Source organism: Chiloscyllium punctatum, unplaced genomic scaffold (genome assembly GCF_047496795.1).
Source record: "Chiloscyllium punctatum isolate Juve2018m unplaced genomic scaffold, sChiPun1.3 scaffold_307, whole genome shotgun sequence".
Classification (NCBI taxonomy): Eukaryota; Metazoa; Chordata; class Chondrichthyes; order Orectolobiformes; family Hemiscylliidae; genus Chiloscyllium; species Chiloscyllium punctatum.
The window spans coordinates 46527-190705 of record NW_027310041.1 but is presented as its reverse complement, the minus strand read 5'-3'; the positions used below and the strand labels follow the sequence as shown (position 1 = coordinate 190705).

The 144179-nt window shown below is 42.8% G+C and overlaps 1 long non-coding RNA gene and 2 pseudogenes across 9 annotated transcripts; 1 reads left to right on the top strand and 2 right to left on the bottom strand.

Moving 5' to 3' along the window:
* Positions 1–63936: 63936 nt before the first annotated feature.
* Positions 63937–64115, top strand: LOC140472387 (U2 spliceosomal RNA; annotated as a pseudogene).
* Positions 64116–72257: 8142 nt separating this feature from the next.
* Positions 72258–129456, bottom strand: LOC140472383 (uncharacterized). Of its 9 annotated transcripts, none has more exons than XR_011957595.1 (10): positions 129393–129456; positions 128647–128754; positions 125824–125906; positions 123633–123734; positions 122595–122681; positions 118757–118861; positions 113703–113856; positions 101317–101423; positions 80214–80283; positions 72258–78010 (listed from the first exon to the last, which is right to left on the bottom strand). It is a non-coding gene; the product is annotated as an uncharacterized lncRNA (long non-coding RNA). The 9 variants fall into 9 exon arrangements; XR_011957594.1 differs by lacking the exon at positions 123633–123734 and adding an exon at positions 110912–110981; XR_011957601.1 differs by lacking the exon at positions 123633–123734 and adding an exon at positions 78283–78343.
* An 8631-nt stretch (positions 129457–138087) lies between these two features.
* LOC140472382 (cyclic AMP-responsive element-binding protein 1 pseudogene) lies at positions 138088–141591 on the bottom strand (annotated as a pseudogene).
* Positions 141592–144179: the final 2588 nt, after the last annotated feature.

Genomic DNA, 144179 nt, shown 5'->3' with positions numbered 1-144179 from the left:
GATGCCATCTATCAACCCCTCAGAAAACGAACAGGAAATAACATCACCACAAACCCCAGGAACCCAATCGAGGACAAAAATATAAATAGAAAGCAGGAGACAACAGCTTCGCTTCACTTGGAGGTCGCCACTGATGATGATGTTACCTAGCCAAGTAAAGAAACGTCTGGATATCAAAGCTACAGCTCAGCGAGCAAAACAACACCCTACATTTTAAATCATTTTTCATGTTTATGTTGCATGAATCTGCGGTTATTGATCCACAGTTTAGTTTCACTCCCTATTGGTAACATGCTGATTTCTCCAGTTGTTCATAGTTCAATGTGATGCATCCAGTGTGTGCATAACGAGAGGGAGCTTGCTTCCCACATCTTGTGTTTATCTGTGCCTTATGATCAGCATTCATCAATGGCGAGAGCAAGAGGCGAGGGCGAGACCAATGTGTAAGTCTCTCCGTGCCCATGCACGGCACCCACAGCGGCAATTCTCCACTGTGCATTTACAGCCAGTTCTCAATGCCCCTACACCCACGCCCTGCCCCTTTTGAAGTATCTCCATTATTTTGTGTTGTCTCGCTGTGGTCTTCTCACCAGGATGAATTACTTCGACTCAACCTCCTCCAGATTTCATCTGACAAAACATTCATTAAACATGCACTTCGCAGCTCTCGGTATTTGATTTTCCTGGATGTCTTTCATACAAAAAAACGTTCACAGCAACTTGACATGAAAAATACAATCACGCTCTTTTTCATTATCCCAATGCAACCTAGATTTCAATGCAGTTTAGTCAACAGGCTCAAACTATGCTTTGAGATTTTGTAATAGCATTGATACATATAAACTGACCATTGGAGTCCCGATTTCAATTCAACAGCTGTGGTTTTTGGAGAACAGTCAATGACAGCGGGATTTGAACCCACGAGTGCAGAGCACAATGGACGAGCAGTCCATTGCCTTAACCTCGCGGTCATCTCGTCACTGACACTAGGTTGCTGATGAACTTATGAATAATTGAATTGCGTAAATTATGCAGAGCAGCAGATATTTCTCCCTGGTGTTGGTGAAATGATAAATAACACAGTACAGTTCCAAGACTATGGTCTGATCTCTGGGTTTTGAGGCAAGTGCACTCCCATTGTCACACTCTGCACACAGTGATCTGAACAAAAATGAGGAAATGAATATGTAACAAGGTCTGTTGAATTCTGTGAAGATATGAAGTCAACGGAATGAAGAACCCGAGACAGCAGGAGGTTTTCTTTCAATAAAGCGTTGGATAGAGCTCTTAAGGATAGTGGAATCAAGGGTTATGGGACTAAGGCAGGAACAGGATACAGATTGAGGATGTTCAGCCATGATCATAATGAATGGTGGTGCTGGCTCGAATGGCAGAATGGCCTACTCCTGCACCTGCTGTGTATTGTCTATTAAATTGCCTGAGAGGAATTGTTTTCCAGACTGGAGGAGAGTGCATAGTGCTCAATGTCATTATTCGGAACACCTAACTTCCACCCAGATGTTTTTGACACGCACTTTTGTACAGAACAGACAATTTCAAAATCCAAAATAAGGCTAAACTGACAATTGAACTCAACAATGCAAAAACCTTGAGCTGTATCATTTTCCTGGGCCGTGCGACACCAAGTCACTGTATGATCACAGCAACACAGTGAGCAAGTGTCAGAAGGAAAATGAGTGCAGTGCCAGAGCGCATGCTGGGAGCAGCAGGTGACACACGGGGAAGTGCATTTCCCACAACAGGAACACTTCCCAAACAGCGGAATGCGGTGGAAGAATTCGGGGGTTACACTTTGGAATTTGATGCCAGAGACACAATGGAGATCTGTCATTGAGTCTGTTAAGATGAGGATTTTAAAATTTCTACAGATGCAAAACAAAATAAAAAGCTCATGGTTTATTGAAGGCAAAATATGAAATTGTACATTTCATCAATCTACCCATCTTTACAATGAGTACCTCACCACTTTCCTCACGCGGGGACAGAACCACTGGTGAAGATGATCATATAATCCCCGTTACTAGCCACAGAATCAGAGAAAGTCAGATTCCCAAACGTTAAAGTAAAACCAGGAATGTGGAGGTAAGCATTAATGTGTTGCTCCTGTGCTGAAGGTGACCAGTGCACGGTATCTCTGTTCCAGTATAGTTGGCTGTGCTGTGCCGAAGTTTTAAGTTTGAGTCTCACATGGAGCAGCTTCAATTTGTCGTCGTGTTGAGGGATACAGACAGAAGGTGATATTGAGCAAAGCCAAGTTTATGGGAAAATACCCGTGTTTGTGGCTTGAGAAACGACATTTTCTGGATAATGACTACTTGATCTACAAACATACTGCAAGTATCTAAACTTGAAGAAACGTAGGTGGAGAAAGAGCCAAAGGTGATTTTTCAGCAGATGGATAACGTTTCCCATGTGCACTGCTTTAAATTCTGGGAAAATAGATGTTGAACTGGTTTCATGTTATAGAGTTTGTTGCAAACTCACATAGGTTATTGCAATAATAAAAAAAAAGAAATCACATAGGACCGTTTGAATATTGTATCGAACTGAATTTTGGTCTGAGCATACTTTATCTTAAGTGGCGTGCTGCAGAGAAGTACAGAGGGTTAATAATACAAAAGGACAGAGTCTTCTTGGCGGATTTCTTGGGTGGAGTTAAGAATGTACGAAATATACATAACATCATGTGAATGTGATCAAATCTTTAAAGTAGGTGTTGCCTCTCCAAGTGACGATTCAATTCCTACTCATTAGGATATAACTTCCGTCTGCAGTTATTTTAGGACATGAGCTCCATTTACAGAGATTCATCTTGAATAATACGCCAAAGCTTACCAATCCATGAACTTGTTATACTCAGTCTTATTCAGTTGTACGTGTTCATCAAATGTCTTTGTATCTGAAGTCAACAAATTCGAAATTGTTACGCAACCAAACTGACTTTCACTCAATGGTAAATTCTCTCCTTGTACGTTTGTTCGTGTATCTTTTAAAACACTCTGAAGTCAGCTTCTACGTTTTATTTCTGTAAAGCCGTTCACGATTGAAATAACTCTATTGAGTGGAAGAAACTCTCATCCAAACTTTTCTTAATCATTCACTAATGGTTTTGAAGCTCTGATGAAAGTTCTTGATTCACTCGAAAGAGGGACTTTCCCCAATTTACTCATTCAAACCTCGCGTTATCTGAAAATCTCATTTGTTTTAATCAAATTTGCGTGTTTTTGCTCCAGCATTTCCGAATCTCGTGAATAAACTCCTTCATTCTTTCTATCATCCCGATGAAACCGGTTGTATCTTTTCTGATAATTTTATGTCTCAGTAAACAACGTCACTTGGCTTTCTAATATCTTGCTATCTAGGAAACAGCGTCTGGATCCAAGCAAAATCCAAGGAAATGACGTCGTCCTTGGAAGGAATACCTTGTCCTTGATTTATTCCGAGTCGGAACTGTCTCAGAATGAACCAGAAAACATGAAATTCCCGTCACATTCACACGCACATTTCGTCTTGACGCATAATTTCTTCAGGCAGTTTCTCTCTCACGTGAAGAAGTATATATGGAGAGAGAAGTGAAGGTGATGTTTTAGCTCGATGGTCTTTCTCATATCGCTGAACCTGAACTGGGTAAAATTCCCGGAAATGCAGTTTTGTTCGTTTCATTTTATTAATTTTGCTGCAACTTCACTCTGTTCATTCCAATGATCGGAAGTGAATTGGATTTATGTGATTGGAACGTTAAATGTTGCATTCAATTTTGCTCCGAATTTATTTCAGCTTAAAGAAAATACTCATGAGAAAAACAGAAGGTTGAACTACAAAACAAGATGGCAGTTTTGATGCTCAGTTACTTTGGCAGATTTCAGTGCATATCAAATGAATCCAACATCATGGCGATCGTCCTCCCATCTTTAAGGCATGGGATTAAAGCAGGAAATCGATCTCTAAGAGACGGGTCACTTCCTATTCATTATGGAATAGCTTTCCTTGACAATATACCAAATCTGCTCAGTTCCATTTATAATGCTTCATGTGGAATATTAATAGAAATCTTTCAAAACTCTGAGGTTTTTTGGTGAATCTTACTTAGCAGCATTCGTTTCCGATATTTCTTTGCATCTGAAGTCGTCCAAATTAGACATTGTTTCCTCGCACCTTCTACCCCCTACACCCTCCTTTACACTTTTACCTGGCCACAGGCTGTCTCTCTCCTGGTGAAACTCACTGCTTCTGTGTCTCTAAATGTGCCTTTCCAAATATTTTGGAAACGGATTGTCTGAGTGACAGAAATTCTGCTCCCATCATTTATTTGTCCTACATCGATGGTTTTGAAATCTTGACTTGCAGAAATTTATGAACTTGAAAGAGTGAATTTACCACCTATTTACTCTCTCCAAACCTCAAATACTCTGGAAAACTTCCATTCGGTTTTCCTTGCTTTAGTTTCAAATTTTCCAAAACACAAATAAATAAAACTCCATCCCCACTAAACGCCATCAGCATCGTCTCTAATGTCTTAGCGGCCCAGTAAACGCTGGCAGTGTTCTCTCTGATAGAATCACAGATTCCCTCCAATGCAGAAAGTACAATTAAGCCAATCGAGTCTGTAGGGGCACTCTGAACAGCATCTCAACCAGACCTAGCTCTCGTCTCTATCCCCGCAGGTTTCTGGCTTGTGATTTCAAATAAACCTGCTGGAATAAAATCTGACATCGTGTGACTGCTGACCTTATCACTGCGTTAACCATGGCTACATAACTTAACTTACTGAATTCACTCCATGTACACATCAGCGCAGTTTAACATGGCCAATCCACCTAACCTACAGACTTAACAGCAGTGAGAACCACTGAGCAAACGTACCATCTCATTGAACACTATCTGTATCATGTGTAATGGCTTTACACACTGGTAACTCCGCCCAGTGAAAGCAAGCTGCGCCCACCAACCCGAATTCAATGCATCCAAACGCGGTTCTACGCTGTATAACCTCAGTAGTTCTGCTGGAAATGTTTCTGCACTCAGATCTGAATGGGTTTACTCTGTTTTCTTCCTCAGAATCCTGCTTTATTTAAACACATCAGTCAGGAACAACTCTATATAATGGTTTTCATTGCAACACAAACACAATGTGCAGTTGGCTGAAGTTACGTGTTTGCACTTTCACTGACACTCTCTCTCCCCAGGAGCTGCAGTCCTTCCCCAGCTGATTCAGACAGCACTGTCCTTCCTGTGACATGTCCCATCGAGAATGGAAGGCCAAGCATTAATAACCTTCATTGGTGAACAGAGCGACAGGTTTCAAACCTTTACGATGCCCCCAGCGGAGAATTGAGCACAATGACAGGCGGGGACACTAACGACGATACTGTGGAGGACAACAACATCGAAGGAGACCCTTCAGCCTGTTATGGCCACACTTGTCCAACACAACTGCTTAACGACCTTAATCAAGTTTTTCATGATTTAGCACATAGTCTTATATGTTTTACCATCACAAATTCACATCTCTTTTTTTTCAGGTTAGAAGGATTTCCGCCTCTCTGACCCTTTCCGCAAATCTATTCAAACTTTTCTGCCTTTTCCCGAAATCTCTTGGCCCCAGTGTTCGATCCCTCCATCAATAAGAAACGCTTCTTTCAGTCTATCCTATCCATATCCCTCATTATTTTGTACATCTCAGTCATGTCTTCTCCAATCTCCTCTGCTCGGCGACAAACAACCCCAGTTTGTCCAATCTCTCCTCACAACTGAAACTCTTCAGCCCAGACAATATCCCAGTAAATCACTCCTGCATTATTCCCAGTGTGATCACATCCATGCTCTTCTGTGAGTTGCAGGACTGCACACAGTAAGCAAGCTGGAACCGAATGAACATTTTTTTAACGATTCTGTTACAGTATGAGAGCGTCGCTGGCTCGGCAGTATTTATTACTTTCCCTAATTGCACAGCGGGTAGTTGAGATTCAACCATATTGTAGTAAGTCTGGAGTCACATGGAGGCCCGAACAGGTAAGAATGGCTGTTTCATTCCTTAAATGACGTCAGACGGTTTTGTTTTTTTCAACAGTTGGCTATAGATTTACAGGAGTTATTAGATTCGTGTTTCCAGATATTTACTGAATCCAAATTCTACCACCTAGCATGGTCAGAGTCAAACCCGAGTCCGTGGTGTCTGAATAAACAGTACAGTGGCCAGTGGTAATAGCGCTCGGCCATTGTCGAAAAGCAGTGAAACTGATCTTATCCAGTGAAGTCGCTTTTCCCCAATACTGTCCTGTGCCATTTTCCTGAGCTTGACCGCACCCCGAACACACCCCACCCCACCCCACAATAATATCTGGTCCATATCAGTAAAAGCTGCTACATGAGTATTGATCTCACAACAGTGGTAACCAAATGGATTAAATGGTCTGTAGGTCCCGGTGGTGGGTTGTGGCACGTTCACCCAGCAACAGTGACTGCAGCCACACAGACTGATCAGTATCAACGTGAGAGTCAGTGTTAGAATCTGCAGTGCCTTAATGAAATAGGAAATGACTCCACAAACACATGATGAAAGAGCAGCGCTCCGAAAACTAGTGCTTCAATTAAACCTGTAAGATCTTAACCTGGTATTGGGTGATTTTTAACTTTGTACTCCATAGTCCAACACTGGCATCCCTAAATTAATGAAATGAGGGTTTGGGATAGAAAGTTTGGTTCGTGATCGTAGGAGGGAAGAAACCTCTGAGAACGGGTGGATTTGAATTCAGATGCACAGAAATGTGAGCGAGCAGAACTTGAAGGAAAACAGTCATCACTTTGGAGAGAACTACCATGTTAAAGTAACTGATTCCTTTGTGTTTCACAAAAGACTGGAACAAATAGAGCAATTTCTGCTGTGACTCGGATTCGAACTCAGGTTGCTGCTGCCACAACGCAGAATACTAACCACTATACGATCATTGCACCCCACAGATGAGCACGCAACGTAGTAGTAATAAGTACAGTAGCATAGGAAATGTTAGGCAGAGCACCAAATGCACAATATCAATGCTTAGCGAACAGTGGCAGATATGCGGGAACTCAGAATGAGCTGACCGTTTAACTTCAGTGCCCCAAGTGGCTGTGGTGATTCCATCATTAATATGCTGAAGGCTGAGATAAATTGATTTCTCTAAAACATCAAAGACTCCGGAGACAGTGTAGCTTTTGTTGGAATGTATGCTGCAATAGCAATGCAGTTTAACATCGGCTCTTTCACCAGCTTCCCACAGAAGTCAGTAACCACTGCTGCCACAGAGTCCCAATTCCCAGCCCTAGAATAAGAGGAGCTGAGTGGCGCAGTCACGAAGATCCAATTTGAAATCGGGATGGGAATGAGGTCGCATAGATACTCAATGGCTCAAGTAACACAACCGGTGAATGCATGGCATTTCTATGACGGTTGAGAGGCGCAAGCAATTCAGAGGTTGGGAGTGCTCCTGGTCAAAGGCGGGGCAGAAGGCAAAATTTGTTTCCTTTTATAATAACATAGCAATCGACAGTGCATCTTGCTGAGATAACTGAGTGCCACAACTGGAGCGAGGGCGGCTGGTTTGAAGTTTGATTTTACTTCACTTTCACCCACTTCCCTGGAATAAATTGCTTTCACCATTTTTTATTTCCAATTGTTTGATATCTTCCTGCAGTCTGCGACTTTCTTCCTCATGGTTAATTGCATGATTAACTGTTGCATGATCTGCACACTGCTAAATAACGGCCAGTACAAGTAAATATGAATCATTGATCTATATGAGAAAACAGTGGAACTCACTGCAGGCATGCTGCGTAGGTTTGCAGGCGACATCAGTATTGTCGACAATGAGGAAGATTATCTAAGATTCAAAAGGATCTTCATCCAATGAGTCGTTGGACTGAAAAAAAATGTGACATGGAGTTCAATCTGGATAAGTGGAAGGTATTCCATTTTGGTACAGCAAAAAGAGTAGGGCTTTACGTCGTGTTGGAGAACACGGAAGCTAGGAATGCAGGTACATAATTCCATGTAGTTTGCATCACATACAGACAGGATGGTTCAAAGACATTTAACTTACTTCCCTTCATTGCTTAGTCTTTTGTATACACTAGTTGGGACGTGGTTTAAGTTTTTCAGGACATTGATGAGGCCTCTTCTGGAATATTATGCCCAGTTCAGGTAGCCCAGTTGTAGGAATGATATTATTCAGCTGGTGCAGGTTCAGAAAAGGTATACACGCATATTGCCGTGTATGGAATGTTTGAGTTCTAATGAAAAGCTGGATAGGCTGAGACTATTTTAAGATTTGATATCGGGGTGCTGGAAAACCACAACAGGTAAGGCAGCATCTGAGGAGCAGGAGAATCAACTTTTCGCGCAAGTGTCACTCATCAGGCTCTTGCCCGAAACATCGATTCTCAAGCTCCTCAAATGCTGCCTGACCTGCTATGCTTTCCCAGCACAACAATCTCGATTCTGATCTCTTATCTGCAGTTCTCACGTTCTCCTCGTTGCGACTGTTTTCACTCCAGGTTCGGGGTTTGAGCGGCGACCTGACAGAAGTTTATGAGAGGGAAGTTAGAGTTGACGATAGCGGCCTTTTCCCAGGAGGGGAATTTCAAGACGAGAGGGCATATGTTCAAGATGGAGAGAGATTTTAAAAAAAAGACATGTGAGGCATTTTTCTAGAGAAGGTGTTTTACATGCGCAATTAACTTGCTGAGGAAGTGATGGATTTCTGTGGTTGTAATCCTTTCAAATTGTGTCCACACAGGTACAAATTCCGTTTTCCATGTTGTGAATGTGTTTTCATTATTTCTCATTCACCCACAGGGTGTGAGTATGACTGGTCTGGACAACATTTATTCTTCGCCCCTCGTTCGTTGCTGTCTGGCTGCACCACAAACCCGGGTGGGATCTCAGCCTCGGGTGTCTGTCTGTGGGCAGTCTGCACATTCTCTGTGTGTTTGTGTTTTTATTTCTCCCTCTGACCAAAGATGTGCCAGTTACAGGGATCAACAATGGGAAATGCAGGCTTATGGAACAGGGAATAGCCGTGGGGTCTGGTGGGATGCGCTTCGGATGGACCATGTGGACTGGAAGAGCCGACTAGCCTGCTTCCCCACATGACGGGGATTCCTGAATTAAGGGTGAGCTCATGTTTTTTTCTGGTCCTGGAGTCTCTCGTAGGCAGGACTGGGTGAAGATTGTAGATGTCCTACATAAGGAACATGAATGAATGGGATTGCAGGAAATTAAAGTCATGATCTCTGTTCCTGTCGTCAGGCTTGCATTCCAGGTTTTATTCGTCGAACTTAAACATCACCCTTTCCGTGTCCCAACCCCCAAGGATGACTAGTTTAAGATATCACCCCAACACCACCTTCTCCAGTTTGAAGTCTTGACTGTGTGGAAGAAACTGATACTGAGCTGATGCAAGAAAATGCAGCTGCCACCGCCAGTGTCGGAAACACAGATCCAAACAGCAAAATCATCTTTTAAACCCACCACTGCAAAGTTAAGGGCTCAACACGCTCCAGTTCTGCCACTCAGCTGTCTTAGCAAGATGCACTGTAGATCCCTATGAGAATATAAACGGGGAAAAACCATTCCCTTGATCAGGAGCATTCTCAATCTAGGAATTTCTTCCATCTCTATACCATCATAAAAGGACTGCACTCTCAACTGTTGCATCACTGGAGCGAGAGAGTAACTCCGCGCACACATTCCCATCCCATTTCCGTTTGGATCTGGGCGGCTGTGCTGCAGTTTCTCTGATTCCGAGGCTGGGAACTGGGATTGTGTGTGATTATCTGCAACACTGATTACAACTTTAGGAAGCTGGTGAAGTCGCCGATGTTATGCTAAAATGCTATTGAAGCATACATTTCAACAATATCCTGTACTGTCCCCTGAGTCTTTGATGTTTTGTCAAAATCTATCAATCTCAGTTTTCAACATTCTCATTAAAGGGATCTCCACAGCCTCTGAGGACATCCAACTGAAAGATTCAGGCCATTTTCAGTTCCCACATATCTGTCACTGTTCGCTGAGGACTGATATTGTACATTTGCTGTTCTTCCGAACATTTCCTCTGCTAGTATACATATTGCTGCTTGCAAGCATCCTGTTCTGTGGTTAGTGTGATCGTGGTTGTCGGTATCTTGCATTGTGACCACAGCAACCTCGATTTGAAACCAAATCACGGCACTAAGTGTTCTCTCCGTTGTCCTTTTTGTGACACACGTTAATAAATTAATTGTTTTACCTTCAAGTTTCGCTCTCTCGCATCTCTGCGTTTCATATATCAGAATTCAAACGCACCCGTTGTCAGAGATTCCGGTCCTTCCCACGATCATTAAACCTCCTTTCCGTCCGTCCCCCCATTTCTCTGAGGCAATGCACAATCTATCACTCTCTTTCACATTCATACTGTTCTGTCTGTGCTGCTGCTGCGGTTACTGTTGTTGGGTGAACGTGCCCCAATACCACCATCGGGACCTCCAAACAAATCGATCCATTTGGATACCGTGGTTGTGAAATCAATCCCCACGTAGCAGCTTTTACTGACATAGGCCAGATACAATTGTAGCGTCAGGCTCATGGAAGATACCCAGGGCAGTTTTGGTGAAAAGACATTTCATTGGAAAAGATTAGCTTTTATGGCTTTCTGCGTTGGTCTTGTGATAATTTCATAGGACTGATAATCCAGAGACCGAGGTAATAGTCTGGGTACTCGGGCTTGAATCCCACCATGTCATGATCGTCAAATTTGGATTCAAAAAATATCTGCAAGGAAGAATCTAATGACTACTATAGATCCATTGACAATTGTTGAAAACAAAATCTGTTTCACTGATGTCATTTCGGGATGGAATTTGCTATCCTTACTTGGTCTGGGCTGCATGTGACTTCAGACTCATAGCAATATGGTTGAGTCTCAACTGTCCTCTGGGCAATTCGGAATGGGTAATAAATTCTGCTTAGCCAGAATCGCCCTCATACTAATCCAGAAATTTTAAAACAAATGCTCATTAGGCTCACACAAGAGTGTTGTTGTGCAGTTTTGCAAGTCACATTATAGTAGGGATGTGATCACACTGAGAGAATTGCAGGAGATATTCCCCGGGATATTGTTTGGGCTGAAGAGTTTCAGTTGTGAAGAAAGACAGGACAGAGTGGAGTGTTTGTCGCAGTGTAAAGGAGATGTAGAGGAGACATGATTTGGTTAGGGTATGGACAGGGTTCACTGAACGAGTTTCCCACTGATAGAGGGATCGATCAGTCAGGGCCAGAGACTTAAGGAGAAAGACAGAAAACTTTGAGAAGATGTGCGGAAAAGCTTTATCAGCCAGTGGAAGGTTGGAATTTGGAATACACTGTCTGCATTTTTCAGAGTGGCAGAAACCCTTACAACCTGAATAAATATTCAGATGTGAACTTTTGATGCCAAGACATATAAGGCTGTGAGGTAAACTTTCTAAAATGGGATTCAGTTCATTAGGCAGTTGTTTTTGACAAGTGTGGCCACATTTGGTTGAAGGGCCTCCTTTGACACTCTTGTCCTCTGTAGTATAATGGTTAGTGTCCCCGCCTGTCACAGGGCTCAATTTTTCGCTGGGGACAGTGTAAACGTTTTAAAATTGTCACTCCATTCCCAAGGGCGGGTATGGATACCTGTCCTTCCATTCTCGATGGGGCATATCACACGAAGGACAGTGCTGCCTGAATAAAGGTGGGGAGGACTGCAGCTCTCAGGGAGGCAGAGTGTAAGTGAACGGCCAAACACGTGACTTCTGCAAACTACACCTTGTGACTGTGTTGGAATGAAAAGCACTTGACAGACTTGTTCTGGATTGAATTATTTACTAGAAGCAGGAAGCTGAGTAAGAAACAACATAAACGCATTCAAATATGAGTGCAGAAACATTTCCCGCAGCACGAATTAGATTGTAAAGGACAGAGTAGCATTTCGATACATTGAATTTGGGTTCTTTTGTTTTGATGAGGCTGTTACCAGGGTATAAAGCCATTTTAAAAAGATACAGCAGTTGTTCACTATGATGGAACGTTGTCTCAGTAATTTGCACTGCTGTTCAGTGGGACGGTTAGGTTGATTGACAAAGTTCAATTGTCGTCTCCTGTCCAGGAAGTGAATTAAGTAAGTTAGGTGAATTAGCCATGGGTAACGTGGGGACAGGTTCAGACGTCACTGGCCGACAGCTAATAGTCCAACAGGTTTATTTGAAATCACAAGGGGGAGGGCTCACTCTTCCTCAGGTGAAATATACGGGAATAGGTAGGGGAGCTTGGTCTGGGTGAGATGACCTTCAGAGAGTCGACACCGGCTCGATTGAGTGAAATGCCCTTTCTGCACTGTCGGATTCTGTGATTCTATCGGAGAGGATAATGACGGTGTTTACTGGGGTGTAAAGCCATTAGAGAAGATGCTGATGGGGGTGTACTGAGGATGAGATTTTATTCACTTGTCTTCTTGGAAAATTGAGAACAATTATCGCTGAACCAAGGAAGACTTAGAGGGGTTTTTTTCCAGTTATGAAATGTTTGGACAGAGTAAATGGGTGGAAAATTCCCTCTTACAAGTAATTAAACTTCTAGATGTCAGGCATTCAAATACTTTGAATAAAACCTTTGAAGGACAAAGAAATGATGAGAACAGAATCGCTGTCACTCGGAGAATCTGTTTTTCAAAATATTTGAAATGGCACATTTGGTGACATACAAGGAATAAATTTCACAAGAAGAGAGACAGCGTGTGGCTAGGTAAAGGTGCAGAGGTGGATTGTAGTCGGTCGGAAGTTGCGGGAAACAATGTCTAAGTTGGTTGACTTTAAATGTAAAGACATTTCGTGAAGATGTGCAGCTGAATAAGATTCGATTCCAAAACTCTAAGTTTAGAAAGATTTGGCATAATATTCCACTTTCAGCATTGTAAATGGAACTGAGTGGATTTTTTTTATTGCGTTGGGAAGATATTGCATAATGAATAGGAAGTGACCAGTTGCTTGGAGATCGACTTTGTGCTTTAATCACATGCGTTCAAGATGTGAGGACAAACACCATGATGTTTGGTCCATTTAATACTCGGTGAAATCTGCCAAAGTAACGAGCAACAAAACTGCACTTTAACCCTTTGCTTTTCTAAGAAGTATTCTCCTTAAGCTGAAATAAAGTCGGAGCAAATTTGAATACAACATTAATCGTTCCAATGAGATAAATCTAATTCACTTCCGATATTACAATGAACATTGTCAGGTTGCAGCAAAATAAAAATGAAACGAGCAAACAGCGTTTCTTGCGATTTAATCCAATTCAGGTTCGCCATATCAGAAAGGCCATTGAACCACAACATCGCCTTTATTTACCTCTCCATGGCTGCTTCTTCACGTGAGAGAGGAAGTCACTGAAGAAATTATGAGTCAAATGAAGGTGAGAATATGACGTAAAAGTCTTGTTCTCTGTTTGATTCTGACACAGTTCAGACTCAGAATGTATCAATGACAGCTATTCATTCTGACCAGCATGGCTATTTATTGGAATTTGCTGTCATTATAATTCTAGTGAAAGCAGAAACAGAATGGTGTGGATTCGATTCCGCTCTGGAAATTTCTCATCCATGACGTTCACTGCATGTAACCTGATGAGGTCACATGTCACTGCTTTACAAAATGTGCTGAGGAGACCGAGCGAGTATGGTGGTGGGTTATTATACTGTTGTGCTCCACATTCACGGATTCGAGTCACACTCTGGTTGCTAACTTCACAAACCGCTCCAGCAGTTTTCCTTTGCACGTCACACTGGGTCAAGAATCTTGTTCTTGCCCTTCGCTGCACGGGAGATTGACGAGCAATCGGTACCACATTAAAGTCGAAATGAAGAGCGAGAGCAGTCATTCTATTCAATTGTGCATTAAATTGTTGTAATAAGAAAGAACGCATTTTTCTTTCTGCCCCACATTCCATCTTGTCTTTCTGTGAAGTTACATCGAAAGAAAGAGAAACAGATAACAAGAGATTGGGAGCACAAGTTCATCCAGTGGGGTTGTTCATGAGTATTTTAACCTAACACTTCACACAATGTTTTGATCAGTATTTCAAACAGTCACTCGGAATCGGAACTGCAGAAAGCTTCTCCAATGGAATGAACCTTTCATTCTTCCACAACTTTCTGCTGTGTGTGAATCATACAACGATCCATCATCCAGCGTGATCACTGAGTTGCCAACTGTATAAGGTCCACCAACTTTCTTCAGCAATCACAGCTTCTGGACACAGCCACCTGTGCTGTCCAAGTGTCATTTGTTGCACCCCGGCCTCAGCACATTTCTTCTTCCTGAGTTTATGAGCCTTGTTCCTGATCTGTCTGATCTGTTTCATAAATATTTCCTATCACTTCAGCTCATCCCCTCACAATTCTGAACTTATGAATAAAATAAGGCATTAGTCCAAATGTTAAACAAAGTGGAAGTATGCCACTCAGCCCATCGAGTCTGCCCCAACATTCAATAAACTCATGGTTGATCTGATAATCTTCAACTCGATTCTGCTCACTTACCTCGACAAAGTTCCATCATCTTTCTGATTAACTATCTGGCACAGTTTGAAAATACCCAACAACTCAACCTCAACAGTGGGTGCCACAAAAATGCCACAGACTTTCTGGCCCCTGAGCAAAGAAATTATTCATCATTTCTGAAATAAATAGGCAATACCTAATTCTGTGTTCATTTCGATTGGTGCTCTCCTCACACCATAGAGCAAGCCACCTGCCTACAACTATCCTGTCAAGATCCAGTGAATATTGAACGTTTATAATTGTTATTATGTGATTATAGAGCTCTCCTCCACCGCCTTTGTTTCAAGGAGAATAATCCCAGCCTAACCAATCATTCCACGAAGCTCCATTTTATACAGAGTTAGCAACATTTTGTAAATCTCTGCTGGCTCTTACAGCGTCCTTACGAAGTTATATGACAGGTGGAGAAATTTCGGTGAGGAAACGGGTTGAAAGTTCAGGAGCAGATGGGAATTGGAACTTGAAATCAGAAAGCGATTGAAATCGGATTGATCCACAAAAGGACCAAATGCAGCAATGATAACTCTGACAAATGAGAATCTAATCATATTCGATTGAAATTCAATGGCTTCATTGTAACTTAATTCCTCCGTGTAATCGTCCTGGGAGGGAGTATTTAGGAGAAATGGAACCTGACCGCCCATATGAAGAAGTTGACAACAATAACATGTCCGTCGGTGGATTTTGTTTGATTATTAACTCAATTCTCATCTCCGTGAAGCCTACGTTGTCCGCAACGCACAAATTAGATTTTTAACAGAACTCTCTCATTTCCCTTGGTGGCTGCTGCTTCTATACCACTGAAGGAACTGGACACCATCCACGACAATGCAGTCACTTAACTGCACATTCTTCAATACCTGAATATTTATTCCCTTAATTGCTAAGGCACAATTGCAGCATAGTGCACCACCTCGAAGATTCACTGCAGTATGTCATCCAGGTTTTGTTGACAGAAGCTTCAATGTTCAAAAACTTTACCGACTATAATACAAGGTTGAAGATGCACTGAAATGTCACCGTTTGCAAATTACCCTCCAAGGAACATATCAGCATGACTTGGAGAGGAGTCAGTGGTAAATTCATTGAGTGATGAAGCGGCCTTGATGGTCAAAGAGTTATACTTCAGCCCTCCACCTTTTATCATACAATTTTTAAAAAATTGACTATTGCATTGACCAGACTTGTGCTCATTCCTTTGGTTGTTTCCTAAACTGGCGCTTGCTAAAGATCGAATATCATCCTCAGCCTGTGGTCAACAATAGAAAATATCCAAAAACCTTCTCAATCAATTGATCTCCCTGTCCAACAATCTTCAGAGATCTGTGAATGTCCACTCCAAGATCTCTTTGTTCCGGTACACCACTCAGAATCCCCACTGTTATTGTTTCAACTCCCCAAATTCATTCCCACTTATTGGTCTGGATTCAGTTACATTCGCCATTTTTCCTTTCTACCTGATTGTTACATCCCTGCGGTCCCTGAAATTATTCATCATAGTCAACTATACAACCAATTGTTGTATCTTCTGTAAACTTCTAAACCATGACTCCTACAACTAAGTTTGAATTATCGATCTACATCAGGAAACAGTGGTACTCCACTGGAAACAGGCATCCAAACATGGTTCATTTTTGGATGGGATAAATACCTGAAATAACATCAGAATCGCGCCCTTGCTGTCATTTGTAAACCTGATGGTGACTCTGCAGGTTGATCACCTGACTGATTCCTTCTCACATGTGGGAGTGATGAATAACCTGTCCAAGTTGTGACTGAGCAAGTGAGTTTACACTTCAGCGGGTAATTGAATTCCTTCCTGAAGACCCTGCCCACATGGACCTGACTTCATTGCGGCGTGGGTAACCTTGTGTCTGTTTAGTTTAGATAAGCAGTTGAATTTTAGTCCAAGCTGAGATGACTCCCAATTATCCCCGTCATCCATGTATCTTTTTTATCCTTCCTTCTTCTCCCACGGAGTGTGACCATCATAATCTGAACAGCACTTGTTTTTCACCCTTAACTCTCCTTTACCTGAGGCAGAGGGAATTTATGGATGAACCATACTATTGTGTGGTTGGAGTCATATATTGGCAGGTCTCGTTCAGGACGGCAGATTTCACTTTTGAAGGGAAATGAATGAATGGGTTGTCAACAAAGTAAACCTTTTTGTCACTGTTCCTCTGAGCGGGTTTATATTCCAGATTTTATTCATCAAATCTAATTACTACCAGCTGCCATGCTCCATTCTCCAAGGGTTGCTGGCCCAAATATCGCCATTACATTTGCACATGAAACGAAGATTGGTGGAGTAGCAGATATCATAGGGGAGTGTCAAAGAATGAAGGAGAATATAGATAGACAGGAGAGTTGAGCGGATAATTGGCAGATGGAGTTGAATCCAAGCAAATCTGAGGTGATGCATTTTGGGAAGTCTAATTCTCAGGCCAAATATACTGTAAACGGAAGAGCAGAGCGATTGGGAGTTCAGATACTTTGTACCCTGAATGTAGCTGCACAGGTGGATTGAGCGGATAAGAAGGCACATGGAGTGCTTGCCTTCACTGGACGGGGCATTTAGTATAAGAGCTGGCTTGCTAAAATTGGACAAGATTTTGTTTCAACCGCATTTAGAATGCTGTGTACTGTTCTGGTCACCAAATTACCAAAACGATGTGCACGTTTATGAAAGAGTGCAGAGAAAGTTTCTGAGGATATTGCCTGGGATGGAAGGTGTTAGTTCTGAACAGAGGTTGAATAGATAATGTTTGTTTTCATTAACGAAAACGAGATTGAGGGGGACCTGATTGACATTTACAAAATCATGAAGGGTATAGCCAGGGTAGAGAGAGAGAAGCTTTTTCCCAAGGTGAGGGATTCAATAATGGGATGTCACACGTTCAAGATGAGAGGTGAAAAGTTTAAGAGGGTGGTAGGTACTTGGGTAGTGTTGCCAGCAGAGGTAGAAGAGGAAAACATCGTAGATCCATTTCAGGTGCATCTGGACAGATGCATGAGTAGATGGGGTGCAGAAGGAATTGATTTGGAATTTAGTGATAGGTTTCGACAGTGGATCAGCTCAGGCTTCGACGTCCAAAGGGTCTGTTCTTGGCCTGTAAATTCACTATCACAGAGGGAATTCGAATATGATATGCGGCTGTGTCGGAATGAAAGTGATGTATGCTGGATTGGAATGTTTACTAGGAGCAAAAGGCTGATTTGGAGACGATGTGATCAAAAACAGCTCTTACTGTCAAAGTAACAAAACAGCGCATTGTTAAGGAAAATTTCAGAGAATGCTTTCAATTAATCGAACTCTTGCTTAAGACTCCAGCACGCTTCAGCTGAGCCAATCTGCAGTGCGGGTTAATGCTGCTGTTGTATCTTAATAATCTAATAAACGGAGACAAATATGCCCTTCCTCCCCGCGTTTGACCAGGAACACTCCCAGCTTTGGCATTTCATGTGCCTCTGTACCATCATATAAGAACCATGTCCCCACTTTCAAACCAATCAATCCATTTCAATACCGTGTTTGTGAGATCATTTCTAATGTCGCAGCTTTTACAACAAGGACCATAGATTATTGGAACATCAGGCTCAGCAAAAGGACACAGGGTAGCAGTGAGGAAAAGAAAATTTATTTGGAAGTACCTCTTTCTATGGACTTCTACATCATTTATTTCACTTGCTCATTTGGCTCTATCTAGTCTATTGTGTGCAATTCTGCAATTCGCATGATACCACGGATATGATAGCACTGGAAATGATGCAGGAGCGATTTACCAGGATATTGTCTGGGCAGAAGAGTTTCAATTATAAAGAGAAATTGGATAGTCTGGAGATGTTTTTCTTAAAGCAGAGGAAGTAGAGAGGAGACATGATTGAGATGTACAAAATAATCAGGAATGTGGATGGTGTAGACTGAAATCAACGTTTCTCTTTGATGGTGAGATCGATCACGGGGGGAAGGGAAGGTGGCATAGACTTAAGTATACAAGAGGAAAGATTTGAGTGAATGCGCAGACAAATGCTTTGAAACAGCAATTGGTTGAAATATGGAACACAGTGCATACAAAGGTTGGAGATGCAGAAATCCTCATAACTTTCAGAAGTATTCAGATGTGAATTCTAAGATGCCAAGACAGACGAGGCTATAGGCCAAGTGATTTTATGAAGTGTTCGGATAGTTAAGCGAATGTTAATATCCAGTAATACCAAATAGGCTTCTTTTCGCATAAAATTTCTGAATAGTACCACTGCATGTCGCTGCGTGAGATCCGGTTCAATTCGCTTCCAGGATGAATGCTTGCATATTGGGAGGGATCAGTGGGTAGAATTGCACATTTCCACGCCAGAAACCCGCATTCGATTCCAGAATTGTTTGACTGACTGTGTGGAATTCGCACTCTCATGCTCTCTCTCTCGTGTAAGTTTCCTCTGGCTGCTCTGATTCCTTCCCACAATGCAAAGGTGTGCAATTCAGGTCAATGGCGAAGGAAATCTAAATGGACTGTAAGTGTAAATCAGAGTCAAAAGTCAGAATTGCAGCTGGAGGAAAACAGAATGACCGTTTCAGGTCAACAGACCCTTCCTCGGAACTGTTTTTAATTCGCAATGTTAACTGTAACTTCTCTCCACTGAGCTCCCTGACTCGCTGAGCTTTTGGAACAATTTCCATTTTTATAGGTGGATCATAATTGCGGATTTAGAAATATAGAGTGGGGGAGTGTGAATCTCTTCCATGGCACAGTGCAGACTCAACTGGCCAAATGGTTTCTGTATGCACTGTGTCTAATTCCATTAACTTTGTATCTGTAAGTCTTTGTCCTGTTTTTAGCCTTTGTTATTCACATCTATCCTGTCATGTGAATTGCAGAACAGGACAATCGACATTTTGGGCATAAGCCACCACCAAATCGTTACCACCTGACGCCTGGAAGATGAACGCCTCATATTCTGCCTTAAGACCCTGCAACCACATGGGACAAATGTGGATTTCAATGGCTTCCACATTACCCCTCGCTACACATTATTACAGTCTGAAGCATCAAACTCAGCACCACCCTCCGGACCCACACCTCTCTCCCCCTCTGACATATCACCTCTTCCCCTGCCTCGAACCACCATTCGCTTTCCCAGCTACCTTGCACCCAACTCCAACCCCCTCCCATTTATCTCCCAGCCCACACCCACAACACTCAGTCCTGTTGAAAGACTTATGCCAGAAACGTCGATTCTCCCGCTCCTCGTATGCTGCCTGACCTGCTTTACCTTTCCAGCACGACATTATCACCTTGCCGAAGATAGACGAGCTCTGCTCAGGCTCTTTCTCTGGGAGCGAAGAAGGCTGACTGAGGAAGTGATTAAGGTGCGCATTAATGGGTTCGGTATGTGTGATAGGAACAAACTTCTTATGGGAAGAGTTAACAACCAGGGATCTCCGTTAAACACAAGGGAGAGGGTGCTCAGACGAGATTTCGGAAGAGCGTTTACACTCTTAGAGTGTTGTTTATTTGGAATTCACTGTTTGAACGTTCGTAAAGGTATGAGTCAGCAAAACATTTCAGGAGTATTTAGCTGAAAACTTGAGAAGCTAGAGCACACATGGATAAGGATCAGGTACTGGAAAGTGGGGTAAAGCTAAACAGATGTCTGATGAAAGAACCGAACACTGTACAGAAAATACAGAGCATAAAAGCATGGAAAGGGTAAAGGCACAGAAACTACTGGCGATCTATTACAAGGGGTCTGCGGAAAGTTACACTCGTCAAAAGGTTACTGGGGCAGGATGGAGCCAGTGTGACAGGATGGAATAAGAATAGTGGGATGTTCTTACACCAATAAGCAGAGTCAGACTGGGCTGACAGGTTACAATGGCAGGCTGAGATAATAACAATCAGTAAAGTCAGCCTCGCCTACTCAATATCATCATGGCAGTTTGGGACAAGTCGTGGCAATACATACTAAGGACATGACTTTAAATAATTAATTGATAGTTAAGTCAGCCTGCTTGATACGCTTGTAGACGGAAAGATATGACATTAAATATCTAATCAGTAGTTCGTAGAGTCAGCTTGGAACAGGGAAACATTGTGATAGATAGAGTAGATAAGTATCTAATCATGACAGGTTAGTCTGGGATGGAAGTTCATTGCAGCACAGGTGGCTGTAGAATACGTAATAGTGACCGTCGAATAATATTAAGTAGAATTATGAAAAACCATAGTGGCAGAAGTAGAACGATAATGGGAACTAACATTATTGGTTTATTGTATAGCTGGAGTGAGGTAATTCTGACTAACACAGTTGGGCATTTTGATAAGCTAAAAAACATGATTAAAGAAAGGGTAAGAAGTGATGGAATTAAAATAGTGCGTGGCATGGTGGCACAGTGGTCAGCACTGCTGCCTCACAGCGCCAGAGCTCTGGGTTCAATTCCCACCTCAGGCGACTGACTGTGTGGAGTTTGCACGTTCTCCCCATGTCCGTGTGGGTTTCCTCCGGGTGCTCTGGTTTCCTCCCACAGTCCAAAGATGTGCAGGCCAGGTGAATTGGCCATGCTAAATTGTCAGTAGTGCTAGGTAAGGGGTAAATGTAGGGAGTATGGGTGGGTTCTGCTTCGGTGGGGCGGTGTGGGCTTGTTGGGCCGAAGGGCCTCTTTCCACACTATAAGTAATCTAATCTAAAATCACATACATGCTAGGTGCTGCACTTTGGGAAAGCGGCACTGATACACATAATGGTAAGGTCCGAGGGTGTGTTGCTGAACAAAGAGACCTTGGAGTGCAGGTTCGTAGTAGGTAGATAAGATAGTGAAGAAGACGTTTGGTATGCTTTCCTTTTTTGGTCAGTGTGTTGAGTACAGGAGTTGGGAGGTCATGTTGCGGCTGTACAGGACATTGGTTACACCACTGTTGGAATATTGCAAGCAATTCTGGTCTCCTTCCTATCGGAAAGATGTTATGAAACTTGGAAGGGTTCAGAAAGATTTACAAGAATGTTTCCAGGGTTGGACTTTGAGGTATAGGAAGAGGCTGAACAGGCTGGGGCTGTTATCCCTTGAGCATCGAAGGCTGAGGGGGTGACCTTATTGCGGTTTACAAAATTATGAGGAGCATGGACATTATAAATAGACAAAGTCTTTTCCCTGGATCGGGGAGTTCTGGACGAGAGGGCATAGTTTTAGTTTGAGAGGGGAATGATTAAAAAAGAGACCCAAGGGACAACTTTTTCACACAGTGGGTGGTACGTGAATGGAATGATGATGTGGTGGAGGCTGGTACAATTGCAACATTTAAGAGGCATGTGAATAGGAAGGGTTTGGAGGAATATGGGCCAGTTGCTGGTAGGTGGGACTAGATTGGGTTGGGATATCTGCTCGGCATGGACAAGTTAGACAGCAGGTTCTGTTTCCATGCTGCATATATCAATGACTGTATGATTCTATGCCATGGACCCTGAGGTTCGGGGCGATTCAAGCATTTGTATTCTGAATGTCACTGTTTTTGTTTGCAAATAAAAGGTTTACTCCTTGAAAAATTCCCCGCATCTCCTGGTGATTGTTGACATTTTCTCCAACAACCACAACTTTGGGTGCAGTAAAATTGTGGCGACTGCAGCTCTGTGGCGCAATAAAAAGCGTGTCAGATTGCTACAAATTTGGTACCTTTGCTATTCAAAGTTTGTGGGTTGAACCTCACCAGAATTGGAGGTTAGTTCAGTTTTCAGCTGAATCATTGATTGTTGTGCTGATTCATCGCCAATTCCTGTCGTCTGGAGTTCTCGTCCCTGCTACTGACTAGAGGAAATTCCTTGCCTTCTTGGTTGTGAGTTTTTACGGAGTCATGATCGGACCGAAATCAGATGCTCACCCGCAAAACCTGCAAACTTCGTTAAGAAACCCACTGTCTGTAAACACATTTCCCTCTCAAAGTTGCACAGAAACTGTCGATTGCTTAAATGTCTTTATCCCATTGTGTGACAGGTTGTTGTGGATGAGCTGGGTAAAGACATTGACGTGTTTGGTCAGCCATGATGATATCAAACGGATAGTAGGACACGTGTTTGGACAAGCCTCCTACTGTTCCTCTCTTTCTGTGCTGTTTCTTACAGAGGGTTTTCAAAATTAACATGATGAGGGCAATGTGAATCGACACTACGGAATATCAAGGTGCTCCCCTTTACCCCACCGCTCTCACAGCCAGAACAGACAGCTGCTATTGTTGCTTTAGATCAGACAGTGAAGGATTCTCTCAGGCGCTCTGTCAGACTGCATGCTCCTCCACACAGGTTTCCAACTGGGTACATGGAGCAAGCAAACGTGTGGATATTGGGATTCAGGGACAGATTTCCACTCTGCTAGGCTGCAGTTCTGGTCACATGAATTTCTGACATGCTGAGTCTTTCTGTGCATTCTACCTACTTTACGATTTAAACTGTAATTGAATTTTTGTTATTGCATAACATTCTAACATCTTCAATGTTCATGCAAACTGTGCAACGTGTTCTTGGATGTAGGAATGGTGAAGATTTAAATGAATGCAATATGTTTCATGTTACCTGTATGAACTTTCAGAAGGAAGTTGGTGATGTTTCGTTGATTCGAATTCTGTGCCGATTGAAGCTGATCGAATGAAAAGCCCTGCGACAGCGGCAATGTAACATTGTTTGTAAACAACGCAGGAACCAGTGGAAACCCATTTTTCGATGTAATCTATTTTTCACATTTTTTGTGTCCCTTTTGTATCCTTTTCGTGAACCTGATGCTTCAATAATCACAGATTCATGTCAGTTTCACCTTGTCTGCCTTAGGTTTAGTTTCAGAACAAGACGGTTCAGGGAAATGAAGCAGGGTGAGTGACTGAGGTACCAGTGGGCAGCACATCACCACCAAAGCTCCCACAGTGTTGTGGTTCAGTGGTTAGTACTGCAGCCTCAACAGGGTCCAAATTTCAATTCCAGCCTCGGTGGACTGTTTGTGTCGAGTTTGCACATTCTCCCCGTGTCTGCATGGGTTTTCTCCGGGTGTTCCAGTTTCCTCCCACAGTCCAAAGATTGTGCAGGTCAGGTGAGTTGGTGCATTTGTCAGAGGGGAAATGGTTCTGGTTGCGTTACTCTTCGGAGGGTTGATGTGGACTTTTGGGTCCGAAGGGTCTGTTTCCATACTGTAGGGAATCTAATCATCACAGCAGAACTAGAGCAGTTGAGTTAAACTTCTCAGGTACGTGTAGGTCACGTGACAGTTTCGCTGTCTGCGGCAACAGTCGCTCAATTGGTCAGAGCCGAATACTTAAAGGTGCATAACATGCCAAGGTTTTATGTTCAATGCTTATCTAAAGATGCTGTTACTGACATTGACCAGGGATTATTGAAACATCAGACTGAAGCGCAGTTGAAAACAATGTTGAGTAAAGTAGCACTTATTTGAAAAGTCCAGTTTCTGACGAGGGGAAAAGATTTGCCTTTGTTAAACATGCCAATTATTAACAGAATATCTGCAAATATTCCCCCAGTGAATATCCATCTGTTGATAGAGAAACAGAGGATAAGTTTCAGCTTAATAACTTTCCTCAAATTGCTGACCCAGCACTGGAATACATCCTGGGAAAGTCTGTATAAATCGTTTCATATCATTCAATTTCCTGCAAGCTGCACAGCTCATTCAATCAATCGAAAGTATTAGATTTATCTCTTTGTTGAGTTTGCCTGTTGTCAGTAAACTTGGTAAAGGATCTGGGCAAGTAGTTTTGCTGTAGGGAGTAACAAAGGGTCCATCTGGAATAAGGTTGAGTCTTGACGCAGGATTTTTCAAGCGGAGACTCACTCCCCTTTCGGTTGATTATGACCAAACGTTCAAGCCAACAGATGGCAACGATAATGATGTTTTACATCGACAGGCCAAATGTTGCTCACTAGAGGCACCACAGTATTACAGATCAGGTGAGTGGGGGAGATGATGATCCTTGTGGAAACTTGAGAAAGTGCGAAAATTTATCCCACGCTGTTGATCTCACTTTTCTCATAAACCAGTTAGTCAGTGGACTGAGCTAACCGACTTCCATTTAATGTAGAGCTAAACCAAACAGCTCAGTGCATTTACAGTATATAATATATCATGTTGAATGAGTTGCTGCACCTTCCAACTCCACCAGCTCTTCTCATCCTTAACATTTTCAGTTGCAGGTGTTATGCAATTTCTTTCCTATGAATGTTAACCAATTCGATAATGTTTCCATTTGTCATCCCCATCCAGGCAGCCCAGAATCACTGCCACTATTTAATTCTCCCTGTGTCTGCGTGGGTTTCCTCTGGATGCTCCGGTATCCTCCCACAGTCCAAAAATGTGCCGGTTAGGTGAATTCGCTGTGTTAAATTGCCCGTAGTGTTAGGAGCAGGGGTGCATGTAGCGGAATGGGTCTGGGTGGATTGTGCTTCGGCAGGTCAGTGTGGACTTGTTGGGCCGAAGGACCTGTTTCCAAATTGCAAGTAATCTAATTTAATTTATCTAATTCACTTCTTGTCTGCCTGCACACGCTTTTCAAATATTCTTGAATAAGCTCCTAAAATGATTCTATTTCCGAAAATTCATCTCCGAATTCAATAACTGTCAGAATAAAAAATGCCTACTCTAAATTTCTTGATTGTGCCCCGATGGGTTTGAAGTTCTAACCTCTAGTTTCCACTCACCTAAACGAGGAAATTTCCCTCGTATTTACTCTTAACAACTTCATATCAGCTGGATAACCTCTTTTCGGATACAATTAAGTCTTTCCTGATTTCTCCCGCATTATTCCTTATCTATGCCACCATCCCATTAAACCACTTCTTTTCGTTTCTAGTGGCTTTATCTCCAAGTAAACCTCATTTCCATCGTTTCTAATGACATGGCATCATGGCCGCATCATTCCTAACATCTTTAAAGTCCATTAAACACTGCCCGTGTCTTTCATCAAGTCTTTATATCGCTGTATATTTCAACGTGAGAAAGGATGCTGGGTCTAATTCAATGCATGAAAACTCACCACTAAGCTATGCAATCTTGTTGCCGACACAGGAAAGGTGGAAGCAATTTCAATTACAGCTGAATCGATTGGTTGCAACAGAATCGGGTCAAATCCCAGTCCCATACATGACTGTTGTCCTTATGATAATTTGTTCTCTCCGTGTGCTGAAGTTACACAGTGAGGGATCAATTACTATTGCCAGACATACATAAGGGGGTGAGTATGAAATGCTGAAGTTGTGAGATCAGAGTAGTTTTTATTGACATAGACCATTCACTGTTCGATTCTCAGTCTTAGGAATTAGACAGAGCGCGATTTTGAGCAAAACTTGAGCAGGGAAGTTTCCCCCATGATGTAACACCAAATTATGTGGTTACTTTGTTGTTTACCTCATTTGTGTGTTTTGCCTCATTGAGGATTTTGAAGTTATCCCCTCTACACAAAAGTTCCATGCTTTTGCACCATTATACAAAAGATGTAGTACAATAACACCCAAAGCTGTTTCAGTCTACTTGTACAGATATTGACCCCTGGAAACAGCACTATGAACTCTCCTCGAGTCTGGAAAATAAGTTGCTGCATTCCCATTCTTATGGCTCTTTTCATTACATCGGCTTCTGTTCTTCACGGAATCCGATTCAGCAGATCTTGTGACTGAGTCATTACTTGGTATGTGTTCAGATCATGTGAGCAGAATATCACAGTCCATAACCCAGAAGTCAGACCATACTCAGGGAACCGTACTCTGCTCTAGATCATTTCATGAACACCAGGAAGAAATATCTATGACCTTCAAAATTTACTCACCTGTTTTTCAGAAGCAAGATAAACAATTCCAGGTTTCGGCTTTTGTTATCACACAGACCATGGGTGTAAAGGTTGGAACCAGTTGAGTCTGTCCGCTCGCCCACATCCATTTTCTCCCCAGAAAGTTAGTGGGACAGTCCAAAGATGTGCAGATCAGGTGAATTGGCCATGCTAAATTGCCCACAGTGTTAGTTAAGGGTTAGATGGAGGTGTATGGGTGGGTTGCGCTTCGGCGGGGCGGTGTGGACTTGTTGGGCCGAAGGGCCTGTTTCCACACGGTAAGTAATCTAATCTAATCTTTAAAAAAAGTGTTAAAGATGATGGTCTGAATCAGAGTCTTCGAAAAAGAAGAATCTCTTTATCCATTGATTTCTGGTTTATGGGCCCGCTGGGCCTCTGTGTTAGCGCTGATCACAGTGTTCAGCTTTTTTGTAGCAAGTACCTTCGAGGATGTCATCACAGGATATTCTCTGTAACTGTATGATACTCTACCAATAGAGACAGCTCGATCAATGGAGGCAGCTCAGTCTGCTGGGATGGGATAATTTCTGCAGTGCGTCCTGCGGATCAGATACAGTGCATTTTATCATTCAGATCATACAGAGTGTGAGCGCTTGAAAAGGTCAAGCGAGGTTTCCCCACAGGAGTATATTGTAGGTGGAACAATACCAGCGGCACCACCCTAACCCAGGAAAGACCTGTATCAGAAGTCCATTTGGCAAGTTTACTTTTCAGACTCTGGTCACCATGCTCCACGAACCCTGCAGCTTGTGGGAAATAAGCACAAAACAGTTGGTGGTGGATCCCAAAATGAGAGCATAATTCCTCATTTATATCTCCAATAAAATGGGGGTGGGGGGCATTGTCAGAAGGTAGACAAAATCCAATACCAAAGCAGGTAATAATCTCCTTGAGTAAAATATTTGCAACAGTTTTAGCACTAACATTGGAAGTGGGGTAAGCTTCAACCCATCAAGGAAAAGAAATCGACAATGACCAAAACATACTTATAGTGCTGACACCTTTGCAACTCAATGACGTCTTTAAACATCTTTTACAGTTGGCATTAAGTAGTCAGAGATCGACTCACCCTTGTCAAAGAACATAGAACATAGAAGGTACAGCACAGAACAAACCCTTTCACCCACTATGTTGTGCGGAGATTCAATCCTAATGTAAATATAGTAACAACCTACACACCCCTCAACTCACTGCTATCCATGTGCAAGTCGAGAAGTCGCTTAAATGTCCTCGATAACTCTGCTTCTACCACAACCACTGGTCACGCATTCCATGCATTCACAGCACTCTGTATATTTAAAAAAAACTACTTCTGACATCTCCTTTACACCTTCCTCCTAATATCTTCAAACTATGTGTGTGTTTTTCTGTATATATCTGCTTAATGACAGGAGACAGACTGGTGGTGGTCGAAAGTTGTGTGTGTGTGTATTTCTGTGTATATCTGTTTAATGCCAGGATAACAGGGTGGTGGTGGAGTGTTGTCTGTGTGTGTTTTTTTTTCTGTGTCTGTCTGTTTAATACTGGTGTTAGGGTGGTGGTACAGGGATGTGTATGTTTTTTCTGTAAGTATCTGCTTAATGACAGGAGACAGACTAGTGGTGGTGGAGGGTTGTGTGTGTGTGTTTCTCTGTATATCTGATTAATTGCAGGAAACAGGGTGGCGGTGGAGCGTTCTGTATGTATGTGTGTTTCTGTGTATATCTGTTTAAGGGCAGGAGTCAGGGTGATGGTAGAGGGATGTGTGCGTGTTTGTGTGTATATCTGTTTTAAGGGCTGGAGAGAGTGTGGTGGTGGAGGGTTGTGTGTGTGTGTTTCTGTGTATATCTGATAATCAGCAGGAAACGGGGTGGTGATCGAGGGATGTGTGTGCGTATGTGTTTGTGTATATAACTGCTTAAAGGCAGGAGACAGATGGTGGTGGAGAGTATAGTGTCTGTATTCCTGTATCGATGCGCTTACTGGCAGGAGACAAGGTGGTGGTGGAGGGTTGTGTATGCATGTGCGTTATTGCGTATATCCGTTTAAGGTCAGTAAGCAGGGTGCTCATAGAACATAGAACATAGATCATTACAGCGCAGTACAGGCCCTTCGGCCCTCAATGTTGCGTTGACCTGTCATACCAATCTGAAGCTCATCTAACCTACATGATTCCATGTACGTCCATCTGCTTGTCCAATGACGACTTAAATGTACTTAAAGTTAGCGAATCAACTACTGTTGCAGGCAAAGCATTCCATACCCTTACTACTCTCTGAGTAAAGAAACTACGTCTGATATCTGTCCTATATCTGTCACGTCTCAATTTAAAGCTATGCCCCTCGTGTTCGACGTCACCGTACTTGGAAAAAGGCTCTCCCTGTCCACCCTATCTAACCCTCTGATTATCTTATATGTCTCTATTGAGTCACATGTCAAACTTCTTCTCTCCAACGAAAACAGCCTCAAGTCCCTCAGACTTTCCTCGGAAGACCTTGTCTCCATACCAGGCAAGACCCTAGTAAATCTCTTCTGCACCCTTTCCAAAGCTTTCACATACTTCTTATAATGCGGTGACCAGAACTGTACACAATTCTCCAAGTGCGACCTCACCAGAGTTTTGTACAGATGTAGCATAACCTCATGGTTCCAGAACTCGATCCCTATATTAATGTCTTCTTAACAACACAGTCAACCTGGGTGGCAACTTTCAATGATCTGTGTACCTTGACACCGAGATCTCTTTGCTCATCTACACTACCAAGAATCTAATCATAAGGCCAGTACTTTGAATTCCTGTTCCTCTGATCAAAGTGCATCACGTCACACTTGTCCACATTAAACTCCATTTGCCACCTCTCAGCGCAGCTCTGCATCTTATCTATATCTCTCTGTAACATACAACATCTTTCGTCACTATCCACAACTCCACCGACCTTAGTGTTGTCTGCGAATTTACTAACCCACCCTTCTACTCACTCATCCAGGTCGTTTATAAAAATGATGAACAGCAGTGGACCTAACACCGACCCTTGCGGCACATCACTACTAACTGGATTCCAGGATGAACATTTCCCATCAACCACCACCCTCTGTCTTCTTTCAGCAAGACAATTACTGATCCAAAATGCTATATCTCCCACAATCCCATTCCTCCAAATTTTGAACAATAGCCGACTGTGGGGAACCTTATCAAATCCGTTGCTGATATCCATATACACCACATCAACCGGTTTACTCTCATCTACCTGTTTGGTCACCTTCTCAAAGAACTCAATATGGTTTGTGAGGCACGACATAACCTTCACAAGACCGTGCTGACTATCCATTATCAAATTATTATTTTCTAGATGATTGTAAATCCTATCTCTTATAAACTTTTCCAACACTTTACCAACAACTGAAGTAAGGCTCACTGGTCTATAATTACCAGAGTTGTCTCTACTCCCCTGCTTGAACAGAGGAATCACATTTGCTATCCTCCAGTCTTCTGGCACTGTTCCTGTAGACAATGAAGATTGAAAGATCAATGCTAAAGGCTCGGCAACCTCCTCCCTGGATTCCCAGAGGATCCCAAGCTAAATCCCATCTGGCCCAGTGGACTTATCTATTTTCAAACTCTGCAGGATTTCTAATACCTCTTCCTTGTGAACCTCAATCCAACCTAGTCTAGTAGCCTGTATCTCAGTATTCTCCTCGACAACATTGTCATTTTCTAGAGTGAATACTGTCGAAAAATATTCATTTGGTGCTTCCTCTAACTCCTCCGACTCCTCAAACAACTTCCCATTAATATCCTTGATTGTCCCTAATCTTACTCTTGTCATTCTTTTATTCTTTAAATACTTATAGAAAGCCTTATTGTTTACCCTGATCCTATCAGCCAACAACTTCTCATGTCTCCTCCTGGCTCTTCTGAGCTCTCTCTTTAGGTCTTTCCTGGCTACCTTGTAACCCTCAAGTGCCCGAACTGAGCCTTCACATCCCATCCTAACATAAGCCTCCCTCTTCCTCTTGACCAGAGATTCCACTTCCTTTGTAAACCACGGCTCCCACGCTCTACAGCTTCCTCCCTGCCTGACAGGTACATAATTATGTAGGACACTCAGGAGCTTTTCCTTGAATAAGCTTCACATTTCTAATGTGCCCATCCCCTGCCGGTTCCTTCACCATCCTATACTTCCTAAATTTTGCCTAATCGCATCGTAACTGCCGCTCCCTCAGCTATACATTTCGTGGAAGGTTTTGTGTGTGTGTATATCTCCATGTATATCTGTTTGATGACAGGAGACAGGGTGGTCAAGGAGATTTGAGTGAGTGTGTGTGTGTGTGTGTGTGTGTGTGTGCGCATGTGTGTGTGTTTGTCTGTGTGTGTGTGTGTGTGTAATGTTTCCGTGTATATGTGCTTACTGGCACGAGACAGTTTGATGTGTGTGTCTTTGTGTATATCTGTCCAATGGCAGGAAGCAGGGTGTTCATGGAGGTGTGTGTGTGTGTGTGTGTGTGTGTGTGTGTGTGTGTGTATGTGAGTTTATGCATATATCTTTTTCATGGCAGGAGACAGGGTGGGGGTAGAGGGTAGGTTGTCTGTGATTCTGTGTCTATGTGCTTACTGGTAGGAGACAGGGTGGTGATGGAGGGGTGTGTGTGTGTGTTTCTGTGTATATCTGTTTAATGTCAGGAGACAGAGTATTGGTGGGGGGGATGTTTGTCCATGTGTGTTTTATTTCCTGTGTATGTATGTTTAATGGTAGGTGTTAGGAGGTGGTGCAGAGTTGTGTGTGTTTTTCTGTATATATCTGCTTCATTACAGGAGACAGGCTGGTGGTGGTGGAAGATTATGCATGTGTTTCTGTGTAAAATCGATTAATTGCAGGAAACATTGCGGTGTTGGAGGGTTGTGCATGTGTTTCCGTGTATATTTATTTAATGGTAGGAGGCAGGGTGGTCGTGGAGGTTGTGTGTGTGCGTGTTTCTGTGTGTATCTGATTAACGGCAGGAAACAGGGTAGTGGTTGAGGGATGTGTGTGTGTTTCTGTGTATATCTGTTTAAGGGCTGTGCGTGTGTGTTTCTGTGTATATCTGATTAACGGCAGGAAGCCGGGGAGTGGTTGAGGGATGTATGTGTGTTTGTGTGTATATCTGCTTAAAGGCAGGAGACGGGGTGGTGGTGCAGGGTTGTGCGTTGGTTTCGGTGTCTACCTGTTTAATGTCAGGAGGCAGGGTAGTCATATTGGGTTGTGTGCGTGTGTGTTAATGTGTATATCTATTTAAGGGCTAGGGACAGGGTGGTGGTGGAGGGTGCTGTGTGTGTTTCTGTGTATAATTGTTTAATGGCAGGTGGCATGTTGGTGGTGGAGGGTTGTGTGCGTGTGTTTCTGCGTATATGTGCTTAATGGCAGGAGACATGATGGTGTGTGTGTTTCTCTGTATACCTGTTCAATGGCAGGAGACAGGATGGTCATGGAGGGTTGTGTGTGTTTCTGCGTATCTCTATTCAATGGCAGGAGACACGGTGGTGTTGGAGGGTAGAATGTCTATGTTTCTGTGTCTGTGTGCTTAGTGGCAGGTGACAGATGGTGGTGGAGGGTTGTGTATGTTTCTGTGTCTATCAGTTTAAGGTCAGTAGACAGGGTGTTCGTAGAAGATTGTATGTTTGTTTCTGTGTATATCTGTTTGATGGCAGGTGACAGGGTGGTGGTGGAGGGTTGTATGTGTTTGTTTCTGAGTATATCTGTTTCATGGCAGGCGATGTGGTGCTTGAGGGTTGTGCGTGTGTTTCTGCTTAATGGCAGGCAACAACATGCTGGTCGGGGGTTTTGTGTGTGTTTGTGTGTGTGTGTTTCTGAGAATATCTGTTTAATGGCATAAAACAATGTGGTGGTCAACAGTTGTGTATTTGTGCATTTCTACGTATATCTGTTTAGTTACAGGGGATAGTGTTGTGGTGGAGGGTTGTGTGTGTGTGTGTGTGTGTGTGTGTGTGTGTGTGTGTGTGTGTGTGTGTGTGTGTGTGTGTGTGTATATAAATGTTTAATTGCGTGGGTTCGAATCTCACCACTGCCATTTCTGCTGATCAACTCCAACGCGGCAGCATTGTTAAAGTGTTGTTTTGGTCCCCACAGCATGTTGATGTTGAAAACAAAAGGAAAATGGACTTGCTTTAGAGAATTAACTGTGGTGTGGGATAGAGCCAAATACTTCAAAGAGTCTCTGCTGTCAGGATCGTGTTCGCCAGCCACGCGGAAAATCGCAAACACCTCTGCTGTTCCAGGCAAGTTGAGCTTTTACTGGAACCGAATGGAGACTGTTATTTCATTGCTGTTGTGAAACAAAGTCCTGCAGTGACTTGACTCGTCGTTATTTGGTTTTCTGGCCAATGAGAAAATCGTTCCAATGAATTTCGATGTGATATGTTATTGAATTTCTCCCATTTCCTTCATTTCCGTCCTGGAGACATCGGAATGGAAAGGTAATCTAATCGAGACTGTGATTGGTGAAATTCACTTTTTATGGCCCATTCTTATTATGTTCTTTCTTTCTCTCTTTACAGCATTGTCTGGGAAGTGATGGTGCACTAAGACTGCAGTATGTTTGGAAGAGTAGTTTGGAATTGCCCTGTTGTTAGTTGTGAGATTAGTTTATAAATCATGCCCTCGGACTGTCTCACATTTTGCATTCATGCATCTCTGTGTCTGAAAATGCATTAGGTTTGCCAGCTTTGTTTGTGTTCCGTGTTAAATGCTTTCTGTTTTGAGATTCGCTCATTACATTACGAATTAACAGGGTTTCTGAGGTAACTTCCAGCTGAAAAAATCCTTAACTGTGGATCTGGGAAAATTTCACAGAGTATGGTCAGTCGGAGCAAAAGTAAGGAAGTCGTTCCTTTCTGCAGTGTTTCGCAATACTACCTTTCCCGTGAGCAGTCGAACACACTAAAGGATTGTGCCACAGACTGCGACGGCAAGCTCCACTAAAAAGTAATCCTTTAAAGCCGGTGTAAGCAACACAACGTTATTGGGGTACACCGCTTGGAAACAAATACTTCGGTGTATCTCGAGCATGCTCACCACATAGCCAAATTTAAACAAGTCCAGTTCCCCAGTATTTGGCCCCAAACCCTCGAAACCCATCCTATCCAGAAAATGATCCGATTACCATTGCAATTTTCTGAGCTTCCTCTGGTAGCTCATTCCAAACACGCACAACCTTCTGTGTGGGAAATGTGCCTCAGGTCCTTTGTCAATTTCAGCCCACTCACCTTAAACCTATACTCTCGAGTTTTCAACTCACCCCAACTTGGGTAAAACACGTAAATACTCAGTTTACAACCCTTCCATTAGATCATGTCGCAGCCGTTACGCTGCAGGGAAAGTCGTCCCAGCCTAGTCGACCTCGCCCTACGGTCCAAACACTGACGACATCCTTGTCAATATTTTATCATCAATTTCACGTGTCTTTTTTTTACGTTTTCAAGATGTCAATTACGCTGGGAAACAACGAGCTATTGGAAACGAATAATGGCTTCAACTTTCAGTGCTGGATGCCACAAAGCTGCAGCAGGAACGGCAGAGGCTTGTTTCTGTAGTGTAGTGATCATCACGTTCGCCACACACGCGAAAGGTCCCCAGTACGAAACTGGGCAGAAACTGCTTTGTTCTTCAACTGCAGCCTAGACAAGCACAGAGCTTTCTTGCTTGCTTTCCCATCTGCAAACCTGCCTTCGAAGTTGCTTGAACAAATCTGCTCTCGTAGTGAAGTGCAATGTAATTCCATTAACTTACAGTGCAAAGCATTGTAAAGTTTTTCTCCAACCTGGTTCTGATCATATGACATTCTGTTTGAGAGTGTAGTTACCCCCTTCTGATCCTTCCACGAAAAGCATTACCGCATTTGCATTCCTTGCGCAGGCGGCCCGGTTCAAAGACAGGGAAGAAGCTGCTGCGCTGGTGTCACAGCGCACCACGGATTCCTCAACTAGTCTGTCTGTCAAATGCATCGCAAAGTCGTCTCTGAAAAACCTCATTTGGAAGCTGTCTGTCGTTATTCAACGTGCGAGAATTGGCACCAGAGGTCCTAAATCATGTTTTGGAGCAGTTCGCACGTTCGTGGCTCATTCAATCAGCAACAGCAATGAAAGAAATTACACTCTCAGAGGAACCTCTGGACCTGTGCTTTCATAGCGTCGCTAGTATCAAGGTGCGCCCCGAGATCTAAGCCACGTTGGAACTGAAACGGAGGAGTCGACAGAGAGGCTACAGAATGACATCGCATCCATTTGGTTTTCTTTAAATCACTGAGGAGCAGGAAAATGTAAACGGGGAGGGCGAGTGGGGAAGTGAAGAAGTTGCAGCTCTGGTGAAATTCATTCTTTGCGATTCACTCAGCAACCAGAGACGTGACGGTGACTCAGGCTTGAGAGCTCTTCACATCGAGAACAAAAAGCAATCAAGGGCAGTTAGCACCTCTTCCGGAGTGGGGGTGGGGTGAGCTAATTACCTTTTGACTTCTGTTACTATGTTCAGAAACTGCCTTTTGGATTGAGGTGAACAGAAACTGCATTTCTAAAAAGCACCATGGAACTTGTTAAACTTTATTGAGTCGCTTTTTCTCATCGATTCCCACTCAGGTTTCCAACTCAGTTGGTATCCATGTGGCTCGTGTCCAGGAGTGAACATCTCTGCAGCAAATTGCACTGTTAAGGTAAAAGGCAAGGAAAGTGGCATCTCGAACTGGCTCCGAGGTCAGACCTTCCTCACAATGTAATCTGTCGTTCTCGGATTTTTTTTTATATTTCAAAAATATACTTCATTCATAAAATGATTTGATGGTCTGTACATTGGATCATGCCATACATATGTCCACATTTACAAACACAGATTCAAATTTATCCTTGTCATTTACAATCCTGTGCCTTTTTCAATCTTGTACATATACACATATTTGGCTGAGGCATCAGCAGAGCCCAAAAAAACATCCTCATGGGCCCCCTGTTCTTCTTTAGGCAGGCCGATCTTACACGGTGGTCTTTCCCCACCGCGCCTTGGCGGCAGCTGCCCCAAGCTTCAGCGCGTCCCTCAACATGTAGTCTTGGACCTTGGAATGTGCCAGTCTGCAACACTCGGTCGGGGTCAACTCCTTCAGCTGGAAGATCAACAGGTTTTGGACCGCCCAGAGAGCGTCCTTCACCGAGTTGATGATCCTCCAGGCGCAGTTGATGTTCGTCTCGGTGTGCGTCCCGGGGAACAGGCCGCAGAGCACGGAGTCCCGCGTCACGGCGCTGCTCGGGACGAACCTCGACAAGCACCACTGCATTCCTCTCCAGACTTCCTCTGCATAGGCACATTCCAGAAGGAGGTGTGTGACAGTCTCGTCCCCCCCGCAGCCACTTCGAGGGCAGCGTGCGGTGCGGCAGAGAGTCCGGGCGTGCATAAAGGATCTCACAGTCAGAGCCCTTCTCACCACCAGCCAAGCCACGTCTTGGTGCTTGTTGGAAAGTTCTGGCGATGAGGCATTCTGCCAAATGGCTTTGACAGTCTGCTCAGGGAACCGCTCGACAGGATCCGCCCTCTCCTTTTCCCGAAGGGTCTCAAGGACGCTACGTGCTGACCACTTCCTGATGGACTTGTGGTCAAAGGTGTTTTTCCTCATAAATTTCTCCACGAAGGACAGGTGATACGGAACGGTCCAACTACTCGGAGCGTTCCGCGGCAGCGAGGCCAGGCCCATCCTTCGCAACACCGGGGACAGGTAGAACCTCAGTACGTAGTGACACTTGGTGTTTGCATACCGGGGATCCACGCACAGCTTGATGCAGCCACACACAAAGGTGGCCATCAGGGTGAGGGTGGCATTGGGCGTGTTTTTTCCCCCATTGCACCGGTCTTTGTACATAGAGTCTCTTCGGACCCGGTCCATCTTTGATCTCCAAATGAATTGGAAGATGGCCCGGGTGACTGCAGCGGCACAGGTCCTGGGGATAGGCCAGACCTGTGCCACATATAGCAATACTGAGAGTACCTCACACCTGATGACCAGGTTTTTTCCCGCGATGGAGAGCGACTGTTGCCCCCATCTGCCTAGTTTCTGTCTCATCTTGCTGATCCGCTCCTCCCAAGTCTTGGCGCACGCCCCAGCCCCCCCGAACCAAATACCCAGGTGGTCAGTCCTGACGGTGAAGGGGATAGAGGATTGGTCGGCCCAGTTCCCGAAGAGCATGGCCTCGCTCTTGCCTCGGTTTACCTTGGCCCCCGAGGCCCGTTCGAACTGGTCACAGATACACACGAGTCTGTGCACGGACAGCGGATCCGAGCAGAAAACAGCGACGTCATCCATGTACAGGGAGGCCTTAACCTGCAGGCCCCCGCTGCCAGGAATAGTCACCCCTCTCAGGCTCGCGTCCTTCCTGATGGATTCGGCAAATGGCTCTATGCAACACACAAACAAGGCGGGTGAGAGAGGGCATCCCTGCCTGACTCCAGATCTTACAGGGAAGCTATCTGATTCCCACCCATTGATTGAGACTGCGCTGACAATGTTGGTGTAGAGCAGTCTGATCCAATTTCCGATTCCCTCCCCAAAGCCCATTTTGGAGAGGACATCCCTCATATATGTATGCGATATCCTGTCAAAGGCTTTCTCCTGGTCCAGGCTGATGAGGCAGGTGTCCACCCCCCTGTCCTGCACGTAGGCGATCGTATCCCTGAGGAGTGCGAGACTCTCAGAGATCTTCCTGCCCGGTACAGCACAGGTTTGGTCCGGGTGGATCACCGATCCCAGAGCAGACCTGACCCGGTTGGCGATGACCTTTGACAAGATTTTGTAGTCTGCATTTAACAGTGAGATCGGTCTCCAATTTCTAATTTCCTCCCTCTCCCCCTTCTGCTTGTAGATGAGGGTGATGATGCCTTTCCTCATGGATTCACTCATGGTACCTGCCCGAAGCATACTGACATACACCTCCAGCAGGTCCTGGCCGATCAAGTCCCAAAGAGCGCAATAAACCTCGACCGGTAAGCCGTCGCTTCCGGGAGTTTTATTCTTTCCGAAGGACTCGAGGGCCTTGGTCAGTTCATCCAGAGATAGCGGCTGGTCCAGCCTCTCTCATGTTCCGTCATCTAGGACCTCCGTGATAGAGGACAGGAATGACTGGGAGGCCGCGCTGTCGGTTGGCTTCGAGTCATACAGGCTGGCGTAGAAGGATTTGCTAATCCTCATGACGTCAGCCTGAGATGACGTTACCGAGCCATCTTCTTTCTTCAGGCTGCTGAGCACAGAGCTCTCTTTGTGCACCTTCTGGAAGAAGAAACGCGAGCACGTCTCGTCCTGCTCCACCGAGTGGACCCTGGACCGGAAGATTATCCTGGAGGCCTCCGAGGCAAAGAGCGAGGCTTGCTGGCCCTTCACCTCCTTGAGGTCCTCCGTGACATCGACCCCCATCGTCTGCAGCAGGAGCAGGTTCTGCATACTTTCCTGGAGCTGGGACAGTTTTCCCCGCCTCTCTCTCGCCTCCTGGACACCTTTGAGGATAAAGAACCTCTTGATGTTCCCTTTTACCGTTTCCCACCAGTCCGCTGGAGACTCAAAGAGAGGCTTCACGGTTCTCCAACCTGCGTAATCCCTCTTGAGCTCTTCGATGTTTCCCGGGGTCAACAGCTTAGTGTTCAGTTTCCACGTTCCCTTGCCCGCCCGCTGTTCGTCCTGTAGGTGACAGTCGGCCAGCAGGAGGCAGTGGTCAGAGAAGAACACCGGCTTGACGTCGGTGGATCTGACCGAGAGCGTTCTCGGATTGTAATGCTACCTCCGGTTTTAGGTTGGATCATTCTTTGGGAACCTTATTCTGCAAAACAGACACAGTGACTGAAACTATGCTACACGGTACGATTTGGGACACGGCCTGCTCAGCTTCGTGCGTTTTTTCTTTAGTCCGGTGTGTTTCGTGTTCCGTGTAAACGTGAAAGTTGTCCTGTTTTGAGCAATGGGTGAAATCATTTAGCAAAGCAAGAATTGAAATTGCAGTAATGTCAAGTAGCTCATGGTAATTTGACCCAATCATAACCGATCATATATTTGCACGCACTCACAGATACATTTGTAGCTGAATCCAGTCTGAGAAGATAGACTCAGCTTACAAGTGATTTTTGTCTGGATTGATGGGCTATCGTTATCTGCTGAGAAATTGATATTGTAGACGGGCACATCCCCGCAACTGTGCGAGTCGGAGAGGGATCATGGAACCGTTTTCACGTCAGTTTGCATCTGTTGTTATGCAGGAGCACAATTGGAAGTGCAAGAAAATGGCGCGCTGGGCGTGTTGGTAGCGTGGCCGCGCGGTCTAAATCGCTGAATTATGGCTGCAGTCTCGACAGAGGCATAGGTTCGAATTCCATCACTGCTGTTTCGGCTGTACCAGTCCAACGGCGCTGACCGTTTGGAAGCTGTCTGTCGTTATTCAACGTGCGAGAATTGGCACCAGAGGTCCTAAATCATGTTTTGGAGCAGTTCGTTACCAGAGCTGCAACTTCCTCACTTCCCCACTCGCCCTCCCCGTTTGCATTTTCCTGCTCGTCAGTGATTTAAAGAAAACCAAATGGATGCGATGTCATTCTGTAGCCTCTCTGTAGATTCCTCCATTTCACTTCCAACATGGGTTAGATCTCGGGGCGCACCATAATACTAGCAACGCCACGAAAGCACCCCTGTCACCTCAGTGTAATAACAGGCCAATTGTTTGAAAGATCTAAAGATTAACCCACCCAAAAACTTTTCCCGATCATATTTCTTCACATTTATTGCTTACTAATACACATATCCCTGTACACAGTGTGCGATTTAGCGTGCCAGCTCACCTAACCTGCACATCTTTGGATTGTGGGAGGACACCACAGCAAAGTCACATAGACTTCGGGAGAACGTGCAAAGTCCCCACTGTCACCCGAGGAGTGAATAAAACGAATGTCCCTGGCACTGTGAGGCAGCATTGCTAACCGGGTCCCATGTAATCTTATGCAATAAGTAAAATCAGTGAACGATACGAAAAAAAAAGTTTCAAATGAACACTCTCCGACATTGTCAAGGCATGTCAATCTTACATTCAATATGAATAGGTGTATGGAAAACAATAAAAAACAAAATCCCGGCAATTCATGAATAAACTATAATTAAAAATTTAATTTGATCAAAGGTCATAACAATATTTAGACGAATTGCAATTTTTCATGACAAATGTAGGTAATTAGCTGACTAATGAATAATTGGAAGTGGCATATATTTACTGAATGCCGAAGAAAGCGACTTGTTTATCCCCTTGTCACACAGCAGAATAACTGTGTGTGTGTGTGTGTGTGTGTGTTTGAAATGTTTGAATCCAGCTCTTTCTATCAAAATAAATGATGACTTACGATCACTTCGCCTTGTCACCTTTAAAACCATAACATTCTCAAATATTTTCCAGGCATTTGCAACCAGAAGAACTAGTTAATTTCTTTTCATAGGAACCCAAAGAGAATAAGTAGCGGACACTGTGAATTAGTGAGTCAATGCAAGAATTCAACTGAAGGCAACATCCCTTCTTTCCAAAATGTTCAAAATTTAAAAAATCAAAATTTATTGCCATTGTTGAATGAAAGAATAGAGATACTAATTCTTTTTCATTTGATTTTGTTGCATGAAACATCCGTAAGTCGTATTATGATTACAAACACAATAAATGTGAGCATTGAAGTCAAATATAATTAATTGAATTCAACTATGTTTCAACAGGTAAAATAAAAATTGATATTTACAATGATTGAGAGATTGTGCACTGCAATATCTTTACAGTGGTTCATGTACTGTGCCGTAAATCCACATTTGCGCAATCTACTAGATTGAATAATCATTATTTTTTATTAAATAAATCAGCAACACTTGAATTATCAAAGTCTGTCAATGCATTCAAGAATAATGAAAAATCTCTTTTTACAAGTGATTGAGCAATGTCTGGAAATGAACTCGAATTAATTCAGTGAAAAGTAATTACATTTTCCTGAATTTTAAGGCTGACATTACCGTGATCATTCAAATAAGCAATCATCAGATATTTGCAATGACTTTGGATGGGAATTCATTGGTTCCTTTGTGGGGTAGGTGACCTGAAAAATAAAGGCATTTTCATACTGTATATTAGTACTCAGACATAATGGATTAAATGTAAATGTGAATCTCATTATACTTGTTCAAAAGACTTTTTTATAAATAATTGTGCCATTATTATCATGGCAATGACTTGATAATGAATGCTCTTTTGAAGAATTATAATAATTCAATATCACAAAAGCACTTTGCTGTGATGTTGATTGGATATTTATTAAGATCAGTAAACTGAGGAATAAAACAAAGTACCTAGCTTTATGGATTGAAGAAAAATGAGCCATTCTGTGATTATTGAGCGAAATTCTTCTTTTTTTAAGTAAAAAATGTACGTAATACAAGAATTGTGAATTTCCATACACCGGATTCCTTGTAGAGATATGTTTCATCAATTTAAATGATCAATATTATGATCAATGTTTAAAGATTTGTGTCAGAATTAGGAAGAAAATTCGTAAGTCATGAAAGTGAGCTTGAAACTGAACAATGGAGTAAATGACATGTGGCATATATGCGATTTTAATAATATTGTCATTTTTGGACAATGATGAAAAATGTTGGAATAGAAATGCCATAAAATCAACATGGTCAAAGCAGTTCTTTTCTTACAATGAAATGAAAACAATCATCATTTTGTAGCACGCATGATTTGAAATAGCAGATTTTTAACATGACATATATAGTGAAGACTAACCCTTTTGAAAAATGTCGGAACTTCACAAATTTAAAATGCAGTATTTGTTCAATTTGTAATAAAAATGGTTATAATTTGAATTGTCTCTTGTACACACACAATAAAAAAGGAGCTTAAAGATTGTTAGATTGACAAAAATTTGCTTCCCAACGTTATTGCCGTATAGTCAATATCTGTGATAAAGTAGAATTATTGGTTTAAACAATATAAATCAACATTAACGACTGAACTGAAATATAACACATCAATTGCATTAACTGCATAGAATAGTAAATAAATGCTTACTGTTGTCATTTGTCCCAGGAACAATAAGATACTTACTCAGGTTATTCCACTGAATAGTAATCAGCTGAATATCTTTGTGTCGCTTTATGTGCACTGTTTTGTGTGAACATTGATTTCAATAAACTTAGATATTTACATGAATTCAGAACAGACTGATAACTGGGTGTGAAAGATCTTATTTAAGATTAGACAATTTTTATGATTCACTAGGTTTGCTGAACAAAACACAGTTAAGTCATCATGCAATAAACTGGATTAGAGAGAAATATGCAAATTCAATTTCAAATGGATGGACTCGGATATTTTCACAACATTTCAATCTTACATTCAATATAAATAGATGAATGGAAAACAAAAAACAAATTTCAGACAACTCATAAACAGATCAATAACTAAAAATTGATATATAGTAGGAAGTTGCATTTGTTTATTTAACTGAAGAAGAACTTGATTTTTTCCTCATATTTATACCTTTGAAGCATCAAGTTCTATGTGCAGTCTGAACTCAGCTCTTCAGAACAAACGAAAATCAAGGAATATCTGTACTTTGCATATTTCATCTTTGTGAGTGCAACATTAATATTAGAAATAATAGTAAAAGTTTCTTTCAGTACATAAGAAACAAACGACAGGCAAAAGTAGACATTGGGCCACTTCAAACTGATGCAGGGAGCCTAGTGATGGGAGATAAGGAAATAGCAGGAGAACTTAACAAGTACTTTGCGTCAGTTTTCACAGTGGAAGACAGGAGTAATATCCCAAAAATTAAAGGGTGTCACGGGGCTGAGTTGAGTATGGTTGCCATTACGAAAGAGATAGTGCTAGAAAAGTTAAAAAGTCTTAAAATTGATAAATCTCCTGGCCCCGATGGGATACACCCTAGAGTTCTGAGAGAGGTTGCTGAGGAAATAGCAGAGGCATTGGTTGAGATCTTTCAAGAGTCACTGGAGTCAGGAAAGGTCCCGGACGATTGGAAGATGGCTGTAGTAACCCCCTTGTTCAAGAAAGGATCAAGGCAAAAGATGGAAAATTATAGGCCAATCAGCTTAACCTCAGTTGTTGGTAAAATTCTAGAATCCATCATTAAGGATGAGGTTTCTAAATTCTTGGAAGAGCAGAGTCTGATTAGAACAAGTCAACATGGATTTAGTAAAGGGAGGTCATGCCTGACAAACCTGTTGGAATTTTTTGAAGAGGTAACAAGTAGGTTAGACCAGGGGAACCCAGTGGATGTGGTCTATCTGGACTTTCAAAAGGCCTTTGATAAGGTGCCACACGGGAGACTGCTGAGCAAGGTGAGGGCCCATGGTGTTCGAGGTGAGCTGCTGGGATGGATTGAGGATTGGCTATCTAACAGAAGGCAGAGAGTTGGGATAAAAGGTTCTTTTTCAGAATGGCAGCCGGTGACGAGCGGTGTCCCGCAGGGTTCGGTGCTGGGGCCACAGCTGTTCGCATTATATATTAATGATTTGGATGAGGGAACCGGGGGCATTCTAGCGAAGTTTGCCGATGATACAAAGTTAGGTAGACAGGCAGGTAGTACTGAGGAAGTGGGGAGGCTACAGAAGGATCTAGACAGGTTGGGAGAGTGGTCCAGGAAATGGCTGATGGAATTTAACGTGAGCAAGTGTGAGGTCTTGCACTTTGGCAAAAAGAATATAGGAATGGACTACTTTCTAAATGGTGAGAAACTTAATAAAGCCAAAGCACAAAGGGATCTGGGAGTGCTAGTCGAGGATTCTCTAAAGGTAAACATGCAGGTTGAGTCTGTGATTAAGAAAGCGAATGCAATGTTGTCTCTTATCTCAAGAGGGTTGGAATATAAAAGCAGAGATGTACTACTAAGACTTTATAAAGCTCTGGTTAGGCCCCATTTGGAGTACTGTGTCCAGTTTTGGTCCCCACACCTCAGGAAGGACATACTGGCACTGGAACGTGTCCAGCGGAGATTCACACGGATGATCCCTGGAATGACAGGTCTAGCATATGAGGAACGGCTGAGGATACTGGGATTGTATTCGTTGGAGTTTAGAAGATTAAGGGGAGATCTAATAGAGACGTACAAAATAATACATGGCTTTGAAAAGGTGGATGCTAGAAAATTGTTTCCGTTAGGCGAGGAGACTAGGACCCGTGGACACAGCCTCAGAATTAGAGGGGGTCATTTCAGAACAGAAATGCGGAGACATTTCTTCAGCCAGAGAGTGGTGGGCCTGTGGAATTCATTGCCACGGAGTGCAGTGGAAGCCGGGACGCTAAATGTCTTCAAGGCCGAGATTGATAGGTTCTTGTTGTCTAGAGGAATTAAGGGCTACGGGGAGAATGCTGGCAAGTGGAGCTGAAATGCGCATCAGCCATGATTGAATGGCGGAGTGGACTCGATGGGCCGAATGGCCTTACTTCCACTCCTATGTCTTATGGTCTTATGGTCTTATGGTCTTATTATCAAATATTTTGCAAAGAACATTGATTGAGTGGAATTAGATACATTCTGCTATTCGCAGAATGAAGAAAATATATAGCAGATACTGTGATTATTGGAATGAACAACAAATGAAAACATATCTAATGTTGAATTGAAAGGCAATTCATTCGATTCTTAGATATTTTCTTATCAACATTCAGAGCTGCTCTGGCACAGCTCTGTGCAAGGTGGGAATTGAAATTGTACCCTCGAGTCTGGTAACAGAGACACGACCAGAGTTGCACAAGATTCCTTCATAACATTCCCAAACAGGCTGGGCAGGGCTGAAAAGTAATCAGATGTTTATTGTGATAATTGGATTGGAATTAAATGGTTGGATACTGTGTGTAATCTACTGAAAATTCAGTAGTAATTTACAATAATGATGGGAGTTAACAAATGTCTTAATTAAACATGATTTTATGATCACTTGTGGAACGATAGCTTGACAGGATTATGTGATTAGTGTGCATTATATACAAAAAATCAATTTAATTATTCTATATGGTCAGAAGTTTCTCATTTTCTGAAATGCAAATTAAAATGTTTTTGATCTACACGTAAATTGGAACAAAATGATGAATTGGGCAATCAATGTGCCTATTCAGCTGAAGACAACTTTCATTCTTTCTGAAAATGTATGATTTCTAACAAGTCACCATTTCCTGTGATTGTTTAATGAAATAAGATAGATGCCAACCCTTTTTTGTATGCATCAAAAAATTCATGGGGATTTGAATGATTTTGCACATGAAAAATATTCAATTGTTATTGTGAACAAAAACACAATAAATATTAACATTGCAGTGATTTCCAATCAAATCAATTCAAAAGTGTTTCCAAGTTTAAAATGAAAAGCAATATTCAGAGTGATTGAGAGATTGTACATTGCAATGTCCTTGCATTAGTTATTATATGGAAACATAGTTTCACAATTACACCCCTTACCGAATTGAACAATTATTAGGTATTGGCAACAAATCGATTTGAAAACTTTTATTAATGAATTTAAGAATGATGAGGTATCTCCTCTTCCTATTCCACTGAGTAATGTTCAGAAACGAAGAGAAATATTGCAGTGTAAATTAACTGGTGTTCTCTCAATTCCAATTGCTGAAAAGACTGTGATCTTTCAAATAAGCAAAAGTCAGATATTTACAAATGATGTTGCAATGGCAATTATTGGTCTTTTGTGGGTATATTGGCCTGATCGAACAGGTTTTAATGTTGTAGCACTCACACTAAGAAATATGAAAGGTATTAAAAGCGAATTGTTCTTGTTATCAAGCCTAAGTTAAAGTATTGCGTAATTATTGTATTTGATCATTGTTTCTAAAATCCTGATAGATAAATTGACTTAATATTTTGAATACACTTTGCACTGATGACGATTGTATATTCATTAAGATTAATAAACTGAAAATTAAAATATAAAACGTGACTTTAATAATTTAAAAAAACTCAGCAACGATTGAACACAGTTCAATTATTTTTGGTCGGTTCATGTCTATTTTATTAATGTAACCTTTATCATGATAAATGTTTAGACAAATGTCAGAACTAGGAAGAAAATTATTAGGCCGGGAAAGTGAGCATTATTATGAACAAAACATCGGGTTAATGATATTTGGTACAGGAAGTCATTTTGTCGCAAATGACTAATAATTGTGTGATTATTGTTCACTGACAACTAATGTTGGAAGAAAATGAAACTATCTCAAAATGAAATTAAAATAAATATCATTTTGGTGGTCACATGATTTGAAAAATGTCTTTACTTTAACTTAATGTGACATTTGAGCTGATAAATCGTTCTTCCCCCCCCCACCCCCCACACCCAGTGTAGTCTTTTCAATAATTTAAAATTGAGTATTAGTTGAACTAAATAACAAATAGATGTACCTACATTGTTTTTTTGCACACGAAAAAAGTAAAACAATTTTAACATGAAAATGATATCGCTCTGCAAGAAATAATTTCACAGATAATAAGTGTTTGTATTGAATTTAAATGTCACCATAGCTGTAGGAGTGACTTCCCCTGACAGGGAATGAAGACTCAGGAGATCGGCAGTACTCAGGCAAGTGGAAAATGTTTACACATGCTGAAATCAGTTAATGAAGGGATCATCCCCCGAGGCCAAGTTCGGCAGGGAGGTCCATGACACACTGTAACGTTTACAGTAAAAAACAGTATTTTTACACACTTTCTGTATTACAATGGCCACATGCAACGTGGTTACAGTCCTTCCCTCCTTATACTGACACCCGATCCTGTAGAAAACCTAATCTTAGATGGACATCGCTATGGATAGCCCCAGCTTCCTCTTGTTTCATGGTGTTTACAGGTGCTATAATCGCCTGCCTTGGGATCTCTCTGTGCATTTTATTTCCGCAGATTACAAAATTAATTGCTGCAGTCCTATGGGTTTATCACTCTGCCTTATTCACTATTCTCAAGAGTATGTAATTAGAAACTTCTTAAATGTTCTGAGCAACTTTAAAATAGTAACTATTTCTGACAATCAAACTCTGTCTGCTTCCCTGATAGCAGCTGTGGAAGTTAGCTGGGCTCTATCCTACAACTGGTGTTTATTCATTCACTGGGGCAATCATTCTTTCATTAATGAAGTCAGGGTTGGTCATTTTTCTGTATGCTGGCATTCTCTTATCACTATCTGGAATATGACTGTCTGGAATGGCATACTTATGGAATTGGAGTAGGATTGTGCAAAATGTTCTTTTTTTTCATTAAGACTGTAAAAGACTGTTAGTCTTGTTAATCTACTCTCCACTATTTGTGTTTTAATTCCAAGGCAGGCTGCTCAGGGCATCCCTACAGCAGCAAATCAACAAGGATTTCAGCATTAAAATAAAAATCAACATTCGCTACCATTAGGAAACAGTACCATGCTATATGCTTAGGTCACTGAGACTTATTTCCAGACTTAAAGCCGATTATATTGGATTTGATCAATGATTAAATATTAGATATAAGTAACAATTAGTGTTAAAACTGGTCACTGCAAACAAAAAAATGATTAGAAATGTCATATTGCTATCTGTTACATGTAGAATTGAACATTAATTATTGGAGTCTAAAACAATCAGGCGTATCTTCATTTGTAAGACCGAATATTAATCCAATGATTTCTGTGAGCATTCACATTAGAAGATATCAGATATTTCCTGTCAGTGTTGGATGATGAATCATTGCTTGGTTTGTGGTTGTGTTGACCTGGAATAAAAGATCCATTTTTCTTTGTAAAATTGGCACTACAAAATAGTGACTTAAATTGAAATATGAATCTCACGATATTTGTTACAATACCTAAACTGAATTACTGTGTGATTGTTGAACTAATAATGAATTGGTAATCTATTTTAGAACACTGACACATTAAGGTGATTCAATATTTCCAAGCGGGTTTGCTGTGATATGGATTACATAATAATTAGTATCAGTGAACTGAGCATTAGAATGCTGGCATGATGTTTTGGAAAATACATTCGATATGCAGTCATTATTAATCATTCAACATTCTCAGATACTCCTGCAATCTGTACTTGCTAACTCAGCTTTTCTTCTGTAGAAATACAATATATAATCCATGCAAATTTTCTTGTCATCAATATTCACACATTTGTGTAAGCATTACAAAGAAAATAATTAGACAAGGAACACGGGAATTATAGCAAAAAACAGCAGCATTTACAGAGGAAATTTTTAAACATTGTCTCTGACTAAATACATGAAAAAGTTTAATGGGGATTTGTTACAATGTGCTGAGCCGCAATTACATTTTTATCATGATGACTGAGGAACCCTATCAGAAAACTCGCCTATATTTAGGAATTCCTTTACCTCAAAACATGCTACTTTCAGCATCCTTCATCGTAAACAATGAAGTGTGATTATTGGGGTGGCGAAGATGTAGTGTGTAAATTATAAGAAGGTATCTTGTATATATTTGAGATGTTGTGAAAGTGTGATGTTTGCTGTGGCTATTCATCTTGAGAACAATACAATATTGACAAAAGATTTTGCACTGAACAGTAGTTAGGTGGCCTTGAATACCATCGTGTGGCTTTATGTCCAGTGATTACTTTTATTTCAAGAGCTTTGAGATATTTTCCATGATTTGTAAAATGATTAATAATTTTGTGACAAACGTCCACATGTGGTTATGAGCTGGATTTAAAGAATCCAATGTGTTGGTGTGAAAACCCTTCATTGTTGACATTTCCAAGCGAGGTGTATAATGCTCAGGCACTGGCTGGAAGTCAAGGTGGAAGAAAATCTGATTCATCCTGGAGCTGATTGATTCCAGCTGCTGTTTGACTTAGTTTAACTAATTTTGTATTTGTCCCGATTTCGCTGCCTGTCGGTGAATTTAGAACGTCCAATTTCAGTCCAAGGGTCACTTCACATCACTGGAGAGTTAAAATATAATTCACATATTGTGATAACAATGAATTTTCAATTAAAATTTGTGTTTTCACAAACAAAACGATTGGATGTTTTCCGGGAATTAAAAATGACATTGATTAAATATTTATTAAGATTGATAAACTGAGAATTATAATCTAGTTGCAGGAATGTTAAGCTGTTAAACCACAGATTTAGGACTGTTTTGATTTGGAGTGATTTGGAGGCGACAGTGTTGGACTGGGCTGTACAAAGTTAAAAATCAAACACCACCACGGCTATCGTCCAACAGGATTATTTTGCTGAACTAGCTCTCAGAGCGCTGCTCCATCATCAGGCGGAAGCTAGTGCTTCCAAATAAACCTGTTGGACTATAGCCTGGTGTTGAGTAATTTTTAACTTTGTTTTTTAGAAGGAATGTTTTCTTTTATTCAAATATACAGGCTGTTCAAGAATTCTATCTAGCCTTCTGTGATTTTCTTTTAGAGACCACTCATGTATAATTCATACAATTTTCACTGAAATCAGTATTTCAAATTTCCATCAGATTTAAGATGAAAATGAGTACCAAGTAATGAGTACTTCCACGAATGGAAAATACAATAAATTCAATTTACAGAGGCAAGATTCAAGTTCGATCTGAATAAGCAAATAAACACTTTGAATGGAAAATATCTGAAAACGTTTACATTTAAATTTGGACGAAGTCAAATTACTTCTTTTTGAAATACATGGCCTGAAAACTTTTTTGAAAATATGAACAAATCAGGACTATCAACATGTCTTGCTGTCAGTGTCGTCGGCCAATTGTCATAAAGAATAAATACCACTTTCAGCAACAAGTATCATGTGTAATTACTGAATTGAAAAGTAAGTTGATAGCTCTTGTATTTGTTCGCAAAATGATAACCAGATGTTTACTGTGGTTATTGCGCTCAGTAACAATATGATCAAGATCAATGGCTGTTAGAATCATTGGCCACTCGTAAATAAGAACAGACACTGCTTTGAGCAACAAGTATCATGAATAATTACTGAACAGAAATTTCAGAGACACCCATTGTATTTATTGGAGGGAATGATGACCAGACGCTTACTGTGGTGATTAATCTCAGGAACAATAAGACAATTACTCAGATGATTTCCTGAACAGTAATTAGATGGTCATGAAGACCATTGTGTGGCTTTATGTATCGTGCTTTGTGTGAGCATTGATTTCAATAACATTGTGATAGTATACAAATGTGCAGCTGAGGTGAGTTGGCCATGCTAAATTGCCCATAATGTTCACGGATGTTTAGGTTAGGTGTATTAGATTTTGTTAGAGTGGTGCTGGAAAAGCACAGCAATGCATGCAGTATCAGAGGAACAGTAAAATCGACGTTTTGGGAAAAAGCCCTTAATTAGGAATGCAGCCTGTATTCCTGATGAAGGGCTTTTGTCCAAAACATCGATTTTAATGTTCCTCGGATGCTGCCTGAACTGCTGTGCTTTTCCAGCACCACTCTCATCTCAACTCTGGTTTCCAGTATCTGCAGTCATTGTTTTTACCTAGGTTAGGTGTATTAGTCAGGGGAAATGTCGAGTAATCGAGCAAAGGAGTGTCTGGGTGGGTTAATCTTTGGATGGTCAGTGTGGACTGTTGGGCCAAATGGCCTGTTTCAACACTGTAGGGATTCTATGACTCTATGATTCTATGATTTTGGATTAAATTGATAGGTGAGTGCTAAAGATACTACTTAAAGTCAACAAAATCTTTAAGTTTAGCAAGGTACTTTGAAGCCATCATGCATGAAGTGAGATACGTGAGTGAGAGAGAGAGAGACAGAGAAATTAATGTTCAAATGAAAACACGCTAATAGTTTCACAGCATATCAATCTTACATTCAATATGAAAAGGTGAATGGAAAATAAAAACAAATTCCTGACAATTCATGAATGACTAATAATTAGAACTTTAATTTGATCAATGCACATACCAGTATTTAGATGAATTGCAATGTTTAGTTACAAATGTAGGTGATCAGCTGACCAATGAATAAAATGAAGTTGCATTTGGTTATTTTGCTGAAGAGGAATTTCGACTGTTAATATTTTCCTTTTTATAATTTCCGAACTGCTCTGACACATCTCCGCTGAAGGTGGAAATTGAAATCATTCCTCCTGATGTTGTCATAGAGAAACTGTCAGAGCTCCACAAAAACCCGTCATAATGTTACCATCCGGGAAGGGCAAGTGTATAGTCATATATTTACGGCGGCAACTCAAATGAAAATTAATCAGATGTTTCTTGTAATTATTTGAATGGGAATTAATTGCGTATGTCCTGTGTGTAATGAACTGACAAACCGAATTAGTAATTTACAGTAATGATGTAACAAAGCAATAATGACTTTAATTAAATATGAATCTCGTGATTATTCATGATAAGAAAAAACCGAATCATTTGATCAGTGTACACTGATGAACGAAACTTAATCAATCAAATAGTTCTATATGTTCAATGCTTTTTATCACAGAATGAAAAGAAAATTAATATGCATTTGCAACATAAATGATTAGGAAAATAAATGAGAATTTTAAATGATTTTGTTCCATGAAAAGTGATTAACTTGCATTGTGTGTATAGATACAGTAAATGTTAACATTGAAGTTAAACATAATTAAATCAATTCAACTGTTTCCACGGTCAAAATAAAAATTGATATTCACAATGCCCACTGCAAAATCTTTACTTTATTTAATTTATGAGCCATAATTTCGTAGTAATACTTTGAACTATATTGAACAATGATTAGATAATAGCAACAATTGAATTGCCAAAATAATATCATTTCATTTAAGAATACTGAGAAATTTCAGTTAATTATTTCACTGAGCAATGTGGAGAAACGACCTGGAGTCATTCTAATGAAAAGTAATTACAGTTCTCTGAACGCTTCAGGCTGAGATTACCACGATCATTCAAATGAGCAATTATCATATATTTACAATGAGGCATCGAATGGGAAGTCATTGGTTCCATTATGGGATCGTTCACCGAAACAGTAAATTGATTTTTAAGTTGGAGTGTTCGTTCAAAGAAACAATTGATGGAATTAAAATGCGAATCGCACTATATTTGTTCGAAAGACTAACTCCAATAACTGTGCAAATTACTGTCATGGCAGTGACTGGAAAATTACGTTGTAATCTAAAAAAAAGATTCAATATTTTAAAAGCACTTTGTTGTGATGATGATTGGGTATTCATTTAGTTCAGTAAACTGAAAAATATAATATGGTAGCGAGCTTTATGATTCACAAAAATGAGCCATTCAGTGATTATTCAGCAGAATTGCTTTTGGTTCAAAAATGCAGGATTACAAGAATTACATGTTTCCATCCATTGATTTGCTTATTGAGATGTAGCTTTAATTTACAACTTTTTGTTCATGGCCAATGTTTAGACATTCATGTCAGACGTATGAAATAAATAAGTAGATAGTGAAAGTGCACATTGCAGTGAACATAAGATACAGGGATCTTCCATAATTTTGTGATTATTGCACATCGACAAATAACTCGAGAGTAAAAAATAATTAGAAATCAACATGGAAAGCAGTTTTTTTTCTTATAAGAAATTGAAAGAAATCCTTATGCATTGCACATGGTTTGAAAACACATCAGTCACCAAAACACCAAGGTCATAAAAATCATCGGTTTAAGACAATAAGACCCGTAATGAAGAGTATTCTGCTCAATGGTATTTAGAGGACCTTGAACATCTTCATGTCGTTCTTGCAGAGAAAACTCTTTCATTCAACAGTTCTAATTGAGCACAAACAGCCAAGTTTCTGGTATTGAGATGGGGTATGTCAGGTTTCAAGAGTGGCAGGTTTATGGGGTATGTCAGGTTTATGGGTGGCACGGTGGCACAGTGGTTAGCACTGCTGCCTCACAGCGCCAGAGACCTGGGTTCAATTCCTGCCACAGGCAACTCTCTGTGTGGAGTTTGCACATTCTCCCCGTGTCTGCGTGGGTTTCCTCCGGGTGATCCGGTTTCCTCCCACACTGCAAAGATGTGCAGTTCAGGTGAATTGGCAATGCTAAATTGCCTTATTATTAGGTAAGGGGTAGATGTAGGGGTATGGGTGGGTTGCGCTTCGGCGGGGCGGTGTGGACTTGTTGGGTCGGTTTCCACACTGTAAGTAATCTAATCTAAAAAGTGATTGATTGTGTTCAGACACTCTCTAGTCCGAGGCACAGACGGACGTTTCTGTGGCCAGCAACAAAAAATCATAATTATGTGTTGCCTCCCTGGTGCAGGATCAAGGATGTCTCCGAGAGGGTGCAGAATGTTCTCTCAGGGGAGAGGGATCAGCAGGAGGTCATTGTACACATTGGAACAATAGGAAGGAAAAAGGATGATTTTCTGAAGGGAGAAAATAGAGTGTTAGACAGGAATTTAAAAAGGAGGTCTTCGAGAGTAATAATATCTGGATTACTCACGGTGTTACAAGCTAGTGAGGACAGGAATAGGAGGATAGAGCAGATGAATGCATGGCTGAGCAGCTGGTATAGATGGCAACCAGTTTCTAGTGGAGTGCCACAGTCCTGGGACAACATATTAATAATGACTTGGGTGAGGGAAGTGAATGTACTGTCACCAAGTTTGTAAATCAGTAGGAAGGCAAGTGGGGAGAATGTCAGTGTCTGCAGAACATTCTAGATAGGTTAAATGTGTGGGTGAAAACTTGGCATGTGGAATATAAGGAGGAGAAAGTCAGGAAAAATGGAAGAGTTTAATATTATTTAAATGGAGAAATACTGCAGATAGCTACAGAACAGAGGGATTTGGAATTCCACATCTGTGAATCAGAAAAAGCTGACATTGGAGTTCAGTGAGTAATAGAGAAGGTAAATGGAATGGTGGAACCAAAATCTGCAATTGCTGGAAAAACGCAGTACTGAAGAAGAGTCATTGGACCCAAAATATTAACTCTGTTTTCTCTCCACAAATGCTGCCAGACTTGCTGAGTTACTCAGTCAATTTCGGAATTTGTTTCTGATTTCCAGCAATCACAGTTCTTTGGATGTATTTTTTAACACATTGCTGGTTTTTATTTCAACGGGAATACAGTACAGCCTTCATCCTTTCAAAAGAGTCTCACAATCTGCTAAGCAGACCACTTTTTGCTTGTTTAGTTTACAAATTTGTTAAAGGCAAGATATCCAGCGAAAATTATGCACAAATTTCCAGTAAGCTCACACATTCCTGAACATTTACCAATTTGTCATTTAGTTTTAGGAAAAAATGAATTCTATTAAAGTCTTCACTTTTGCTGTCCTTGGCAATATCTGTGAATATGTGTGTGTGACTGCCTGCTTGTGCATGTTTGTTTGGGATATGTGTGTCTTTGTGTGTGTGTATGGGTGTCTGTCTGTGTATATGTATGTGTTTCTGAGTGTCTCAATATAGCGATAGGAGGTATATTTAGTAAGTTTGCAAATTACACCAAAATTGGAGGTGTCCTTCGAAGTGGAAATAATTGTCGGTTTGGAAGGTGTTGTCGAAGGATTTTTGGGAAACGTTTGCAGTGCACCTTGATTCAACTCAGCATCGGTGGTGGATGGAGTAGATGTTTGTAAGGCGGGTACAATTACAACACTTGAAAAGCATCTGGATGGGTATATGAATAGGAAGGATTCAGATGCTGATATTTGGGACTAGGTTTATCCAAGTTATCTGATGGATGCCAGCCACTTAAACAAAGTGTCTATTTCCGTGCTGTACAACTCCACGACTCTGTGAATCTTGATTTGCAATTCTAATGTAGCAAATTGCAATTCGAGTATTTGGAGTCAAAGCCAAATCACTTGTTGCTGATTCACTCGATCGAACTTCAGGTCCACCATGGTTCTGTTAATTTCAATTGACGGGGTTGGCAGAGTTTAATGGTTTGGAGATCAGAGTTGACATAATACAAGATGGATGGATTAGTCTAAGGATTTCCGTTCAGAACAGTCGCCTAATATTTCCAGGCAGTGATAGTACTCGATCAGAATTAGAACCCGTTTCAATTGTTTGCCTTGATTTGCCTTGTGGAGAGGCAGGAATTGTTACCATTAACAGCTCAGTTTGTTTATACCAGAGAATGGAACAGCACAAACTCCAGGCAATTGCATATATCAAGTTAAAAATCACACAACACCAGGTTATAGTCCAACAGAATTAAACCTGTTGGACTATAACCTGGTGTTGTGTGATTTTTAACTTTGTACACCCCAGTCCAACACCAGCATCTCCAAATCATGGCATAGATACATGATGGCGGGGAGTTGAGGTTAATTATTTTTGAACGAATGTCACATTTCATCAAGGTAAGTAGGTAAATCCCTACCATCTTCATTCAGTAGTTACTATTGGCTGTGCACTGCCTGAGGGGCCACTGGAGCCGGATTCAATCATCGGGAAAAGCATGGTGAGTGGGACTAGGGAAGGAGCCCATACAGAGTGACAGCTGACGCAGACAATGAGAGGCTGCAGTACATCCCCCTGTGCTGCACCATTCCCTGTGTCCAGCTCTGTTCCAGTGGGTTGCTGCAATCTCATTGATACTCTGTCAGAGACACACTACCGGCTTGTTAGTGACGTACACTCGGCCCCAGCGTAGCTGATTGGTACATTGCTGGTCATCTACATTCACTATCAAACAGTTTCATAGAAAAGATTAAATGAATTCACCTGGACAAACGGATCGTTTACTCTGGTCAGAATATCTGGAAATGACTAGGCAGCAATGAAACTGTCAGCCGTGAGCTATAGGTCTTTGTTCACAGTCAGGCTGATGGTAAATGTAGGAAGCGGCTGGGTCCTAAGGTAGTCAGGGAGACGACAAGTATCGCTTCTCAGCCTTTTGGCTAAGATCATGTGTAGTTCTGTTCTTGTCAGTTTTGTGTAAATGCCTCTTTTCAAGTTGCACGCCCCCCCCCCCACCACCCGAGGAAGGGGACATGCACATGCGCCTCACTATACCTTACCCCCAATAAAAATGGCGGCCATATCCCAGGACCTTTCACAGCCTGAGGGCCGCAGCCACTTTCCCATCTGCTGCAAACGGGGGATTAAGAGTTTCTAGTTCAGACTTTCAAACCGCACAGAGTGTAATTAAAACTTTCCAGTCGAAAGTGACTCATTATCTCCGTCTCCGAGGCCACTCTCCCCTTCCCTGTTTGTGTCTCCCACATTCACCGACGGCCGAGTTACGTGGCACTGCATCAGCAGAGTTACTGGTGACGTGTCATCCCACTGGCCACGCCCCTCATTCACTCCCATTGTTTGGATGACCAACTAGTTGCACTTGGTCCACCAGTCCCACCACCTTTTCCTATTGGTCCGAAGCTGCCATCAATCAGCTGGACCCCATTGAGAGGTCAGTGGTGGGATCCTCCCCCTGTCTGAATCAAACCCAGAAGGTGTATGGATGGTATCAATCAGGAACAACAAGCAGATGGTGCTGGGAAAGCTCAGCAGGTCTGGCAGCATCTGGGAACAAAAATCTGTCCAGTGGCCCTTCCTCAGAACCGATGGAGCTGGGAAAATTAGAATCCTGACAGTGTGGAAACAGGCCATTTGGCCCAAAAGGTCCACAGCATCCCTCCGAAGGGTATCCCACCCAGACCCATTCACCTACCCTATTACTGTATATTTCTCCTGACTAATGCACCTAACTTACACATCCCTAAGCATTATGGGAAATTTAGCTTGGCCAATTCAACTAACCTGCAGATCATAGGGGTTAAAGAGTAAATAATAGGCAGGGACAGAACCCAAAGAGAGACTCGAACATTTGGAAAGACAAAGGAGTGGATTACCATCTGGCTTGGGGTGGGGGGGTGCATAGCTGTTAATGGAGGGGACAGGAACCTGTGTCTGGCAGCATCTCAGTGGAGGTGGCGGAAATGGCGACTGATGATCTACGTTCTGCTGCAAAAACAGACCCCGAGCTTCCAGCTGCCTGCCACTTTAACACACGAGCCTGTTCCCTGGCCAACATCTCTGTCTCATGCTTACTGCAGTGTTCCAGTGAGGCCAGAACATACCAAATGGCCCCATATTTCAAGGAGTGCAATTTCCCCTCCCATGTGGTCAATACCATCCACTATATCTCCTCCACTTCCTGCACCTCTGCCTTTGAAACCCACACCTCCAATTGCACCCCCCCCCCCCAAGTCCTTACCTTCCACCCAGATACAACACATCATCCTCTGCCATTTCCACCAGCAACAATCAGACCGCACCACCAGATTCTTAAGGGGTTTGACAGAATAAATACTGATGTGTCTGAGGGTAAATACTGAAAGGGGAGTCTGAAACCAGATTCTGAGCCAGTCACAGAATCAAGGGTTCTGCTTTGGATTCGTCAAGTTTAAAGGTAACACAGACATGGGTAAGGGTTTTTAGTAGCAATGGAGCTAGGGTGAAGAGGAGATAAGCAACGGTTTAGAGATTGGAATTCCTGGTGTTTGGGATTGTGTAGATGTCTAATAAGAAGGTCAGCTTCGCGTCAGATATAACAGCAACATTGTGAAGAGTCTAGTTCTGCTGCATAATTCCCAGTGAGAGGGAGAGGTTCAGCAGTTAGGAAAAGGAATTTGTAAGGCAATGGGTTTAACTGTGACAATGTTTCATTGGAGGAAATTGCACCTAATCAAGTAGTGGGAATGTGGTAAGTAATTTGATAACTGAGTAACAGTGGAGTAATGGAGAGGGATGATGGGGAGGGAGAGTTGGGCAACATCAGTGTACATGTTAAACCCAACATGGTGCTTTTGCACAATATCACCTCCTGACAGTATGTAGGCAAGATACAGGAGGGGCCAAGGATAGATGCATGAGGGACACCAAATGCATGGAATTCAGAAAGGAAAGGGAGTGTGGAGATGGAGCAGGATTTTCCAACAAACGTGAGGTCAAATATCAGTTTTTCACAGAATGGGAGAGAAGGACCATAACCAGAAAAGACAGAACAAGGAACAATGTCTGTGAATAGGTGAAGGGGACTGATGAGGTGGAGGAGAAAAGAGAGTTGGAAAGTCTATGGTTTAGTGAGATTAGGGTAAAGGGTCAAGAGGAGCTCTGATAAGGCTTGACAGGAGATGAGATTGGAGAAAAATGTAGGTTTGGACAAAAACCAGGAACACCATGTGAGGGGGGAAGCAGCAGATCGGATTATCTCAGTCTTAGTGACAGAGAACCTCCATGTGCTCCAAACTCTTGTTGTTGGAGAGAAGGATGGAGGAGACAGGATGATGGACAGTGTTTCACAAAGAAACCAAACCTGGGTAAGTGATATTTAAAGTGAGTGAACAAACCTAATGTATTTAAATTTTATCCAAAATATTAAAACAAACGACTGAAGTCCTGGTTCGAATCCCATCTTGGCAGATGGTGGAATCTGAATTCAAGAAAAAATAACTGGAATTAGGAATCTCCTGATCTCCATGGAAACATTGTCAATGGCAGAAAAAACCCTCCCAACCTGACAGTGGCCCAGCCAGCTACTCACTGTATTAATCACTGCAAAGTCTTAACAAAGGAATGAAACTGGATGGACCACTCGTCATCTAAGAAGGCACTAGAAAATACAACCACAGAATCAGCCCTCTCGACGGTGCAATGTCCTCCAGACTAACATCTGGAGTTTGGTGCCAAATTGTGCCGAGCTGTCTCACAGACCAATCAAGGAACAGCCTGACATACTCATACTCATGAAATCAACCCTTACAGACAATGACCAGACACCACCATCACCATCCCAAGAGATTGAGATTGTAGTGATGGAAAAACACAACAGGTCAGGCAGCATCCGAGGAGAAGGAGAATCGATGTTTCGAGCCTAAGCCAGTTATCAGCCTGACCTGCTGTGCTTTTCCAGCACCAGACTCTTGACTCTGACCTCCAGCATCTGCAGTCTTCACTTTCTCCTGAAATCTCTGGATATGTCCTGCCCCACCAGCAGGACAGACCAGGCAGAGGTCATGGCACAAGACAGGGAGGATTTGCCCTTGGAGTACTCAGCATGGACTCCGGACACCAGGAAATCTCATGGCTCCTGCTGATTACCACGTACTGTCCTTCCTTGGCTGATGGATCAGTTCTCCTTCATGTTGAACAACATTTGAAGGAAGCACTGAGGAAGTAAAATGGTGTCAAACGTACTCTGGGTACAGGATTTCAATGTCCACTATCGAGACGAGCTCTGCAACAGAATTACTGACTGAGGTGGTCAGGTCCTAAAGGGTATAGCTGCTCAACTGAGTCTACAGCGGGTGGTGAGGGAACCAACAAGAGGGAAAAACAAGAGTGATCTCATTGTTATGAATTGACCAGCTGCAGATCCATCTGTCCATGACAGTATCAGTACGAGCGACCATCACACATTCCTTTTGGAAACACAAGTCTTAGCTTAAGGTTGAGAAAAACCTCCATCGCGTTGAGTGGCACTATCACCGTTCTAAATGGGACAGACTCTGAAGAGATGTAGGATCTCAAACTCGGTATCTCTGAGGCACTGTGGGACATCAACAGCAGCAGAACTGTACTCCAGCACAATCTGTAATCTCATGGGTTTGCAAATCCCGCTCTCACCCATCACAATGGACAGGAAAGGAGGGCATGCCATGAGCAGCACCAGGCAGACTTAAAAATGAAGTGCCAACCTGGTGAATCTACCAAACAGGACCATCTGCATTTCAAACAGCATCAGCAGCAAGCAACAGAGCTAAGTGATCCTACATCCAGTGGAACCGATCGGAGCTCTGCAGTTCTGCCACACCCAGTTGTGAACGGTGATGGACAATTAAACAACTCACTGAAGGAAGCATCACAGATATCCCCACCCTGACTGATGGAGGGGCCTCACACACCCATGCACCAGATAAGACAACAGCATTTACAGCAATCTGCATCCAGAAGTGCAAAGTGGGATGATCCATCTCAGCCTTCTCCAGTGGGACACGTGGCGGTGGATTGCAAAGTGACCATCTGCAGGAACTGCAAACAGGAGGGTCACTTGACAAAGGACTGTCGGGAGGAAAAGAGCTGCAACCTGTGCGGGGAGGCGGGCCACATGTACAAGGCCTGCCCAAGACGAGGAGCCGCCACCTACGCACAGATGGCCGGAGGTGGCAACACGAGCCGCGGACCGACAAAGTCTAACGAGGTACCGCGAATCAGCAAAGGAACGGTGCCTAGAGGCACCCAGAAGGAAGGGAAAGTTGTAGAGGAGCAGGCAGCAGACAGCGGGGAGATGCAGCAGCCGACCCAAGCTCCTGCAAGACAGACGGAGGAAATGGAAGAGGAGGGATCAAAGGAGGCAGAGCAGTGGATTATCGTTAAAAACAGGAAAAGGAAACCTCTCGAGGGCCCCAAAGCCACCAAGCGAAGGGGGAAGAGACACCTCCAAGAGGAGGATACAGGCAGCTCCTCCGAGGGTGAGGACGGGCGCAAGAAGGGTCGCCTCCGGAGGAAGAGGCAGAGCGCCGTGGGGAGAAAGGAGGGCAACACCGCCCAAGAAGGAAAAGACGATCCCTCTGAGGGGATGGGTGAAGGCCTCCCCCTACCCGGTGAGAACCAAGGGGTACCCACCGGCCCACAGCTCCAGGGAACTGGGAGCAGCGTCCCAGTGACAGCCCTGCTGTCAGATGGAGAACGGGGCGATGAGGACCCTGGGTCTGACACGATGACACCAGAGCGGGGAAATGACTCCAGCGTGGAGCCGGACAACTACCTCAGCCCTGGGAAGGTCCAGCAGTTTGCTGTCACCACGGGGATGCACGCAGCTACCCCACTGGAGCAAGACCAGAAGAAAATGGACACTGGTAACCCCGTAAACTGTTAAAATGGGGTTTAAAATTGCCAGCATAAATGTGCGTAGCATTAAAGCGGCTACGCGATGTGTTTCTACGATGGCCTTCCTGGCCAACGTCAAAGCCGATGTCCTGTTTCTGCAGGAGTGTGGGATACCGCACCTCAGCAGTTACAGGAGATGGTCGAGCTTGTGGGCCCACGGGCCGTCAGTGTGGTCGGGGGGCAACGAATAGCCGCGCCTCCGGCCTGGGTATCCTGTTGCGGGGAGGCAACTTCACCATCTCCGAGGTTAAGGAGGTGGTAGGCGGGCGCCTCCTCGTCGCGGATGTTAAATACAGAAACGCTCCCGTGAGACTAATCAACGTGTACGCCCCAGTGGGTAAGAGTGAACGGTTGGCCGTCCTGCAACAGCTTCCACTGCTGCTGGCTACGTCCAGGCCGGTCATTCTGGCCGGAGACTCCAACTGCATCATTGATGCTGATGGACGATCCGGCGGGGGGGACAGTAAACCGGACGCTACGTCCAGGGCCCTGATGGAAACGGTCAAAGACGCCAAGCTGCACGACGTCTTCAGCGCCCCTGCAGACGGAGCGCAGCGTAGATACACCTGGTCACGGGCAGACGGGTCTATCCGCTCAATGATAGATTACCTGTTTGTGTCCCGAACGCTCTCGGTCAGATCCACCGACGTCAAGCCGGTGTTCTTCTCTGACCACTGCCTCCTGCTGGCCGACTGTCACCTACAGGACGAACAGCGGGCGGGCAAGGGAACGTGGAAACTGAACACTAAGCTGTTGACCCCGGGAAACATCGAAGAGCTCAAGAGGGATTACGCAGGTTGGAGAACCGTGAAGCCCCTCTTTGAGTCTCCAGCGGACTGGTGGGAAACGGTAAAAGGGAACATCAAGAGGTTCTTTATCCTCAAAGGTGTCCAGGAGGCGAGAGAGAGGCGGGGAAAACTGTCCCAGCTCCAGGAAAGTATGCAGAACCTGCTCCTGCTGCAGACGATGGGGGTGGATGTCACTGAGGACCTCAAGGAGGTGAAGGGCCAGCAAGCCTCGCTCTTTGCCTCGGAGGCCTCCAGGACAATCTTCCGGTCCAGGGTCCGCTCGGTGGAGCAGGACGAGACGTGCTCGCGTTTCTTCTTCCAGAAGGTGCACAAAGAGAGCTCCGTGCTCAGCAGCCTGAAGAAAGAAGATGGCTCGGTAACGTCATCTCAGGCTGACGTCATGAGGATCAGCAAATCCTTCTACGCCAGCCTGTATGACTCGAAGCCGACCGACAGCGCGGCCTCCCAGTCGTTCCTGTCCTCTATCACGGAGGTCCTAGATGACAGAACACGAGAGAGGCTGGACCAGCCGCTATCTCTGGATGAACTGACCAAGGCCCTCGAGTCCTTCGAAAAGAATAAAACTCCCGGAAGCGACGGCTTACCGGTCGAGGTTTATTCCGCTCTTCGGGACTTGATCGGCCAGGACCTGCTGGAGGTGTATGTCAGTATGCTCCGGGCAGGTACCATGAGTGAATCCATGAGGAAAGGCATCATCACCCTCGTCTACAAGCAGAAGGGGGAGAGGGAGGAAATTAGAAATTGGAGACCGATCTCACTGTTAAATGCAGACTACAAAATCCTGTCAAAGGTCATCGCCAACCGGGTCAGGTCTGCTCTGGGATCGGTGATCCACCCGGACCAAACCTGTGCTGTACCGGGCAGGAAGATCTCTGAGAGTCTCGCACTCCTCAGGGATACGATCGCCTACGTGCAGGACAGGGGGGTGGACACCAGCCTCATCAGCCTGGACCAGGAGAAAGCCTTTGACAGGATATCGCATACATATATGAGGGATGTCCTCTCCAAAATGGGCTTTGGGGAGGGAATCGGAAATTGGATCAGACTGCTCTACACCAACATTGTCAGTGCAGTCTCAATCAATGGGTGGGAATCAGACAGCTTCCCTGTAAGATCTGGAGTCAGGCAGGGATGCCCCCTCTCACCCGCCTTGTTTGTGTGTTGCATAGAGCCATTTGCCGAATCCATCAGGAAGGATGCGAGCCTGAGAGGGGTGACTATTCCTGGCAGCGGGGGCCTGCAGGTTAAGGCCTCCCTGTACATGGATGACGTCGCTGTTTTCTGCTCGGATCCGCTGTCCGTGCACAGACTCGTGTGCATCTGCGACCAGTTCGAACGGGCCTCGGGGGCCAAGGTAAACCGAGGCAAGAGCGAGGCCATGCTCTTCGGGAACTGGGCCGACCAATCCTCTATCCCCTTCACCGTCAGGACTGACCACCTGAAGGTGCTGGGTATTTGGTTCGGGGGGGCTGGGGCGTGCACCAAGACCTGGGAGGAGCGGATCAGGAAGATGAGACAGAAACTAGGCAGATGGGGGCAACGGTCGCTCTCCATCGCGGGAAAAAACCTGGTCATCAGGTGTGAGGTCCTCTCAGTATTGCTATATTTGGCACAGGTCTGGCCTATCCCCAGGACCTGTGCCGCCGCAGTCACCCGGGCCATCTTCCAATTCATTTGGAGATCAAAGATGGACCGGGTCCGAAGAGACTCTATGTACAAAGACCGGTGCAATGGGGGAAAAAACACGCCCAATGCCACCCTCACCCTGATGGCCACCTTTGTGTGTGGCTGCATCAAGCTGTGCGTGGATCCCCGGTACGCAAACACCAAGTGTCACTACGTACTGAGGTTCTACCTGTCCCCGGTGTTGCGAAGGATGGGCCTGGCCTCGCTGCCGCGGAACGCTCCGAGTAGTTGGACCGTTCCGTATCACCTGTCCTTCGTGGAGAAATTTATGAGGAAAAACACCTTTGACCACAAGTCCATCAGGAAGTGGTCAGCACGTAGCGTCCTTGAGACCCTTCGGGAAAAGGAGAGGGCGGATCCTGTCGAGCGGTTCCCTGAGCAGACTGTCAAAGCCATTTGGCAGAATGCCTCATCGCCAGAACTTTCCAACAAGCTTCAAGACGTGGCTTGGCTGGTGGTGAGAAGGGCTCTGCCTGTGAGATCCTTTATGCACGCCCGGACTCTCTGCCGCACCGCACGCTGCCCTCGAAGTGGCTGCGGGGGGGACGAGACTGTCACACACCTCCTTCTGGAATGTGCCTATGCAGAGGAAGTCTGGAGAGGAATGCAGTGGTGCTTGTCGAGGTTCGTCCCGAGCAGCGCCGTGACGCGGGACTCCGTGCTCTACGGCCTGTTCCCCGGGACTCACACCGAGACGAACATTAACTGCGCCTGGAGGATCATCAACTCGGTGAAGGACGCTCTCTGGGCGGTCCGAAACCTGTTGATCTTCCAGCTGAAGGAGTTGACCCCGACCGAGTGTTGCAGACTGGCACATTCCAAGGTCCAAGACTACGTGTTGAGGGACGCGCTGAAGCTTGGGGCAGCTGCCGCCAAGGCGCGGTGGGGAAAGACCACCGTGTAAGATCGGCCTGCCGAAAGAAGAACAGGGGGCCCATACAGACGTTTTTTTGGGCTCTGCTGATGCCTCAGCCAAATATATGTATATATACAAGATTGAAAAAATGCACAGGATTGTAAAGGACAAGAATAAAGTTGAATCTGTGTTTGTAAATATGGACATATGTATGGCATGATCCAATGTACAGACCATCAAATCATTTATGAATAAAGTATATTTTTGAAATAAAAAAAAAAGTTCTGTTCTTGTCAGTTTTAATATCTGATAAGTCCCTGATTTAGGGACTGAATATTAATCTGATTTTTGCAGGACGAAGTTGTGTCAGGAGCTTGCTCCGATAACTTCACGCATCATCCCAGTATTGCAGTGTTTCGGGGAATGGTGCACGTCCCCATTAAAAAAGGCGAACAGTAGATTTATTTTTTATATGTTGTATTCTTTATGATCCGAATGCGGAAAGCTTTCGGTTAGTCAAGTCAGACTTGCCTTCGTGCTAATCAGCTTGTTCTACCATCCGATTCGTTTGAGTCTTTCTGCGTGTTATGTTCAGCACTCACTCTTAATGTTGTCACTTCATCCCTGGTACATGCTGCCCCTTCCCACCAACTCCAATTCCCAACTACAGAAGTTTTACAAAGTTGCCCACCAGCTCTACCTAATGGCAAACGGCATTTCAGAAAACAAAAGGGAGAACATGAAGCTATTGAAGTAATCAACAGTTCCGATTTTGATGATGATGAGAGTCACTTTGATGTATTAAATGAGAGATTTTAAGAACAATGTGAAGCAAAGATCTGATGTATTTAAGGCACAGAGTCAGAGAGATGTGCAGCACAGAAAAAGATCCTTCAGCCCAACTCGTCCATGGCAACCAGATATCCTAACCTAATTTCGTCCCATTTGCCAGCATTGGTCCATATCCTTCTAAATCCTTCCTGTTCATATATCCAACCAGATGCCCTTTAAATGCTGTAATTTAGTTTAATTTAATTTAAATGCCTCCACCACTTCCTCTGGCATCTCATTCTATACATGCACCACCCTCTGCATGAAAAAGTTGCCCCTTACATCCTGTTGATTTTTTTCTGCCCTCTCATGCTGAACCTATGCCCTCTAGTTCTGGACCCCCCACCGCAGGGAAAAGAACTGCTGACCTCTACATTGGACAGAGCGACTGCTGCTCTCTATATGATACACAGGGACAGCTGTTGTCCATATTATACACAGGTACTGCTGTTCTCCAGATAAGACACAGGAACTGCTGTTCTCTTTCTTATACACAGGTACTGCTGTTCTCTATATTCTACACATGCACTGGTAATAGACAGAGGGATTGCTATTCTCTGTATTATACATAGGGACTCATGTTCTCTATATTAGACACAGGGATTCATGTTCTCTGCATTATACAATGTGACTGCTGTTTTCACAGGGACTGTTGTTCTCTATGCTATACCCTGCTATTCTCAGGAACTATAGACCGGTGAGCCTGACATCAGTTGTGGGCAAGTTATTGGAGGGATCCTGAGGGATAGGATTTACACACATCCGGTTAAGCAAGGGCTGGTTAGGGATAGTCAATGTGGCTTTGTGCATGGGAAATCATGTCTCACAAGCTGGATTGAGTATTTTGAAGAATCACCAAAGAGGATTGATGAAGGCTTTGACAAGCTCCCTCATGGTGGCCTGGTTAGCAAAATTAGGTCACATGGAATACAGGGAAATCTAGCCATTTTGATACACAACTGGCTTGAAATTAGAAGACAGATGGTGGTGGTGGTGGAGGTTTGTTTTACAGACTGAAGCCCTGTGACCATTGGGGTGCCACAGGGATTGGTGGTGGGTTCACTGCTTTTTGTCATTTATATAAATTATATGAATGTGAGCATAAGAGGTATATTTATTAATTTGCAGATGACACCAAGATTGGAGGTGGAGTGGACAGCGATGAAGGTTACCTCAGAGTATAACAGGATCTTGATCAGATGGGCTGCTGAGCTGAGGAGTGGCAGATGAAGTTTAATTTAGGTAAATGAGAGGTACTGCACTTTAGAAAGGAAAATCAGGACTGGGTTTATACACTTAATGGTAAGGTCCTGGGGAGTGTCCAATGAGACCTTGGAACACGGTTCATAGTTCCTTGAAAGGGGAGTCACAGATGGATATGTTAGTGAAGAAGGTGTTTAGTATGTTTTCCTTTATGGGACAGAGCATTGAATATGGGAGTTGAGAGGTCATATTGCAGCTGTGCAGCACATTGGTTGGGCTACTTTTGGATTATTGTGTTGCATATCAGGCTTTCTTTCTCTTCAAAGCATGTTATGAAACTTGAAAGGGTTAGAAAATACATGGGAACAAATGTTCTCGGCAATATGCACATGATCTGCTCTTCTCTATAATACAGACAGGGACAGCTACTCTCTGTAATACACACGGGGACTTCTGTTTCATATACTCAGAAATTGCTGTTTAGTATAGCATACACAGGGACTGCTGTTCACTGCAGTTTAGAGAATAAGTGCTATTCTGTATAATCTAATATTGCAGGTCAAGCGATGACCCAGTGATGTTATCGTTGGACTGCTAATCCAGAGACCCAGGTAATGTGCTGGGGACCCAGATTCAAATCTTGCCATGGCAGATGATAGAATTTGAATTTCAGAAAATTCTGCAAGTATGAGAGTAATCATGATCATGAATCCATCGCTGATTGTTTGAAGAACCCAACTTATTCTGGAATGGCTTTTAGGGAAGGAAATTGCCATCCTTACCTAGTCTGGTCTCCATGTTTTTCCAGACCCACAGCAATGTGGTGGAATCTGAACTGCTGTTTGCACCACTAGGGATGGCCAATAAATGCTGGCTGAGACAACAACACCCTCATCCCACAAATTAATAAAAAAGATAACATTTAACAAACTGGAACAGAAACGATGTGCCAAACCGCCACCTTCTGCACTGTAACATGACATTGATTACTACTTGAGGTCCTGTGGGATGTAAATTGTGGAATTTATAATTGATAATTTTGTTCAAAAAGTGTGGAGCTAAATAAACATAGCCAGTCAGGCAGCATCTGATGAGAAGAGTCGATGTCTCCAACATAAGCTCTTCCTTAAGACCATCTGTTCCTTTTCCAGCACCACACTTTTTGACACTGATCTCCAGCCTCTGCAGTCCTCACTTTCTCCCAGCATAAATTTTGTTGGTGTAGTTTTTTTCTGTGTCTCTGAACTTCACAGTATTCCTGTAATTGTGGTGATTTCTTAAAAGAACAGTTTCAAAGCTCGGCTGCAGAATGGATGGGTTTTGTGCACTAATGAATGTTTATTAAAGCTAAGCTGTTATGTCTCAAAGTCAAACAAATTTGAACTTTTAGAAAGAGATTCACTGAACTCACCAAATTTCTAGCCACTCTGTTTACGGTGAATTTCTAAGGCAACAAAAAGTGATCAACCTTATCCCAAACTGTAATCCCAGTCTTTCAAGCAAACTATATCAGTAATATTGCTCACGTACAGGTGGCAACCAGTTCTATTGTTTCGAAAACATTGCAAAAGGAGTTGAAATGTGAAAGGTGATGCTGATTGGCTAGCTCATCATTAAAATGGCATTGCAGCAAAAACAGTTAGCCGTCAATCTTAATTCTCAGACCCGATAGGTGGACTCTGATTGGTCGGGGTGTCAGCATGGGGATACAGCAGTGGTTGGTTGTCTCCATGATGCATTTCTTATCGAATAAGTGCAATGTCTGTAAAAATTCTGTTTGCCTACATGAACCAGGGTCCTGCGGAATTATATTTGTTGCTTCTAACGCATGCGCAGATGCACCCAGCTGTTGATCTTGCGTGTTTGAAGGTGGTAACCTGCCGAATGATGCCAATGATAGAAATTGTTCTCACGGTTCACTGCACCCACCAAGTCTGGGTTCCCCATGACATGTAAAATCGATGTCCCTTTTCTGTCCTATCATATCTGTTACTGAATCTGCACAGCCTGAATTGGCTGAATACTTTGTGAAACTATTATAATCATATCTAAATGAGTTTTCCACATGCACAGTGAAGGAGTCCCTCATGATTACGAAGACCACATGAGAGCTACGTTCTGAGAGTGACAACATGCCCACGTGCTCTTTCAACATTGCCAGCTTATTATTATTACAGTTCAAATAAGCCATTGAAATTCAGACATACCACTTGTGTCTGATTCAGTGTTCACCAAACATCATCTCTTTTTTCCTTTCTGGTGGCATCATGGCTTCCTGGTTAACACAGCACCAGGGTTCTGGGTTCAATTCCAGCCTTGGGTAAATGTCTGTGTGAATATTGTCCCCCATGTCTCTTTGGATACTCTCCCCAGGTCAGCATGGGTTTCCTCCTACAATCCAAAGATGTGCTGGTTAGGTGAATTGGCTGTGCTAAATTGCCCATAGTGTTCAAGGTTAGGTGCATTAGTCTGGGATAAATGTAGAGTAATAGGAGAATGGGTCTGGGTGGCTTACTGTCTGGAGGATCGGTGTGGACTTCTTAAGCCTATGGGCCTGTTTCCACGTTGTTGGGAGTCTATGATACACATGAACTGAGCACCTTGTGCAGTTGACTTCAGTTCCAATAACAACGTGTCTGACCAAATAGATAGTGTTGCCATGGGATATTCTCGAGGGAAAACTCTTCCTAACATCTTTATTGGTAACCATGCAAAACACATCTCTGATGGCATGATACCTAGCCTCTATCCATTTGCATATCTTCAACATGTAGATGACATGTTTGCGACATTTGAATCTGCATTAAAGAGTTTCTTTATAAAGCTCGATGATCGCCACCTGATGCTAAAATTCACCACTGAAATGGAGTACCCTTTCCTTGATACATTCATTGCGAAATCAGCCAAATTGTTTTTAAACTCCAATAACTGAAAGCCAACATTCACTGGTCAGCATACTTGTTAGGATTCCTACAGGCCCCAAGATCAACTTGTGGGGACCGTCATGAATATAGTCCTCACCATCCTCTCACTGTGTGGACTTGATACTGGGATAGAGCCGATCAAAACTGGTTCTTGTAATAACAGATTCTCAGATGAAACCATCACTCGTTGTACATCATAAAATCTCATGAAAAGGCCTGTCTCCACCACTTTGACACTTTGCAGTGCCTTATCAGGTCATTATCTGGGAAAGGAAATGTCATAGAATCATAGAGTCATCGAGTCTGACAGCATCAAGACAGCACCTTCGGCCCATACTGGTCTAGGATAACCAGAAGATAGAACATGGAGCATTACAGCACATGCCCTTTATGGAACTGCTCGGCTAATACAGGAAGTTACACTCACAGAATATGGAGCATTGCAGTGCAGTACAGGCCTTTATGCTACCCCTTGTCTAACACCAGACATTAGACGAATACAACATAGAACATTACAGCGCAGTACATGCCCTATATGGAACCGCTCAGCTAATACAGGAAGTTAGATTCAAAGAACATGGAGCATTATCACGAAGTACAGGCCCTTCGTGGAACTGCTCGGCTAATAAAGGATGTTTGACAAATACAACATACAAGATTGCAGTGCAGTACAGGCCCAATATGGAACTGCTCGGCTGATACAGGGAGTTAGATTCATAGAACATGTAGCGTTACAGCGCAATACAGGCCCTTCGTGGAACCGCTCGGCTAAAAAAGGAAGTTAGTCTCAGAGAACATAGAACATTACACCGCAGTACAGGCCCAATATGGAACTGCTTGGATAATACAGGGAGTAAGAATCATAGAAAATGGACCATTACAACTCAGTACAGACCCTTTATGCAATCACATGGCTAATAAGGGGACGACCGAGGCTTGTTTCTGTAGTGTAGCGGTCATCACGTTCGCCTCACACGCGAAAAGTCCCCAGTTCGAATTTGGGCAGAAACTGCTTTGTTCTTCAACTGCAGCCTTTTACATGGACAAGAACGGAGCTTTCTTACTTGCTTTCCCATGTGCAAACCTTCCCTTCGAATTTGCTTGAACAAATCTGCTCTCGTTGTGAAATGTAATGCAATTCCATTTACTTACAGTGCAAAACATTGGCGCTGGATTAAGGCTCCCGCCTCGACAGAGGCGTGGGTTCGAATCCCACCGCTGCTGTTTCTGCTGAACAGCTCCGCCAGCACAGCTTGTTAAAATGCTGTTTCAATCCCTGCTGCATTTCTGTTTAAAACAGAAGAAAAATGGATTTGCTTCCCGGGGAATTGACTGCGGTGTGGGAAAGTGCCGAATTTTCCAAAGTGTCTGTGCTGTCGTGATCGTGTTCGCCTCCCGCAAGGAAAATCGCAAGCAGCTCTACTGTTGCTTTCAGTTCCAGGCAAGTTGAGCTTTTACTGGAACCGAATGGAGACTGTTATTTCATCGCTGTTGCGAAACAGAGTCCTACGGTGACTCGGCTCGTCGTTATTTGGTTTTCTGGCCAATGAGAAAATCGTTCCAATCTATTTCGATGTCATATGTTATTGAATTTCTCCCACTTCCGTCATTTCCGTCCTGGAGTCATCGGAAGGGAAAGGTAATCTAATCGAGACTGTGATTGGTGAAATTCACTTTTTATGGCCCATTCTTATTATGTTCTTTCTTTGTCTCTTTGCAGCATTGTCTGGGAAGTGGTGGTGCACTCAGTCTCCAGTATGTTTGAAAGAGTAGTTTGGAATTGCCCTGTTGTTATTTGTGTGATTACTTTATGGCTCATGCCCCCGGACTGTCTCACATTTAGCATTCATGCTCGCTGTGTCTGAAAATGCATTTGGTTTTCCAGTTTTGTTTGTGTTCCGTGTTAAATGCTTTCTGTTTTGCGATTCGCTCAATCCATTACGAATTAACAGGGTTTCTGAGGTAACTTCCAGCTGCAAAAATCCTTAACTGAGAATCTGGGAAACTTTCACGGAGTATGGTCAGTCGGAGCAAAATTAAGGGTGTCGTTCGTTTCTGCAGTGTTTCACAATGCTACATTTCCCGTGAGCAGTCCAACAGACTAAATGATTTTGCCACAGACTGCGACGGTAAGCTCCGCAAACACGAAATTCTTTAAAGCAGGTGTAAGCAACACAACGTTATTGGGGTACACCGCGTGGAAACAGATACTTCGGTGTATCTCGTCCATGCTCACCACATAGCCAAAATTAAACAAGTCCCCATTCAACAACGAGCTCATGGAAACAGAAAGGTGAAAGGTAGAATGGCTTCAACTTTCAGTGCTGGATGCCACTGAGCCGCAGGGCGGGGGGCGACCGAGGCTGGTTTCTGTAGTGTAGTGATCATCACGTTCGCCGTACACGCGAAAGGTCCCCAGTCCGAAACTGGGCAGAAACTGCTTTGCTCTTCAACTGCAGCCTTTGACAGACAAGAACGGAGCTTTCTTGCTTGCTTTCCCATGTGCAAACCTGCTTTCGAGTTTGCTTGAATAAATTTTCTCTCGTAGTGCAATGCAATGCAATTCCATTTTCCATTTACTAACAGTGCAAAGCATTGTAAAGATTTTCTCCAACCTGGTTCTGATCATATGCCATTCTGTTTGAGAGTGTAGTTACCCCCTTCTGATCCATCCATGAAAAGCAGTACCGCATTCGCATTCCTTGCGCAGGCGGCCCGGTTCAAAGACAGGGAAGAAGCTGATGCGCTGGTGTCACAGTGCACCACGGATTCCTCAACTAGTCTGTCTGTCAAATGTACCCCAAAGTCGTCTGTGAAAGACCTCATTTGGAAGGTGTCTGTCGTTATTCAACTTGCGAGAATTGGCACCAGAGGTTCTGAATCATATTTTGGAGCAGTTCACACGTTAGTGGCTCATTCAATCAGCAACAGCAATGAAAGAAATTACACTCTCAGAAGGACCGTTGGACTTTCACCACAGCTGCAACTTCCTCACTTCCCCACTCGCCCTCGCCGTTTACATTTTCCTGCTCGTCAGTGATTTAAAGAAACTCAAATGGATGCGATGTCATTCTGCAGCCTCTCTGGAGATTCCTCCGTTTCAGTTCCAACGTGGCTTATATCTCGGGCTGCACCTTAATACTAGCGATGCCACGAAAGCATCCCTGTTACCTCAGTGCGATAACAGGCCATTTGTTTGAATAAAATGACCCTCCAAAGAGTAACCCACCCAAACACTTTTTCCAATCATATTTCTTCATATTTACTGCTGACTAATACACATATCCCTGAACACAATGTGCATTTTAGCATGGCCAGCTCACCTAACCTGCACATGTTTGGATTGTGGGAGGACACCACAGCAAAGTCACATAGACTTGGGGAGAACGTGCAAAGTCCCCACAGTCCCCCGAGGAGAGAATCAAACCAATGTCCCTGGCGCTGTGAGCCAGTATTGCTAACCACTGAGGTACCATGTAATCTTTTGCAATAAGTAAAATCAGTGAAAGATACGTCAAAAACAAGTTTCAAATGAACACTCTCCGGCATTGTCAAAGAATGTCAATCTTGCATTCAATACGAATAGGTGTAATGAAAATAAAAAATACAAAATCCCGCCAATTCATGAATAAACAATAATTAAAAGTTTAATTTGATCAAAGTTCATAACAATGTTTCGACGAATTGCAATTTTTAATGACAAATGTAGGTAATTAGCTGACTAATGAATAATTGGAAGTGGCATATATTTACTTAATGCCGAAGAAAGCGACTTGTTTTCCCTCTTGTTACACAGCAGAATAACAATGTGTGTGTGTGTGTGTGTGTATGTGTGTGTCTGTGTTCGAAATGTTTGAATCAAGCTGTTTCTAACAAAATAACTGATGACTTACGAGCACTTAGTCTTGTCACCTTTAAAACCACAACATTTGTCAAATATTTTCCAGGAAATTACAACCAGAATAACTAGTTAACTTCTTTTCATAGGAACCCAAAGAGAATAAGTAGCGGACACTGTGAATTAGTTGAGTCATTGCAAGAATTCAACTGAAGACAACATCCCTTCTTTCCAAAATGTTCAAAATTTAAAAAATGAAAATTTATTGCCATTGTTGAATGAAAGAATAGAGATGTTAATTCTTTTTCATTTGATTTTGTTGCATGAAACATCCGTAAGCTGTGTTATGATTACAAACACAATAAATGTGAGCATTGAAGTCAAATATAATCAATTGAATTCAACTATGTTTCAACAGATAAAATAAAAATTGATATTTACAATGATTGAGAGATTGTGCACTGCAATACATTTGCAGTGGTTCATATACTGTGCCGTAAATCCACATTTGCGCGACCTACTAGATTGAATAATTATTATTTTTATTCTAAATCAGCAACAATTGAATTATCAAAGTCTGTCAATGCATTAAAGAATAATGAATAATCTCTTTTTGCAAGTGATTGAGCAATGTCTGGAAATGAACTGGTATTAATTCAGTTAAAAGTAATTACATTTTCCTGAATTTTAAGACTGAGATGACCGTGATCATTCAAATGAGCTAACATCAGATACTTGCAATGACGTTGGATGGGGTAGGTGACCTGAAAAATAAAGGCATTTTCATACTGTACTATTAGTACTCAGAAATAATGGATTAAATCTAAATGTGAATCTCATTGTATGTGTTCAAAAGACTTATTTAAAAATAATTGTGCCATTATTGTAATGGCACTGACTTGATAATGAATGCTGTATTTTGAAGAATTAAAATGAATCAATATTTCAAAAGCATTTTGCTGTGATGTTGATTGGATATTTATTAAGATCAGTAAATTGAGGCATAAAACATTGTACCTAGCTTTATGGATTGAAGAAAAATGAGCCATTCAGTGATTATTGAGCAAAATTCTTCTTTTTTTTAAGTAAAAAATGTACGTAATACAAGAATTGTGAATTTCCATTAGACGGATTCCTTGTAGAGATATGTTACATCAATTAAATGATCAATATTATGATCAATGTTGAAAGATTTGTGTCAGAATTAGGAAGAGAATTCGTAAGTCATGAAAGTGAGCTTGAAACTGAACAATGTAGTCAATGACATGTAGCGTATATGTGATTTTAATAATATTGTCATTTTTGTACAATGATGAATAATGTTGGAATAGAAATGCCAAAAAAATCAACATGGTCAAAGCAGTTCTTTTCTCACAATGAAATGAAAACAATAATCATTTTGTAGCACTCATTATTTGAAATAGCAGGTTTTTAAATGTGACATATACAGTGAAGGCTAACCCTTTTGCAAAAATGTGGGAAGTTCACAAATTTAAAATGCAGTATTTGTTCAATTTGTAATAAAAATGGTTATAATTTGAATTGTCTCTTGTACACACACAACAAAAAAGGAGCTTAAAGATTGTTAGATTGACAAAGATTTGCTTTACAACATTATTGTAGTATAGTCAATATCTGTGATAAAGTAGAATTATTGGTTTAAACAATATAAATCAACATTAACGACTGAGCTGAAATATAGCACCTCAATTGCATTAACTGCATAGAATAGTAAATAAATGTTTATTGTTGTCATTTGTCCTAGGAACAATAAGATACTTACTCAGGTTATTCCACTGAATAGTAATCAGCTGATGATGAATATCTTTGTGTCGCTTTATGTGCACTGTTTTGTGTGAACATTGATTTCAATAAATTTAGATATTTACATGAATTAGGAACAGACTGATAACTGGGTGTGAAAGATCTTATTTAAGATTAGACAATTTTTCGGAATTCAGGAGGTTTGCTGAACAAAACACTGTTAAGTCATCATGCAATAAACTGGATTAGAGAGAAATATGCAAATTCAATTTTCAAATGAATGCACTCGGATATTTTCAGAACATTTCAATCGTACATTCAATATAAATAGATGAATGGAAAACTAAAAACAAATTTCAGACAACTCATAAACAGATCAATAACTAAAAATTGATATATAGTAGGAAGTGGCATTTGTTTATTTAACTGAAGAATAACTTAATTTTTTCCTAATATTTATACCTTTGAAGCATCAAGTTCTATCTTTACTTTGCATATTTCATCTTTGTGAATGCAACATTATCAAATATTTTGCAAAGAATATTATTGAGTGTAATTAGATACATTCTGTTATTAGCGGACTGAAGAATATATATAGCAGATACTGTGATTATTGGAATGAACAACAAATGAAAACATATCTCATGTTGAATTGAAAGGCAATTCATTCGATTCTTAGATATTTTCTTCTCAACATTCAGAGCTGCTCTGGCACAGCTCTGTGCAAGGTGGGAATTGAAATTGGTCTGGTAACAGAGACACGACCAGACAACTCTGGTCTGGTAACAGATACACGACCAGAGTTGCACTAGATTCCTTCATAACATTCCCAACCAGGCTGGGCAGGGCTGAAAACTAATCAGATGTTTATTGCGATAATTGGATTGGAATTAAATGGTTGGATACTGTGTACAATCTTCTGAAAATTCAGTAGTAATTTACAATAATGATGGGAGTTAACAAATGTCTTAATTTAACATGATTTTTATGATCACTTGTGGAACGACAACTTGACAGAATTGTGTGATTACTGTGCATTATAAATAAAAATGAATATAATTATTCTATATGTTCATAAGTTCCACATTTTCAGAAATGCAAATTACAATGCTTTTGATCTACACGTAAATTGGAACAAAATGATGAATTGGTCAATCAATGTGCCTATTCAGCTGAAGACAACTTTCATTCTTTCTAAAATACACGATTTCTAAGTCACCATTTCCTGTGGTTGTTTAATGAAAGAAGAGAGATGCCAACCCTTTTTTGTGTGCTTCAAAAAATTCATGGGGAATTCAATGATTTTGCACGTGAAAAATATTCAATTGTTATTGTGATTAAAAACACAATAAATGTTAACATTGAAGTGATTTCTAATCAAATCAATTCAAAAGTGTTTCCAAGTTTAAAATGAAAAGCAATATTTAGAATGATTGAGTGATTGTGCATTGCAATGTCCTTGCATTAGTTATTATATGAAAACATAGTTCCACATGTACACCCCTTACCGAATTGAACAATTATTACGTTTTGGCAACAAATCGATTTGAAATATTTTATTAATGAATTTAAGAATAATGAGGTATCTCCTCTTACTATTCCACTGAGTAATGTTCAGAAATGAAGAGAAATATTGCAGTGTAAATTAACTGGTGTTCTCTGAATTTCAATGGCTGAGAAGACTGTGATCTTTCAAATGAGCAAAAGTCAGATACTTACAAATGATGTTGCAATGGCAATTATTGGTCTTTTGTGGGCGTATTGGCCTTATCAAACAAGTTTTAATGTTGTAGCACTCACACTAAGAAATATGGAAGGTATTAAAAGCACATTGTACTTGTTATAAAGCCTAAGTTAAAGTATTGCGTAATTATTGTAATTGATAATTGTTTCTAAAATCCTGATAGATAAATTGACTTAATATTTTGAATGCACTTTGCTCTGATGTCGATTGTCTATTCATTAAGATAAATAAACTGAAAATTAAAATATAAAACGTGGCTTTAATAATTAAAAAATCTCAGCAACAATTGAACATCGTTCAACTTTTTTTTGGTCGGTTCATGTCTATTTTATTAATGTAACTTTTATCATGATAAATGTTTAGATAAATGTCAGAACGAGGAAGAAAATAATGAGGATGGGAAAGTGGGTATTATTATGCACTAAACATCGAGTCAATGACATTTGGTACAGGGAGTCATTTTGTAGCAAAAAAAACTAATAATTGTGTGATTATTGTTCATTGACAACTAATATTGGAAGAAAATAAAACTACCTCAAAATGAAATTAAAATAAATATCATTTTGGAGGTCACATGATTTGAAAAATGGAAATTGTCACTTAATGTGACATTTGAGCTGAAGAATCGTTCTTCCCCCCACCACCCCCATGTGTAGTCCTGTCAATAATTTAAAATTTAGTATAAGTTGAACTAAATAACAAATGGATGTTCCTCCATTGTTTTCTTGAAAACAAAAATTTAAAAAATTAACATGAAAATGATATCGCTCTGCAAGGAATAATTTCACAGATAATAAGTGTTTGTATTGAATTTAAATGTCACCATAGCTGTAGGAGTGATTTCCCCTGACAGGGAATGAAGACTGAGGAGATAGGCCGAACTCAGGCAAGTGGAAGATGTTTACTCATGCTGCAATCAGTTAATGCAGGGATCATCCCCCCGAGGCCAATCTAGGAAGGGAGGTCCATGACACACTAATGTGTACAGTAAAAAGCAGTATTTTTACACACCTTCTGTATTACAATGTCCACATGCAATGTGGTTACAGTCGTTCCATCATGATACAGACACCCAATCCTGTAGAACACCTAATCTTGGATGAACATCAATATGGATAGCCCGAATTTCCTATTGGTTCATGGTGTTTTACAGGTGCTATAATCTCCAGGCCTTGGGATCTCTGTGCATTTTATTTCCTCACATTACAAAATTAATTTCTGCAGTCCTTTGGGCCTCTCACTATGCCTTATTTACAATTCTCAAGAATATGTAATTAGAAAAGTCTTAAATGTTCTGAGCAATTTTAAAATAGTAACTATTTCTGACAATCAAACCCTGCCTGTTTCCCTGACAGCCGCTGTGGAAGTTAGCTGGGCTCTATCCTGCAGTTGGTGTTTATTCATTCACTGGGACAATTATTCTTTCATTAATGAAAGTCAGGGTTGGTCATTTTTCTGTATGCCTGCATTCTCTTATCACTATCTGGAATATGACTGTCTGGAATGGCATACTTATGGAATTGGAGTAGGATTGTGCAAAATGTTCTTTTTTGAACTTAAGACTGAAACACACTGTTGGTCTTATTTATCTCCCCTCCACCATTTTGTGTTTTAATTCCAAGGCAGGCTGCTCAGGGCTTCCCTACAGCAGCAAATCAATAAGGATTTCAGCATTAAAATAAAAATCAACATTCTCTACCATTAGGAAACTGTACCATGCAATATGCTTATGTCACTGAGACTTAATTCCACACTTAAAGCCGACTATACTGATTTGATCAATGATTACATATTAGATATAAGTAACAATTAGTGTTAAAACTAGTCACTGTAAACTTAAAATGATTAGAAATGTCATATTACAATCCGCAACATGTAGAATTGGAGTCGAAAACAATCAGATGTATCTTCATTTGTAAGGCTGAATATGAATCCAATGATTTCTGTGAACATTCAAGTGAGAAGATATCAGATATTTCCTGTCAGTGTTGGATGAGGGATCATTGCTTGGTTTGTGGTTGTGTTGACCTGGAATAAAAGATAATTTTTTCTTAGTAAAATTGGCACTATGAAATAATGATTTAAATTGAAATGTGAATCTCACGATATTTGTTACAAAACCTAAATTAAATTACTGTGTGATTGTTGGACTAACAATGAATTGGTAATCTATTTTAGAACACTGACACATTAAGTGATTCAATATTTCCAAACGGGTTTGCTGTGATATGGTAGTAAGCACATATGCTCTTACTTAAAAATTAAAATCATGGAAATGAAAGAAAGATAAATACACATACCATGCGCTTATTGTAAATTCATGCAAAATACAACTGTGGAATATGTTTAAAGCAGTTTTTCCTGAAATGAAAAGATAACTAGAATGATTAGCAGCAGGATGTAATCGCAATAAAAAATCATTCAATGTGACTATTCAGCTGCAGGCAGCTCCCCTTCCTTACACATATGTATAACTTCCAACAATTCAAAATTTACTCTGATAAAGAAAAGAACATACGCATGTAAATTCTTTTTTCTTGTTGACAAAAAAGTCACAAATTTGAATTTTTTTAGCTTTAAAAAATTTAACTATTACTGTGATCAGAAATACAATAAAACTTCATGTTGAAGAAAAATCAAATCAAATCAAAATACACATCGATATTCACAATAATTGGGAGAGTGAACACAACAATATCTTTCCATCAGTTAATGTACTGAGCCATAATTCCACTGTTATATCCCTTACTGGATTGATCAATTATTAGATATTAATAACTAAATTATTAATATGCTATCATTGAACTGAATATTAATGAGAAATCTCATTAATGTTTGAACGAGCAATGTGTCAACATAAACAGTAATTATTAGTGAAATGTCTAAGATATCTCTTTATAAATGAGGCTGAGATTACTTTGATTGTTGAAACGAGTAGCATTCAGATATTTATAATGAGCATTGGCTGCAAATCAATGCTTTTTGGTGTAGACCTGAAAGATTTTGTTATTGTAGTATAGGCAGTAAGAAATTATGATGTGCATCGCACCTTACTGAATATTTTCAAGTTTTCTAACAGGTTTCTGGTCCAATCTTCAGTTTAACAAGGGTAATTTTGGGTCAGAACATCAATAACTGCAAACAATTTAAACACATCTCCATCAAAGTTGCTAATCTGATAATTCAGAACAAATATAAAAAAATTACCTCTGTAAATTTAATTGACTATATTTTTAGATTATAGTCAAGTTCGTTATCTACTTATTTCCTTCCTATTTCTGACACCAGTGGCTAAATATTGATTAGATTAAATGTCATATGAGATAGACATTAGCTTTCTCTCAAGGATCTGTACAGCACAGGAATGGGCCATTTGGCCCATAATGTTGTGCTGAACATAATGCAAAAGAAACTCATCCCTTCTGCCTACCCTTGGTTCATATCCTTCCAAATTATCGAAATGAACATTAAAGAGCCTTAATGTATCTGCTTCCACCACCAACCCTGAAAGTCCATTCCAGACAGCAATCACTCCCTGTGTACAAAACAAATTGCCCTTTACATGCCCCTTGAACTTTCCCTCCTAACCTTAAACACATGTCACGTAGTTTTTGACGCTTCAACTCTGGGAAAAACTTTCTGACCGTCAACCCTATCTACGTATCTAATGATTGTACAGACTTCCATCAAGTCTTCCCCCAGTCTCCGCCACTTCACAAAAAAGCAATCTGAATTTTTCTCGCTTCTCCAAATCCAGGCAGCATCCTGGTAAATGCCCTCTGTACCCTCTCCAAAGCATCCATACCCTTCCTGGAACATGGCGAACAAAAGTGAATACAATACTTTAAGTATGCCTTAACCAAAGTGTTAAAATGTTACAACATGACTTCCTGACTCTTGTAACCAGTTCCCTGACCAATAAAAGCAAGCATGCCATTTGCCTTCCTAACCACCTAATTACTTGCATGGTCACTTTCAGGGAGCTATGGTCTTGAACGTCAAGATCCCTTTGAATAATAAAGCTGTTAGGGTCCTGCCATTAACTATCTACTTTTTTTTAACATTTGAGCTTCCAAAGTGAAACACCTCACACTTGTATGGATTAAACTTCACCTTTAATTACTCTGCCCATATCTGCAATTTCTCTTTTTCCTGCTGCATTATTTGACAACACTCTACACTGTCCCCAACTGCACTGAACGTGATATCATCTGCAAACTTATTAACTCACCCAATTAGATTTTAATCCATGTCACTTCTATATAATTGCATCGCAAACAGAAGGGTTCCAGTACAGATCCCTGTGGATAAAAGACAGAAAATGAGGTAAATGCAGAATTCTTGAAGAAATGAGGTTTTTTCAATGACAGAATAATTCTGATGAATAATCTTCTAAAGTGAGATTTTTTAAAAAATTAACCCAATATTTTAATTCATTATCCAGTACAAACTGCTTTGAAAATATTGTATCATCTTAAGTGTTGCATTCTCACATTAAATATTATTTAATTGTCATTTCAATTATCACACCATCATGAGATTTACATTTTCGATCAATCCATTATTTATTAAGGCCAGTATCATAATGAAACATTGACATTCTTTTCAGGTCAACACACCTGCAATCAACCAAAGTTCTCTCACCCAACACTCATTTTAACTCTCTCATTCTCTTTTATTTGAATTCTCGTATTAATGGAAGGATCATTAATCAGTCTTATCAATTAAGAAATTGCTAACTATTTTTCACATAAATATTTAATTTTTTTCCAACATATTGCACAATTACATTGCAATAGGGGTTTTCTCATCATTCTTAAATTTGTTATCAGCCATTTTAAAACTAATTATTACCAAAATCTAACCGGTAATCATTGTTGAAATCCAATATCTCCAGCTGTATATGTGGAACTATGTCTCAGTACATCAACTGATACAAACAATATTGCACTCTACAATCTCTTAATCTTAGCAAAAATAATTTTAAGTGTGGAATCTTAGCTGGATTGAATTGGTTGTAAGAAAAAGTGCAGTCTGAAGAAAGGTCACTGGGCCCAACTCTCTCCACAGATGCTGCCAGACCTGCTGAGTTATTTTCCAGCAATTACTGAGTTTGTTTGTGATTTCCAGCATCCACAGTTTTGTTTACAATCTTGTATTGATTGTATTTCACTTCAATTCTAACATTGTTACAGTTCTGATTATTACAATAAGAGCTAAGTATTTTTCATGTTAAGCATTATTTAAATTACACGTGTTCCTTGTGTAAATAAACCAGAATTAACAAATGTTTGTTCTATGCTTTTACAATAAATCTTGAATTCTTAGAAATCACATTTTTTTGAAAATGAGGGAAGTTGTCTTTCGCTGAGTAGTCACATTGAATGACTAATGCTTTATTTCCAATTCATGTGCATTAAAAAGCAGGTTAATTTTAACTTATGCACATGAATAACTGCTTCAAACAAATTGACTTACTTGATTATCATGAGATTTATGTTTATTTAAGACCATTGTTGCTTCGTTCCATCATTATTAGAAATTACTAATTCTTTTTATCCATTACACAATGGAACTGTCTAATACAATCCTAGTCCAATTATAACAATAAATATCTGAGCAGTTTTCCCTGTGAATAAACACAGTAAGTATGTGATTATAGTCCTGCCCTTCCTGCATGGGAATATTATGGTAATGTGTGTACTAGTAGACCAGGAGCCATGGGTTCAATTCCCACCTTCAACAGAGATGTGTCAAAACACCTCAGAGTTGATTAGAAAATATCTAAGTGTCGACTGAATTGCTTTTCAACCAACGTTGTCTCAACTTGTAACTGTTGTTCATTATAATGATCACAACATCTTGAATGTATTTGCTTCACATCACTGATTAAAGTATGAATTGGGCTTGGACTGCTTTAGTACCTGAGAAGTAAATTATTTATTAACACTAAATAGTCACGAGATTATGCAAATTCCTTTTTCTATCAAATGTCATGGACTGTATCTTGTGGTCACTCTCATATTCACTTTCATTATCTTTTTATTTTCTTCTTAATTCAGACACAAATGTTTGAACACCGATAAAGTATGAATAAAGTATTATGCTGCTTCTAAATACCTCTCAACTTTTAATAACTTTGCAGTCTTAAAGATTCTACGGTGTAAATAATTTTTAAGGTGAGGAGGAAAGATTTAAAAGGGGTCTGAGGGGCAACTTTTCCACACTGTTTTTCACATATTGGGATGAGCTGTGAGAGGAAGGGCAGTGGCTGGTACAATTACAACATCTAAAAGACTTTTGGACAGTTTATTGGATAGAAAACGTCCAAAGGGGTATGGGAGAAACACAGGGAAATGGGACTAGTTTAGTTTAGGAAACTTGGCCGGAATGCCAAGTTAGGCTGAATGGCCTGTTTCCGTGCTGTATCAGTCTAGCATTCTACAATTCAAACTTCACTGTGATTGGTCAAGGAAAGAACAAACGGGTGTTAATTCTATTTTGTATCCATAAAAAAGTGAGATGAATTTTAAATAATTTTGTCACATGAAATAGTTTGCTCTTATTGTGATTAGAAATACAATGAATGTGAGCATTGAAGTGAAATATAATTTAATCAATTCAACTGTGTTTCCATGGTTAAAATAAAAATTGATATTCACAATCATTGTGAGTTTGTACATTGCAATATCTTCACATTACTTCATGTACTGAGCCATTATTACACATTTATACCCCCTACTGAACTGAACAATAATTAGATAGAGCAACACTTAGATTTTCGAAAATCTATCAGTACACTTGTAAGAAGGAGAAATTTAATTTTGCTACATGACTGTGCAATGTGCAGACATGAACAGGAATTATTGCAGTGAAAAGTCGTTCCAGTTTTCTGAATTCATAAGGCTGAGATTACTGTGATTATTCAAAACAGCAAAAGTCAGTTTACAAAGCGTTTTGCATGCAAAATGATTGGTTCCATTGTGGGATAGTTAACCTGAAAACAATCGCATTGTTTCAATGGATTAAATTAAAATATGGATTAAAATAATATATGGATCTGACGAAACACATTAGAAAGACAAACAAATTATTCTGCAATTATTATAAGGATAGTGAATTCCTAATAAATGTTGTATTCTGAACAAATAAATTGACTCAATATTTTAAAATCACTTTGCTCTGATGTTGATTAGACGTACATTAAGATCGGTAAACTGAAGACTGAAATATAATACTTAGATTGATGGATTGAGGACAATAAATGAGCCATTCAATAGTTATTGAAGAGAATTATTTTTTGTCAAAATGCAGACAATACAGAAGTAATGTATTTCATTCAATTAGTTTACTTGTCGAAACATGCTATGTGATTTTAATTTATGTAATTTTATACTGATCGATGTTCAAACATTTGTGTCTGAATTAAGAAGAAAATAAAAAGATAATGAAAGTGAATAGGAGAGTGACCATAAGATACAGTCAGTGACATTTGATAGAAAAAGGAATTTGCATAACCTCGTGACTATTTAGTGTTAATAAATAATTTACTTCTCAGGTACTGAAGCAGTCCAAGTCCAAGTACAACAAGATCTGGACAATATCCAGGCTTGGGCTTACAGGAGGCAAGTAACATACATGCCACACAAATGCAGGCTATCACATATAAGACATAACCTAACCACCATCCCTTGACATTCGATGGTGTTACCATGACTGAACACCCACTATCAACATTATCCTGTGAATAATCATTGATCAGGAACGGAATTGGTCTCACCACATAAACACAGTGGCTACAAGAGTAATTCAACTCCTGGCTCCTGAAATCCTGTCCAAACGCTACTAGGCACAAGTCAGGAGTGTGATGGAATACTCCCACTTGCCTGGATGAGTGCAGCCCTAACAACACTCAAGAAACTTGATACCATCGGAATAAAGCAGCCCGCTTGATTGGCACTGCTGCTACTGAACATCAGTGGTGGTGAGGGTAGATGTTTGTGGATGTCCTAGCTACAATCTCTGCCTCTTCTTATTAACAAAGATAAAAGAATCTTACATTACTCAACTTTCTCATCAAAACCGAGTACAGTATTCACCCAAGCCCTCTTTTATACCAACCAGCAGCATTTCCACCACCAATAGCAGCTTCTCTTAAAATATTTTGTCAGTAACTTGTAATTAACTGGTTACTACAATTACAACTGAAAATGTGTTGCTGGAAAAGCACAGGTCAGGCAGTATCAAAGGACCAGGTGAATTGACGTTTCGGGCATAAGCCCTTCTTCAGGAAGGTCCTGAAGAAGCAGTGAACCACATTTTGAAATGATCTTTCTGAACATAATATAGATCAGGTTAAAACTGAAGTCGGTGTCTTACACAACTTGCTGAAAGGACACAGACAGTAGAATCTGAGGTGATCATGAGGATGTGGAGGTGAATGTGGGAGACAAGCTGGGACTGTATTGGAGTCGTCACTGTGAGAGGGAACAAATGCTGGATGCAGGGTTTCAGCAGCTGATGGACTGACGCTCAGGTGAGCCATCGGAAACTGAGCAAGTGACCACCATCTAATAGGACAGAGAAACTGATCCATCAGCCTGAAACTGACTGACCACGTGGCTGACAGTGACTCCAACACAAGTGAATGGAAACATTGCTCAGAGCCTGTTTCTGTAACATTCAACACAAGCAGGAAATGGAAAGTGAATAATGAGCTGAAAACAAGGCCACTGCTCTGTTAGAGTCAAAATCATTCAATGTTCAGTTATTGGACATTATTGACTCTCAGAATATTCTAACCTGCAGAATCACAGTAAAAGGGGAAAGTAAACAACATTTTTGGCAAAGACAGAATGAGCCAACTGCTTGTATAAAAACAGCTCAGAACAAATGTGCTGAATCCTCCACAAACTGACAAACACAGGTACCATCAGTTTATAGATAGACAATGAAATTCTTCAGAAAAACCCTTCCCTGTTTATGGTGTGTGGTAGAAAACATTCTCAGTGAGAACTGCCACTTATTTCCTTTGAAAAGAATCTCTGTTTCCCCTCAGAAAAGCAGGTGTTCCCCAAACTTACAGACTGTCTTACAGACAAAGGAAACCTGATCAGGGACTCGCAGGTTAATTAAGCTATGAGTGACAGTCCATTGCACACAACAAGAGCTTAGACCACAACAGATTCTAGTGAAACCAACAATGCAATGAAAAAGGTGAATTAGTCTTAATAATCATGCAGCCTCTCTCAATCAAATAAACCCAGTCAACTTCTAAACATTTTAAAACTATTAATACCAATGTATACATATTTATTTACTTTCCTAATTTCCTCCAAAAAATATATATGACTATTCTCTTTAAAATATATTTTAAATGGTCAATTCATAATCACAATTCAGTTCCAATTATTCTTAGTGCAAAACAACTAGCAAACTAAAATAGTTTTCACGTCAATAATGACACTGGAAACTTTGTTATGTAGTTTACCCATATTTCCAAATATTGTTTCGGTTCATTATTCCAGTGAAGCTAAAATTCAAGTCTATTTATTTTCTCTGATATCCTTCCATTACTTTATTCCCTAATAACAATGCCCATGGTGTAATGGGTGACAAACATTAAATAAAATTGAATTTTCAATGCAAGAACTTGTACAAATAATCACATATTATTCAGTTCATTCATTATCGTTGATTATGAGGGTTATTTTCACTGTATGATCATGTTAAATTCACTTAAATAATCAGAGTAGAATTTTCACCTTTAAAGATATGTAAAGTGAATGTCAAATTATTAATATTTCAAGTAAAACCAAATTCACATTTTGCTCTGTGTTATTCCAGGAATGACAGGATGTGTTGAATTATTATGGGAAACAGGAACAAGTGAAGGTGGTGGCTCTCTGACGTGAGGCCTTAAAGCCAAAGGGCCAGGTGGTAGTTACAGTGGGGGAGGTACCGAGTGCCCCGCTGTCCTCAGAAGGCAGTGAGGATGGTGACACTGACTGGAACGGGTTAGATGACAAAGCATCCACGTATGGACAGAGGGACGACAATGGGTGGGATGACCCACCGCCCTATAAGGTCCAGAAGGCCGTGTCTGTGGCACCACTGGGCATCAAAGGTCAACTTGGACAGACAGTAGGGAGCAACAAAGGGAACTGACAGAAACCAAACATGAACCGTTCACCTGCTGAATAACAGATGTTGGTGTGTTAACACCCAGCCTGATAGAGAAATGGTAATAACGGGCCTTATTGGGACAATATGGATGAATTAGTTGAGGTACAGTCTCACCGATGATGGTGTTAGGCCAAAATCCTTGATGCCAAGATGCCCGGACGTGTACAGCAGAACCTGTCTCTGCAATGAGTGGGTGAGGGTTTGAGCCCCCCCCAGTGCACAGCCGATGAGTGCCTCCAGGCATTCACAGATATTACAGGGATACACTGGGGAGGGGACAGACTGAATGGGCTAAAATAACCTTGGTGTCTCAGGGAACCAAGGGTATTATCGAGGCTCATACAGAGAGGAAGCCTGAGGTGTGTAAGGACCACGGGGGATTACCAAACCCCAACCTGTGATGATGAAATAGGTTTGATGTATTTAACAGATGACATGGGACCCTATTTAACTGTAATTATAAACGTGGGACTGCCAGTGGGAGATCATTCTGATCACATTCTGAATTGGGCCATGAGAGCTGAGACAAACTCAGAAACACAGGGAGGGTAGTACAGTACAGGGAGGGTACTGCAGTACAGGGAGGGTAACCAGACCCACAATGTTACAAGGGAAGCAGGAAAGGGCACATAGACAAGGAACGTAGGCAGAGAGAGGGAGATAGATGTTCACATTGTGTGTGTGCCTGTGTTCACGTAGGCACATGAATATTCATTGACGCTGTGTTTGGGAACCAGCAGAACAAATATTAATAAAAGGAGCATCTATATCAGTTACCGAAACGGATTTGCCCCTCACCCCTCAATTACTAAAATGAGAGCAGTTGGAGAGGGAATCAAGGAAGCTGGATGAAATAAATCTGTCCCAATGCAGATCATCGATATGGCAAAATATATTCAGATATGGGAGTGTGAAACTGAGGAAGGGACCATTCTGGAAGTTGCCATTTTAGAACAGTTCAGAGCAACTATTGATGTAGAGGCACAAACTCTAATATGGGTACAATCTGGCCAGGCCCAGGACAGGAAGCAAAGGAGAGGCGACATCTCCAGAGTAGTTACCTTGCAGGGAGACTGGAACAGTCACAGAATCTGGGGAGTTATAGCTAGGACCCAAACAGCAGGGCGGGTAACTCAAACAGGAATGTGGGTTATTATCTGTAGATCCTGTAAAGATCGAGGGCCCTCTCACTCCCCACCCAAACTGGATCCCATTAAAGCTGGGGCTGAGAAGGCAATAATTGTGACAGTAACAGATTGAGAGAAGCAGGGAATAGTCAGACCAACAGTATCCCAGACTAACTCACAGAAGCCGGACAGCTCATCCCACCTCACTATTGATTAGACCTCCCTCAGTAAATCTGCCACTAAAGAGTATCCTACAGTAGTGAACCACACCACTTTATTTAATGGATTAAAATTGCAACAGGATACAGTCTCAGCCCTTGATATTGTGAATGGGTTACTGTGGACCTAGAACGGTCAGAATAAGCTAGTATTTACTGTCTGAGGAAAGCAGTAGACCTGGATCCAGTTACCTCAGGGACCTCATAATATTCCAGTATATCCCACCGATATATGGCTGATGGAGTGCATCGATTTAATCTTACAAACACCTCATTGCCTCAGTTGGTGAAGAAAGAACATATCCGGATATTACATAGAGTATTGGGTCAGGTCAGGCAGGCCGGGCTTAAAATTAACCCACAGAGCGTGGGAAGGTAGGGAGAGATGTACCTGGGACATCACATCAGGAAGATCAAATCAGGAACGGAGGGGGACAATCCCAGTGAAACGAAAGACCATGATTTCAAAACTATCCACCCGCACACTGTGAAGGGGATAAGGCAAACTTTAGGATTGTTTAATTATTGGAGGACTTTTTTGGAGAATTACCCAGAAATGGCAGAACCATCACGAGCCCTGACAGAAGCGCGGACATTAGCCAGGTGTCAGGCAGTCAGCATATACACAGAGAGACAGCATGCCTTTGGTATAGTTCATGACCAAGTGATAGCCTGGGCTCGGTGAGGGTAAATCACCCTGTCTGTGGGCACGTAGAGCATGAAGGACAGGTCAGAGAGTTAGTGGAAGCAGCTAACTTTCCCAGTGAAGCAGCAATAATGAGAATTAGAGCTCACAAGGTAGTCAAAACCCCACACCAATGGGGCAGTAAGTTTGTGGATAAGGCAGGTGAATAGACAATAGACAATAGGTGCAGGAGTAGGCCCTTCTGCCCTTCGAGACAGCACCACCATTCATTATGATGATGGCTGATCATCCTCAATCAGTATCCTGCTCCTGCCTTATCCCCATAACCCTTGATTCCACTATCCTTAATCACTCTATCCAATTCTTTCTTGAAAGTACCCAGAGACTTGGCCTCCACAGCCTTCTGGGGCAGAGCATTCCATATACCCACCATCTCTGGGTGAAGAAGTTTCTCCACAACTCTGTTCTAAGTGGCCTACCCCTTATTTTTAAAATTTGTCCTCTGGTTCAGGACTCACCCATCAGCAGAAACTTGCTTCCTGCCTCCAGAGTGTCCAATCCTTTAATAATCTTATATGTGAAATACTGACTGAAATAGTGCAGACATTTGAGGAGATGGCAATGGCCGTAGCTACAGAAGTGAGAGAGGAAGGTTTAAAGATATTCCCAGAAACAGTCCCACAACAGCAGAAACAGGAATGGGAAAAGGGTGGGGCAGTAATAGGACACGTCAGAGTCTGGATGATCCAGCAGTGCCACTACACTGTATAAGACAAACATTATTAAAAACATATCATGGGCTGGCCCATATTGGGGAGGATAAAATGCAATATCAGATGATCCACTACAATCCTTGCCTGGAACAGGGAGAAATACAGCAAGGTTTTGTCGAAGGTGTGTAGTCTGTTCACAGTGTGAGCCAGGGAAAGCAATAAAATGGAGGCAGCAGCAGGGACCCAGGGGCCCATGGGAACAATTACAGATGGATTTTACACACACACCCAATCCCAGGGAAGGAAGTCCTGCTGGGTTTTAGTAAATAGGTTTACTCAATGGGTGGAAGCATTCCCCTGCAGATTCTGACCAAGGGACAAATGTTACAGGGAACATAGCTCTTTAGCTATGTGCCCTGTTTGGTACTGAACAGAAATCCCATCCCCCATACCACCCCCAGAGCTCTGGGACAGTAGAAGGAATGACGCAGACACTGAAAGCTAGTCTGACTAAGGCTCTCTCAGAGACAGGACAGCGATGGGTTAGAGTACTATTTAGCAGCCTAATAAAACTGAGGACAACCCCAGCAAAGGGGACGGGACAGTCCCCCTTTGAATTAGTGACTGGATGGACTATGCAGATACCACAGGGTATGGTAGTGGGAGGGCCGGAGATGTGTGGTAGTGGGAGGGCCGGAGATGTGTGGTAGTGGGAGGGCCGGAGATGTGTGGTAGTGGGAGGGCTGGAGATGTGTGGTAGTGGGAGGGCTGGAGATGTGTGGTAGTGGGAGGGCTGGAGATGTGTGGTAGTGGGAGGGCTGGAGATGTGTGGTAGTGGGAGGGCCGGAGCAGTGTGGTAGTGGGAGGGCCGGAGATGTGTGGTAGTGGGAGGGCCGGAGATGTGTGGTAGTGGGAGGGCCGGAGATGTGTGGTAGTGGGAGGGCTGGAGATGTGTGGTAGTGGGAGGGCCGGAGATGTGTGGTAGTGGGAGGGCCGGAGATGTGTGGTAGTGGGAGGGCCGGAGATGTGTGGTAGTGGGAGGGCTGGAGATGTGTGGTAGTGGGAGGGCTGGAGATGTGTGGTAGTGGGAGGGCTGGAGATGTGTGGTAGTGGGAGGGCTGGAGATGTGTGGTAGTGGGAGGGCCGGAGATGGGTGGTAGTGGGAGGGCCGGAGATGGGTGGTAGTGGGAGGGCCGGAGATGGGTGGTAGTGGGAGGGCCGGAGATGTGTGGTAGTGGGAGGGCTGGAGATGTGTGGTAGTGGGAGGGCCGGAGATGTGTGGTAGTGGGAGGGCTGGAGATGTGTGGTAGTGGGAGGGCTGGAGATGTGTGGTAGTGGGAGGGCCGGAGATGTGCAATGACAAGGATAGGGTTAAACCATTTGTGAAAGAACTGGCAAAGCAGCCGCATGAGCTGAGAGAATCAGAGACTGGGAAAGGAAACATGGAAATATCCGAGCTGACATTCCAAACTCTGGAGTTCAGGTCAGGGGGATCGTATGAAGTAAACACATCAAAATGCTGGACTTATCTGGGGGAGCCAGAGAGGGACCTTTCCCATCCTGTATTAGTAAGGAGCTCTGAATAAACATTGGTCGTGGTGCTCAGCACAGAACTCAAGGCTCCTCTTTGATATTTCTTCCAGTAACAGTTGTGTAGGGGTATGTTGCTGGCTGGAGGTCTGTGACCAGTGCCTCTGTTCCACAAGGGTCAGAGCTGGGACATCTGTTGCTTGTAATATATATAAATGAAAAGTTTGAAAATGTAAACGTTTTAATTAGCAAGTTTGTAGATGGCACAAACTGTTGAAGTTGTGAATCGTGAAGAATGATGTCAAAGGATACAGCAAGAAAGAGATGAGTCAGAAAGTTTTGAGGGGAAATTGCAGATATATTTTAATTCAGACAAGTGTGAGGTGATGCATTTTGGAAGACACAAAGCAAGAGGAATTTGTACAATAAACGGAAGGGTCCTGAGCAACACTGATATACAGAGGGATCTTCAGTTGCAAGCTGAAAGATCCCTGAAAGTGGTGAAGGAGGTGAATGGCAGGCTTGCCTTCTTTAGTCAGGGGAGTGATAATAAAACTATGATCAGGCCACCTTTCGGGGATTGTGTGCCGTTTTGATCACCACATTATAGGAAGAAGGTGAAGGCTTTTGGGAAGGTGGAAACAGGTTTACCAGGATGTTGCCTGGATTGGGAGAGGTTAGAAAATCTCGGATTGTTCTCTTTGGAAAGTCAATGTCTGTGGGGTGACCCAACTGGCACAGAGTTTGTAAACCATGGTTTACTACAGAAATTGTATCTCTTGTTAAAAAGAAGAAAGAGGCTTATGTGTTGATGAGGCAAAATGGTACAGATGAAGCAATAGAGAGTTACAGATCAGCTAGGAAGGATTTAAAGAGAGAGTTAAGAAAAGCAAAGGGAGGACACGAGCAGTTTTTAGCAAACAGAATTAAGGGTAACCCTGAAATTGACTGCGGTTAAAGTGGGCGGCACGGTGGCACGTTCTCCCCGTGTCTGCGTGGGTTTCCTCCGGGTGCTCCGGTTTCCTCCCACAGTCCAAAGATGTGCAGGCCAGGTGAATTGGCCATGCTAAATTGCCCATAGTGTTAGGTAAGGGGTAAATGTAGATGTAGGGGTATGGGTGGGTTACGCTTCGGCGGGGCGGTGTGGACTTGTTGGGCCGAAGGGCCTGTTTCCACACTGTAAGTAATCTAATCTAATCTAATCTAATACTGCCCACATTTCTGATCCCCTTATTCCAGGGTTGATGTGATCACACCAGAGAGGGTACAGAGGAGATTGATCAGAATGTTTCTACAATTGGAAAATATCTGCTCTGCGGAAAGATTGGATAGTCTGGGGATGATTTCTGAGGAGGATGAGCTGAGATTTAATTGAAGTGATAAAATGCTGAGGAATCCAGATCGAGTGGATAGGAAGGAGCTATTCATTAACTGAGAGGTCAGAAACTGGAGGATTTAGATTGAAACTAATTCCCAGAAAGAAGGGGAGAGGAGAATTCATTTCACTCAGAGATGGTGGGGAGCAGGAACTCATTGATGGACTGGCAGAGGCAGTAACCAGCATCACATTAGAATAAAAGGACATGGATGTAACTGAGATGCTGGAACATGCAGGGCTGCGGACTAAAGTCTGCAGAATGGGATCATTGTGATTGATTTAACATTTCTCCAGAATATTAAAGTCAAGTCCAATTTGAGAATTTATGAACATCATCCGACCTGAATTCCAAATGTCAGAATACATTTATCAGAAAGTTACAGCACAGATCGAGGACACTTGGCCTATCCTGCATGTGTTGGCTGCAATAGAATGACCCAGGCTTTACAGCGTTATGTACTCACCAATGAGAGCAGCAATTTCAGACTGTGTACTCTGCCCTCTATGTTGTTATAATCTGTTTTTTCAATGTATTTCTTTCAGAGCTGCTCACCTTGTTTCCTGGTTTCTTTCCCAGCCCTAAGTCCATTCCCCATGGCCTTGAGGGACTACCATTTCTGCAATTTAATTTCTCCTGCCTTCCCCCGTGTGACAGACTGTCTTTTTGTCCTTGTCTCACCCCCACCTTGCACACAACTTGTTACATTTCTGATGGTTCCCAGACCTCTGTGACTTCACTGCGCATCCTGGGTCAGGGGCACAAGTTGTGAATTCACTTCCTCATGAGATAATTGGAAATCTGTCTGGCTGCAATTTCCCCCAGATTTTATTTTGTAAATAAAAGAGGATTTGCGTCAGAGTCAAGTATTTGTGAGCCTTCATCCACAATCCTGAGCACTTAGACATAATATGTGACCCTCCCACAGATGTGCAGGTTTGATGGATTGGCTGTGCTAACATGGCCTGTAGTGTGTAGGTAAGGTGGGTTGTGTTAGCCATGCTAAATGTGGGGTTATGGAGGTAGGGTGGGACAGCAGGTCATTGCAGACTCGATGGACCGAATAGTCTCTTTGTGCGCCTAAGGGATTCTGTAATTCTAACTAGTTGTGATTGTTGTCACATTTTCCTAAGTCCAGGTTCATTCATCTCAGGTACACATGCTACCTTTTGTGTTTCTGTGTGTGCCCGTAGTGTTAGGTAAGGGGTAAATGTAGGGGTATGGGTGGGTTGCGCTTCGGCGGGTCGTGTGGACTTGTTCACAGTCTCCATGATTGTGCAGATTCAGTGGATCAGCCATGGGAAATGCAGTGTTAAAAGGATGGAGTGCTCCAGGTGGGATGCTCTTTGGATGGTTGGTGGGGTTTGATGGGCCAATGCTCTCCTGCCACACTGTTGAGATTCTATTCTATGATTGTGGATAAAGGCTATTCTATGATTGAGGATAAAGCAGGGTGTTCTTGGAGAGGCGGTAATAACTGGAAAGCTGAATCCAAAAATCACCACCTTCACCAAAGGAGATTTTCGGAAAATGACAGATAGTCAGGTGGATTAGCATTCCAATCTTAGATAGTGAGGAAGCGTGTAGGAGATAATGATTTTGCAATTTTAAACTGAGGGGAGACAGTGATTTATGGTTTTAGATTGCGTCGTACATTCGCAGTGTGAATATCCATCCTGTACTTTATTACAAAGCCAAGGTCACTGACAATGAAAACCAAAACACCCAGGAAACATCGCCTCACCACGTAATCTGATAAAAGAATTCTGATAAGTCTGGTTGAATTTAGAACAAAGATGAAAAGTTGGAAGATTAAATCCAATCCCAAGATCCAGTGCTTAAACAAAAGGAGACGACAATAGGATGAGGCAGGAGTTGGCTAATGTAGACTGGAAACAAAGACTTTATGGTGGGAAAGTTGACGGACAGTGCGGGAATATCAAAGAAATTTTTTGAAGTGTTCAGCAAAAGTATATATCAGGGAAAAGGAAGGACTTTAGGAAAAAAGGAATAATCTGCCATGGGTGGCTCAGGAAATAAGGGAGTCTATCAAACTGAAATAGAATGCATACAGATTGGCAATGACCATGGAGATTAGAAAAACTTTAAAGATCAACAGAAAGCGAGATGGGATTGGGGGAGAAAAGTGATTAATAGCTATCCCCAGGGCTGGAATAACAGTTTATACTGCTAGAGGGGAACATGATGTTTGGGGAACATATGGCCTCTAATTGTTGAAGCACTTAACTGTTACCATAGAGATAATCCTAAGCAAGTTAAAAATCACAGCACACTCCAAAAGCTTGTACTTCCAAATAAACCTGTTGGACTATAACCTGGTGATGTGTGGTTTTTAAACTTTGTCCACCCCACCACCAGCTCCTCCACATCAGAATCCTGATAGACAGCCCCACTGAAACTGAAGTGCCTATCACATACTTGAGGGAGCCACAGGGGCGTGGGGGAGGGGTGTGTGGTTTAACCACAAAGTGCTGAACTGAACTAGACTTTCTAACTGCCGTTGCCATGGAGATAATACTGAGAGACAGTCTCTATTCAAAGTCCCAAACCACAAAGGTATAAGAGTGGGAGCTGTACATTGGACAGGTGGGGAGTTACTTGATGCTGCCTGAAGGTGTTTTGCTTGTACACTATCCAGGTAACTGCCATGTCTCATCAATAAAGTCTCAAAGAAGACCTCTCTGAGTTCTGTGCCTAGTTATTCCTATCCAGCAGGGTTCAGGAATATGAGCACACAGCAGTCAGTCTTCACAGTGGAGGATACGAAGAACATGCCAGTAATTGATAAGGAGACTGAGGAAGGTGAGGACCAAGGAACAACCATTATCGTGAAAGAGTTAGAACTGGATATGCTAATGTAGCTAAAGGTAGACAAGTCTCATTGCCCTGATGGGATACATCCCAGGATACCAACAGAGTTAGTGGGAGAAATAGCAAATGCACTTAGAGTCATAGAGTCTGACAGCAGAGACAGGCCCTTTGGCCCATGCTGACCAGAAAGTCCATCCACGCTAACTCCATTTCCCTGCACTTGGCCCATTTGCTTCTGACCCTTTCCTATCCATGTATTTGTCCAAATGTCTTTTACCTGTTGTGAGTGTTCCTGCCTGAACCATTTCCACTGGCAGCTCATTCCATATACACACCACCCTCTGTGTAAAACAGTTGCCCCTCAGCTTCCCTTTTATTCTTTCTCCTCTAACCTTCAACTGATCCAATCAAGCCGTCCAATCCTTGAGTTCCTGGGAAAAAGACTGAGTGCATTCACCTTATCCATGCCTCTCATGGTCTTATACACTTCTAGAAAAGAATCCCCTCAGTTTCCTCTGCTCCAAACATAAAATCCTCCCTTGTCCAACCTCTCCCTATAACTCAGACCCCTGAGCCCTGGTAACATCCTTGTAAATTGTTCTGCACTTTTTACAGTTTAATAACTGAAACCTCCATTACATCCATCATATTTCCAGTGTTTCCCTGCGGGGCTGGAACCGACGGGACAATGCCAATGGATTACAATCCATGATCGAGAATGAACCCCTTTACAACAATCCCGTTTTCATAGTGTTCCCCATGGTGCAGGTATCCTTGTGTCTTTCTGGTTGCATGGTTAATTAAAGACTTGTCCTTTTACAAAGCAAAGTTGCGGCTTCATTGTTCCTGGGAAATGTGCCATGATTTTTCAGACTTTCAAAAACAAATGAACTCTCTCTCCACACTCACCACGCTGACATGGACTTGGCTGTGTCTCAGTACTTTTCCAGTCACATTGAGATTTGAAATATTTGCCCACGGACAGAATGCACACCTTTCCATCCAGATGAAAAGGCCAATGATATTCAGATCGGCACGGATCAAGTAACTATCAGATTTGACCATGAAGTTCAATTTGTATTTCTCATCCGCAAATCCACCCTTTCAGTACCATACAACAGAGCACACAAGTTACCACTGTTAATACAGGATGGAAATTCATAAGACAATTGTAGTATTAAACTGTAGTTTTCTTGTTTCCCCCAAAGCTTTAAACCTCAGTCTCACAATTTCTCTCTTCTGTGAACTGAAATCCAAACCAATCCCCCCACTCCTTTCCTCCACACCCAGTTCTCACACACTCTCTCTTCGAATCCAGTTTCCTAGCTCCTGATGAGAACCATCCTGCATACACAGCTTCCTGCACACTCTGGCCAAGACCCATCTTACTAAAATGAGCCAAATTAGAATTCTAATTGCAGGCCCATCCTTGTCCCTTTCCATAACAACCCTGAATCTTCACAAAAGAGTTCTAATAACTTTCTGCAAAACGCTGCACCACTGATAGTCTGATCACATATCAGGGTAGCAAGAGAGGGGCCATTCCCCTGGGTCCTGCTCCTAGAGGGATGAAGCTGCTAATGATAGATTAATCCCTCACACCCACAGCCTCCTTCCCAGGCACTGACCTATACTGTGCATACTCCCACAGTTGGTCAGCACTGCACCCATGCACTTGTCTCCCCTCCTACAGCACGAGCTCCCGATCATACAGGAGTCCGGGTGATTGACAGCAGCTGCTGCCCAATATATCAGAATCCCTACAGTATGGAAACAGGCCCTTCGGCCAAACAAGTCTATACCGACCCTGCAAACAGTAACTTACACAGAACTATGCCCCCTAACTAATTTAATCAATACTATGGGCAATTTCGAATGGCCAATTCACCTGCCCTGCACATCTTTAGATTGTGGGAGGATGCACAAACCCCACACAGACAGTCGCCCGTGGCCGGAATCGAACCCGGGTACCTGGTGCTGTGAGGCAGCAGTGCCAACCACTGAGCTGTCTCTATAGGGTGGAGGGGGCGGGGCTGGAGGACTGGGACAACGAGATTGTAAACAATGAATGAATGTGGTGAACACTGGGGGATGGACAGGTCAGTGAGGGACAGGAGCAGTGCAGCAGCAGGAGGGGATCCTGGACAAACTGAGCAATGGGAGAGTCTGACAGGAGAGAAACTACAGGAAGGGTCTGTTTGGAGGCTCAGGCAGGGACAGCTGGGAGACAGTATGGCCTGGTGGCTTGGGCAGGTTTACTAATCAGCCTCTTCAAAGATGCTGTTACTCAACTCTGAGCCTGATCCTCCTGATCCAGAGGTAAGGACACGTACACTATTTCCTGGTGGGCAAGGGATACAAGGACTGCCTTTCAAAAGGAACTCCCCTGTGTTGGTGACATGAACAAGACTCAATACAGAGTCACTGACAAAATGCTGGTGTACTTGAACTTCATCCAGAATATTAACACCTTTAACTGGGCAACGCAGACCCCAATGTACAGAGTTAAATCCTGGATACCAATAACAGCTTTGTGCATGGGAAATCATATCTCATGAATTTGACTCAGTTTTTTTGAAGAAGTAACAAAGAGGATTGCTGAGGTCAGAGCATGGACATGATCTACATGAACTTCAGTAACGTGTTTGACAAGGTTCCTCATGGGAGGCTGCTCAGCAAGGTTAGATCACATGGAGTACAGAACTGGCTCGAAGGTAGAAGGCAGAGGGGGCTTTTCAGGCTGGAGGCCTGTGACCAGTGGAGTCTCACAAGGATCGGGGCTGGATCCACTACTTTTCGCCATTTATATCCATGATTTGGATGTGAACATAAGAGGTATTGTAAGTAAGTTTGCAGATGACACCAAAATGGGAGATGTAGTAGCAGGGAAAAAGATTACCTCAGAGTACAAGAGGATCTGGATCAGATGGGTGAATGGGCTGAGGAGTTCAGTTTAGAAAAATGCGAGCTGCTGCATTTTGGAAAAGCAAACTTTAGCAGGACTTATACAGTTAATAGTAAGTTCCTGGTGAGTGCTGCTAAACAAAGAGTCCTTGGAGTGCAGGTTCATAGTTCCTTGACAGTAGAGTAGCAAGTCGATAGGATAGTGAAGGCGGCAGTTGGTCTGCCTGTCTTTATCAGTCAGAGCATTGAGTATAGGGGTTAGGATGACATATTGTGACTGTAGAGGACATTGCAAAAGTTGCCGAATCAATATTCCATTTAATTCTGTTCTCCTTCCTATCAGGTGGATGTTCTTAAACTTTAAAGAGGTCAGAAAAGAAGTATAGCATGTTGCCAGGGTTGGATAGGCTGTTTTCCCAGGAGCGTCAGAGGCTGAATGGTGACCTGAAAGAGATTTTTAAAATCAGGCTGGGCATGGATAGGGTAAATAGACAAGATATTTGCCCTGCAGTGGGGGAGTACAGAACTAGGGGACTGGGAAGGAGGGTCGGCAGACAGAGGGTGGTTGGATCGAGAAGGGTGGGTCAGAAATGGGTGGGGAAAGAGAGGGGGGGGATAGAAAGGGGTGGCACAGAGACAGATGGGGACAGAAAGTGGGTTTAGAGAGGAGGGGAACAGACAGGGGGAAGGGGGGGGGGGCAGAGACCAACAGAGGTAGGGGGAGAGACAGACAGACAGGGGGGAGAAAGAGAACAGACTGTTGGGGGGTGGGGAGACAGAGCGTGGGGAACAGACAGAGTGGGGGGAGGGGGAGAAACAGAGTGGAAAGATGGAGAGTCATTTTGTAGATCTAAAACTCAACCCAGTTCCTGTTTTCTCATCCTGACCTTAATTCCCTCTGAAGAGCTCAGAACAACTGCTTAGTTCTTGGAAAGTAGAGTTTCAGAGAGATCAGGTGCTGAACATGGCATTTGGGACACTAACATTGAATGGAATGCGCTGACCAATAAATGGACTCTGGTTCGATTCCACTGTTTGTGCGGTGTTTGCACATTCTCCCTGTGTGTCTGCGTGGGCTTCCTCTGGGTGCTCTTAATTTCCTCCCACAATCCAAAGACACGCAGGTTAGCTGGATGAGCTTTGGGTAATGGTAGGGTACAGAGTTAGGGTGGAATGCTGTTCCGATGGTTGGTATGGTCCCATGGGCCGAAAGGCCTGCTTCCACACTGTAGGGATTCTGTCACTGAGTATAGGGGTTAGGAGGGCACGTTATGGCTGAGTAGGGCATTGGGGAGGCCAGTTTTAGAATATTACATTCAATTGTGGTCTCCCTGATTTCAGAAAGATGTTACCAGAATAGGACTCAACCTCTGAATGACAAGTTCCTGGGAAGTGTTGACAGACAAAAAGACCATGCAGTGTGGGTTGACAGTTCCTTGAAAGTGTGGTTGAAGGTAGACAGGTCAGGGAAGGTGGTGTGCGGTATGCTAGCTGGTATTGGGCAGTGCATTGAGTATAGGAGTTGGGAGATCATGGTTCGGTTGTACGGTTTATTGGCTCGGCCACTTTTGGAATCCCCAGACTGCTTTCAATTCCAGTCTCCCTGTTATAGGAAAGATGTTGGGAAACTTGCAAGAGTTCAGAATGGTTTTACTAGGGTGTTGCAAGTATTGGAACACGTGAACCATAGGGAGAGGCTGAATCGGCTGAGGCTATTTCCCTGCAGCACTGGACACTTTAGGTGGCTTTATTGAATTTTATAAAGTTATGAGGAGCAATGATAGGGTGACTAGCCATGGTTTCTTTTTTCCTCAGGGTAGGGGAGACCAAACAAATGTGAATCTTTTTTCCAAGGTGGAAATGACAAATTCTATAAGAGAGATGGCAAGTTTCAAGGATATGAAAACCAAAACAACTGAAGATGCTGTAAACCAGGAAGAGAAACAGAAGTTTCTGGAAAAGGTCAGCAGGTCTAGCAACATCTGTGAAAAGAAATTAGAGTTAACGTATCTGAGGAAGGGTGACCAGACCCGAAACGTTAACTGATTTTTCTTCACAGATGCTGCATGATCTTCTGCGCATTTCCAACAACATCTGTGCAAGTTTAAAGGGAGTTGTTTGGAGTATATACCTGAGAGGAACTTTATAAAGTGCGAGTCAGACCACATCTGGAGTAATGACAGAAGGTTTGGTCCCTTTATTTAAGGAAATACATCATTTCATCAGAGGCATTTCACAGAAGATTGACTGGGATGAACCCTGGTTTGCAGGGATTATTTTTTAAGAAAAGGCTGAAGACGTTGGGACTTTACTCACTGGATTTGGGAAGAATGAGAGGGGATCTCATTGTAACATGTAGGATTCTTAAGGAGTTTGACAGGGTAAATACTGAGAGGATGTTTCTCATCATGAGTGAGTCTGGAACCAGATTCTGGGTCAGTCACAGAATCACGGGTTCTGTTTTGGATTCGTCAAGTTTAAGGCAACACCGACACAGGTCAGGAGTTTCATAAGCAATGGAGCTGGGGTGAGGTGGAGAGAAGCAACATTTTAAGAGATTGTAATTCCTGGTGTTTGTGATTGTGTAGATGTCTGATCAGAAGGTCACCTTGGGGTCAGATATGACAGCAATATTGTCAAGAGTGTGGTTCCTGTCTCAGACAGTTCCCAGGGAGAGGGAGGGGCTCAGCAGTAAGGGAAAGTGATTTGTAATAGCAACTGAAGGCAATGGGTTTAACCATTGCAACATTCCGTTGCAGGAAATTGCAGCCAATCGCGTAGTGGGAGTGTGATGAGCAGTTTGATAACTGAGTAATGGAGAGGGATGATGGGGAGGGGGAGCTGGGCATTGTCAGTGTACATGTGAAACCTAACACGGTGCTTTTGGGCAATGTCACCTCCTGGCAGTATGTAGGTGGGAAACAGGAGGGACCAAGGAGAGATCCTTAAGGGACACCAAATCCAAGGAATTCAGAAAGGAAAGGGAGAGTCGGGATGGAGTAGGTTTTTCCAACAACGGTGGGGTCAAATATTAGTTTGTAGCAGAATGGGAGAGAAGGACATAACCAGAAAAGACAGACAGGTAGAACAAGGAACAATATCTGTGAATTGGGGAGGGGGAGTGATGAGGAGGAGGAGGAGCCCGACTCCAAAAGCACTATTCCTCCATCAGTGACATCACCCAACTCCACCCTAGTCTCAGCCCATTTACTGAAATACTCGTCCATCCCTGTGTTATCTCCAGACTTCATGATCCAAACACACTCCTGGCCAGCCTCCCACATTCAACTTACATGTAATCTCAAGAGTATCTAAAACCCTACTGCCCAAGTGCTCACTTGTACCAAAACTTGTTGATTCATCAAAAGGCTCCTATTAACAAGCAACAATTTAAAATTCTCACCCTTGATGTAATTCCTGGCTGTGAACATCCCTGTCTCCCTGAACCACACAATCTGTGAGACCTCGACAACTCATTTTCTTTCAGACTCCCAACGATATGTTTAATAAATGCTTCACCTGTCTAGCTGTTTCTACCGTTGCCAAGGCAACACGGTATGGAATTCCCACCCTAACCCCCTCAGACCTGCTTTCCTCCTTTAAGGTATTCCTGAAAACCTGCTTATTTGGCAATTCTTTTGATCACCTGACCTAATATCTCCAGCTGTGGCCTTATGTCACAAGTTCTCAATCATATGTCTGTGGAATTATAAACATGATAAAAAAAAACAACTGTTGTTGATTTGCACACATTTTGTCAATTCTTCACTGTCGCTGAGTGAATAATCTATAACAGCTCTTACCCAAACACATTGTAGGAGCACCTTCACCACACGAACTGTAGCTGTACAAGGAAGTCAAACATCACCTTCTCCACAGGCAATCGGGCTTTAGCACTGATCACTGGTATCTGTGGACGGAGAAACACACAGTTGATATTTCAGGGAGTGCAAAATGCATTATCGGGAGGGAAAATGGTGCAGAATTTGGGATTTTTAAATTTGTGTTTTACTACGTGCACCAAGTTCTGTAAAACCTCTCATCCCATACCATGAAAATTTCCTCCTCTTCCTGGTCAATATGTTTTTCCTTCCCCCTGCCCTGCACCTTCACACATTTCCAATGCCTTGGTCACAACAACACTGTGCTGTCAGTGAAGTTTATCACGTGGTTGAGTATTGCCCCGCCCCTCATTCATTCTGATTGGTTGAACGACCAACGAAGCACCTCGAGCCCCCTTTCCCCCACTCTTATTGGTCCTGCGCTGATATCAATAATCCGAAGCCCACTGTGGGCTGGAGCATGCTCAGTGCTTCCTGCTTTTGCTGCTGTTCATCAGGTATGAGAGAGAGAGGGCTCATCCCTGTTTCTCCTGAGGTCAGACAATAACAACAACTACCTGCATTGTATGGAGCCTTTCACATTGACAAATCTCCTCAAATGCTTCACGAATGATGGAAACGTTGATTAAAGAGAACGATTTTTAGATACATCTTTAAGGCGGAGAGAGGGAGTTAGGGAGGATATTCCAAAGGTTCGTGTCCTCGGCAGCTTCAATCGTGGAGTGATATAGGTGGGGAACAGCTCACAATGGAGACAGCTAGTGGCTAACCATAAGTTGGATTAGTGGTGCTGGAAGAGCACAGCAGAACAGGCAGCATCCAACGAGCAGCGAACGTCGATTTCGCTGCTCGTTGGATGCTGCCTGAACTGCTGTGCTCTTCCAGCACCACTAATCCACTATTTGCTTTCCAGCATCTGCAGTCATTGTGTTTACTTCATTGATGCTAACCATAAGTTAACAACCTCATGTCGTAGCCCCCTACCCCACACACCAGTTCTCACAGTCTGCCATTACACACTACCTATAGTTAGCCACTAACAGTCTCCATTAACAGCTAATCATCCTCCCCCAGACAGATTGTTATCCACTCCTTTACCCAACCGTTCTTCTCACTCTATCCCCACCTATCGTTTACTCCTTTTATCCTCCCCCCACACTACCTTCTGCACTAAAACTGACTTGTTTTCTCAGTAATATCTGTCCTGAGGAAGGGACACTGGGTCTGAAACTTTATCTGATTTCTCATCACAGATGCTGCCAGACCTGCTGAGCTTTTCCAGAACCTCCTGGTTGTTGTTTCTGATTTACATCTTCTGCAGTTCTTTTGGTTTTAATTTCCCGGGAGTTTGTAATTCAGGTCCCACAGCCTCTGTCCCAGTCTCTGCTGTCTCTCCCAACCCCAAACAGTGACACTGCACCTGCACAGCTCATGGACAGGTGTCGTCTTGCTGGCCACACCCCTCATTCACTCCCATTGGCTGCAGGACCACACAACCTCTCCTATTGGTCTGGAGCTGTCGTTAATTAAGCTGGCGCCGATTGAGAGTGGTTGGTTCCTCCCTGTCTCTGCCCTGGGATGAGCTCCATCATTCACAGTGAATGGGGCTGTATCACAGAGCACAGGGGCTGGGGGCTATTCAGCCCATTGGGGCTGTATTCTCTCCCTCTGGAGATGCTGCAAGTCGGTCCCAAGTCCCCTCCCATGTGCCCACGGCCCCCCAAATCTTACCTTAAAAAGTAAAATTCCAAGTCTGTTTCAGAATACCTGCTGAATCTGTGTCGTTCAGACTGTTCCAGATGCTCAGAACTTACTGAGGAAAATAGTATTCACATTTTCACCTTGTATTATTTGCCAATTACTTGAAAGTAGTTACTAAAAATTGTGACAGTGCTAACAATTCCTCTCTCTCTCTGCAAATTCAAGACCTTGGAACCAAATCTGCACCAGGTCGAAATCACTGCTTCACCTTCTCAGCTCCAAGGATATTTATGTTTGTTTCAGCTAGCTCGCCACAAAATAGAGGAATGCATCTTAATTTATTAGGATCAAAGAAACAGACCTTCGGTCCAATTCGTCCATGCCAACGAGGAATCCTAAACGAATGGATTCCCATTTACCAGCTATTGGCCTGTATCCATCAAAACCCTTCCTATTCATGGACCCAATTGGAAGCCTTTTAAATGTTGTGATTTTTCAGCCTTCACGACTTCATCTGGTAACCCCTCCCATACACACACCACACTCAGCTTGAAAACGTTGCCTTTTAGATCCCTTTTAAATGTTTCCCCTCTCAACTTAAACCCAGGTGCTCTAGTTTTGGACCCACCTAACCTGAGGAAATAGGACCCCCGCTGCTCACCTTACCCACGCCCCTTGTGATTTTATATATCTCCATGAAGTCACCTCTCAGTCTTTGACTCTCCAGAGAAAATAGCCCCAGCCTATTCAGCCTCTCCCTGTCGGCCAAATCCTCCAATCTTGGCAACGTTTTTGTAAATCTTGTCCAAACCTTTTCAAGTTTCACAACATCCTTCCCAGAACAGGAAAATTCAAACTGAAAACAGAATTCCAGAAGTGGCTTAACCAATGTCCTGTCCAGCCACAATATGACATCCCAGCTTCTGTATTCAATGCATTGACCAATAACGGAGAGCATTAATGGAGTCCCATTTGCCAGCGGTTCACCCTTATCCCTCTAAATCGTTCCTCTTCATGTACCCAATCAAATGCCTTTTAAATGCTGCTGTACTAGACTCCACCCCTTCCTCTGGCAGTTCACTCCATACTTGCAATGCCCTCAACATGAATAAGATGCCCCTTAGATCCCTTTTAAATCTTTTCCCTCTCACCTTAAGCCTGTACCCTCTAGTTCTGGACCCACCGAACTTGGGAAAAAGTCCCTGACTGCTCACCTTATCCATGCCCTTCATGATTTTATAAGATCACCGCTCAGACTCCAACTCTCCAGGGAAAATAGACAGCCTATTCAGCCTTGCCCAATAAGCTCAAACCGTCCAACCCTGGCAAAATCCTTGCAAATGTTTTCTGAACCCTATCAAGTTTCTCAACGTTATTCCGAGAACAGAGAGATTGGAACTGAAAACAGAATTCCAGAAGGGCCTCAATCAGTGCCCTGTCCAGCCACAATATGACGTTACAACAGCTGCATTCAATGCATTGACCAATAACGGGGAGCATACCAAATGCTGCATTCACTCCCTTACCTTCCTGTGACTCTACGTTCAAGGAACTAGGAACCTGCACTCAAAGATCTCTTTGTTCAGCAATGTTCCCCAGGACTTTACCATTAAGTGTATAAGTCCTGCCCTGATTTGCCTTTCCAAAATACAACAGCTCACATTTATCTAAATTGAACTCCGTCTGCCATTCCTTGCTCCACTGACCCATCTGATCAAGATCCTGTTGTATTCTGAACTAACCTTCTTTATTCTACACATCCAATTTTGGTGTCTTCTGTAAACCTACTAACCATACCTCATATATTCACATTCAAGTCATTTATTTAAGGGCCCAATATCCATCCTTGCAGCACATTGCTGCTCACAGGCCTCCAGTCCGCAAAGCAACCCTCCATCATCACCCTCTGTCTCCTACCTTCAATGTAGTTTTGTAATGGCTTGCTCTCCCTGCATTCCATGTTATCTAACCCTGCGAACCAGTCTGCTTTGTGGAACCTTGTTGAATGTTCATATAAACAACATTCACTACCTGGCTTAATCAATTTTCTTTGTCACTTCAAAACACTCACTCAAGTTAGTGAGACCCAATTGTGCATGTACAAAGCCACATTGACTCTCCCTGATCATTCCTTACTCTTCCAAACAGATGGATATCCTGTCCCTCAGAATCCCTTCCAACAACTTGCCTGCCACTGACTTCAGGCTCACTGTTCTCTTGTTCCATGGCCTCTCCTTACCACCTTTTAAAAATAATGGCACCTCACCTGTCGCTATCAATGATACAAATACCTCAGGAGAGGCCCAACAATCACTTCCCTAGATTTCCAGAAAGTTCCAGGATACACCTGATCAGGTTCCAGGGCTTTATCCACCTTGATGCGATTTAAGACATCCAGTACCACCACCTCTGTAACATGGACACTTTTCAAGTTACCAGTGTTTATTTCTCCAAACTCTCGAACTTCATATACTTCAACAATAAAAATGACGTGAAATATTTGCATATCTTTTGCACCCCCTGTGGTTCCATAGACAGCCTTGTTCAAAACCATACCCTGAGCCCATCTGCCTGACCTGTCAGGTCTCTTGCACTGAAATAAATGCAGTGTAACTGGTCCATCGCACCTCATTCTGTGACTTGCTCTTGCCTGCCTTGACAGTCTGACCTGTGAACAGTACCAGCCTCAGACTCACCTCTTTTCTCACTATCCCTTTAGGATTACCCCGACTCCCTCACTGGTTTAATGCCTCCCGAGTGGCACTAGCAAATCTCCCTGCTCGTCAGGACCCCATGCTTTCACCTTCCTACGCCATTGGTACCAATGTACAATGACCTCCCACTGGTTATTTTCCCTTTTGAGAATATTCTGCTCCCTCAGAGACATCCTTGACACTGGCACCAGGGCGGCACCACCCCATTCTGATGTCTCACTGTCAGCTGCAGAAACGGCAGACTGTGCCCCTGACTAGAGAGTCCCCTCTCACCATCGATCGTGTGGAACTGGATATACTTCACATTACGTTAGAAGCCAGTCTCAGTACCAGTAACTTGGCTGTCAGTGCTACATTCCCCTGAAAGTGTATTACCACCTACATTTTCCAAAACCGTATACTTGTCTGAGATGGGGATAGCCACAGGAGACTCCTGCAGTACCAACCTACCCCTCCTAGCTTTCCTGGAGGTAACCCATCTACCTGACTGTATCTGCAGTATCCTGCATTCCTGAGACTGCCACCTATCACACCGCCCACCCCACCCCCGGCTCCTGTCAATTCTTCACTGCCTTTAATCACTCCTCCACCAATCCATACGTTCCAATAGGATTTGCAATCACACTTCCTGCAGACAATTATCAGGATCATTGAAACTCTCCCTAATCTCCCTCATCTGACAGGAACAGCACGCCACTCTACAACAGGCCATCTCTCCGCCTTAACAATCGACAGACCAAGACAAAGGCACAGTCTTACTGCTCGAAAAATACTGCCCGAGAATAACTTAATGCTTACGTTTTATATCTTAAACATTTAATCAAGAGACCCTAAGACATTAAAAAGAAATAGTCACCTGACTCACGATTGTAGATTTAATAAAATAAAACCGACTAAGATTGATATTTGAAGAGACTGAAACTCACTGAGCTGATCCCCGGCTCTGAGTACTTCCAAGGGTGAGGTCTCTCTGAGGGCAGCTGTGAAATGTCACTGTTTCTCTTCTCTGCCCACTCCATTTCCAGAGAGGTTTTTAACTTCACAACAAGTCAGCTCAGAGAGGTCACTGCTTGGTTTTATTCACTGGGGGTTGCCTTTGCTGCCCAGACCAGTATTTATTGGCCACCTTTACTTGTCTTGGAGAAAGTGGTGGTTAACCCCCTCCCTGAAATGCTGCAGTCCATGTACACCACAGTGATGTTTGGACAACAATCCCCCTCTGGCCCCACAACCCTCCCTGTCTCTGTAATCCCCCTCCAGCCTCACCACCCTCCCTGTCTCTGTAATCTCCCTCCGGCTTCAGAAATTACATGGCCGTGGCTTAAGGTTTTTATTTGGATTCATTTTTGTTTAATAACCCACCCCCCCCCCGAAAAATAAGTGAAATATTTCGCCCTCAAACAAATTTCTGTTGATTGACCTTTTGGAGAGGCTGACACATGGACGTTGCAGTATTTTATCTCACATTGTACACGTAGAATGATGGAACTTTATTTTAAACATTGCTAAAAAGGGAGGCAATGGCTTAATGGTATTCCTGCCAGATGAGTGATATGTACAGTGTTCCGAGGATTAGGGATAGAATCCCAACATGGCTGATGGCAGCATCGGAATTCAATACAATCTAGAATGAAAAGGCGAATGATGACCATGAAACTATTGTTGATTGTTAGTAACCCATCTGGTTTACTAATGTCCTGTAGGGAAGGAAACGGTCATTCTCACCTGGTCTGGCCTACATGTGACTCCAGACCCACAGCAATGTGGTTAACTCTCAACTGCCCTCAGGAAAAAAAATACTTTAAAAACTGTTAAAAAAATACTCCGCAGGTATCACTTAAAAACTGGCTGTTCCCATTGGGACTGTGAATTTCTGAAAGGCCTGAACTAAAACTGAGTTTCAGCTTCACCTTCTCCCTGTCTCACCCCACTCTGTTTACACCCAACTCCAAAACACTCTCATTGAGCCAAGCAGCCCTCACAATGCAGCCCTGTCATTTTCATTGTCTGCTCACACCTACACTGCCCTCAGCCTCCTGTACTGTTCCAATGCATCTCAATGGGAGCTCAGGGACAGAACCTCATCTTTCAATTCAGCCCTTTGTAACCCCAGAGTCAACATGGACCTCAGCAGTTTCGGAATGAACAGACAGTTGTCAGAAGCTGGAACATTCCACCTGAAAAGGTAATGGAATTTTAGTCCAAAAGGATTTTTAATGGGAAGTTTACAGGTAATTAAAAATATGAAGTTTACAGGTTAACATCATGAAGTGGGTGATTGGGTCTAAATCTGAGAGTTCTTACAAAGAGACGAGGTGTAATTTGGATAAATCTGTGCTCCCTCTCAGGCTTATATCTCCTTCCTCAGCTGTAGGGCCCAGAACACAGCAGATACCCAAAGGGTGACCCAATCATGAATTTGTACATCTTTCTTCTTAACAAAAATATTGGAGATATCTTCCCACAAACAGAGCAGAGAAACCTTTCTCCTTCCACAGTTAAATGCCAATAACATTCAGATCCTGATGACCCCATTGACTGTAAAAACTTGCTTTTGAGATCCCAGCCCCAATTATTCTCATTTAATATCCTATGAAATGAATTCACAAAACAAAACTCAGTCAGTACAGGAAGAATATAAAGACACACTTTTTTCTTGGTATGTGCTTGATGTGTAAATGCCTCTTTTCAAGTTGCACGCCCCCCCCCCCACCACCCGAGGAAGGTGACATGCACATGCGCCTCACTATACCTTACCCCCAATAAAAATGGCGGCCATATCCCAGGACCTTTCACAGCCTGAGGGCCGCAGCCACTTTCCCATCTGCTGCAAACGGGGGATTAAGAGTTTCTAGTTCAGACTTTCAAACCGCACAGAGTGTAATTAAAACTTTCCAGTCGAAAGTGACTCATTATCTCCGTCTCCAAGGCCACTCTCCCCTTCCCTGTTTGTGTCTCCCACATTCACCGACGGCCGAGTTACGTGGCACTGCATCAGCAGAGTTACTGGTGACGTGTCATACCACTGGCCACGCCCCTCATTCACTCCCATTGTTTGGATGACCAACTAGTTGCACTTGGTCCACCAGTCCCACCACCTTTTCCTATTGGTCCGAAGCTGCCATCAATCAGCTGGACCCCATTGTGAGGTCAGTGGTGGGATCCTCCCCCTGTCTGAATCAAACCCCGAAGGTGTATGGATGGTGTCAATCAGGAACAACAAGCAGAAGGTGCTAGGAAAGCTCAGCAGGTCTGGCAGCATCTGGGAACAAAAATCTGTCCAGTGGCCCTTCCTCAGAACCGATGGAGCTGGGAAAATTAGAATTCTGACGCTGTGGAAACAGGCCATTTGGCCCAAAAGGTCCACAGCATCCCTCCGAAGGGTATCCCACCCAGACCCATTCCCCTACCCTATTACTGTATATTTCTCCTGACTAATGCAACTAACCTACACATCCCTGAGCATTATGGGAAATTTAGCTTGGCCAATTCAACTAACCTGCAGATCATAGGGGTTAAAGAGTAAATAATAGGCAGGGACATAACCCAAAGAGAGACTCGAACATTTGGAAAGACAAAGGAGTGGATTACCATCTGGCTTGGGGGGGGGGAGGGTGCATAGCTGTTAATGGAGGGGACAGGAACCTGTGTCTGGCAGCATCTCAGTGGAGGTGGCGGAAATGGTGACTGATGATCTACGTTCTGCTGCAAAAACAGACCCCGAGCTTCCAGCTGCCTGCCACTTTAACACACGAGCCTGTTCCCTGGCCAACATCTCTGTCTCATGCTTACTGCAGTGTTCCAGTGAGGCCAGAACATACCAAATGGCCCCATATTTCAAGGAGTGCAATTTCCCCTCCCATGTGGTCAATACCATCCACTATATCTCCTCCACTTCCTGCACCTCTGCCTTTGAAACCCACACCTCCAATTGCAACAAGGATAGAACACCCCCCCCCCCCCCCCCCCCCCCCCCCAAGTCCTTACCTTCCACCCAGATACATCATCCTCTGCCATTTCCACCAGCAACAATCAGACCGCACCACCAGATTCTTAAGGGGTTTGACAGAATAAATACTGATGTGTCTGAGGGTAAATACTGAAAGGGGAGTCTGAAACCAGATTCTGAGCCAGTCACAGAATCAAGGGTTCTGCTTTGGATTCGTCAAGTTTAAAGGTAACACAGACATGGGTAAGGGTTTTTAGTAGCAATGGAGCTAGGGTGAAGAGGAGATAAGCAACGGTTTAGAGATTGGAATTCCTGGTGTTTGGGATTGTGTAGATGTCTAATAAGAAGGTCAGCTTCGCGTCAGATATAACAGCAACATTGTGAAGAGTCTAGTTCTGCTGCATAATTCCCAGTGAGAGGGAGAGGTTCAGCAGTTAGGAAAAGGAATTTGTAAGGCAATGGGTTTAACTGTGACAATGTTTCATTGGAGGAAATTGCACCTAATCAAGTAGTGGGAATGTGGTAAGTAATTTGATAACTGAGTAACAGTGGAGTAATGGAGAGGGATGATGGGGAGGGAGAGCTGGGCATCGTCAGTGTACATGTTAAACCCAACATGGTGCTTTTGCACAATATCACCTCCTGACAGTATGTAGGCAAGATACAGGAGGGGCCAAGGATAGATCCATGAGGGACACCAAATGCATGGAATTCAGAAAGGAAAGGGAGTGTGGAGATGGAGCAGGATTTTCCAACAAACGTGAGGTCAAATATCAGTTTTTCACAGAATGGGAGAGAAGGACCATAACCAGAAAAGACAGAACAAGGAACAATGTCTGTGAATAGGTGAAGGGGACTGATGAGGTGGAGGAGAAAAGAGAGTTGGAAAGTCTATGGTTTAGTGAGATTAGGGTAAAGGGTCAAGAGGAGCTCTGATAAGGCTTGACAGGAGATGAGATTGGAGAGAAATGTAGGTTTGGACAAAAACCAGGAACACCACGTGAGGGGGGCGGGGGGGGGGAAGCAGCAGATCGGATTATCTCAGTCTTAGTGACAGAGAACCTCCATGTGCTCCAAACTCTTGTTGTTGGAGAGAAGGATGGAGGAGACAGGATGATGGACAGTGTTTCACAAAGAAACCAAACCTGGGTAAGTGATATTTAAAGTGAGTGAACAAACCTAATGTATTTACATTTTATCCAAAATATTAAAACAAACGACTGAAGTCCTGGTTCGAATCCCATCTTGGCAGATGGTGGAATCTGAATTCAAGAAAAAATAACTGGAATTAGGAATCTCCTGATCTCCATGGAAACATTGTCAATGGCAGAAAAAACCCTCCCAACCTGACAGTGGCCCAGCCAGCTACTCACTGTATTAATCACTGCAAAGTCTTAACAAAGGAATGAAACTGGATGGACCACTCGTCATCTAAGAAGGCACTAGAAAATACAACCACAGAATCAGCCCTCTCAATGGTGCAATGTCCTCCAGACTAACATCTGGAGTTTGGTGCCAAATTGTGCCGAGCTGTCTCACAGACCAATCAAGGAACAGCCTGACATACTCATACTCATGAAATCAACCCTTACAGACAATGACCAGACACCACCATCACCATCCCAAGAGATTGAGATTGTAGTGATGGAAAAACACAACAGGTCAGGCAACATCCGAGGAGAAGGAGAATCGATGTTTCGAGCCTAAGCCAGTTATCAGCCTGACCTGCTGTGCTTTTCCAGCACCAGACTCTTGACTCTGACCTCCAGCATCTGCAGTCTTCACTTTCTCCTGAAATCTCTGGATATGTCCTGCCCCACCAGCAGGACAGACCAGGCAGAGGTCATGGCACAAGACAGGGAGGATTTGCCCTTGGAGTACTCAGCATGGACTCCGGACACCAGGAAATCTCATGGCTCCTGCTGATTACCACGTACTGTCCTCCCTTGGCTGATGGATCAGTTCTTCTTCATGTTGAACAACATTTGAAGGAAGCACTGAGGAAGTAAAATGGTGTCAAACGTACTCTGGGTACAGGATTTCAATGTCCACTATCGAGACGAGCTCTGCAACAGAATTACTGACTGAGGTGGTCAGGTCCTAAAGGGTATAGCTGCTCAACTGAGTCTACAGCGGGTGGTGAGGGAACCAACAAGAGGGAAAAACAAGAGTGATCTCATTGTTATGAATTGACCAGCTGCAGATCCATCTGTCCATGACAGTATCAGTACGAGCGACCATCACACATTCCTTTTGGAAACACAAGTCTTAGCTTAAGGTTGAGAAAAACCTCCATCGCGTTGAGTGGCACTATCACCGTTCTAAATGGGACAGACTCTGAAGAGATGTAGGATCTCAAACTCGGTATCTCTGAGGCACTGTGGGACATCAACAGCAGCAGAACTGTACTCCAGCACAATCTGTAATCTCATGGGTTTGCAAATCCCGCTCTCACCCATCACAATGGACAGGAAAGGAGGGCATGCCATGAGCAGCACCAGGCAGACTTAAAAATGAAGTGCCAACCTGGTGAATCTACCAAACAGGACCATCTGCATTTCAAACAGCATCAGCAGCAAGCAACAGAGCTAAGTGATCCTACATCCAGTGGAACCGATCGGAGCTCTGCAGTTCTGCCACACCCAGTTGTGAACGGTGATGGACAGTTAAACAACTCACTGAAGGAAGCATCACAGATATCCCCACCCTGACTGATGGAGGGGCCTCACACACCCATGCACCAGATAAGAGAACAGCATTTGCAGCAATCTGCATCCAGAAGTGCAAAGTGGGATGATCCATCTCAGCCTTCTCCAGTGGTTTCTAACATCACAGATGTGAGTTTAAGCCAGTTCGGTTGAGTTTGAATAACATCAAGAAATGGTTAAGTCGTGCAAAGGCTATGGGCCCTGCAAATATTCTGGCAATAACACTGATGGTTTGTGCTCCTGAACTTGCCACCCACCAAGCCAAGTACCGCTCCAGCACTGGCATCGACCAACAATGTGGAACATTGCCCAGGGATGTTCAACACAAAAACACAGGGCAATACAACCCAGCCAATTTCCATCTATCAGTCCACACTCGACCAGCAGTAAAGTGATGGAAAATGTTATCAACAGGGCTATCAAGCAGCAGCTGCTCAGCAACAGCCAGCTGAGTGACACTCATTTTAGGCTCCACCAGGACCACTCAGCTCCAGATTGTGTTACCGCCCTGATTCACAACCTGACAACCAGCTGAATCCCAGAGGCGAGGTGAGGGTGACAGCCCAGTCCCACTCTAAGGCCACTAAGCTGATTCCACCCTTGTCTCAGCTCATATACTCTCATCCACCTTGTGTTATCTCCAGACTTCATTATCCAAACATACTCCTGGCCAGCTTCCCACATTCAACCTCCCTGTAATCTCAAGAAAAACTAAATCTCTATTGCCCAAGTACTCCCTTGTACCAGAACTTGTTGATCCATCAAAAGGCTGCTATTCATAATCAAGAACATAGAGCTACAGCGATGTATAGCTTGGAAACAGACCCTTCAATCCAACCCGTCCATGCCGACCAGATATTCCAACCCAATCTAGTCTCACCTGCCAGCATCCGGCCCACATCCCTCAATTTAAAATTCTCACCCTTGATTTAATTCCTGGTTGTGATCATCCCTAGCTCACTGCGTCACACACCCTTTGAGACCTCGACAACCCATTCTGTTCGAGACTCCCAATGATCTGTTAATTCATTACTTCACCAGTGTGGCTGCTTTCACAGTTGCCAAAGCAACACGTTCTGAAATTCACAGCCAAAACCTCTCAGGTCTGCTTTCCTCCTTTAAGACATTTCTCAAAACCTGCTTATTTGACAACGCTTTTGGTCACCTGACCTAATATCACCATCTCTGGCCTGATGTTTAAAATTCGAAATAATATTTTTGTGGAATTATAAGCATGACAATAAAAATATGAACTGTTCTTGATTTGGACATTACCTTCAGATCTTTACTGTTGCTGAATGAATACTCTGTAATGTCTCTTAACCAACCACATTGTGGGAGCACCTTCACCACACAAACTGCAGCTGTACAAGAAAGTCAAACATCACCCTCTCCCAGGCAACAGGGCTTTGGCATTTATCACTAGTATCTGTGGAAGGAGAAACACAGTTGATGTTTCAAGGAGTGCAAAATGGATTACAGGGAATGAAAATGGTGCAGAATGAGATAGTCAGAAATGGAAGGAAGATACACTTGCTTATTGGAAAAAGGAATTCTCGACCATTAAAGATTTTCCGGAAAATATTGATAAGCAGCACATGGTCAGGGGCTGGGCGGCAGTGAAAAATTAACTTACAAAAATGTCTGTAACAATAATAGTAAAAAATCAAACAGACCAAAAATACACCCATTGTTCAAGATTGAGGAAGCTAGATATTGACAAAGTGGTCATGAGGGAACCCAGAGATGAAGCAGAGCAGTATAAGCTGTTACGATCCCACAGTCATAGAGATGTATAGCACCGACACAGACCCTTCGGTCTAACTCATCCTTTCCAAACAGGTATCCGAACCTAGTCTATTCCCATTTGCCGGCACTTGGCCTATATCCCTGTAAACGCTTCCTAAACATATCATATGTCTAGTTAGATGCCTTTAACATGTTTTAATTGTACTAGCCTCCATCACTTCCTCTGGCAGCTCATTCCACCCACTGCATGAAAGAGTTGTCCTTTAGGCCCCTTTGAAATTTTCTCCGTTCACCCTAAAGCAATGCCCTCTAATTCTGGACACCACCACTCCAGGGAAAACACCTTGTTCATTTACTCTATTCATGCCCCTCATGATTGTATAAATCTCTATAACATCACTGCTCAGCCTATGGCACTCCAGGGAAAACAGCCCCAGCCTTTTATGCCTCACCCTGTAGCTCAAATCCTCCAACCCTAACAACATCCTTGTAAGTCTTTTATGAAACCTTTCAAGTTTCACAGCACCCTTCTGATAGGAGGTAGGCCAGAATTGCACACAATATTCCAAAAGTGACCTAACGAATGTCCTGTATAGTAACATGACCTCCCACATCCTATACTCAATGCTCGAATCAATAAAGGAAAATATACTAAACACCTTCTTCAGCATCCTATCCTTGACTTGCAAGGACTATGAACCTTCAGTCCAAGGTCTCTTTGTTCCGCAAACATCTCCAGGGCCTTGTCATTCAGTGTATAAGTCCTGCCCTGATTTGGTTTTCCAAAATGCAGCACCTCACATTTATCTAAATTATACCCCATCTGACCAATATCTCATTGTAATCTGAGGTAACGTTCTTGATTATCCACAACACCTCCAATTTTGTATGACCTGCAAACTCATTTACGATACCAAATCATTTAAATGAATGACGAAACAAATCCAGAAATAAACATCCATTTCTCTGAGATTGAATGTGCTCTGTGTAAATCCTGCCCAATGACTCTGTACCAGAGAAAGGCTGCACATGCGCCTGGCTGCACCTTGCCCCCTAAAAAACTGGTGGCTCCGCATGTTTCCAGTGAATTCTTGCCCCAAATAAAGATGGTGGCGCGCACCCATGCCTGCAGCCACACAGAGGCAATTCCCCGTTTACTGAAAACACAAGACTGTGATGTTCAAATTTGTGTTTTCCGATGTGCACATTTTGTTTGTAAAACCTCTCCGCTCATACAGAATCTCTCTCACCTCCTGCGGTTCCACAGACAGCCTTGATTTGCGGTTACCTATTATCTGCCTGGTTACTCATTTGTCCTTAGTGTATTTGTACAATCACCTTTGATTCTCCTTAAACCTATTTCCTAAAGCTATCTCATGTCCCCTTTTTGCCCTCCTGGTTTACCTCGAGTATACTCCTACTGCCCCTATACTCCTCTAGGGATTCACACAAACACAGCTGTCTTTACCTGCCATACGCCTGCTTCATTTTCTTGACCAGGCTCTCAATTTCTTTCAACAGGCGGCATTCCCTACACCTACCAGCCTTGGCCTTAACAGGAACATACTGTCTGTGTACTCTCATTGTCGCAGGCCTATGGAGGCAATGGCAGATGAGGATACAGAAGCAATCATTCCCAGTAAAGAGGTAATGTTGGGAAAGATAACAGCCTAAAGGTAGATGGGTATCCAGGCTCTGATGGATTGCATCCCAGGGAATAAAGGAGATGGGGGGGGGGTGGAGGGGGGTGGAGAATAACAAATAGACTCGTGAAAATTCACTAAAAGTTGGTGGATTCTGGAATGGTTTTGACAGACTGGAAGCTGCAAATGTGGTGCCACTATTTTTCAAAAGGACCCGTTAGCTTAACATCTGTAGTGGAGAAAATGCTTGAACCTCTCAAGGAAGTAGTGGTGAGATATCTGGGTAGAAATTGTCTCATTGAGCAGACACAGCATGGATTCAGGAAAGACAGGTCATGTAGAACACATTTACTGGAATTATTTGAGGATACGACGAGTGCGTTGGACAAGGTGGACTCGGTGGATGTGGTGTACCTGGATTTCCAGAAGGTATCCGATAAGTTGCCACACAAAAAGCTGCTGAATAAGGTAAAGATGCACAGCATTATTGGTAATGTATTATCATAGATACAGGATCGGTTAACCAGCAAAAAATAAAGAATGGGGATAAATGGGTGTTTGGATTAGTGTTGGCACTACAACTGTTTGCAATTTACACAAATGTTTTGGAGTTGAGGACCAAGTGTCCGGTGTCAGAGTTCACATTTGATACAAAGATGAGGTAGAGCAATGTCTGCAGAGGCCACTGTCAGTCTGCACAGGGATACAGATAGGTTAAGTGAATGATCTGGCAGATGGAGTTCAATGTTGGGAAATGTGAGGTCATCCATTTTGGTCGTACGAACAGAAAACTGGATGATGAAATGGTGAAATCTTGCAGCATTCTGCTGTGCAGAGAGAGCTGGGTGGCCTTGTGCATGAATCTCAGGAAGTTGGTTTGCAGGTGCAGCAGGTAATTATGGCAGTGAAGGGAATATTGTCCTTCATTGCTAGAGGTATGGTTATGTTGCAGCTGTACAGGATGCTGGTGAGGCCACACCTGGAGTACTGTGTCCAGGTTTGGTCCCCTTACATTAGCAAGGATGCACTGGCACAGGAGGTTCACTAGTTTGAGTTGGGAGTTGAGAGGGTTGGTGTATGTGGAGAGATTGAGAAAACTGGTTCTATAGTCATTGTAATTTAGAGGAATGGGAGGTTGGATAGGAAAAAATAAAATTATGAAGAGAGTAGATAAGACAGAAGCAGGGAGGCTATTTCCACTGGGGTCGGTTCAAACTACAGAGCATTACCTCAAAATAAGGGGGAGCAGATTTAGGACTGAGTTCAGGAGGAGCTTCTTCAGCTAAAGGGTTGTGAATCTGTGGAATTCCCTGCCGAGTGCAGCATTTGACGTTATCAACTTGAATGCTTTTAAGGCAAAATGTAGATTTGTGAACAGGAAAGGAATTAAGGGTAATGGTGAGAGAGCAGGAATGTGGAGCTGAGGCCATGAAAAGATCAGCCCTGATCTTATTGAATGGCAGAGCAGGCTTGAGGGGCCAGATGAATGTTCTTGCCTTGTGCCATCAAAATTGGCCTTTGTCCAATTCAGAACCTTAACTTTTCAATCTGGTCTATTATTTTCTGTAACTATTTTAAAAATAGAATTATCAGAGAATCCCAACAGTGTGGAAACAGGTCATTCAGCCCATCACATTGATACTGACCCTGAAAGCCTCTTAACCTGCCCCTGTAACATTGCATTTCCCAGAGCCTGCACATCCCTGAACATTACGGGCAATTCAGCCTGGATAATCCACCCAACCTGCACATCTTTGGACTGTGGGAGGAAACCAGAGGGCCCAGACGAAATCCATGCAGAAAACCCCAATAAGGTGATCATCCCATTCTCATTTCCCAGTTCCACCTAAATAACTTCACTGACCATACTCCCAGGAATATCCTCCCTAAGCAAAAACATAATGCTATTTCGAATCAAAAATGCCACTCCCCCTCCTCTCTTGTCCCCCTTCCTATCCTTGCTATAGCATCTATACCTTGGAACATTAAGCTGCCAGGCCTATCCATCCCTGAGTGATGCCTCTGTAATTGCTATAATATCCCAGTGCCATGTTCAAAACCACACCCTGAGCTCATCTGCTTTCCCTGTCAGGCATCTTCTATTGAAGTAAATGCAGTGCAACTGCTCAGTCCGTCTTCATTCTGTTCCTTGCCCTTGCCTGCCTTGACTATTTGACTTCTGAACTGTACCAGCCTCAGACATACCTCTATTCTCACTACCTTCTTGGGTTTATACCCACTCCCTCACTGGTTTAATGCCTCCCGAGTATCACCAGCCAGTCTCCCTGCCTAGATATTAGACACCTTCCAATTGAGGTACAATCCATCCTTCTTATGCAGGTCAACTCTACTCCAGAGGAGATCATAATGATCCAAAAAACGTGAATCCTTTTCCCCTGCACCAGCTCCTTAGCCACCGATCCAGCACCACCTCCTCCTCTGTAATATGGACATTTTTCAAGATGACACCATTTATTTCCCCACATTCTATATCTCCCATGTACTTCTTCACAGTAAACACTAATGCAAAATACTTGTTTCCTATCTCACCCATCGCCTGCAGCTCCACACAATGGCTGCCTTGCTGATCTTTGAGGGTCTCTATTTTCTCCCTAGTTAGCCTTTTTTTTTCCATGTATTTACAAAAGCCCTTCGGATTATCCTTAACCCTATTTGCCAAAGCTATCTCACGGCCCTTTTTTGACTCCTGATTTCTCTTTTAATTATACTCCCACTGCCTTTATACTCAAAAAAATGTTTTGATTGGAATAAATGCAAAATATAACATCCTGACAAAATAAACGAGGGCAGGACTTACACTCAATAAAAGTAGAGCCTTGAGTAGTGATATGGGAACAAAGCGACCGAGGGCTTCAGGTCTTTGAAATTTGTGTTACATGTAGACAGGGTGGTTAAGAAAGTGCTTAGCAAACCTACCTTCATTGTTCAGACCTTTGAGTCCAGGAGTTGGGACATTATGTTGAGGATGTACAGGACGTTGGGGAGGCCTCTTCTGGAATACTCTGTCCAGTTCAGGTTGTGCTGTTATAGGAAGGATATTATTAAATTGGAGCAGGTTCAGAAGAGATTTACCAGCATGTTGCCATGAATGGAGGGATTGTGTTCTAAGGAGAGGCTGGATAGGCTGGGAATTTTTTTCACTAGCGTGCACGAGGTTGAGGGGTCACCTTATTACAGGTTGACAAAATCAGAAAGTGTTTTGCTGGGGGGGAGGGGGGGGGGATTCAAAACTGTGCTGCATTCATTTTGAGAAGAAATTAGAAAGATTTCAGAAAAGACATTAGGGTTTTTAAAAAAATTATACATGTGAAATGAACTTCCAGAGGAAGTGGTAGCTGTGAATACAATTACAATATTTAAAAGACATTCAGATAAGTACATAACTAGGAAATATTTGGATGGATGTGGACCAAGCGGAGGCAGGTACAATTAGTTCAGTTTGGAATTATGGTCGCCATGGACTGGTTGGACCACAGGGCCTGTTTCCTTGCTGTATAACATTATGACTCTAATCCTCACTAACTCTAAATTCCTCCATCCTCAACTCTCCCGATCACTGTCACTTCATCCAGCCTCACAACTCTTCCTTATTTATATAATTCCTCACCAGCCACAGAACGCTCCCTATCTCATGTCCTCCAGTTTCTCAGATCTCTGCGATATGTGCCTTTCTTTAGTTCCAGCCTTGAGGATGCCCTCATTCACTCCAATTGGTTGGAGGACAAACTGGTACAACCTGGTCCTCCAGTACTGCCCTCTGCCCCCTATTGGCCTGCGCTGATATCAATCATTCGGGGCCCATTGTGAGGTGAGTGGTGGGATCCTCCCTCTCTCTGCCCTGGGATGAGCTTCAACATTCACAGTCAATGGGGGCAGTATCACAGAGCACAGGGGCTGGGGCTATTCAGCACATTTGGGATGTACCCTCTTCCTCTGGAGATGCTGCAAATCTGTCTCAATTCCCTTCCCCTTTGCCCATAGCCCCCCAAATCTTCCCTTAAAAAGTAAAATTCTAAATCTGATTATGAATAACTGCTGAGTCTGTGTCCAGCTGCCATTCAGACTGTTCCAGATACTCAGAACTTACTGAATAAAATAATGTTCACATATTCACATTATTTGCCAATTACCTGAAAACAGTTACTAAAATTGTGACATTGTTAACAATTCCCCTCACTCTGCAGATTAGATATCCTAGAAACAAATTTGCACCTGGTCAAAATCACTGCTTAACCTTCTCAGCTCCAAGGACAATTATCTGTGCTTCTGCTCGCTCTCCACAAAAGAGGAACACATCTTATTTTCATTTATTAGTGTCATAGAGATGTACAGCACAGAAACAGACCTTTGGTCCAATTTGTCCATGACAACGAGGAATCCTCAACAAACGGAGTCCCATTTGCCAGCTATTGGTCCGTATCATTGGAAACTCTTCCTATTCACGTACCCAATCGGATGCCTTTCAAATGTTGTAATTGTATCAGCCTCCACTACTTCATCCGGCAGCTCATTCCACACATACACCACACACAGCTTGAAAACTTTGCCCCTTAGATCCATTTTAAATCCTTGCCCTCTCAACTTTAGTCCATGTGATCTTGTTTTGAACCCAACTAACTGGGGGGAAATGACCCTGGCTGTTCACCTTATCCATGCCCTTCATGACTTTATCGATCTCCATGAAGTCACCTCTCAGTCTTTGCCTCTCCAGGGAAATTACCCCTGGCCTATTCACCCTCTCCCTGTAGCCCAAATCCTCCAACCCGAGCAAAGTCTTTGAAAATCTTGTCTGAACTCTTTCAAGATTCACAACATCCTTTCCAGAACAGGGAATTTCGAACTTAAAACATAATTCCTGAAATGGCTTAATCAATGTCCTGTCCAACCAGAATTTGACGTCCCAGCTTCTGAACTCAATGCATTGACCAATAAATATAAGCATAACAAACACCACCTTCACTAGTCTGCCTACCTTCGACTCTACTTTCAAGGAACAATGAACCTGCACTCCATGGTCTCTATGTTCAGCAACATTCCCAAGGACTTTACCATTAAGTGTACAAGTCCTGCTCTGATTTCCTTTCCAAATTCCAACAGCTAACATTTGTCTAAATTGAGCCCAGTCTGCCATTCCTCGCCCCAATGGCCCATCTGGTCAAGATACTGTTGCATTCTGAACTAACCTGCTTCATTGTCCACTACACCTCCAATTTTGGTGTCTTCTGTAAACCCACTGATCATATCTCATACATTCACATCCAAGTCATTTATTTAAGGACCTAATACCCATTCCTGCAGGACAATGCTGCTCACAGGCCTCCAGTCCACAAAGCAACCCTCCATCACCACCCTCTGCCTCCTACCTTCAAGCCAGTTTTGTATCCAAATGGCTAGTTCTCCCAACATTCCATGTTATCTAACTTTGCTAACGAGTCTGCTATGTGGAACATCGTTCAGTGTCCATATAGACAACGTCCACAGTCTGCCTTCATTAATCATCTTTGTCACATCTTCAAAGAAACTCAATCAAGTTAGAGAGAGAGAATTTCCCACACACAAAGCCATGTTGACGAGCCCTAATCAATCCTCGTCTTTCCAGATACATGTAAATCCAGTCCCTCAGAATCCCTTCCAACAACTTACCTACCACGGACGTTAGGTTGACTGTTCTCTTGTTCCCTGGCCTTTCCTTACCACCTTTTTAAAATAATGGCACCCATCTTCCAGCATCTCACCTGTCACAAACAATGATATAAATACCTTAGGGAGGGGCACTGCCAACACCTTCCTAGCTTTCCACAAATTTCTGGAATACACCTGATCAGGTCCCAGGGATTTATCCACCTTGCTACTGTTTAAGACATCCAGTACTTCCTCCTCTGTAATATAGACACTTTTCAAATTATCACTATTTATTTCTCCAAACTCTCTAGAATAGAATAGCATAGTATTTCTCCCACCTCCTGTTGTTCCATAGATGGTCTTGTTGATCTTTAAGGGGTCCTATTCTGTGTCTGGTTATTATTTTATCCTTAAATTATTTGTAGAATCTCTTTGGATTCTCCTTAAACTATGTCCTAGAGATATTTCAAGTCCCCTTTTTGCTCTCCTGATTACCCTCGAGTATATTCCTGTAAAAATGTGATCCTGCACTCTCAATTCCGCCGCCTCTGCCATATCTGCTCCCAGGAGAAGCAATTCCACTCCAGGACATCCCAGAAAGGTTTCCTCTTTCAAGGACCGCATTTCCCTCCCACTTGATCAACAATGCACTCCAACGCATATCCTCCACTTCCTGTACCTCCAACTTCCCCCCCCCCCACCCCTCCAACAACAATAAGAATATAATCCCCCACTCCTCACCTGCCACCCACTAATCTCCAGTAACCTCTGCTATGTCCGCTACCTACAGTCAGACCCCACCACCAGGGATATATCTCCCTCCCCAGCCCTTTCTATCTTCCACAGAGACCATGGGATCTTTGGTGCTGATGTGCTGCCCCACGGATACCTCAGTCACTCACCCTGCCAAATGACCGAGTGAGATTATCACTAGATGGATAATCCAGACACCCAGATAATGTTCTGGGGCCCAGGGTTTGGATCCCATCACAGCAGACAGTGGACTGTGAATTCAATAAAAATTTGGAATTAAGAATCTATTAAAGACCATGAATCCATTGTTGATTATTGCGAAAAGCAAAACTCATCAGATTCACTAATATCCTTCAGGCAAGGAATCTGCCATCCTTACCTGGTCTGGCCTACATGTGACTCCAGACCCACAGCAATGTGGTTGACTCTTTACTGCCCTTTGGGCCCAGCCAGTGACACCCTCATCCTGTGAATGAATAGCAAAGAAGGTCAAGTCTTGTACACAACCATACTGTTCTTACGGATAAGTGATCTCTTAGTAAATTTGCTTCTCAACTCCCTGCTGACTATTGGGGAAGTGGGGGGCAGTCAACATTACCATCCCAATAAGGAGATCATCCCTTTCTTATTTCTCAGTTACACCTGTATAACCTGCCTGGATGTACTCCCAGGAATACCCTCTTGAAGCCCAGCTGTAATGTTATCCCTTATCAAAAATACCTCTCTCCCTGCTCTGTTGCCCCCTTTCTATCCTTGCTATAGCATCTATACACTGGAACATTAAGCTGCTGGTCCTATCCATCATTACGTCATGCCTCTGTAATTGCTATAATATCCCAGTGCGATGTTCAAAACCATACCCTGAGCTCCTCTGCCCGACCTATCGGGCCTCCTCCATTGAAATAAATGCAGTGAAACTGCTCATTCTGTGCCTTGCCCTTGTTTGCCTTGACTGTTTGACGTCTGAACTGTACCAGCGTCGGACCGAGCTCTTCCCTCACTCTCTCTCTAGGTTTACCCACATTCCTTCACTGGGTTAATGCCTCCTGAATAGCACTAGCCACTGTTCCCTTCCAGTGCCAGTACAATCCATCCTTCTGATGGAGGGCAATTCTACCCCACAAGAGATTCCAATGATCCAATAATGTGAACTCTTCTATTCCTATGTCATTGATACCAATAAACAACAGCCTCCCCTCAAAATGGTTATTCTCCCCTTTAAGAATATTGTGCTCCCTCTCTGAGGCATCCTTATACAAAAATTACACATCCGAATAATAAACCTTACACTCATCAGGTCATCATAAAAGGATTACAGGACACATTGAAGGTTTGGGGAGACCTTTTGAGAGAATGCGATGATTCAAAGGAGAATCTTAAAGCAGCAAATGGGATTGATCTGGAACACAATACTCACACACACAATGCGAATATCCATGTCCTGATATACTGAGTAATTCAATTAGAGTTTAGCAGAATATTTACTGAGATTACCATCTGAATGTCCACCTGTAATATCCTGTAATACAAGTTTATAAAATCTATCACTATCAGTTCAAGTTAGAAACTCACACCATCCCCTCCTCGTGGCCCAGGATTACTGTACATATTACCCTTGAGGACATCAGCAGTCAACTCAGAGGGAAATCTGTGGGTTTCTAGGAGATTCCAACTTGAGATCTCATGTGACTGAACACAGCAGTTCTTTGACACATTGGAGAAAATGATCCAAGCGTCAGTGAGATATGGGGAACAAGAATTACTTTCTTTTCTTTCATTCCGTGCTGCCGCTCTGCCTCATCAATAAGACACGGGTGTGAAAGGCTAATGCCTAACGATGGGCAAGTTGTCTCCATCCTGACCAATGGGTAGGAAGATCCTCCCAATCACTCCAAAGCGTATCCCTAAAAAGATAGCAACTCTGTCTGCTTCCCACTGCCCAGTGCTCCCAGTAAATGTTTGGAAGAATGGGAAGGGGGGATATCTCCTAGAAAAGGCATAACTGTAGAGGTCTAAGAGGGTTATGAAAATAGAGAGATGCACAGGAGAAAGAGGCAACAAATTGCCAGATGGGGTGTAACTTGGGAAAAATAGGAAATTGATCATTTTGGAGGAGATAATAAAAGAACAAAGTACTATTTAAATGGTGGAAACTGTAGAAAGCTGCACAACAAAGGGACCAGGGGTAATTGTTCAGGAAACACAGAAAGCTACCACACAGTTACAACAGGGAATCAGGAAGGGGAATCGAATGTTTTGTTTCAAAGTTTTTCAGTATTAGAGTTTGGAGTCTCTACCTGAGAGTAATGTGTGGAAGTGCTGGTGAGACCACCATATCTGCAGTAATGAGAGCAGTTTTCGTCCCATTAGATAAGGAAATGTGTCACGTTATTGGAGGCATTTCAGGGAAGATTCAATGAGATGATCCCTGGTTTGGAGGGATTATCTTTTAAATAAAGGCTGAAAAGGTTGGGACTCTACTCACTGGATTTTGGAGAAAGAGAGGTGATCTCATTGAGACAGATGGGATTCTGAAGGGGTTTGACAGGATAAATACAGAGGGGATGTGTCTGAGGGTAAATACTGAGAGGGGAGTCTGAAACCAGATTCTGAGTCACGGAATCAAGGGTTCTGTTTTGGATTCAAGTTTAAGGTGACACAGACGTGGGTAAGGGGTTTCAGTAGCAATGGAGTTGGGGTGAGCAACATTTAAGAGATTGGAGTTCCCGGTGTTGTGATTGTGTGGATGTCTGATCAGAAGGTCACCTTGAGGTCAGATATAACAGCAATATTGTGAAGAGTGTCGTTCTGCCTCAGAGAGTTCCCAGTGGGTGGGAGGGGCTCAGCAGAAAGGTAAAGGTAAGGCAATGGGTTTAACCATGACAATGTTTCATTGGAGGAAACTGCAGCTAATTCAGTAGTGGGAATGTGATAAGCAGTTTGATAACTGAGTAACAGTGGAGTAATGGAGAGGGATGATGGGGAGGGCGAGCTGGGCATCGTCCGTGTACATGTCAAACCTAACACAGTGTTTTTGGATGATATCACCTCCTGGCACAATGTACGTGAGATACAGGAGAGACCAAGGATAGATCGTTAAGGGACACCAAATGCAAGGAATTCAGAAAGGAAAAGGAGAGTGGAGATGGAGCAGGATTTTCCAACAATGGTGAGGTCAAATATTAGTTTTTCACAGAATGGGAGAGAAGGACATAACCAAAAAAAGACCAACAGACAGAACAAGGAACAATATCTATGAATTGGCAAAGGGGAGTGATGAGGCGGCAGCAGAGGAAAGAGAGTTGGAAAGGGAGTTTAGCGAGATTAGGGTAAAGGGTCAAGGTGAGCTCTGATAAGGCTTGACAAGACACTGGAGAAAGATGTAGGTTTCGGACAAAAACCAGGAACACCACGTGAGGCAGTTTGACTCAGTGGGCTAGTGGGAGGGAGAGAAGCAGCAGATCGGATTATCTCAGTCTTAGTGACAGAGAAACTCCATGTGCTCCTCACTCGTTGTTGGAGGGGAGGATGGAGGAGACAGGATGATGGACAGTGTTTTACAAAGAAACAAAACCAGGGTTAGTGATATTTAAAATGAGTGAACAAACCTGATGTATTTAGGTTTTATCCAGAATATTAAAACAAACGACTGAAGTCCTGATTCGAATCCCATCTTGGCAGATGGTGGAATCTGAATTCAAGAAAAAAAAACAACGTATTAGGAATCTCCTGATCTCCATGAAACAATTGTCAATGGCGAAACAAATCCTGCCAACCTGACAGCGGCCCAGCCAGCTACTCACTGTACTGATCACTGCAAAGTCTCAACACAGGAATGAAACTGGATGGACCAGTTGGCAACTAACACAGCACCAGAAAATACAACCACAGAATCAGCCCTCTCGATGGGATGGTGCAACGTCCTCCTCACTAACATATGGTTTTTGGTGCCAAAATGTGCCGAGCTGTCTCACAGACTAGTCAAGGTACAGCCTGACATAGTCATACACATGGAATCATCCCTGACAAAGATAACCAGACACCACCATCACCATCCCTAGATATCGAGAGTGTGGTGCTGGAAAAGCACAACAGTCAGGCAGCATCCGAGGAGAAGGAGAATCGACGTTTCGAGCCTAAGCCCTTCATCAGCCTGACCTGTTGCGCTTTTCCAGCACCAGACTCTTGACTCTGATCTCCAGCATCTGCAGTCTTCACTTTCTCCTGAAATCTCTGGATATGTCCTGTCCCACCGGCAGGACAGACCAGGCAGAGGTGGTGGCACAGTGGTGTACAGACAGGGAGGATTTGCCCTCGGAGCACTCAGCATTGGCTCCGGAGACCAGGAAGTCTCATGGCTCCTGTTGATTACCACGTCCCGTCCTCTCTTGGCTGATGGATCAGTTCTGCTTCATGTTGAACAACATTTGGAGGAAGCACTGAGGCAATAAAATGCAGTCAAACGTACTCTGGGTACAGGATTTCTATATCCACAATCGAGACTAGCTCTGCAACAGAATTACTGACTGAGCTGCAGGTCCTAAAGGATATAGCTGCTCAACTGAGTCTGCAGCGGGTGGGGAGGGAACCAACAAGAGAGAAAAACAAGAGTGATCTCATTGTTATGAATTGACCAGCGGCAGATACATCTGGCCATGACAGTATCAGTAAGCGCGACCATCACACATTCCTTTTGGAGACACAAGACTTGGCTTAAAGTTGAGAAAAACCTCCATTGTGTTGAATGACACTATCACCGTTCTAAATGGGACAGACTTCGAAGAGATGGACGATCTCAAACTGGGTATCTCTGAGGCACTATTGGACATCAACAGCAGCAGAACTGTAATCTGTAATCTCATGGCTTTGTAAATCCTGCACTCACCCATCACAATGTACAGGAATGGAGGGCATGCCATGAGCAGCACCAGGCAGACCTACAAATGAAGTGCCAACCTGTTGAAGCTATCAAACAGGACTATCTGCACATCAAACAGCATCAGCAGCAAATGATAGAGCTAAGTGATCCTACATCCAATGGAACAGATCAGAGCTCTGCAGTTCTGCCACACCCAGTTGTGAACGGTGATGGACAATTAAACAACTCACTGGAGGAAGCATCACAGATATCCCCACCCTTACTGATGGAGGGGCCTCACACACCCATGCACCAGATAAGATGACAGCATTTGCAGCAATCTTCAGCCAGAAGTGCAAAGTGGGATGATCCATCTCAGCCTTCTCCAGTGGTTTCTAACATCACAGATGTGAATTTTCAGCCAGTTCGATTCAGTTTGAATAACATCAAGAAATGGTTAAGTAGTGCAATGGTTACGGGCCCTGCAAATATTCTGGCAATAATACTGATGGCTTGTGCTCCAGAACTTGCCACCCACCAAGTCACGTACCCCTCCAGCACTGGCACCTATCTACAATGTGGAACATTGCCCAGGGATGTTCAACACAAAAACACAGGGCAATCCAACCCAGCCAATTTCCCTCTATCAGTCCACACTCGATCAGCAGTAAAGTGATGAAAGTAGTCATCAACAGGGCAACCAAGCAGCAGCTGCTCAGCAACAGCCAGCTGAGCGACACTCATTTAGGCTCCACCAGGGCCACTCAGTTCCCGATTGCGTTACCGCCCTGATTCACAATCTGGCCACCAGCTGAATCCCAGAGGCGAGGTGAGGGTGACAGCCCAGTCCCACTCCAAGATCACTAATTCTAGCTGATTCCACCCTCATCTCAGCTCATTTACTAAAACTCTCATCCACCTTGTGTTATCTCCAGACTTCATTTTCCAAACACACTCAGGGCCAGCTTCCCACATTCAACCTCACTGTAATATCAAGAAAGTCTAAATTTCTGCTTGTTGATTTATCAAAAGGCTCCTAATTATAATCAACATACAGCCATAGAGAGGTACTGCAAGGAAACAGACCCTTCGGTCCAACCCATCCATGCCGACCAGATACCCCAACCCAATCTAGTCTCACCTGGCCAATATCCCTCAATTTAAAATTCTCACCCTTGATTTAATTCCTGGCTGTGATAATCCCTAGCTCCCTGCACCACACACACTTTGAGACCTCGACAACCTATTTTCTTCGAGACTCCCAACCATTTGTTAATTCATTACTTCACCTGTGTGGCTGTTTCTACAGTTGCTGAAGCAGCATGGTCTGAAATTTGCAGCCAAAACCTCTCAGGTCTGCTTTCCACCTTTAAGACATCCCTCAAAATCTGCTTTTTGACAGTGCTTTTGGTCACCTGACCTAATATCTCCATCTCTGGCGTAATGTCTAAAGTTCTCAATAACATTTTTGTGAAATTATAAGCATGATAATAAAAATACAAACTGTTGTTGATTTGGACATTATTTTCAAATCATCACTGTTGCTGAGTGAATAATCGATAATGCCACTTACCCAACCACATTGTAAGGAGCACCTTCACCACACAAACTGCAGCTGTACAAGAAAGTCAAACATCACCCTCTCCACAAGCAACAGGGCTTTGGCATTAATCACTGGTATCTGTGGAAGGAGAAACACAGTTGATGTTTCAGGGAGAGCAAAATGGATTACAGGGAATGAAAATGGTACAGAATTTGATATTCAGAAATGGAAGGAAAATACACTTGCTTGTTGGAAAAAAGAATTCTTGACTGTCAAAAATATTCAAGAAAAAAGTAATCTGATAATAGAGCAGTACATGGTCAGGGGCTGGGCCGCAGTGAAAAACTCATTTACAAAGGGTCTATAAAAGTAATAATACAGGAGTAAACAGACCAAAAATACACCCATGGTTCGAGACTGAGGAAGCTAGATCGGACAAAGTGGTTATGAGGGAGCCCAGAGGTGAATCAGAGCAGTATTGGCTGCTATGATCCCAATGACTCTGTACTAGACAAAAGGCTGCACATGCGCCTTGCTGCACCTTGCCCCCTACAAAGATGGCGGCTCCGAACGTGTCCAGTGAATCTTTGTCCCGAATAAAGATGGCGGCGCTCAATCAGACCTGCAGCCGCGCTGAGGCAACTCTCTATTTACTGCAAACACGGGACTGGGACGTTCAAATTTATGTTTTCCGTCGTGCACAATTTGTTTGTAAAACTTCTCCGCTCATAGCAACACAGTTTTTATCCCATTTCCCTGTTTATTTCTTTCCTTACCGTATCCTCTCTCTCCATAACTTCCCGAGCATTCATTACGGCGACTCTGCGCCGCGCGCAAGGGTGATCACATGGTTTAGTTTAGCTCCGCCCTTCATTCACTTTGATTGGTTGGAGGACCAACCTCCCCTAGGTCCTCCAGATCCGCCCACCGACCTTTCATTGGTCCAGTACTGACATCAATCACCCGCGGGTCATTTGTTGGCTAGAGCATGCGCAGTGCGTCCTGCTTAACTAATATGTTGGGTAATGTGATGGGAGAGTTTACTGAGGGTCAGAATTCCCTTTGTGTGAGCTCTGCAGTAGATTTCCTTTATTCATGGAGGGAATTGCCTTCCCACTCATGACTGTATAGCTGTAATTGATGAATCAATGCCATCTGAATCAGTACATAAACAACTCATTTTCACTGCTTTTCACAACATCTTCTTTAGCACATTGTATCACACTCTTCTTTGAAAACAAAAAAAACATGAAACGGAGCCTCAAGGAGCAGGCGTAGGGCATTCATTCCCTTCAGCTTGTTCCCCCATTCTATCAGATCATGGCTTGGCCAACCCAGACCTCAACACTTCTTTTATGCTTGATCCGCATAGCCCTCAACTGCTCAATATTTCAAAAGTATATCTGCCCTCTTTTAAAATAATTTGAGATAGAATCACAGATTCCCTACTATGTGGAAACAGGCCCTTCAGCCCAACAAGCCAGAACAACCCTCCAAAGAGTAACCCAACCATTCCCCTCCCACATTTAACTTTCACAAGTTTTTGGGCGAGAAAATTCTAGCCATTATCTGAGAAAAAAAATCTTTACTTTTCCTAAAATGAATGTTCCCTTATGTAATGTCCCCTGGTTTGAGACTTCACTGGTGCTAAAAGATCTAGTCAACATCTACCCTGTCAAGCTCCTCAGAATCTTGTTTCCATAAGATCACTTCTGCTTATCTATTCTTGATAGGCCAACCCTTTCGTCCTCAAAGCAGCTAAGTGAATCTTTTTTGAATGGTCTCCGATGTTAGTTTATTCTTTATTAAATATGGGAGCTAACATTGTATACAGTACTCCAAGTGAGGACTCAGCAACAGCCAATGTGGTTAACCAATCCTCAGTCCATACTAATACATTACGCCGATACCATGAGCTCCTAAATTGTGCAATTAACTTTTATGTAGCACCTTATCATTTACATTTTTAAAATCCAAATACAGAGCATCATTGGATTGCCCTTTATCAGTCCTGCTTGTTCTCTCCTCAATGAACTGTCATAAATTTGTCAAATATAGTTTCTCTTTCACAAAACCCAGTCTACCATGTTTAATGATAAGCTTTTCTAAATATCCTGCAATTTCTTTCTTTAATATTTGACTCTGTAGATTATTTCAGTAAATGTGCTAAGTACGATTCCCCTCTCTTAAATCCATGCAGACTCTGTCCAATCCTGTCTCTGTTCAGTAAGAAATTTGACTGTTCTCCAATATAGTTAGTAAATGTATCTGTATTTATTTTTAAAAACTGATTACTTACAAATGCTGGACCCATGCAATATCAATGAATTAGTGACTCTGAATTGGGGTTATAATTTTTTTTGTTAGTTCCTTTTCATACTGTGTTATGCAGACAGCACCAAGTGATCACTCTTAATTGTGAGGAACTTTGAAAATAATATATTTTAAAAATGACATCCCAAAATGCTGCCTCATTAGTGTGCAAGGAGGATTTGCATTCAATAGTTTGCAGATGAAATTGAACAGATTTTTGCTGCATTTTGGCCAGACTGCAGGTTACACCAAAGTGGCAACTCTGTTGTCAAATTCTTACTTGACACTGCCCGAGGCGATACTGATGGGACTTCACTTTGCCATTCTTGTTCACCAGCTTTATTTCCAGGTTTAATCGTGTAATCATTCTAGAGCTTGTAATTTTAGACAACTTCTCTTTTAGGAACATATGTAAGTATCATACTGAAATGTTGCACTGAATGGTACCAAATCTGAAATTAGTCTCTAATCTGACCCTTCTACAAATGTATTGGCATAAGTCTATGCCAGTTATTTTTCTGAAGCCTATGATTCCTGATGAAGGGCTTATGACCGAAACATCAACTCTCCTGCTTCTCGGATGCTGCCTGACTTGCTGTGCTTTTCCAGCATGACACTTTCCGACTCTAATGTCCAGCTTCTTTGGTCATCACTTTCTCCTTTGATCAACAAAAATTATTCTTGGTTTAATCTTCTCAAAAGTGCAATAGGAACCAATTCATGAAATTCAGATATCGCACATTTACCTTAACTATGTGAAGTCTAAATTATTCTAGTAATTGAAACCGTGCTGACAAACTTGTGCAGTATCAGTGCCTCACCTTTACAGTGTTCCCAGATATCACGCAGCTGCAGTATTTTGTTTTGCACTCAGCTATATGATGTTCTCACTTGTTTCTTTGTGAAAGATTACAAAATTAACTTGGATGAATGAACTTATGATTTCTTTAACCAATGTTGGGAGAAAAAAATGTCAGTATTTCAAGTGCTGATAAAGTAAAATAAACTGATAATCAGTAGAAAGGGTTTAAGATGGATATGGAACAAATGCTGACAAATGGGACGAGATTAATTTTGGATATCTGGTCAGCATGGCCAAGTTGGACTGAAGGGTCAGATTTTGTGTTGTACAACTGCGACTTCATTCTCACAATTATTCAAGAAGTTAAATACTTCGAGGAGGAAAAGGAGAATTTATGCAGAGAATGCACTTGAAATGATGATTGAGGTATATCAAACTCACATTGTTTCATGACCTTTTCCTCTGGGTTCTTCAATGAACAAACTTGTTTTGTTATCTGAATAAATATGTATCATGTGATTTGTTCGCACAAAATATTTCATTAGGATCTGGTGAACTATTAAGAAGTGTTCACGTTTAAAATTTAGGTAGCGTGATTGTTAAGCAAGAAAAGGTTGGCGTTTTACTCCCACTGAATCATTGCTCTATAAAAGGTAACAAGCTTTTTATCTGTTCTGGGCACTGAATATATGGAAGTCAATTCTGAAGGAAAAAATCCTCGTCGGTAATGTTCCCACATATGTGGAGTAATTGCTTCTGGTCAGTCTTCAAGTTATAGAGGCTCGGAAAGAAATGAGTTGGCCAAAGTTAGCAACATCATTTGGATGGACTATGCTCATTGGGGAAACTTGCAGGATCTGTAGAAGGAACACGTGTTTCAGAGTGTATGCAATAAACCTGAACATTGTTATTTTTTTCACAGAGTTTGTGACCCGACTGGAGCAGCAATGAAGCTCGTATTGTTTTTTAAATTTCCGAGCTTGCCAAATTATTGTTGGTAAATGCAGGTGACTTTATCAAAGCACATTTCACACTCCCCAGCCAGGAATTTGGTCCCAATTCTGTCAGTCCATCCATTCCTATGGATAACAGGTATTTTAAATGTGAGCACTCCATTTAACTATTTGAATTGAATACTTCAGTGGTTACATCCTCTTGGATTCTTAATTTCAAATTACTCAATGTGATTTTTTGTCCCCCCTGAATTTGCCAAGCACTGGGCAGTTCTGGAATATTGTAAAACATTTACAATAGATGCATTTACACTATTGAAGGCAACCTGGCAGATTTGAATACCATTCAGGTAGTCAACAACAATACATAAGTAACTTTATGAATTGCTTACTGTACACCAACAACACAAGCCAAGTATTAGTGAGACCACAGATTGTCTCCCAAGGATTCCCAAATCTAAACAGTGCATTCCAGATATGCTCACTAACACCATCTGGGAGCAGTCACCCAAAGGGCTCCCAGAACTTAGAAAGCACATACACTACCCTCCAAAGATAAATCTGCTGTCACAGGCTTCACTCTTATTGAATACAATGGCATTCATTATCCAGTTCTTTAACGTGACAAATGAGCTTACAAACAATTTATAAAATACTTTAAATCCTGAAGAAATGTGATGTCAGCCCTTTGTAGAAGTGAATGGAAAGTGTGATGTTTGCTTGAACGTTGGCTCTATGTATCAGACTGATCTGAACCTTTAGCAAGATGTGGGATGTTTCCCACACACTTTGTTTAAAAAAGGAAAGATTATGCTCTGAGATTTAAATGTTCGATCAGGTTTAATAAAAACCCTTCCAAAAATTGAGTTTGACTTCAGCTCCTTTAAAGAGACATGCTCTTGGCCTTCAATTTTGTGACATGTGATCATTCTTTGGTACAGGTGGCTGTGTGTAACACTGCAGGATGTTGTGCTGAAGTGCCTCATTGGGTGGAGGAGCTTTATTACTGGTGTAACTTGGCTAATTTTGAGATGGAATATTATTGTGAGTTAAATCTTGTTTTTAAACCGAGACGTGCTTGTGTAACTCAAGTGTAGAAACTATGCTCATGTTTGCAATGAACCTTTCACTTTTGGAGATTAGTATTTTTCCAATCTGTTTTGTAAATAAAGTTCACTATAGAAAGCACAGTGCTGGAGAACATCAGGTCCAGCAGCATCTCTGAGGGGAATAAAACAGTGTAAGCTCCAAGTCTCATGACCTTTTGTCCGTTCAGATGAAGAGTCAGTGAACTTCAAATGTAACATTTTTTTCACTTCACAGATACCCTCAGAACTGCTGAGTTTCTCCAGCACTTTGTTTCTGTGGTTGAGATCTCCAGCACGTATAGTTTATTTTTTTGTTATAGATCCTGTGATTTGACTTGGGGAGCGAGGGGCTGCAACTGTGACCAACGAGGATAAAACTCCCTAACCACGGAAAACAAACTGGTTTTTTTATACTTTGCAAAACACGACTGTAAATAAGAAATGCAACTTTACTAAGTGTAAGAAGGCATACCACCTGCCTTGTCTCAAACTTGCTACTCATCTTTGAGGACTAACCTGTCAGAATTGTGTTTGCTCCCTTCCTTTGAGATCACAGTCCACAAATGTCCCAGTTCCAATTCCTGGGCCGGGCCCGGTTACCACATTGCAGTGGGTTGGGGAGCTTTGTGTCAGCCTGAAGTTTTTGTTAAGAGCAACATTGCAGGTTGAAGTTGACGGTTTTGCCTAATATTCTGTAATCAAACTTGGAGGAAATCCTTCCGAATGTATTGATTAACTGGGCTGAGCTTGTTTACATGCAGCCCTGTTAGTAGTGCTGTAATATTCTCAATTAATAATCACACAACACCAGGTTATAGTCCATCAGGTTTATTTGGAAGCACACTAGCTTTCAGAGCACCGCTCCTTCATCAGGTGATTGTGGAGGGCACAATTCTAAGGCACGGAATTTGTAGCAAACATTTACAGTGTGATGTAACTGAAATTATCCATTGAAAAATACCTTGATTGTCTGTTCAGTCTTTCATTTGTTCGAATACCATGATAGTTTCACTTCTTTCATGTGTAAATTACAAATCCTTTTTTTTTTAAAGTTGCATTCTTGACAGTGGCCCACCAAATCACTCATTGTATTAGTCACTGCACAGACTCAACAAAGAAATGAAACTGGATGGACCACATTGTATTTTCTCGTGCACTGGAAAATACAACCACACAATCAGCCCTCTTGACCCTGCAACTTCTGTCTCACTGTGGTCCAACAGCAGCAGCAGAACTGTACTCCAGCCCAATCTGAAATCTCATGGCCTGGTATATCCCCCACTCAACCATTAACATCAAGTCAGGGGAATCAACCCTGGTTCAATGGAGAGTTCCGCAGGGCATGCCAGGAGCAATACCAGGCATACCTAAAAATGTGGTGCCAACCTGGTGAAGCTACAGTGCAAGCAACACCAAATAGAACTATGTGATCAAACAACCAATGGATCAGATCTGAGTTCTGCCACACCTAGTCAGGAATGGTGATGGACAATTAAACAACTCACTGCAGGAAGCATCACAATATCCCTACCCTTACTAATGGAGGAGCCTCACACATTCATGCAACAGATAAGACAACAGCATTTGCAGCAATCTTCAGCCAGCAGTGCCAAGTGGATGAGCCTTCTCTATTGGTCCCTGACTTCACAGATGTGAATTGAATTGGTTGAAAACTCATTTCAAATCAGATCAAGAAATTGACAAGTAGTGTAAAGGCTATGGGCCCTGCCGCATTGTGGCAATAATACTGATGGCTGTGCTCCAGAACTTGCTGTAAATGTGTAGCTGGAAAAGCACAGCAGGTCAGGCAGTATCCAAGGAGGAGGAGAATCGATGTTTTGGGCATGAGCCCTTCTTCAGGAATGAGTTCCTGAATGCTGCCTGACCTGCTGCTCTTTTCCAGCAACACATTTTCAGCTCTGATCTCCAGCACCTGCAGTCCTCACTTTCTCCTCCAGAACTTGCTGCCCACCAAGACAAGTTGTGCTCCAGCACTGGCATCTGGGAAACATTTCCAAATGTCAGTAGTGTTGTTCAACACAAAAACGCAGGACACATTCAACCCAGCCAATTTCCCTCCATCAGTCCACACTCCCTCAGCAGTGAAGTGTTGGAAGTTGTCATCGATAGTGCTGTCAAGCACATGCTCACAATAACCTGCTCAGTGACACCCAGTTTGGGTTCTGCCAGGGCCAATCAGCTTCTGAGCTTGTAACAGACTTGATTCACAAACTGACAAACAGCTGAATACCACAGCTGAGGGCAACAGCACAGTCCCACTCCAAGACCACTATTTCGACTTCATTGATATCACCTGACCTCACCACAGTCTCAGCTCATTTACTGAAACTCTCTTTCATTATCTAAACCCACTCCTGACCAGCATCCCACAATCACCCTCCCTATAATCTTCAGAATATTGAGAACTCTACCGCCCAAGTATTCACTTGTACTTGCTGATCCATCAAAATGCTCCCATTTATAAGCAACAGCAATTTACTTTCACACCCTTGACTTAATTCCTGGCTGTAATCATTCCTATCTTCCTGCACCACACACCCTTTCACATCTCAACAACTCATTTTAGTTCAGACTCTCAATGATGTGTTTATTTTTGGGTTCAGCTGTGTGACTGTTTCTATAGATTCCAAGGCAAAATGGTCTGGAATTCCTACCATCTAAGATCTGCTTTCTTCCTTGAAGTCATTCCTGAAAAATTGCTTATTTGGTAATGGTTTTGGTCACCGGATATAATATTCTCCATCTGTGGTCTTATGTCAAAAGTTCTCAATATTTTTGTGAAATTAAAAATGTGTTGATTTGTACAGATATCTTCTACTCTTCACTATCTCTGAGTGAATAATCTGTAATATCTCCTACCCAACCACGTCGTGGGAGCACCTTCACCATACAAACTGCAGCAGTACAAATAAGTCAAACATCACCTTCTCAACAGGCAAGAGAGCTTTGGCCTTGATCACTGGTATCTGTGGAAGGAGAAATACACATGATGTTTCAGGGAGTGCAATATGAATTATAGGGAATGAAAATGATGCAGAATTTGACTGTCAGAAATGGAAGGAAAATCCACTCACTTATTGGAAAAAAAAGAATTCTTGACTGTCAAAGATATTGTGGAAAAAATAACCTGATAATGGGGCATATGGTCAGGAGCCGGGCAGCAGTGGACAATTCATTTACAAAGAGGTCTGTGAACGTAATAGTAAAATACTACACAGAACAAAAATACACACGAGAGACTGAGGAAGCTAACAAACAAGTGGACATCAAAGAGCCCAGAGATGAATCAGAGCAATGTTCACTTTTATGATCCCACAGTCAGAGATGTCTAGCACAGAAACAGACTCTTCAGTCCAACCCATCTGTGCCAACCAAGTATTCTAACCTAACGTATTCGCATTTGCCAGCACTTGGCCAACATCCCTCTGAACACTTCCTATTCAAATGCCTTTGAAATGTTACAATTTTAGTTGCCCTTTAGGCTCCTTTTAAATTCCCCCCCACCCCCCACCCTAAACCTCTATCCTCTAGTTCTATGCTCCACCAACCCTTGTCTAGTTACGGTATCCCTGTCCCTCACGATTTTTGTAAGCTTCTAAAACATCACACCTCAGCCTATAACACTGCAGCGAAAATGGCCCCAGCCTATCATGCCTCTCCCTGCAACTCAAATCCTCCAACGCTGGCAACATCCTTGAAAATCAATTCTCAAACCTTTCAAGTTTCAGTGCCTCCTTCTGAAAGGAGGGAGACCAGAACCGCACACAATATTCCAAAAGTGACCTAACCAATGTCCTGTCCAGCTCCTTTACTCAATGCTCTGACCAATAATGGGAAGCATACGAAATGCCTTTTTCGCTATCCTATCGACCTGCGACGCTACTTTCAAGGAACTATGAACCTGCATTCCAAGGTCTCTTTGTTCAGCAAGACTCTCCATGACCTTACAATTCAATGTGTGAGTCCTGCTCTGATTTGCTTTTCTAAAATGCAGCACCTCACATTTATCTAAATTAAACCCTATCTGCCACTCCTAGCCCATTGTTCCATCCGATCAATATCCCATTGTACTCTGAAATACCCGTTATCACTGTCCACAATACCTCCAATTTTGGTGTCACCTGCAAACTTACTAACTATACCGCCTCTGTTCACATCCAAATCATTTAAACGAATGACAAAACAAATCCAGAAAAAGATCCATTTCTCTGTGTGTGAATATGCTCTGTGTAAATCCTTTCCTTTGTCTCTCTACCAGAGAAGGCTGCACATGCCTCCCACTGAACTTTGCCCCCTACAAAGCTGGCGGCTGCACAAGTCCAGTTAATCGTTGCCCCGAATAAAGATGGTGGCGCTTACTCGAGTCAATCGCGAGATGAGGCATTGTCCCGTTTACTGCAAAAACGGGACTAAGTTTCAAATTTGTATTTTCCGATGTGCACCAAATGACTATGAACCCTCTCAACCCATACCAACACCATTTCCCTCCCGCTTGCTGCTGTTTATTTCTATCTTTACCAACGGCTCTCCGTCCACACATCCCGAACCGACCGCGAGGATGATCACGTGGTATAGTCTACTCCCGCCCCTCATTCATCCTGATTGATCGGAGGACCAACTGCCCCGCCAGGTCCTCCAGCGCTGTCTCTGCCTTTCCATTGGTCCGCCTCTGACATCAATCACCCGCGGCCCATTGTTGGCTGGAGCATACGGATTGCGTCGTGGCTTTTGTTGCTGGTCATGAGTTACAAGAGTTAAAAATGACACAACAGCATCTCAAAACCACCTGATGAAGAAGCTTCCAAATAATCCTGTTGACCAATAATCTGGTGTTCTGTGAATTTTACTTTTGTCCATCCCAATCCAACACCAACACCTCCAAGTCACGAATGAGGGAGGGATGTATAACAGAAGAACTAGGAACAGGAGAAGGCCTTCCTGCCCTTCGAGCCTGCTCTTCGAGCCTGCTCTGCCATTCAATAAGATCATGGCTGATCATTTCGTGGACACAGAACCATTTACCCATGTTCTCACCGTGTCCATTAATTAATTACGTTTTTAAAAATCTAACCTAGCTTTAAAAACATTTACTGAACTAGCATCAACTACTTCCCTGGGCAATGAATTCCATCGAGGTCAAGAAGTTCCTGCTCAATTCAGTCTTAAATTTGCTGCCTCTAATCTTGCGATGATGCTCTCTTGTCCTTGCTTCACCTGCCAGTGGAAACATCTCTCTATTTCTATTTTATCCATTCCATTCATTATTTTATATCTTTCCATTCTTCTGAATTCCAATGAATATAATCCCAATCTACTCAGTCTCTCTTAAGCCAAACCCCTCAACTCTGGGATCAACCTAATTAACCTCCTCTGCACCCTCTCTCGTGCCAGTACATCCTTTCTCAAGTAAGACGACAAAAACTACATGCAGTACTCCAGGGGTGGTCTCACCAGCACTCAAATACAGCTGGAACATAACCTCTGCCTTTAAACACATTCCTTTCAGCAACGAAGGACAAAATTCCATTTGCTTTCTGAACTGATTGTTGTACCTGGTGACCAACCTTCATGCAGAAGGATGCTCAGGTCACTCTGCAGAGCAAATGATGCAAATTTTTAACATTCAAGTGATTTTATTTTTAAATGTTACTATAACCAAAGAGTATAAACTTTATACTTACAAACATTCTATTTAATTTGACAGACCATTACCCACTCACTCAAATGTATCTTTGTTGCTCTGCAAAGTTTCACAGTCCTCCGCTCACTTTGTCCTGCTAATCATCTTGGTGTCACATGCAAACTTTGACACCCTACATGTAGTTCCAACTCCAAATCATCTGTATCAGTTGTAAATAATTGCAGTCCCAACACTGATCCCTGAGGCACACGACTTGTCAATGATTGTCAGCAAGAATAATACTCATTTGTCCCCAACAGTTTGCTTCCTATTAGTTTACCAATCTTCTATCCATGCTAATACTCTACCGCTAACGCCATGCACCCTTATATTGTGCAACAGCCACTTGCACAGCACCTTGTTGATGGTCTTTTGGAAATCCAGGTACACCACATCCACTGGGTCGCCATTGTCCACCTTGTTTGAAATGTCTTCATAGAATTCCAAAAGATTGGTCAAGCATGACCTGCCCTTCATGAACCCATACTGCATCTGTACAATGGGACAATTTCTATCGAGATTCCCTGTTATTTCTTCCTTGATAATAGACCCAAATATCTTTCCCACTACAGAGAATAAACTAACTGGTATATAATTCCCCACTTTTTGTCCACCTTCTTTTAAAAACAGTGGTGTCACTTTTGCTGTTTTCCAATATGCTGGGACTGCCACAGAGTCCAGTGAATTTTAGAAAATTACTGCCAGTGCATTTGCTGTTTTTCCTGGCATCTCTTTTAGTACCCTGGGAGGAATTCCATCAGGGTCAGAAGACTTTTCTATGGTTAGCTCAATTACCTCCAAACAGTCTAAAACTAGCTGTTCCGTAATAATGATAGTTTCCAAATCCTCACCTACCTTTGTCTCTTTGCTAGTTACTGGAAAGATATTAGTATCCTCCACTGTGATATCCCATAACTAAATGCTTCTTCTCATTTTCCAAAGGACCAACATTTACTTTAGCCATTCTTTTCTCATTATATATATTTATATACACTTTTGCTCTCTGTCTTTATAGTCTGTGTTAGTTTATTTTTCTCATGTTCTATATTACTTTTCTTTATAGCTCTTTTGTGGCTTTCAGTTGACCTTTAACGTTTTCCCAGTTCTAGTTTCACGCTGTTTTTGGCCACTTTGTACACCTTCTCTTTCAATTTGATTTTCCAGAATAGCAACCCGATTCTCCAAGCATTTCACATACTCTTTCTTCTTGCGACGGCACTCTCGAGCCGCTTCCCTGTTTTTCATGAGGCAGATTTCACATTTCTGAGTGGTTTCTTCAGCATTCTGGGACTGGCTTTGCAGGACTGGTGAAGATGCCATAACCATTCCCTGGCCAGCAGTGGAGTTAGGAGTTGTACGGATCTTATAGGTTTGGACATCTTCAGCAGCACCTCGTACAAGCACTTGGCTGCCTGGCACAGAAGGGCTTATGCCCAAAACGTTGATTCTCCTGTTCCTTGGATGCTGCCTGATTCCTGAAGAAGGGCTTATGCCCGAAACGTCGATTCTCCTGTTCCTTGGATGCTACCTGACCTGCTGCGCTTTTCCAGCAACACATTTTCAACAAAGATTTGCTGTCCATCGGGGCTCTTTGCATACTGTACAATGGCTGCTCCAACCTTGGCTGTAGCTGCGTTGGTCATTGTTAGTGTCTGGAGTCCTTGCACTCCATCTGAACCATTGCTGGCCAGCTGAATTGCTCCCCCGCTGTGTGATAGCAATGAATTGTCTGCTGATAGTCTGATAGATGGGTGTCTGCATCGTCATTGTAGTAACAGTTGAGACAGACTCTTCTTCTGATTTTTCCTCATCAATTTCTTGGCACACCAGGGGATCAGAAGAAAGTTCATTCAGGATTTTCCTGAATGAAGGCTGTCTCAATAGAATTTCTCTACGTTTCTGAGAGTCAGTCATGCTATCCACAGATTGCTTGGAGTCCTCACATTCAGATATAGTAGAGATCTGAACAGTCTGAACTGGAGGGGACTGTATGACTGAAGACTGAGCTGCTTGGATAACTCCTTGCACTTGAACAGTCTGCCCATTCGGCAAATGCACTGAAGTTACTGCTAGACTTGTCGTTGATTGGATCCCAGGCATGGTTACCTGCGTGGTCATGTTATATATTAATTATCCAGATGAAGGGACTGGGGGCATTCTAGCAAAGTTTGCCAATGATACGAAGTTAGGTGGACAGGCAGGTAGTACTGAGGAAGTGGAGAGGCTGCAGAATGATCTAGACAGTTTGGGAGAGTGGTCCAGGAAATGGTTGATGAAATTCAACGTGAACAAATGTGAGGTCTTGCACGTTGGAAAAAAGAATACAAGCATGGACTACCTTGTAAACGGTGAGAAAATTCATAAAGCCAAAGTACAAAGGGATCTGGGAGTGCTAGTCGAGGATTCTCTAAAGGTAAACATGCAGGTTGAGTCCATGATTAAGAAAGCGAATGCAATGTTGTCATTTATCTCAAGAGGGTTGGAATATAAAAGCAGCGATGTGCTACTGAGACTTTATAAAGCTCTGGTTAGGCCTCATTTGGCGTACTGTGTCCAGTTTTGGTCCCTATACCTCAGGAAGGACATACTGGCACTGGAGCGTGTCCAGCGGAGATTCACACGGATGATCACTGGAATGACAGGTCTAGCATATGAGGAACGGCTGAGGATCCTGGGATTGTATTCATTGGAGTTTAGAAGGTTAAGGGGAGATCTAATAGAAACTTACAAGATAATACATGTTTTGGAAGGGGTGGATGCTAGGAAATTGTTTCCGTTAGGTGAGGAGATTAGGACCGGTGGGCACAGCCTTAGAATTAGAGGGGGTAAATTCAGAACAGTAATGCGGAGACATTTCTTCAGCCAGAGAGTTGTGGGCCTGTGGAATTCATTGCCACGGAGTGCAGTGGAGGCTGGGACACTAAATGTCTTCAAGGCAGAGATTGATATATTCTTGATGTCACAAGGAATTAAGGGCTACAGGGAGAATGCGGGTGAGTGGAGTTGAAATGCCCATCAGCCATGATTAAATGGCGGAGTGGACTCGCTGGGCCAAATGGCCTTACTTCCACTCCTATGTCTTATGTTCTTAGGGTCTAATTTGATCACTTTCCTTCGATACCCATTGCCGAGTATACCTTTTCATACAGTCCTTCCTTTTCACTGGAATACATCTTTGCTGAGCACTTTGTAAAATGTCTTTGAAAATCTTCCACTGCTCATCAACTTCCCACCATAAAATTTTTGTTTACAGTCTACTTTATCCAGATTCTCTCTCATTCTATTGTAGTTCCCAGTGTTCAAGCACAGGACCCAGTTAATAGATTTTATCTTCACACTCTCCATATGTATTCTAATTCAACCATACAGTGATCGCTTCTTCCCAGGGGATCGCTAACTCTGAAGTCATTAATTATTCCTGCCTCATTGCACAGGGCCAGATCTTGGATAGCTTGCTCCCTTGTCAGTTCCATTTCATACTGTTCAAGAAAACTATCATGAATACACTTAGTGAACTCCTCAAGGCTACCTTGACTGAGCTGGTTTGACCAATCTACATGTAGATTAAAACCATCGACGATAATAGCTGTACCATTTGTACAGGCATTAGTTATTTATTTATTTGTTTATTGCCCATGCCAATGTGATGTAATTATTTGGTGGCCTATACATTGCACCTATCAGTGACTTTCTTGTTAGAATTTTGACTGCATCATTCCTGTTTCTCCTAATGTATGGCAATACCAACAACAACTTGCATTGTATGGAACTTTCACAATGGCAAATCTCCTAAGGTGCTTCATGGATGATCAAAACATTGATTAAAGAGAATGATTTTAAAATACATCTTAAAAGGAAGATAGAGAAGGTTAGGGAGGCTATTCCACAGACTTCTGCCCTTGACAGCTCCAGCTGTGGAATGATACAGGTGGGGTGGGTTGGAAAGGGAACGTGCAAAGGGGAAATGGAAAAGTGCAAGCAGTGCATAAAGTCTTAAGGATAGAGGAGGTTCCAGACCGAGTCTGTCATGGAGTTTGAAGCACTGCAACAGGTTCATGCATGTCACGACTATAGTGCTAAAAGAGATTTCTGCTGTCCGAAACAGCGTGACGGATCTTGTATTGTGGACTTATGAAATGACAGTGATCTCTACCAAACATGTACGAGGTAGAGTCAGGGCAGTAATGAGATGCTGCAGCAGGAGGGGAACAGGTAACTCCATACAAAACCCTACTCTTTCTCACCCATTTTCAACTCCAAAACCGAGTGAGTTCTAGAAAAGCACCTTTATATCCCACCACAACACTTTACCCCACAATCGTGGTATATGTGCACAAGGAGGAGTAGAACAGACTGTACTGGGACCGTGAAACACTTGGTAAAGACTAAAATCATCTGACTGTTGAGAGCACCACCACATTGTATGGGTTTTCTATTGTTTTTACTCGGTTCCTGACTTCCCTTATTTTCCCTCATGAACCTGTTCAAAGTTGTTTTTACACACACCTGCAGTACCTGTGAATTGAACGCCGGTCTCTCGGTCCAAGATTCGGGATATTTTCCCTGCATCACAAGGCATCGACTCCAACTTCCCTTGTCCGTTAATGTTTCTGTTGCTTAACTGCTGAGTCGCACCTGAATCACCTCTGCCTTTGGAAGGAAGGGGCGGAACTGGAGGACCGAGCAGCGGCCGGTCCTCCAACCAG